The following is a 144179-nucleotide window of genomic DNA, read 5'->3' on the forward strand; positions in this document are numbered from 1 at the left end:
ATACACAGAGACATATAAATAGATAGACAGACACAGAGATCCACACACACATAACCAAAAATTTGCACGCACCAACAGGCATGCACAGATGCCTCAGACATCTCGAGGGATAGATAGGCTGAATCACTGTCGCAACTTTGACTGATGTTTGCGATTTTTGAAACGGATGTATCGTGAATATTGCAGATTAATAAAAATGAGAAAAAAATGTCAAAGTTGAAAGGTGTGGGACGTTATTCCATCTATCTCAGGATCAGTTTGGCAGAGAACCGGTTAAATTGTGAAATGGAATGAAAAATGCTGAGAATCGTAGTCGGCAGGATTCGAACCTGTGCAGGATAACCCAATGGATTTCGAGGCCATCGCCTTAACCACTCGGCCACGACTACTGTGTCGCTGCCTTTTTAAACTTTACTCAGAAAAAACTCAGTCATCCATCTCTGTGCAGCAGACGGCCAAAGACTCCTGAAAAATTCTCCATTTGCTAAAAATCTGGACGAGACAATCTCATCCACCTGTTTTTTCGACAGTTCCATATTGCTCTGGAACTTTTTAATATGCATCTCTTCCAAGAAACAGAAGTAAAATTCGACATCTTGAAACAACTGCCTCCCCGTCGGGGAATTGAACCCCGGTCTCCCGCGTGACAGGCGGGGATACTCACCACTATACTAACGAGGAACTAACGGGTACCAGTTCTGTCAGAGTAGGAATCGAGTCACTGTGAACAGAACTGGACACCAGGAGAAGTCGACAGACACATTGAGAGACAGAGACAAACCGACAAACAGGGAGAGACAGACAGCGAGATAGAGACAACGAGAGACAGAAAGTGTGAGACTGAGAAGGAGAGGCAGACTGAGTGAGAAAAAGACTCAAATATATACATATACAGAGATGTGTGTGTGTGATCTATTAAGAGAGAGAGGGAAAGAGTGAGAGAAAGACAATGATAAAGACAGTGACAAGGAGAGAGACAGATAGAGAGAGAGCGATAGAGACTAAAACAGAAAATGATGGAAATACTTCTCAGCTTACAGGCAGGGACTAACAGAGACAAGCAAAGACATGGACAGACCGAAATGATGGGAAAGAGAGAGCCAGTCACACAAAGAGTCAGAGAGAATCCCATTGGACCAGACGTGGCACCGTGAGAAAGAGACAGATTGAGAGACAAAGACAAACAGAGAAACAGGGACAGACAGAGTGAGTCAGACTGAGAGAGACAAAGACTCAAACATACAAAACTCTCTGAAGAGAGAGAGAGAGACAGAAACCGAGCGACACAGATACATTTCACAATTTCATTTCATTATCGGTTCAGAGTGTCACATTGTTACAGAAAATTGCTGATTCAACCGATAAAAATCCGGTCTCACTGATCAGAATGGGAGGAAATCCGTGTTAAATTAAAGAGACAACAGGAGTAGGGGACGAACCCACGTGGGACAAACCCATTGAGTTTTAAGGCCAACGCCTCAACCACTCGGCTATTCTGGTCCTGTGAGAAACTGGATTCTGTCTCTGTGAGAATCTGGGCTTCAACCCCAACCCCACATACAAACACATGCACATCGGCTTTCAGTGAGCATTTACGAACATTTTTAGTAATATTGACACGGGGGCAACTCTCCTATTCTTTTTCGAGTAATGCACTGGAAACTTTCATATCCACCCGAGGGTGCAGACGGAGCTTCAATTTAACATTTCATCCGAAAGTCAACAGCTTCAACATTACAAAATTCCCCAAGTGCTGCACTTGAGTTTTAGCCAAGATGATATGCTCAAGTCTCAGGAGTGCGACTTGAACAGACAAACTCCCGATTCAGTCGAGAATGCGGCCACTGAACCAAAGCCGATACAAAAGTTCACAACCGTATTATTTTCCCCAAGTCGTTTTTATAAGTTCCAGGACATACCAAATTCATGGTGATGATTTCCAGTGACAGTTGCACATACACAGAGACATATAAATAGATAGACAGACACAGAGATCCACACACACACAACCAAAAATTTGCACGCACCAACAGGCATGCACAGATGCCTCAGACATCTCGAGGGATAGATAGGCTGAATCACTGTCGCAACTTTGACTGATGTTTGCGATTTTTGAAACGGATGTATCGTGAATATTGCAGATTAATAAAAATGAGAAAAAAATGTCAAAGTTGAAAGGTGTGGGACGTTATTCCATCTATCTCAGGATCAGTTTGGCAGAGAACCGGTTAAATTGTGAAATGGAATGAAAAATGCTGAGAATCGTAGTCGGCAGGATTCGAACCTGCGCAGGTTAACCCAATGGATTTCTAGGCCATCGCCTTAACCACTCGGCCACGACTACTGTGTCGCTGCCTTTTTAAACTTCACTCAGAAAAAACTCAGTCATCCATCTCTGTGCAGCAGACGGCCAAAGACTCCTGAAAAATTCTCCATTTGCTAAAAATCTGGACGAGACAATCTCATCCACCTGTTTTTTTGACAGTTCCATATTGCTCTGGAACTTTTTAATATGCATCTCTTCCAAGAAACAGAAGTAAAATTCGACATCTTGAAACAACTGCCTCCCCGTCGGGGAATTGAACCCCGGTCTCCCGCGTGACAGGCGGGGATACTCACCACTATACTAACGAGGAACTGACGGGTACCAGTTCTGTCAGAGCAGGAATCGAGTCACTGTGAACAGAACTGGACACCAGGAGAAGTCGACAGACACATTGAGAGACAGAGACAAACCGACAAACAGGGAGAGACAGACAGCGAGATAGAGACAACGAGAGACAGAAAGTGTGAGACTGAGAAGGAGAGGCAGACTGAGTGAGAAAAAGACTCAAATATATACATATACAGAGATGTGTGTGTGTGATCTATTAAGAGATAGAGGGAAAGAGTGAGAGAAAGACAATGATAAAGAGAGTGACAAGGAGAGAGACAGATAGAGAGAGAGCGATAGAGACTAAAACAGAAAATGATGGAAATACTTCTCAGCTTACAGGCAGGGACTAACAGAGACAAGCAAAGACATGGACAGACCGAAATGATGGGAAAGAGAGAGCCAGTCACACAAAGAGTCAGAGAGAATCCCATTGGACCAGACGTGGCACCGTGAGAAAGAGACAGATTGAGAGACAAAGACAAACAGAGAAACAGGGACAGACAGAGTGAGTCAGACTGAGAGAGACAAAGACTCAAACATACAAAACTCTCTGAAGAGAGAGAGAGAGGCAGAAACCGAGCGACACAGATACATTTCACAATTTCATTTCATTATCGGTTCAGAGTGTCACATTGTTACAGAAAATTGCTGATTCAAACGATGAAAATCCGGTCTCACTGATCAGAATGGGAGGAAATCCGTGTTAAATTAAAGAGACAACAGGAGTGGGGGACGAACCCACGCGGGACAAACCCATTGAGTTTTAAGGCCAACGCCTCAACCACTCGGCTATTCTGGTCCTGTGCGAACCTGGATTCTGTCTCTGTGAGAATCTGGGCTTCAACCCCAACCCCACATACAAACACATGCACATCGGCTTTCAGTGAGCATTTACGAACATTTTTAGTAATATTGACACGGGGGCAACTCTCCTATTCTTTTTCGAGTAATGCACTGGAAACTTTCATATCCACCCGAGGGTGCAGACGGAGCTTCAATTTTACATTTCATCCGAAAGTCAACAGCTTCAACATTACAAAATTCCCCAAGTGTTGCACTTGAGTGTTAGCCAAGATGATATGCTCAAGTCTCAGGAGTGCGACTTGAACAGACAATCTCCCGATTCAGTCGAGAATGCGGCCACTGAACCAAAGCCGATACAAAAGTTCACAACCGTATTATTTTCCCCAAGTCGTTTTTATAAGTTCCAGGACATACCAAATTCATGGTGATGATTTCCAGTGACAGTTGCACATACACAGAGACATATAAATAGATAGACAGACACAGAGATCCACACACACACAACCAAAAATTTGCACGCACCAACAGGCATGCACAGATGCCTCAGACATCTCGAGGGATAGATAGGCTGAATCACTGTCGCAACTTTGACTGATGTTTGCGATTTTTGAAACGGATGTATCGTGAATATTGCAGATTAATAAAAATGAGAAAAAAATGTCAAAGTTGAAAGGTGTGGGACGTTATTCCATCTATCTCAGGATCAGTTTGGCAGAGAACCGGTTAAATTGTGAAATGGAATGAAAAATGCTGAGAATCGTAGTCGGCAGGATTCGAACCTGCGCAGGTTAACCCAATGGATTTCTAGGCCATCGCCTTAACCACTCGGCCACGACTACTGTGTCGCTGCCTTTTTAAACTTCACTCAGAAAAAACTCAGTCATCCATCTCTGTGCAGCAGACGGCCAAAGACTCCTGAAAAATTCTCCATTTGCTAAAAATCTGGACGAGACAATCTCATCCACCTGTTTTTTTGACAGTTCCATATTGCTCTGGAACTTTTTAATATGCATCTCTTCCAAGAAACAGAAGTAAAATTCGACATCTTGAAACAACTGCCTCCCCGTCGGGGAATTGAACCCCGGTCTCCCGCGTGACAGGCGGGGATACTCACCAATATACTAACGAGGAACTGACGGGTACCAGTTCTGTCAGAGCAGGAATCGAGTCACTGTGAACAGAACTGGACACCAGGAGAAGTCGACAGACACATTGAGAGACAGAGACAAACCGACAAACAGGGAGAGACAGACAGCGAGATAGAGACAACGAGAGACAGAAAGTGTGAGACTGAGAAGGAGAGGCAGACTGAGTGAGAAAAAGACTCAAATATATACATATACAGAGATGTGTGTGTGTGATCTATTAAGAGATAGAGGGAAAGAGTGAGAGAAAGACAATGATAAAGAGAGTGACAAGGAGAGAGACAGATAGAGAGAGAGCGATAGAGACTAAAACAGAAAATGATGGAAATACTTCTCAGCTTACAGGCAGGGACTAACAGAGACAAGCAAAGACATGGACAGACCGAAATGATGGGAAAGAGAGAGCCAGTCACACAAAGAGTCAGAGAGAATCCCATTGGACCAGACGTGGCACCGTGAGAAAGAGACAGATTGAGAGACAAAGACAAACAGAGAAACAGGGACAGACAGAGTGAGTCATACTGAGAGAGACAAAGACTCAAACATACAAAACTCTCTGAAGAGAGAGAGAGAGGCAGAAACCGAGCGACACAGATACATTTCACAATTTCATTTCATTATCGGTTCAGAGTGTCACATTGTTACAGAAAATTGCTGATTCAAACGATGAAAATCCGGTCTCACTGATCAGAATGGGAGGAAATCCGTGTTAAATTAAAGAGACAACAGGAGTGGGGGACGAACCCACGCGGGACAAACCCATTGAGTTTTAAGGCCAACGCCTCAACCACTCGGCTATTCTGGTCCTGTGCGAACCTGGATTCTGTCTCTGTGAGAATCTGGGCTTCAACCCCAACCCCACATACAAACACATGCACATCGGCTTTCAGTGAGCATTTACGAACATTTTTAGTAATATTGACACGGGGGCAACTCTCCTATTCTTTTTCGAGTAATGCACTGGAAACTTTCATATCCACCCGAGGGTGCAGACGGAGCTTCAATTTAACATTTCATCCGAAAGTCAACAGCTTCAACATTACAAAATTCCCCAAGTGTTGCACTTGAGTGTTAGCCAAGATGATATGCTCAAGTCTCAGGAGTGCGACTTGAACAGACAATCTCCCGATTCAGTCGAGAATGCGGCCACTGAACCAAAGCCGATACAAAAGTTCACAACCGTATTATTTTCCCCAAGTCGTTTTTATAAGTTCCAGGACATACCAAATTCATGGTGATGATTTCCAGTGACAGTTGCACATACACAGAGACATATAAATAGATAGACAGACACAGAGACCCACACACACATAACCAAAAATTTGCACGCACCAACAGGCATGCACAGATGCCTCAGACATCTCGAGGGATAGATAGGCTGAATCACTGTCGCAACTTTGACTGATGTTTGCGATTTTTGAAACGGATGTATCGTGAATATTGCAGATTAATAAAAATGAGAAAAAAATGTCAAAGTTGAAAGGTGTGGGACGTTATTCCATCTATCTCAGGATCAGTTTGGCAGAGAACCGGTTAAATTGTGAAATGGAATGAAAAATGCTGAGAATCGTAGTCGGCAGGATTCGAACCTGCGCAGGATAAGAACCTGCGCAGGATAACCCAATGGATTTCTAGTCCATCGCCTTAACCACTCGGCCACGACTACTGTGTCGCTGCCTTTTTAAACTTTACTCAGAAAAAACTCAGTCATCCATCTCTGTGCAGCAGACGGCCAAAGACTCCTGAAAAATTCTCCATTTGATAAAAATCTGGACGAGACAATCTCATCCACCTGTTTTTTTGACAGTTCCATATTGCTCTGGAACTTTTTAATATGCATCTCTTCCAAGAAACAGAAGTAAAATTCGACATCTTGAAACAACTGCCTCCCCGTCGGGGAATTGAACCCCGGTCTCCCGCGTGACAGGCGGGGATACTCACCACTATACTAACGAGGAACTGACGGGTACCAGTTCTGTCAGAGCAGGAATCGAGTCACTGTGAACAGAACTGGACACCAGGAGAAGTCGACAGACACATTGAGAGACAGAGACAAACCGACAAACAGGGAGAGACAGACAGCGAGATAGAGACAACGAGAGACAGAAAGTGTGAGACTGAGAAGGAGAGGCAGACTGAGTGAGAAAAAGACTCAAATATATACATATACAGAGATGTGTGTGTGTGATCTATTAAGAGAGAGAGGGAAAGAGTGAGAGAAAGACAATGATAAAGACAGTGACAAGGAGAGAGACAGATAGAGAGAGAGCGATAGAGACTAAAACAGAAAATGATGGAAATACTTCTCAGCTTACAGGCAGGGACTAACAGAGACAAGCAAAGACATGGACAGACCGAAATGATGGGAAAGAGAGAGCCAGTCACACAAAGAGTCAGAGAGAATCCCATTGGACCAGACGTGGCACCGTGAGAAAGAGACAGATTGAGAGACAAAGACAAACAGAGAAACAGGGACAGACAGAGTGAGTCAGACTGAGAGAGACAAAGACTCAAACATACAAAACTCTCTGAAGAGAGAGAGAGAGGCAGAAACCGAGCGACACAGATACATTTCACAATTTCATTTCATTATCGGTTCAGAGTGTCACATTTTTACAGAAAATTGCTGATTCAACCGATGAAAATCCGGTCTCACTGATCAGAATGGGAGGAAATCCGTGTTAAATTAAAGAGACAACAGGAGTGGGGGACGAACCCACGCGGGACAAACCCATTGAGTTTTAAGGCCAACGCCTCAACCACTCGGCTATTCTGGTCCTGTGAGAAACTGGATTCTGTCTCTGTGAGAATCTGGGCTTCAACCCCAACCCCACATACAAACACATGCACATCGGCTTTCAGTGAGCATTTACGAACATTTTTAGTAATATTGACACGGGGGCAACTCTCCTATTCTTTTTCGAGTAATGCACTGGAAACTTTCATATCCACCCGAGGGTGCAGACGGAGCTTCAATTTAACATTTCATCCGAAAGTCAACAGCTTCAACATTACAAAATTCCCCAAGTGCTGCACTTGAGTTTTAGCCAAGATGATATGCTCAAGTCTCAGGAGTGCGACTTGAACAGACAAACTCCCGATTCAGTCGAGAATGCGGCCACTGAACCAAAGCCGATACAAAAGTTCACAACCGTATTATTTTCCCCAAGTCGTTTTTATAAGTTCCAGGACATACCAAATTCATGGTGATGATTTCCAGTGACAGTTGCACATACACAGAGACATATAAATAGATAGACAGACACAGAGACCCACACACACATAACCAAAAATTTGCACGCACCAACAGGCATGCACAGATGCCTCAGACATCTCGAGGGATAGATAGGCTGAATCACTGTCGCAACTTTGACTGATGTTTGCGATTTTTGAAATGGATGTATCGTGAATATTGCAGATTAATAAAAATGAGAAAAAAATGTCAAAGTTGAAAGGTGTGGGACGTTATTCCATCTATCTCAGGATCAGTTTGGCAGAGAACCGGTTAAATTGTGAAATGGAATGAAAAATGCTGAGAATCGTAGTCGGCAGGATTCGAACCTGCGCAGGATAACCCAATGGATTTCTAGTCCATCGCCTTAACCACTCGGCCACGACTACTGTGTCGCTGCCTTTTTAAACTTTACTCAGAAAAAACTCAGTCATCCATCTCTGTGCAGCAGACGGCCAAAGACTCCTGAAAAATTCTCCATTTGCTAAAAATCTGGACGAGACAATCTCATCCACCTGTTTTTTTGACAGTTCCATATTGCTCTGGAACTTTTTAATATGCATCTCTTCCAAGAAACAGAAGTAAAATTCGACATCTTGAAACAACTGCCTCCCCGTCGGGGAATTGAACCCCGGTCTCCCGCGTGACAGGCGGGGATACTCACCACTATACTAACGAGGAACTGACGGGTACCAGTTCTGTCAGAGCAGGAATCGAGTCACTGTGAACAGAACTGGACACCAGGAGAAGTCGACAGACACATTGAGAGACAGAGACAAACCGACAAACAGGGAGAGACAGACAGCGAGATAGAGACAACGAGAGACAGAAAGTGTGAGACTGAGAAGGAGAGGCAGACTGAGTGAGAAAAAGACTCAAATATATACATATACAGAGATGTGTGTGTGTGATCTATTAAGAGAGAGAGGGAAAGAGTGAGAGAAAGACAATGATAAAGACAGTGACAAGGAGAGAGACAGATAGAGAGAGAGCGATAGAGACTAAAACAGAAAATGATGGAAATACTTCTCAGCTTACAGGCAGGGACTAACAGAGACAAGCAAAGACATGGACAGACCGAAATGATGGGAAAGAGAGAGCCAGTCACACAAAGAGTCAGAGAGAATCCCATTGGACCAGACGTGGCACCGTGAGAAAGAGACAGATTGAGAGACAAAGACAAACAGAGAAACAGGGACAGACAGAGTGAGTCAGACTGAGAGAGACAAAGACTCAAACATACAAAACTCTCTGAAGAGAGAGAGAGAGGCAGAAACCGAGCGACACAGATACATTTCACAATTTCATTTCATTATCGGTTCAGAGTGTCACATTGTTACAGAAAATTGCTGATTCAACCGATGAAAATCCGGTCTCACTGATCAGAATGGGAGGAAATCCGTGTTAAATTAAAGAGACACCAGGAGTGGGGGACAAACCCACGCGGGACAAACCCATTGAGTTTTAAGGCCAACGCCTCAACCACTCGGCTATTCTGGTCCTGTGAGAACCTGGATTCTGTCTCTGTGAGAATCTGAGCTTCAACCCCAACCCCACATACAAACACATGCACATCGGCTTTCAGTGAGCATTTACGAACATTTTTAGTAATATTGACACGGGGGCAACTCTCCTATTCTTTTTCGAGTAATGCACTGGAAACTTTCATATCCACCCGAGGGTGCAGACGGAGCTTCAATTTAACATTTCATCCGAAAGTCAACAGCTTCAACATTACAAAATTCCCCAAGTGCTGCACTTGAGTGTTAGCCAAGATGATATGCTCAAGTCTCAGGAGTGCGACTTGAACAGACAAACTCCCGATTCAGTCGAGAATGCGGCCACTGAACCAAAGCCGATACAAAAGTTCACAACCGTATTATTTTCCCCAAGTCGTTTTTATAAGTTCCAGGACATACCAAATTCATGGTGATGATTTCCAGTGACAGTTGCACATACACAGAGACATATAAATAGATAGACAGACACAGAGACCCACACACACATAACCAAAAATTTGCACGCACCAACAGGCATGCACAGATGCCTCAGACATCTCGAGGGATAGATAGGCTGAATCACTGTCGCAACTTTGACTGATGTTTGCGATTTTTGAAACGGATGTATCGTGAATATTGAAGATTAATAAAAATGAGAAAAAAATGTCAAAGTTGAAAGGTGTGGGACGTTATTCCATCTATCTCAGGATCAGTTTGGCAGAGAACCAGTTAAATTGTGAAATGGAATGAAAAATGCTGAGAATCGTAGTCGGCAGGATTCGAACCTGCGCAGGATAACCCAATGGATTTCTAGGCCATCGCCTTAACCACTCGGCCACGACTACTGTGTCGCTGCCTTTTTAAACTTTAATCAGAAAAAACTCAGTCATCCATCTCTGTGCAGCAGACGGCCAAAGACTCCTGAAAAATTCTCCATTTGATAAAAATCTGGACGAGACAATCTCATCCACCTGTTTTTTTGACAGTTCCATATTGCTCTGGAACTTTTTAATATGCATCTCTTCCAAGAAACAGAAGTAAAATTCGACATCTTGAAACAACTGCCTCCCCGTCGGGGAATTGAACCCCGGTCTCCAGCGTGACAGGCGGGGATACTCACCACTATACTAACGAGGAACTGACGGGTACCAGTTCTGTCAGAGCAGGAATCGAGTCACTGTGAACAGAACTGGACACCAGGAGAAGTCGACAGACACATTGAGAGACAGAGACAAACCGACAAACAGGGAGAGACAGACAGCGAGATAGAGACAACGAGAGACAGAAAGTGTGAGACTGAGAAGGAGAGGCAGACTGAGTGAGAAAAAGACTCAAATATATACATATACAGAGATGTGTGTGTGTGATCTATTAAGAGAGAGAGGGAAAGAGTGAGAGAAAGACAATGATAAAGACAGTGACAAGGAGAGAGACAGATAGAGAGAGAGCGATAGAGACTAAAACAGAAAATGATGGAAATACTTCTCAGCTTACAGGCAGGGACTAACAGAAACAAGCAAAGACATGGACAGACCGAAATGATGGGAAAGAGAGAGCCAGTCACACAAAGAGTCAGAGAGAATCCCATTGGACCAGACGTGGCAACGTGAGAAAGAGACAGATTGAGAGACAAAGACAAACAGAGAAACAGGGACAGACAGAGTGAGTCAGACTGAGAGAGACAAAGACTCAAACATACAAAACTCTCTGAAGAGAGAGAGAGAGGCAGAAACCGAGCGACACAGATACATTTCACAATTTCATTTCATTATCGGTTCAGAGTGTCACATTGTTACAGAAAATTGCTGATTCAACCGATGAAAATCCGGTCTCACTGATCAGAATGGGAGGAAATCCGTGTTAAATTAAAGAGACACCAGGAGTGGGGGACGAACCCACGCGGGACAAACCCACTGAGTTTTAAGGCCAACGCCTCAACCACTCGGCTATTCTGGTCCTGTGAGAACCTGGATTCTGTCTCTGTGAGAATCTGGGCTTCAACCCCAACCCCACATACAAACACATGCACATCGGCTTTCAGTGAGCATTTACGAACATTTTTAGTAATATTGACACGGGGGCAACTCTCCTATTCTTTTTCGAGTAATGCACTGGAAACTTTCATATCCACCCGAGGGTGCAGACGGTGCTTCAATTTAACATTTCATCCGAAAGTCAACCGCTTCAACATTACAAAATTCCCCAAGTGCTGCACTTGAGTGTTAGCCAAGATGATATGCTCAAGTCTCAGGAGTGCGACTTGAACAGACAAACTCCCGATTCAGTCGAGAATGCGGCCACTGAACCAAAGCCGATACAAAAGTTCACAACCGTATTATTTTCCCCAAGTCGTTTTTATAAGTTCCAGGACATACCAAATTCATGGTGATGATTTCCAGTGACAGTTGCACATACACAGAGACATATAAATAGATAGACAGACACAGAGATCCACACACACATAACCAAAAATTTGCACGCACCAACAGGCATGCACAGATGCCTCAGACATCTCGAGGGATAGATAGGCTGAATCACTGTCGCAACTTTGACTGATGTTTGCGATTTTTGAAACGGATGTATCGTGAATATTGCAGATTAATAAAAATGAGAAAAAAATGTCAAAGTTGAAAGGTGTGGGACGTTATTCCATCTATCTCAGGATCAGTTTGGCAGAGAACCGGTTAAATTGTGAAATGGAATGAAAAATGCTGAGAATCGCAGTCGGCAGGATTCGAACCTGCGCAGGATAACCCAATGGATTTCTAGGCCATCGCCTTAACCACTCGGCCACGACTACTATGTCGCTGCCTTTTTAAACTTTATTCAGAAAAAACTCAGTCATCCATCTCTGTGCAGCAGACGGCCAAAGACTCCTGAAAAATTCTCCATTTGATAAAAATCTGGACGAGACAATCTCATCCACCTGTATTTTTGACAGTTCCATATTGCTCTGGAACTTTTTAATATGCATCTCTTCCAAGAAACAGAAGTAAAATTCGACATCTTGAAACAACTGCCTCCCCGTCGGGGAATTGAACCCCGGTCTCCCGCGTGACAGGCGGGGATACTCACCACTATACTAACGAGGAACTGACTGGTACCAGTTCTGTCAGAGCAGGAATCGAGTCACTGTGAACAGAACTGGACACCAGGAGAAGTCGACAGACACATTGAGAGACAGAGACAAACCGACAAACAGGGAGAGACAGACAGCGAGATAGAAACAACGAGAGACAGAAAGTGTGAGACTGAGAAGGAGAGGCAGACTGAGTGAGAAAAAGACTCAAATATATACATATACAGAGATGTGTGTGTGTGATCTATTAAGAGATAGAGGGAAAGAGTGAGAGAAAGACAATGATAAAGAGAGTGACAAGGAGAGAGACAGATAGAGAGAGAGCGATAGAGACTAAAACAGAAAATGATGGAAATACTTCTCAGCTTACAGGCAGGGACTAACAGAGACAAGCAAAGACATGGACAGACCGAAATGATGGGAAAGAGAGAGCCAGTCACACAAAGAGTCAGAGAGAATCCCATTGGAACAGACGTGGCACCGTGAGAAAGAGACAGATTGAGAGACAAAGACAAACAGAGAAACAGGGACAGACAGAGTGAGTCAGACTGAGAGAGACAAAGACTCAAACATACAAAACTCTCTGAAGAGAGAGAGAGAGGCAGAAACCGAGCGACACAGATACATTTCACAATTTCATTTCATCATCGGTTCAGAGTGTCACATTGTTACAGAAAATTGCTGATTCAACCGATGAAAATCCGGTCTCACTGATCAGAATGGGAGGAAATCCGTGTTAAATTAAAGAGACAACAGGAGTGGGGGACGAACCCACGCGGGACAAACCCATTGAGTTTTAAGGCCAACGCCTCAACCACTCGGCTATTCTGGTCCTGTGCGAACCTGGATTCTGTCTCTGTGAGAATCTGGGCTTCAACCCCAACCCCACATACAAACACATGCACATCGGCTTTCAGTGAGCATTTACGAACATTTTTAGTAATATTGACACGGGGGCAACTCTCCTATTCTTTTTCGAGTAATGCACTGGAAACTTTCATATCCACCCGAGGGTGCAGACGGAGCTTCAATTTAACATTTCATCCGAAAGTCAACAGCTTCAACATTACAAAATTCCCCAAGTGTTGCACTTGAGTGTTAGCCAAGATGATATGCTCAAGTCTCAGGAGTGCGACTTGAACAGACAATCTCCCGATTCAGTCGAGAATGCGGCCTCTGAACCAAAGCCGATACAAAAGTTCACAACCGTATTATTTTCCCCAAGTCGTTTTTATAAGTTCCAGGACATACCAAATTCATGGTGATGATTTCCAGTGACAGTTGCACATACACAGAGACATATAAATAGATAGACAGACACAGAGACCCACACACACATAACCAAAAATTTGCACGCACCAACAGGCATGCACAGATGCCTCAGACATCTCGAGGGATAGATAGGCTGAATCACTGTCGCAACTTTGACTGATGTTTGCGATTTTTGAAACGGATGTATCGTGAATATTGCAGATTAATAAAAATGAGAAAAAAATGTCAAAGTTGAAAGGTGTGGGACGTTATTCCATCTATCTCAGGATCAGTTTGGCAGAGAACCGGTTAAATTGTGAAATGGAATGAAAAATGCTGAGAATCGTAGTCGGCAGGATTCGAACCTGCGCGGGATAACCCAATGGATTTCTAGTCCATCGCCTTAACCACTCGGCCACGACTACTGTGTCGCTGCCTTTTTAAACTTTACTCAGAAAAAACTCAGTCATCCATCTCTGTGCAGCAGACGGCCAAAGACTCCTGAAAAATTCTCCATTTGATAAAAATCTGGACGAGACAATCTCATCCACCTGTTTTTTTGACAGTTCCATATTGCTCTGGAACTTTTTAATATGCATCTCTTCCAAGAAACAGAAGTAAAATTCGACATCTTGAAACAACTGCCTCCCCGTCGGGGAATTGAACCCCGGTCTCCCGCGTGACAGGCGGGGATACTCACCACTATACTAACGAGGAACTGACTGGTACCAGTTCTGTCAGAGCAGGAATCGAGTCACTGTGAACAGAACTGGACACCAGGAGAAGTCGACAGACACATTGAGAGACAGAGACAAACCGACAAACAGGGAGAGACAGACAGCGAGATAGAGACAACGAGAGACAGAAAGTGTGAGACTGAGAAGGAGAGGCAGACTGAGTGAGAAAAAGACTCAAATATATACATATACAGAGATGTGTGTGTGTGATCTATTAAGAGAGAGAGGGAAAGAGTGAGAGAAAGACAATGATAAAGACAGTGACAAGGAGAGAGACAGATAGAGAGAGAGCGATAGAGACTAAAACAGAAAATGATGGAAATACTTCTCAGCTTACAGGCAGGGACTAACAGAGACAAGCAAAGACATGGACAGACCGAAATGATGGGAAAGAGAGAGCCAGTCACACAAAGAGTCAGAGAGAATCCCATTGGACCAGACGTGGCACCGTGAGAAAGAGACAGATTGAGAGACAAAGACAAACAGAGAAACAGGGACAGACAGAGTGAGTCAGACTGAGAGAGACAAAGACTCAAACATACAAAACTCTCTGAAGAGAGAGAGAGAGGCATAAACCGAGCGACACAGATACATTTCACAATTTCATTTCATTATCGGTTCAGAGTGTCACATTGTTACAGAAAATTGCTGATTCAACCGATGAAAATCCGGTCTCACTGATCAGAATGGGAGGAAATCCGTGTTAAATTAAAGAGACACCAGGAGTGGGGGACAAACCCACGCGGGACAAACCCATTGAGTTTTAAGGCCAACGCCTCAACCACTCGGCTATTCTGGTCCTGTGAGAAACTGGATTCTGTCTCTGTGAGAATCTGGGCTTCAACCCCAACCCCACATACAAACACATGCACATCGGCTTTCAGTGAGCATTTACGAACATTTTTAGTAATATTGACACGGGGGCAACTCTCCTATTCTTTTTCGAGTAATGCACTGGAAACTTTCATATCCACCCGAGGGTGCAGACGGAGCTTCAATTTAACATTTCATCCGAAAGTCAACAGCTTCAACATTACAAAATTCCCCAAGTGCTGCACTTGAGTTTTAGCCAAGATGATATGCTCAAGTCTCAGGAGTGCGACTTGAACAGACAAACTCCCGATTCAGTCGAGAATGCGGCCACTGAACCAAAGCCGATACAAAAGTTCACAACCGTATTATTTTCCCCAAGTCGTTTTTATAAGTTCCAGGACATACCAAATTCATGGTGATGATTTCCAGTGACAGTTGCACATACACAGAGACATATAAATAGATAGACAGACACAGAGACCCACACACACATAACCAAAAATTTGCACGCACCAACAGGCATGCACAGATGCCTCAGACATCTCGAGGGATAGATAGGCTGAATCACTGTCGCAACTTTGACTGATGTTTGCGATTTTTGAAACGGATGTATCGTGAATATTGAAGATTAATAAAAATGAGAAAAAAATGTCAAAGTTGAAAGGTGTGGGACGTTATTCCATCTATCTCAGGATCAGTTTGGCAGAGAACCAGTTAAATTGTGAAATGGAATGAAAAATGCTGAGAATCGTAGTCGGCAGGATTCGAACTTGCGCAGGATAACCCAATGGATTTCTAGGCCATCGCCTTAACCACTCGGCCACGACTACTATGTCGCTGCCTTTTTAAACTTTATTCAGAAAAAACTCAGTCATCCATCTCTGTGCAGCAGACGGCCAAAGACTCCTGAAAAATTCTCCATTTGCTAAAAATCTGGACGAGACAATCTCATCCACCTGTATTTTTGACAGTTCCATATTGCTCTGGAACTTTTTAATATGCATCTCTTCCAAGAAACAGAAGTAAAATTCGACATCTTGAAACAACTGCCTCCCCGTCGGGGAATTGAACCCCGGTCTCCCGCGTGACAGGCGGGGATACTCACCACTATACTAACGAGGAACTGACTGGTACCAGTTCTGTCAGAGCAGGAATCGAGTCACTGTGAACAGAACTGGACACCAGGAGAAGTCGACAGACACATTGAGAGACAGAGACAAACCGACAAACAGGGAGAGACAGACAGCGAGATAGAAACAACGAGAGACAGAAAGTGTGAGACTGAGAAGGAGAGGCAGACTGAGTGAGAAAAAGACTCAAATATATACATATACAGAGATGTGTGTGTGTGATCTATTAAGAGATAGAGGGAAAGAGTGAGAGAAAGACAAAGATAAAGAGAGTGACAAGGAGAGAGACAGATAGAGAGAGAGCGATAGAGACTAAAACAGAAAATGATGGAAATACTTCTCAGCTTACAGGCAGGGACTAACAGAGACAAGCAAAGACATGGACAGACCGAAATGATGGGAAAGAGAGAGCCAGTCACACAAAGAGTCAGAGAGAATCCCATTGGACCAGACGTGGCACCGTGAGAAAGAGACAGATTGAGAGACAAAGACAAACAGAGAAACAGGGACAGACAGAGTGAGTCAGACTGAGAGAGACAAAGACTCAAACATACAAAACTCTCTGAAGAGAGAGAGAGAGGCAGAAACCGAGCGACACAGATACATTTCACAATTTCATTTCATTATCGGTTCAGAGTGTCACATTGTTACAGAAAATTGCTGATTCAACCGATGAAAATCCGGTCTCACTGATCAGAATGGGAGGAAATCCGTGTTAAATTAAAGAGACAACAGGAGTGGGGGACGAACCCACGCGGGACAAACCCATTGAGTTTTAAGGCCAACGCCTCAACCACTCGGCTATTCTGGTCCTGTGCGAATCTGGATTCTGTCTCTGTGAGAATCTGGGCTTCAACCCCAACCCCACATACAAACACATGCACATCGGCTTTCAGTGAGCATTTACGAACATTTTTAGTAATATTGACACGGGGGCAACTCTCCTATTCTTTTTCGAGTAATGCACTGGAAACTTTCATATCCACCCGAGGGTGCAGACGGAGCTTCAATTTAACATTTCATCCGAAAGTCAACAGCTTCAACATTACAAAATTCCCCAAGTGTTGCACTTGAGTGTTAGCCAAGATGATATGCTCAAGTCTCAGGAGTGCGACTTGAACAGACAATCTCCCGATTCAGTCGAGAATGCGGCCTCTGAACCAAAGCCGATACAAAAGTTCACAACCGTATTATTTTCCCCAAGTCGTTTTTATAAGTTCCAGGACATACCAAATTCATGGTGATGATTTCCAGTGACAGTTGCACATACACAGAGACATATAAATAGATAGACAGACACAGAGACCCACACACACATAACCAAAAATTTGCACGCACCAACAGGCATGCACAGATGCCTCAGACATCTCGAGGGATAGATAGGCTGAATCACTGTCGCAACTTTGACTGATGTTTGCGATTTTTGAAACGGATGTATCGTGAATATTGCAGATTAATAAAAATGAGAAAAAAATGTCAAAGTTGAAAGGTGTGGGACGTTATTCCATCTATCTCAGGATCAGTTTGGCAGAGAACCGGTTAAATTGTGAAATGGAATGAAAAATGCTGAGAATCGCAGTCGGCAGGATTCGACCCTGCGCAGGATAACCCAATGGATTTCTAGGCCATCGCCTTAACCACTCGGCCACGACTACTATGTCGCTGCCTTTTTAAACTTTATTCAGAAAAAACTCAGTCATCCATCTCTGTGCAGCAGACGGCCAAAGACTCCTGAAAAATTCTCCATTTGATAAAAATCTGGACGAGACAATCTCATCCACCTGTATTTTTGACAGTTCCATATTGCTCTGGAACTTTTTAATATGCATCTCTTCCAAGAAACAGAAGTAAAATTCGACATCTTGAAACAACTGCCTCCCCGTCGGGGAATTGAACCCCGGTCTCCCGCGTGACAGGCGGGGATACTCACCACTATACTAACGAGGAACTGACTGGTACCAGTTCTGTCAGAGCAGGAATCGAGTCACTGTGAACAGAACTGGACACCAGGAGAAGTCGACAGACACATTGAGAGACAGAGACAAACCGACAAACAGGGAGAGACAGACAGCGAGATAGAAACAACGAGAGACAGAAAGTGTGAGACTGAGAAGGAGAGGCAGACTGAGTGAGAAAAAGACTCAAATATATACATATACAGAGATGTGTGTGTGTGATCTATTAAGAGATAGAGGGAAAGAGTGAGAGAAAGACAATGATAAAGAGAGTGACAAGGAGAGAGACAGATAGAGAGAGAGCGATAGAGACTAAAACAGAAAATGATGGAAATACTTCTCAGCTTACAGGCAGGGACTAACAGAGACAAGCAAAGACATGGACAGACCGAAATGATGGGAAAGAGAGAGCCAGTCACACAAAGAGTCAGAGAGAATCCCATTGGACCAGACGTGGCACCGTGAGAAAGAGACAGATTGAGAGACAAAGACAAACAGAGAAACAGGGACAGACAGAGTGAGTCAGACTGAGAGAGACAAAGACTCAAACATACAAAACTCTCTGAAGAGAGAGAGAGAGGCAGAAACCGAGCGACACAGATACATTTCACAATTTCATTTCATCATCGGTTCAGAGTGTCACATTGTTACAGAAAATTGCTGATTCAACCGATGAAAATCCGGTCTCACTGATCAGAATGGGAGGAAATCCGTGTTAAATTAAAGAGACAACAGGAGTGGGGGACGAACCCACGCGGGACAAACCCATTGAGTTTTAAGGCCAACGCCTCAACCACTCGGCTATTCTGGTCCTGTGCGAACCTGGATTCTGTCTCTGTGAGAATCTGGGCTTCAACCCCAACCCCACATACAAACACATGCACATCGGCTTTCAGTGAGCATTTACGAACATTTTTAGTAATATTGACACGGGGGCAACTCTCCTATTCTTTTTCGAGTAATGCACTGGAAACTTTCATATCCACCCGAGGGTGCAGACGGAGCTTCAATTTAACATTTCATCCGAAAGTCAACAGCTTCAACATTACAAAATTCCCCAAGTGTTGCACTTGAGTGTTAGCCAAGATGATATGCTCAAGTCTCAGGAGTGCGACTTGAACAGACAATCTCCCGATTCAGTCGAGAATGCGGCCTCTGAACCAAAGCCGATACAAAAGTTCACAACCGTATTATTTTCCCCAAGTCGTTTTTATAAGTTCCAGGACATACCAAATTCATGGTGATGATTTCCAGTGACAGTTGCACATACACAGAGACATATAAATAGATAGACAGACACAGAGACCCACACACACATAACCAAAAATTTGCACGCACCAACAGGCATGCACAGATGCCTCAGACATCTCGAGGGATAGATAGGCTGAATCACTGTCGCAACTTTGACTGATGTTTGCGATTTTTGAAACGGATGTATCGTGAATATTGCAGATTAATAAAAATGAGAAAAAAATGTCAAAGTTGAAAGGCGTGGGACGTTATTCCATCTATCTCAGGATCAGTTTGGCAGAGAACCGGTTAAATTGTGAAATGGAATGAAAAATGCTGAGAATCGTAGTCGGCAGGATTCGAACCTGCGCGGGATAACCCAATGGATTTCTAGTCCATCGCCTTAACCACTCGGCCACGACTACTGTGTCGCTGCCTTTTTAAACTTTACTCAGAAAAAACTCAGTCATCCATCTCTGTGCAGCAGACGGCCAAAGACTCCTGAAAAATTCTCCATTTGATAAAAATCTGGACGAGACAATCTCATCCACCTGTTTTTTTGACAGTTCCATATTGCTCTGGAACTTTTTAATATGCATCTCTTCCAAGAAACAGAAGTAAAATTCGACATCTTGAAACAACTGCCTCCCCGTCGGGGAATTGAACCCCGGTCTCCCGCGTGACAGGCGGGGATACTCACCACTATACTAACGAGGAACTGACTGGTACCAGTTCTGTCAGAGCAGGAATCGAGTCACTGTGAACAGAACTGGACACCAGGAGAAGTCGACAGACACATTGAGAGACAGAGACAAACCGACAAACAGGGAGAGACAGACAGCGAGATAGAGACAACGAGAGACAGAAAGTGTGAGACTGAGAAGGAGAGGCAGACTGAGTGAGAAAAAGACTCAAATATATACATATACAGAGATGTGTGTGTGTGATCTATTAAGAGAGAGAGGGAAAGAGTGAGAGAAAGACAATGATAAAGACAGTGACAAGGAGAGAGACAGATAGAGAGAGAGCGATAGAGACTAAAACAGAAAATGATGGAAATACTTCTCAGCTTACAGGCAGGGACTAACAGAGACAAGCAAAGACATGGACAGACCGAAATGATGGGAAAGAGAGAGCCAGTCACACAAAGAGTCAGAGAGAATCCCATTGGACCAGACGTGGCACCGTGAGAAAGAGACAGATTGAGAGACAAAGACAAACAGAGAAACAGGGACAGACAGAGTGAGTCAGACTGAGAGAGACAAAGACTCAAACATACAAAACTCTCTGAAGAGAGAGAGAGAGGCAGAAACCGAGCGACACAGATACATTTCACAATTTCATTTCATTATCGGTTCAGAGTGTCACATTGTTACAGAAAATTGCTGATTCAACCGATGAAAATCCGGTCTCACTGATCAGAATGGGAGGAAATCCGTGTTAAATTAAAGAGACAACAGGAGTGGGGGACAAACCCACGCGGGACAAACCCATTGAGTTTTAAGGCCAACGCCTCAACCACTCGGCTATTCCGGTCCTGTGAGAACCTGGATTCTGTCTCTGTGAGAATCTGGGCTTCAACCCCAACCCCACATACAAACACATGCACATCGGCTTTCAGTGAGCATTTACGAACATTTTTAGTAATATTGACACGGGGGCAACTCTCCTATTCTTTTTCGAGTAATGCACTGGAAACTTTCATATCCACCCGAGGGTGCAGACGGAGCTTCAATTTAACATTTCATCCGAAAGTCAACAGCTTCAACATTACAAAATTCCCCAAGTGCTGCACTTGAGTGTTAGCCAAGATGATATGCTCAAGTCTCAGGAGTGCGACTTGAACAGACAAACTCCCGATTCAGTCGAGAATGCGGCCACTGAACCAAAGCCGATACAAAAGTTCACAACCGTATTATTTTGCCCAAGTTGTTTTTATAAGTTCCAGGACATACCAAATTCATGGTGATGATTTCCAGTGACAGTTGCACATACACAGAGACATATAAATAGATAGACAGACACAGAGATCCACACACACATAACCAAAAATTTGCACGCACCAACAGGCATGCACAGATGCCTCAGACATCTCGAGGGATAGATAGGCTGAATCACTGTCGCAACTTTGACTGATGTTTGTGATTTTTGAAACGGATGTATCGTGAATATTGCAGATTAATAAAAATGAGAAAAAAATGTCAAAGTTGAAAGGTGTGGGACGTTATTCCATCTATCTCAGGATCAGTTTGGCAGAGAACCGGTTAAATTGTGAAATGGAATGAAAAATGCTGAGAATCGGAGTCGGCAGGATTCGAACCTGCGCAGGATAACCCAATGGATTTCTAGGCCATCGCCTTAACCACTCGGCCACGACTACTGTGTCGCTGCCTTTTTAAACTTTACTCAGAAAAAACTCAGTCATCCATCTCTGTGCAGCAGACGGCCAAAGACTCCTGAAAAATTCTCCATTTGCTAAAAATCTGGACGAGACAATCTCATCCACCTGTTTTTTTGACAGTTCCATATTGCTCTGGAACTTTTTAATATGCATCTCTTCCAAGAAACAGAAGTAAAATTCGACATCTTGAAACAACTGCCTCCCCGTCGGAGAATTGAACCCGTTCTCCCGCGTGACAGGCGGGGATACTCACCACTATACTAACGAGGAACTGACGGGTACCAGCTCTGTCAGAGCAGGAATCGAGTCACTGTGAACAGAACTGGACACCAGGAGAAGTCGACAGACACATTGAGAGACAGAGACAAACCGACAAACAGGGAGAGACAGACAGCGAGATAGAGACAACGAGAGACAGAAAGTGTGAGACTGAGAAGGAGAGGCAGACTGAGTGAGAAAAAGACTCAAATATATACATATACAGAGATGTGTGTGTGTGATCTATTAAGAGATAGAGGGAAAGAGTGAGAGAAAGACAATGATAAAGAGAGTGACAAGGAGAGAGACAGATAGAGAGAGAGCGATAGAGACTAAAACAGAAAATGATGGAAATATTTCTCAGCTTACAGGCAGGGACTAACAGAGACAAGCAAAGACATGGACAGACCGAAATGATGGGAAAGAGAGAGCCAGTCACACAAAGAGTCAGAGAGAATCCCATTGGACCAGACGTGGCACCGTGAGAAAGAGACAGATTGAGAGACAAAGACAAACAGAGAAACAGGGACAGACAGAGTGAGTCAGACTGAGAGAGACAAAGACTCAAACATACAAAACTCTCTGAAGAGAGAGAGAGAGGCAGAAACCGAGCGACACAGATACATTTCACAATTTCATTTCATTATCGGTTCAGAGTGTCACATTGTTACAGAAAATTGCTGATTCAACCGATGAAAATCCGGTCTCACTGATCAGAATGGGAGGAAATCCGTGTTAAATTAAAGAGACAACAGGAGTGGGGGACGAACCCACGCGGGACAAACCCATTGAGTTTTAAGGCCAACGCCTCAACCATTCGGCTATTCTGGTCCTGTGCGACCCTGGATTCTGTCTCTGTGAGAATCTGGGCTTCAACCCCAACCCCACATACAAACACATGCACATCGGCTTTCAGTGAGCATTTACGAACAATTTTAGTAATATTGACACGGGGGCAACTCTCCTATTCTTTTTCGAGTAATGCACTGGAAACTTTCATATCCACCCGAGGGTGCAGACGGAGCTTCAATTTAACATTTCATCCGAAAGTCAACAGCTTCAACATTACAAAATTCCCCAAGTGTTGCACTTGAGTGTTAGCCAAGATGATATGCTCAAGTCTCAGGACTGCGACTTGAACAGACAATCTCCCGATTCAGTCGAGAATGCGGCCACTGAACCAAAGCCGATACAAAAGTTCACAACCGTATTATTTTCCCCAAGTCGTTTTTATAAGTTCCAGGACATACCAAATTCATGGTGATGATTTCCAGTGACAGTTGCACATACACAGAGACATATAAATAGATAGACAGACACAGAGACCCACACACACATAACCAAAAATTTGCACGCACCAACAGGCATGCACAGATGCCTCAGACATCTCGAGGGATAGATAGGCTGAATCACTGTCGCAACTTTGACTGATGTTTGCGATTTTTGAAACGGATGTATCGTGAATATTGAAGATTAATAAAAATGAGAAAAAAATGTCAAAGTTGAAAGGTGTGGGACGTTATTCCATCTATCTCAGGATCAGTTTGGCAGAGAACCAGTTAAATTGTGAAATGGAATGAAAAATGCTGAGAATCGTAGTCGGCAGGATTCGAACTTGCGCAGGATAACCCAATGGATTTCTAGGCCATCGCCTTAACCACTCGGCCACGACTACTATGTCGCTGCCTTTTTAAACTTTATTCAGAAAAAACTCAGTCATCCATCTCTGTGCAGCAGACGGCCAAAGACTCCTGAAAAATTCTCCATTTGCTAAAAATCTGGACGAGACAATCTCATCCACCTGTATTTTTGACAGTTCCATATTGCTCTGGAACTTTTTAATATGCATCTCTTCCAAGAAACAGAAGTAAAATTCGACATCTTGAAACAACTGCCTCCCCGTCGGGGAATTGAACCCCGGTCTCCCGCGTGACAGGCGGGGATACTCACCACTATACTAACGAGGAACTGACTGGTACCAGTTCTGTCAGAGCAGGAATCGAGTCACTGTGAACAGAACTGGACACCAGGAGAAGTCGACAGACACATTGAGAGACAGAGACAAACCGACAAACAGGGAGAGACAGACAGCGAGATAGAAACAACGAGAGACAGAAAGTGTGAGACTGAGAAGGAGAGGCAGACTGAGTGAGAAAAAGACTCAAATATATACATATACAGAGATGTGTGTGTGTGATCTATTAAGAGATAGAGGGAAAGAGTGAGAGAAAGACAATGATAAAGAGAGTGACAAGGAGAGAGACAGATAGAGAGAGAGCGATAGAGACTAAAACAGAAAATGATGGAAATACTTCTCAGCTTACAGGCAGGGACTAACAGAGACAAGCAAAGACATGGACAGACCGAAATGATGGGAAAGAGAGAGCCAGTCACACAAAGAGTCAGAGAGAATCCCATTGGACCAGACGTGGCACCGTGAGAAAGAGACAGATTGAGAGACAAAGACAAACAGAGAAACAGGGACAGACAGAGTGAGTCAGACTGAGAGAGACAAAGACTCAAACATACAAAACTCTCTGAAGAGAGAGAGAGAGGCAGAAACCGAGCGACACAGATACATTTCACAATTTCATTTCATTATCGGTTCAGAGTGTCACATTGTTACAGAAAATTGCTGATTCAACCGATGAAAATCCGGTCTCACTGATCAGAATGGGAGGAAATCCGTGTTAAATTAAAGAGACAACAGGAGTGGGGGACGAACCCACGCGGGACAAACCCATTGAGTTTTAAGGCCAACGCCTCAACCACTCGGCTATTCTGGTCCTGTGCGAATCTGGATTCTGTCTCTGTGAGAATCTGGGCTTCAACCCCAACCCCACATACAAACACATGCACATCGGCTTTCAGTGAGCATTTACGAACATTTTTAGTAATATTGACACGGGGGCAACTCTCCTATTCTTTTTCGAGTAATGCACTGGAAACTTTCATATCCACCCGAGGGTGCAGACGGAGCTTCAATTTAACATTTCATCCGAAAGTCAACAGCTTCAACATTACAAAATTCCCCAAGTGTTGCACTTGAGTGTTAGCCAAGATGATATGCTCAAGTCTCAGGAGTGCGACTTGAACAGACAATCTCCCGATTCAGTCGAGAATGCGGCCTCTGAACCAAAGCCGATACAAAAGTTCACAACCGTATTATTTTCCCCAAGTCGTTTTTATAAGTTCCAGGACATACCAAATTCATGGTGATGATTTCCAGTGACAGTTGCACATACACAGAGACATATAAATAGATAGACAGACACAGAGACCCACACACACATAACCAAAAATTTGCACGCACCAACAGGCATGCACAGATGCCTCAGACATCTCGAGGGATAGATAGGCTGAATCACTGTCGCAACTTTGACTGATGTTTGCGATTTTTGAAACGGATGTATCGTGAATATTGCAGATTAATAAAAATGAGAAAAAAATGTCAAAGTTGAAAGGTGTGGGACGTTATTCCATCTATCTCAGGATCAGTTTGGCAGAGAACCGGTTAAATTGTGAAATGGAATGAAAAATGCTGAGAATCGCAGTCGGCAGGATTCGACCCTGCGCAGGATAACCCAATGGATTTCTAGGCCATCGCCTTAACCACTCGGCCACGACTACTATGTCGCTGCCTTTTTAAACTTTATTCAGAAAAAACTCAGTCATCCATCTCTGTGCAGCAGACGGCCAAAGACTCCTGAAAAATTCTCCATTTGATAAAAATCTGGACGAGACAATCTCATCCACCTGTATTTTTGACAGTTCCATATTGCTCTGGAACTTTTTAATATGCATCTCTTCCAAGAAACAGAAGTAAAATTCGACATCTTGAAACAACTGCCTCCCCGTCGGGGAATTGAACCCCGGTCTCCCGCGTGACAGGCGGGGATACTCACCACTATACTAACGAGGAACTGACTGGTACCAGTTCTGTCAGAGCAGGAATCGAGTCACTGTGAACAGAACTGGACACCAGGAGAAGTCGACAGACACATTGAGAGACAGAGACAAACCGACAAACAGGGAGAGACAGACAGCGAGATAGAAACAACGAGAGACAGAAAGTGTGAGACTGAGAAGGAGAGGCAGACTGAGTGAGAAAAAGACTCAAATATATACATATACAGAGATGTGTGTGTGTGATCTATTAAGAGATAGAGGGAAAGAGTGAGAGAAAGACAATGATAAAGAGAGTGACAAGGAGAGAGACAGATAGAGAGAGAGCGATAGAGACTAAAACAGAAAATGATGGAAATACTTCTCAGCTTACAGGCAGGGACTAACAGAGACAAGCAAAGACATGGACAGACCGAAATGATGGGAAAGAGAGAGCCAGTCACACAAAGAGTCAGAGAGAATCCCATTGGACCAGACGTGGCACCGTGAGAAAGAGACAGATTGAGAGACAAAGACAAACAGAGAAACAGGGACAGACAGAGTGAGTCAGACTGAGAGAGACAAAGACTCAAACATACAAAACTCTCTGAAGAGAGAGAGAGAGGCAGAAACCGAGCGACACAGATACATTTCACAATTTCATTTCATCATCGGTTCAGAGTGTCACATTGTTACAGAAAATTGCTGATTCAACCGATGAAAATCCGGTCTCACTGATCAGAATGGGAGGAAATCCGTGTTAAATTAAAGAGACAACAGGAGTGGGGGACGAACCCACGCGGGACAAACCCATTGAGTTTTAAGGCCAACGCCTCAACCACTCGGCTATTCTGGTCCTGTGCGAACCTGGATTCTGTCTCTGTGAGAATCTGGGCTTCAACCCCAACCCCACATACAAACACATGCACATCGGCTTTCAGTGAGCATTTACGAACATTTTTAGTAATATTGACACGGGGGCAACTCTCCTATTCTTTTTCGAGTAATGCACTGGAAACTTTCATATCCACCCGAGGGTGCAGACGGAGCTTCAATTTAACATTTCATCCGAAAGTCAACAGCTTCAACATTACAAAATTCCCCAAGTGTTGCACTTGAGTGTTAGCCAAGATGATATGCTCAAGTCTCAGGAGTGCGACTTGAACGGACAATCTCCCGATTCAGTCGAGAATGCGGCCTCTGAACCAAAGCCGATACAAAAGTTCACAACCGTATTATTTTCCCCAAGTCGTTTTTATAAGTTCCAGGACATACCAAATTCATGGTGATGATTTCCAGTGACAGTTGCACATACACAGAGACATATAAATAGATAGACAGACACAGAGACCCACACACACATAACCAAAAATTTGCACGCACCAACAGGCATGCACAGATGCCTCAGACATCTCGAGGGATAGATAGGCTGAATCACTGTCGCAACTTTGACTGATGTTTGCGATTTTTGAAACGGATGTATCGTGAATATTGCAGATTAATAAAAATGAGAAAAAAATGTCAAAGTTGAAAGGTGTGGGACGTTATTCCATCTATCTCAGGATCAGTTTGGCAGAGAACCGGTTAAATTGTGAAATGGAATGAAAAATGCTGAGAATCGTAGTCGGCAGGATTCGAACCTGCGCGGGATAACCCAATGGATTTCTAGTCCATCGCCTTAACCACTCGGCCACGACTACTGTGTCGCTGCCTTTTTAAACTTTACTCAGAAAAAACTCAGTCATCCATCTCTGTGCAGCAGACGGCCAAAGACTCCTGAAAAATTCTCCATTTGATAAAAATCTGGACGAGACAATCTCATCCACCTGTTTTTTTGACAGTTCCATATTGCTCTGGAACTTTTTAATATGCATCTCTTCCAAGAAACAGAAGTAAAATTCGACATCTTGAAACAACTGCCTCCCCGTCGGGGAATTGAACCCCGGTCTCCCGCGTGACAGGCGGGGATACTCACCACTATACTAACGAGGAACTGACTGGTACCAGTTCTGTCAGAGCAGGAATCGAGTCACTGTGAACAGAACTGGACACCAGGAGAAGTCGACAGACACATTGAGAGACAGAGACAAACCGACAAACAGGGAGAGACAGACAGCGAGATAGAGACAACGAGAGACAGAAAGTGTGAGACTGAGAAGGAGAGGCAGACTGAGTGAGAAAAAGACTCAAATATATTAATATACAGAGATGTGTGTGTGTGATCTATTAAGAGAGAGAGGGAAAGAGTGAGAGAAAGACAATGATAAAGACAGTGACAAGGAGAGAGACAGATAGAGAGAGAGCGATAGAGACTAAAACAGAAAATGATGGAAATACTTCTCAGCTTACAGGCAGGGACTAACAGAGACAAGCAAAGACATGGACAGACCGAAATGATGGGAAAGAGAGAGCCAGTCACACAAAGAGTCAGAGAGAATCCCATTGGACCAGACGTGGCACCGTGAGAAAGAGACAGATTGAGAGACAAAGACAAACAGAGAAACAGGGACAGACAGAGTGAGTCAGACTGAGAGAGACAAAGACTCAAACATACAAAACTCTCTGAAGAGAGAGAGAGAGGCAGAAACCGAGCGACACAGATACATTTCACAATTTCATTTCATTATCGGTTCAGAGTGTCACATTGTTACAGAAAATTGCTGATTCAACCGATGAAAATCCGGTCTCACTGATCAGAATGGGAGGAAATCCGTGTTAAATTAAAGAGACACCAGGAGTGGGGGACAAACCCACGCGGGACAAACCCATTGAGTTTTAAGGCCAACGCCTCAACCACTCGGCTATTCCGGTCCTGTGAGAACCTGGATTCTGTCTCTGTGAGAATCTGGGCTTCAACCCCAACCCCACATACAAACACATGCACATCGGCTTTCAGTGAGCATTTACGAACATTTTTAGTAATATTGACACGGGGGCAACTCTCCTATTCTTTTTCGAGTAATGCACTGGAAACTTTCATATCCACCCGAGGGTGCAGACGGAGCTTCAATTTAACATTTCATCCGAAAGTCAACAGCTTCAACATTACAAAATTCCCCAAGTGCTGCACTTGAGTGTTAGCCAAGATGATATGCTCAAGTCTCAGGAGTGCGACTTGAACAGACAAACTCCCGATTCAGTCGAGAATGCGGCCACTGAACCAAAGCCGATACAAAAGTTCACAACCGTATTATTTTGCCCAAGTTGTTTTTATAAGTTCCAGGACATACCAAATTCATGGTGATGATTTCCAGTGACAGTTGCACATACACAGAGACATATAAATAGATAGACAGACACAGAGATCCACACACACATAACCAAAAATTTGCACGCACCAACAGGCATGCACAGATGCCTCAGACATCTCGAGGGATAGATAGGCTGAATCACTGTCGCAACTTTGACTGATGTTTGTGATTTTTGAAACGGATGTATCGTGAATATTGCAGATTAATAAAAATGAGAAAAAAATGTCAAAGTTGAAAGGTGTGGGACGTTATTCCATCTATCTCAGGATCAGTTTGGCAGAGAACCGGTTAAATTGTGAAATGGAATGAAAAATGCTGAGAATCGGAGTCGGCAGGATTCGAACCTGCGCAGGATAACCCAATGGATTTCTAGGCCATCGCCTTAACCACTCGGCCACGACTACTGTGTCGCTGCCTTTTTAAACTTTACTCAGAAAAAACTCAGTCATCCATCTCTGTGCAGCAGACGGCCAAAGACTCCTGAAAAATTCTCCATTTGCTAAAAATCTGGACGAGACAATCTCATCCACCTGTTTTTTTGACAGTTCCATATTGCTCTGGAACTTTTTAATATGCATCTCTTCCAAGAAACAGAAGTAAAATTCGACATCTTGAAACAACTGCCTCCCCGTCGGAGAATTGAACCCGTTCTCCCGCGTGACAGGCGGGGATACTCACCACTATACTAACGAGGAACTGACGGGTACCAGCTCTGTCAGAGCAGGAATCGAGTCACTGTGAACAGAACTGGACACCAGGAGAAGTCGACAGACACATTGAGAGACAGAGACAAACCGACAAACAGGGAGAGACAGACAGCGAGATAGAGACAACGAGAGACAGAAAGTGTGAGACTGAGAAGGAGAGGCAGACTGAGTGAGAAAAAGACTCAAATATATACATATACAGAGATGTGTGTGTGTGATCTATTAAGAGATAGAGGGAAAGAGTGAGAGAAAGACAATGATAAAGAGAGTGACAAGGAGAGAGACAGATAGAGAGAGAGCGATAGAGACTAAAACAGAAAATGATGGAAATATTTCTCAGCTTACAGGCAGGGACTAACAGAGACAAGCAAAGACATGGACAGACCGAAATGATGGGAAAGAGAGAGCCAGTCACACAAAGAGTCAGAGAGAATCCCATTGGACCAGACGTGGCACCGTGAGAAAGAGACAGATTGAGAGACAAAGACAAACAGAGAAACAGGGACAGACAGAGTGAGTCAGACTGAGAGAGACAAAGACTCAAACATACAAAACTCTCTGAAGAGAGAGAGAGAGGCAGAAACCGAGCGACACAGATACATTTCACAATTTCATTTCATTATCGGTTCAGAGTGTCACATTGTTACAGAAAATTGCTGATTCAACCGATGAAAATCCGGTCTCACTGATCAGAATGGGAGGAAATCCGTGTTAAATTAAAGAGACAACAGGAGTGGGGGACGAACCCACGCGGGACAAACCCATTGAGTTTTAAGGCCAACGCCTCAACCATTCGGCTATTCTGGTCCTGTGCGACCCTGGATTCTGTCTCTGTGAGAATCTGGGCTTCAACCCCAACCCCACATACAAACACATGCACATCGGCTTTCAGTGAGCATTTACGAACAATTTTAGTAATATTGACACGGGGGCAACTCTCCTATTCTTTTTCGAGTAATGCACTGGAAACTTTCATATCCACCCGAGGGTGCAGACGGAGCTTCAATTTAACATTTCATCCGAAAGTCAACAGCTTCAACATTACAAAATTCCCCAAGTGTTGCACTTGAGTGTTAGCCAAGATGATATGCTCAAGTCTCAGGACTGCGACTTGAACAGACAATCTCCCGATTCAGTCGAGAATGCGGCCACTGAACCAAAGCCGATACAAAAGTTCACAACCGTATTATTTTCCCCAAGTCGTTTTTATAAGTTCCAGGACATACCAAATTCATGGTGATGATTTCCAGTGACAGTTGCACATACACAGAGACATATAAATAGATAGACAGACAAAGAGACCCACACACACATAACCAAAAATTTGCACGCACCAACAGGCATGCACAGATGCCTCAGACATCTCGAGGGATAGATAGGCTGAATCACTGTCGCAACTTTGACTGATGTTTGCGATTTTTGAAACGGATGTATCGTGAATATTGAAGATTAATAAAAATGAGAAAAAAATGTCAAAGTTGAAAGGTGTGGGACGTTATTCCATCTATCTCAGGATCAGTTTGGCAGAGAACCGGTTAAATTGTGAAATGGAATGAAAAATGCTGAGAATCGTAGTCAGCAGGATTCGAACCTGCGCGGGATAACCCAATGAATTTCTAGTCCATCGCCTTAACCACTCGGCCACGACTACTGTGTAGCTGCCTTTTTAAACTTTACTCAGAAAAAACTCAGTCATCCATCTCTGTGCAGCAGACGGCCAAAGACTCCTGAAAAATTCTCCATTTGCTAAAAATCTGGACGAGACAATCTCATCCACCTGTTTTTTTGACAGTTCCATATTGCTCTGGAACTTTTTAATATGCATCTCTTCCAAGAAACAGAAGTAAAATTCGACATCTTGAAACAACTGCCTCCCAGTCGGGGAATTGAACCCCGGTCTCCCGCGTGACAGGCGGGGATACTCACCACTATACTAACGAGTAACTGACGGGTACCAGTTCTGTCAGAGCAGGAATCGAGTCACTGTGAACAGAACTGGACACCAGGAGAAGTCGACAGACACATTGAGAGACAGAGACAAACCGACAAACAGGGAGAGACAGACAGCGAGATAGAGACAACGAGAGACAGAAAGTGTGAGACTGAGAAGGAGAGGCAGACTGAGTAAGAAAAAGACTCAAATATATACATATACAGAGATGTGTGTGTGTGATCTATTAAGAGAGAGAGGGAAAGAGTGAGAGAAAGACAATGATAAAGACAGTGACAAGGAGAGAGACAGATAGAGAGAGACCGATAGAGACTAAAACAGAAAATGATGGAAATACTTCTCAGCTTACAGGCAGGGACTAACAGAGACAAGCAAAGACAAGGACAGACCGAAATGATGGGAAAGAGAGAGCCAGTCACACCAAGAGTCAGAGAGAATCCCATTGGACCAGACGTGGCACCGTGAGAAAGAGACAGATTGAGAGACAAAGACAAACAGAGAAACAGGGACAGACAGAGTGAGTCAGACTGAGAGAGACAAAGACTCAAACATACAAAACTCTCTGAAGAGAGAGAGAGAGGCAGAAACCGAGCGACACAGATACATTTCACAATTTCATTTCATTATCGGTTCAGAGTGTCACATTGTTACAGAAAATTGCTGATTCAACCGATGAAAATCCGGTCTCACTGATCAGAATGGGAGGAAATCCGTGTTAAATTAAAGAGACACCAGGAGTGGGGGACGAACCCACGCGGGACAAACCCATTGAGTTTTAAGGCCAACGCCTCAACCACTCGGCTATTCTGGTCCTGTGAGAACCTGGATTCTGTCTCTGTGAGAATCTGGGCTTCAACCCCAACCCCACATGCAAACACATGCACATCGGCTTTCAGTGAGCATTTACGAACATTTTTAGTAATATTGACACGGGGGCAACTCTCCTATTCTTTTTCGAGTAATGCACTGGAAACTTTCATATCCACCCGAGGGTGCAGACGGAGCTTCAATTTAACATTTCATCCGAAAGTCAACAGCTTCAACATTACAAAATTCCCCAAGTGCTGCACTTGAGTGTTAGCCAAGATGATATGCTCAAGTCTCAGGAGTGCGACTTGAACGGACAAACTCCCGATTCAGTCGAGAATGCGGACACTGAACCAAAGCCGATACAAAAGTTCACAACCATATTATTTTCCCCAAGTCGTTTTTATAAGTTCCAGGACATACCAAATTCATGGTGATGATTTCCAGTGACAGTTGCACATACACAGAGACATATAAATAGATAGACAGACACAGAGATCCACACACACATAACCAAAAATTTGCACGCACCAACAGGCATGCACAGATGCCTCAGACATCTCGAGGGATAGATAGGCTGAATCACTGTCGCAACTTTGACTGATGTTTGCGATTTTTGAAACGGATGTATCGTGAATATTGCAGATTAATAAAAATGAGAAAAAAATGTCAAAGTTGAAAGGTGTGGGACGTTATTCCATCTATCTCAGGATCAGTTTGGCAGAGAACCGGTTAAATTGAGAAATGGAATGAAAAATGCTGAGAATCGTAGTCGGCAGGATTCGAACCTGCGCGGGATAACCCAATGGATTTCTAGTCCATCGCCTTAACCACTCGGCCACGACTACTGTGTCACTGCCTTTTTAAACTTTACTCAGAAAAAACTCAGTCATGCATCTCTGTGCAGCAGACGGCCAAAGACTCCTGAAAAATTCTCCATTTGCTAAAAATCTGGACGAGACAATCTCATCCACCTGTTTTTTTGACAGTTCCATATTGCTCTGGAACTTTTTAACATGCATCTCTTCCAAGAAACAGAAGTAAAATTCGACATCTTGAAACAACTGCCTCCCGGTCGGGGAATTGAACCCCTGTCTCCCGCGTGACAGGCGGGGATACTCACCACTATACTAACGAGGAACTGACGGGTACCAGTTCTGTCAGAGCAGGAATCGAGTCACTGTGAACAGAACTGGACACCAGGAGAAGTCGACAGACACATTGAGAGACAGAGACAAACCGACAAACAGGGAGAGACAGACAGCGAGATAGAGACAACGAGAGACAGAAAGTGTGAGACTGAGAAGGAGAGGCAGACTGAGTGAGAAAAAGACTCAAATATATACATATACAGAGATGTGTGTGTGTGATCTATTAAGAGAGAGAGGGAAAGAGTGAGAGAAAGACAATGATAAAGACAGTGACAAGGAGAGAGACAGATAGAGAGAGAGCGATAGAGACTAAAACAGAAAATGATGGAAATACTTCTCAGCTTACAGGCAGGGACTAACAGAGACAAGCAAAGACATGGACAGACCGAAATGATGGGAAAGAGAGAGCCAGTCACACAAAGAGTCAGAGAGAATCCCATTGGACCAGACGTGGCACCGTGAGAAAGAGACAGATTGAGAGACAAAGACAAACAGAGAAACAGGGACAGACAGAGTGAGTCAGACTGAGAGAGACAAAGACTCAAACATACAAAACTCTCTGAAGAGAGAGAGAGAGGCAGAAACCGAGCGACACAGATACATTTCACAATTTCATTTCATTATCGGTTCAGAGTGTCACATTGTTACAGAAAATTGCTGATTCAACCGATGAAAATCCGGTCTCACTGATCAGAATGGGAGGAAATCCGTGTTAAATTAAAGAGACAACAGGAGTGGGGGACGAACCCACGCGGGACAAACCCATTGAGTTTTAAGGCCAACGCCTCAACCACTCGGCTATTCTGGTCCTGTGCGAACCTGAATTCTGTCTCTGTGAGAATCTGGGCTCCAACCCCAACCCCACATACAAACACATGCACATCGGCTTTCCGTGAGCATTTACGAACATTTTTAGTAATATTGACACGGGGGCAACTCTCCTATTCTTTTTCGAGTAATGCACTGGAAACTTTCATATCCACCCGAGGGTGCAGACGGAGCTTCAATTTAACATTTCATCCGAAAGTCAACAGCTTCAACATTACAAAATTCCCCAAGTGTTGCACTTGAGTGTTAGCCAAGATGATATGCTCAAGTCTCAGGAGTGCGACTTGAACAGACAATCTCCCGATTCAGTCGAGAATGCGGCCACTGAACCAAAGCCGATACAAAAGTTCACAACCGTATTATTTTCCCCAAGTCGTTTTTATAAGTTCCAGGACATACCAAATTCATGGTGATGATTTCCAGTGACAGTTGCACATACACAGAGACATATAAATAGATAGACAGACACAGAGACCCACACACACATAACCAAAAATTTGCACGCACCAACAGGCATGCACAGATGCCTCAGACATCTCGAGGGATAGATAGGCTGAATCACTGTCGCAACTTTGACTGATGTTTGCGATTTTTGAAACGGATGTATCGTGAATATTGCAGATTAATAAAAATGAGAAAAAAATGTCAAAGTTGAAAGGTGTGGGACGTTATTCCATCTATCTCAGGATCAGTTTGGCAGAGAACCGGTTAAATTGAGAAATGGAATGAAAAATGCTGAGAATCGTAGTCGGCAGGATTCGAACCTGCGCGGGATAACCCAATGGATTTCTAGTCCATCGCCTTAACCACTCGGCCACGACTACTGTGTCGCTGCCTTTTTAAACTTTACTCAGAAAAAACTCAGTCATCCATCTCTGTGCAGCAGACGGCCAAAGACTCCTGAAAAATTCTCCATTTGCTAAAAATCTGGACGAGACAATCTCATCCACCTGTTTTTTTGACAGTTCCATATTGCTCTGGAACTTTTTAATATGCATCTCTTCCAAGAAACAGAAGTAAAATTCGACATCTTGAACCAACTGCCTCCCCGTCGGGGAATTGAACCCCGGTCTCCCGCGTGACAGGCGGGGATACTCACCACTATACTAACGAGGAACTGACGGGTACCAGTTCTGTCAGAGCAGGAATCGAGTCACTGTGAACAGAACTGGACACCAGGAGAAGTCGACAGACACATTGAGAGACAGAGACAAACCGACAAACAGGGAGAGACAGACAGCGAGATAGAGACAACGAGAGACAGAAAGTGTGAGACTGAGAAAGAGAGGCAGACTGAGTGAGAAAAAGACTCAAATATATACATATACAGAGATGTGTGTGTGTGATCTATTAAGAGAGAGAGGGAAAGAGTGAGAGAAAGACAATGATAAAGACAGTGACAAGGAGAGAGACAGATAGAGAGAGAGCGATAGAGACTAAAACAGAAAATGATGGAAATACTTCTCAGCTTACAGGCAGGGACTAACAGAGACAAGCAAAGACATGGACAGACCGAAATGATGGGAAAGAGAGAGCCAGTCACACAAAGAGTCAGAGAGAATCCCATTGGACCAGACGTGGCACCGTGAGAAAGAGACAGATTGAGAGACAAAGACAAACAGAGAAACAGGGACAGACAGAGTGAGTCAGACTGAGAGAGACAAAGACTCAAACATACAAAACTCTCTGAAGAGAGAGAGAGAGGCAGAAACCGAGCGACACAGATACATTTCACAATTTCATTTCATTATCGGTTCAGAGTGTCACATTGCTACAGTAAAATTGCTGATTCAACCGATGAAAATCCGGTCTCACTGATCAGAATGGGAGGAAATCCGTGTTAAATTAAAGAGACAACAGGAGTGGGGGACGAACCCACGCGGGACAAACCCATTGAGTTTTAAGGCCAACGCCTCAACCACTCGGCTATTCTGGTCCTGTGAGAACCTGGATTCTGTCTCTGTGAGAATCTGGGCTTCAACCCCAACCCCACATACAAACACATGCACATCGGCTTTCAGTGAGCATTTACGAACATTTTTAGTAATATTGACACGGGGGCAACTCTCCTATTCTTTTTCGAGTAATGCACTGGAAACTTTCATATCCACCCGAGGGTGCAGACGGAGCTTCAATTTAACATTTCATCCGAAAGTCAACAGCTTCAACATTACAAAATTCCCCAAGTGCTGCACTTGAGTGTTAGCCAAGATGATATGCTCAAGTCTCAGGAGTGCGACTTGAACGGACAAACTCCCGATTCAGTCGAGAATGCGGCCACTGAACCAAAGCCGATACAAAAGTTCACAACCGTATTATTTTCCCCAAGTCGTTTTTATAAGTTCCAGGACATACCAAATTCATGGTGATGATTTCCAGTGACAGTTGCTCATACACAGAGACATATAAATAGATAGACAGACACAGAGACCCACACACACATAACCAAAAATTTGCACGCACCAACAGGCATGCACAGATGCCTCAGACATCTCGAGGGATAGATAGGCTGAATCACTGTCGCAACTTTGACTGATGTTTGCGATTTTTGAAACGGATGTATCGTGAATATTGCAGATTAATAAAAATGAGAAAAAAATGTCAAAGTTGAAAGGTGTGGGACGTTATTCCATCTATCTCAGGATCAGTTTGGCAGAGAACCGGTTAAATTGTGAAATGAAATGAAAAATGCTGAGAATCGTAGCCGGCAGGATTGGAACCTGCGCGGGATAACCCAATGGATTTCTAGTCCATCGCCTTAACCACTCGGCCACGACTACTGTGTCGCTGCCTTTTTAAACTTTACTCAGAAAAAACTCAGTCATCCATCTCTGTGCAGCAGACGGCCAAAGACTCCTGAAAAATTCTCCATTTGCTAAAAATCTGGACGAGACAATATTATCCACCTGTTTTTTTGACAGTTCCATATTGCTCTGGAACTTTTTAATTTGCATCTCTTCCAAGAAACAGAAGTAAAAATCGACAACTTGAAACAACTGCCTCCCCGTCGGGGAATTGAACCCCGGTCTCCCGCGTGACAGGCGGGGATACTCACCACTATACTAACGAGGAACTGACGGCTACCAGTTCTGTCAGAGCAGGAATCGAGTCACTGTGAACAGAACTGGATACCAGGAGAAGTCGACAGACACATTGAGAGACAGAGACAAACCGACAAACAGGGAGAGACAGACAGCGAGATAGAGACAACGAGAGACAGAAAGTGTGAGACTGAGAAGGAGAGGCAGACTGAGTGAGAAAAAGACTAAAATATATACATATACAGAGATGTGTGTGTGTGATCTATTAAGAGAGAGAGGGAAAGAGTGAGAGAAAGACAATGATAAAGACAGTGACAAGGAGAGAGACAGATAGAGAGAGAGCGATAGAGACTAAAACAGAAAATGATGGAAAAACTACTCAGCTTACAGGCAGGGACTAACAGAGACAAGCAAAGACATGGACAGACCGAAATGATGGGAAAGAGAGAGCCAGTCACACAAAGAGTCAGAGAGAATCCCATTGGACCAGACGTGGCACCGTGAGAAAGAGACAGATTGAGAGACAAAGACAAACAGAGAAACAGGGACAGACAGAGTGAGTCAGACTGAGAGAGACAAAGACTCAAACATACAAAACTCTCTGAAGAGAGAGAGAGAGGCAGAAACCGAGCGACACAGATACATTTCACAATTTCATTTCATTATCGGTTCAGAGTGTCACATTGTTACAGAAAATTGCTGATTCAACCGATGAAAATCCGGTCTCACTGATCAGAATGGGAGGAAATCCGTGTTAAATTAAAGAGACACCAGGAGTGGGGGACGAACCCACGCGGGACAAACCCATTGAGTTTTAAGGCCAACGCCTCAACCACTCGGCTATTCTGGTCCTGTGAGAACCTGGATTCTGTCTCTGTGAGAATCTGGGCTTCAACCCCAACCCCACATACAAACACATGCACATCGGCTTTCAGTGAGCATTATCGAACATTTTTAGTAATATTGACACGGGGGCAACTCTCCTATTCTTTTTCGAGTAATGCACTGGAAACTTTCATATCCACCCGAGGGTGCAGACGGAGCTTCAATTTAACATTTCATCCGAAAGTCAACAGCTTCAACATTACAAAATTCCCCAAGTGCTGCACTTGAGTGTTAGCCAAGATGATATGCTCAAGTCTCAGGAGTGCGACTTGAACAGACAAACTCCCGATTCAGTCGAGAATGCGGCCACTGAACCAAAGCCAATACAAAAGTTCACAACCGTATTATTTTCCCCAAGTCGTTTTTATAAGTTCCAGGACATACCAAATTCATGGTGATGATTTCCAGTGACAGTTGCACATAAACAGAGACATATAAATAGATAGACAGACACAGAGACCCACAAACACATAACCAAAAATTTGCACGCACCAACAGGCATGCACAGATGCCTCAGACATCTCGAGGGATAGATAGGCTGAATCACTGTCGCAACTTTGACTGATGTTTGCGATTTTTGAAACGGATGTATCGTGAATATTGCAGATTAATAAAAATGAGAAAAAAATGTCAAAGTTGAAAGGTGTGGGACGTTATTCCATCTATCTCAGGATCAGTTTGGCAGAGAACCGGTTAAATTGTGAAATGGAATGAAAAATGCTGAGAATCGTAGTCGGCAGGATTCGAACCTGCGCGGGATAACCCAATGGATTTCTAGTCCATCGCCTTAACCACTCGGCCACGACTACTGCGTCGCTGCCTTTTTAAACTTTACTCAGAAAAAACTCAGTCATCCATCTCTGTGCAGCAGACGGGCAAAGACTCCTGAAAAATTCTCCATTTGCTAAAAATCTGGACGAGACAATCTCATCCACCTGTTTTTTTGACAGTTCCATATTGCTCTGGAACTTTTTAACATGCATCTCTTCCAAGAAACAGAAGTAAAACTCGACATCTTGAAACAACTGCCTCCCCGTCGGGGAATTGAACCCCGGTCTCCCGCGTGACAGGCGGGGATACTCACCACTATACTAACGAGGAACTGACGGGTACCAATTCTGTCAGAGCAGGAATCGAGTCACTGTGAACAGAACTGGACACCAGGAGAAGTCGACAGAAACATTGAGAGACAGAGACAAACCGACAAACAGGGAGAGACAGACAGCGAGATAGAGACAACGAGAGACAGAAAGTGTGAGACTGAGAAGGAGAGGCAGACTGAGTGAGAAAAAGACTCAAATATATACATATACAGAGATGTGTGTGTGTGATCTATTAAGAGAGAGAGGGAAAGAGTGAGAGAAAGACAATGATAAAGACAGTGACAAGGAGAGAGACAGATAGAGAGAGAGCGATAGAGACTAAAACAGAAAATGATGGAAATACTTCTCAGCTTACAGGCAGGGACTAACAGAGACAAGCAAAGACATGGACAGACCGAAATGATGGGAAAGAGAGAGCCAGTCACACAAAGAGTCAGAGAGAATCCCATTGGACCAGACGTGGCACCGTGAGAAAGAGACAGATTGAGAGACAAAGACAAACAGAGAAACAGGGACAGACAGAGTGAGTCAGACTGAGAGAGACAAAGACTCAAACATACAAAACTCTCTGAAGAGAGAGAGAGAGGCAGAAACCGAGCGACACAGATACATTTCACAATTTCATTTCATTATCGGTTCAGAGTGTCACATTGTTACAGAAAATTGCTGATTCAACCGATGAAAATCCGGTCTCACTGATCAGAATGGGAGGAAATCCGTGTTAAATTAAAGAGACACCAGGAGTGGGGGACGAACCCACGCGGGACAAACCCATTGAGTTTTAAGGCCAACGCCTCAACCACTCGGCTATTCTGGTCCTTTGAGAACCTGGATTCTGTCTCTGTGAGAATCTGGGCTTCAACCCCAACCCCACATACAAACACATGCACATCGGCTTTCAGTGAGCATTTACGAACATTTTTAGTAATATTGACACGGGGGCAACTCTCCTATTCTTTTTCGAGTAATGCACTGGAAACTTTCATATCCACCCGAGGGTGCAGACGGAGCTTCAATTTAACATTTCATCCGAAAGTCAACAGCTTCAACATTACAAAATTCCCCAAGTGCTGCACTTGAGTGTTAGCCAAGATGATATGCTCAAGTCTCAGGAGTGCGACTTGAACAGACAAACTCCCGATTCAGTCGAGAATGCGGCCACTGAACCAAAGCCGATACAAAAGTTCACAACCGTATTATTTTCCCCAAGTCGTTTTTATAAGTTCCAGGACATACCAAATTCATGGTGATGATTTCCAGTGACAGTTGCACATACACAGAGACATATAAATAGATAGACAGACACAGAGACCCACACACACATAACCAAAAATTTGCACGCACCAACAGGCATGCACAGGTGCCTCAGACATCTCGAGGGATAGATAGGCTGAATCACTGTCGCAACTTTGACTGATGTTTGCGATTTTTGAAACGGATGTATCGTGAATATTGCAGATTAATAAAAATGAGAAAAAAATGTCAAAGTTGAAAGGTGTGGGACGTTATTCCATCTATCTCAGGATCAGTTTGGCAGAGAACCGGTTAAATTGTGAAATGGAATGAAAAATGCTGAGAATCGTAGACGGCAGGATTCGAACCTGCGCGGGATAACCCAATGGATTTCTAGTCCATCGCCTTAACCACTCGGCCACGACGGCTGCGTCGCTGCCTTTTTAAACTTTACTCAGAAAAAACTCAGTCATCCATCTCTGTGCAGCAGACGGGCAAAGACTCCTGAAAAATTCTCCATTTGATAAAAATCTGGACGAGACAATCTCATCCACCTGTTTTTTTGACAGTTCCATATTGCTCTGGAACTTTTTAATATGCATCTCTTCCAAGAAACAGAAGTAAAATTCGACATCTTGAAACAACTGCCTCCCCGTCGGGGAATTGAACACCCGGTCTCCAGCGTGACAGGCGGGGATACTCACCACTATACTAACGAGGAACTGACGGGTACCAGTTCTGTCAGAGCAGGAATCGAGTCACTGTGAACGGAACTGGACACCAGGAGAAGTCGACAGACACGTTGAGAGACAGAGACAAACCGACAAACAGGGAGAGACAGACAGCGAGATACAGACAACGAGAGACAGAAAGTGTGAGACTGAGAAGGAGAGGCAGACTGAGTGAGAAAAAGACTCAAATATATACATATACAGAGATGTGTGTGTGTGATCTATTAAGAGAGAGAGGGAAAGAGTGAGAGAAAGACAATGATGAAGGCAGTGACAAGGAGAGAGACAGATAGACAGAGAGCGATAGAGACTAAAACAGAAAATGATGGAAATACTTCTCAGCTTACAGGCAGGGACTAACAGAGACAAGCAAAGACATGGACAGACCGAAATGATGGGAAAGAGAGAGCCAGTCACACAAAGAGTCAGAGAGAATCCCATTGGACCAGACGTGGCACCGTGAGAAAGAGACAGATTGAGAGACAAAGACAAACAGAGAAACAGGGACAGACAGAGTGAGTCAGACTGAGAGAGACAAAGACTCAAACATACAAAACTCTCTGAAGAGAGAGAGAGAGGCAGAAACCGAGCGACACAGATACATTTCACAATTTCATTTCATTATCGGTTCAGAGTGTCACATTGTTACAGAAAATTGCTGATTCAACCGATGAAAATCCGGTCTCACTGATCAGAATGGGAGGAAATCCGTGTTAAATTAAAGAGACACCAGGAGTGGGGGACGAACCCACGCGGGACAAACCCATTGAGTTTTAAGGCCAACGCCTCAACCACTCGGCTATTCTGGTCCTGTGAGAACCTGGATTCTGTCTCTGTGAGAATCTGGGCTTCAACCCCAACCCCACATACAAACACATGCACATCGGCTTTCAGTGAGCATTTACGAACATTTTTAGTAATATTGACACGGGGGCAACTCTCCTATTCTTTTTCGAGTAATGCACTGGAAACTTTCATATCCACCCGAGGGTGTAGACGGAGCTTCAATTTAACATTTCATCCGAAAGTCAACAGCTTCAACATTACAAAATTCCCCAAGTGCTGCACTTGAGTGTTAGCCAAGATGATATGCTCAAGTCTCAAGAGTGCGACTTGAACAGACAAACTCCCGATTCAGTCGAGAATGCGGCCACTGAACCAAAGCCGATACGAAAGTTCACAACCGTATTATTTTCCCCAAGTCGTTTTTATAAGTTCCAGGACATACCAAATTCATGGTGATGATTTCCAGTGACAGTTGCACATACACAGAGACATATAAATAGATAGACAGACACAGAGACCCACACACACATAACCAAAAATTTGCACGCACCAACAGGCATGCACAGATGCCTCAGACATCTCGAGGGATAGATAGGCTGAATCACTGTCGCAACTTTGACTGATGTTTGCGATTTTTGAAACGGATGTATCGTGAATATTGCAGATTAATAAAAATGAGAAAAAAATGTCAAAGTTGAAAGGTGTGGGACGTTATTCCATCTATCTCAGGATCAGTTTGGCAGAGAACCGGTTAAATTGTGAAATGGAATGAAAAATGCTGAGAATCGTAGTCGGCAGGATTCGAACCTGCGGGGGATAACCCAAGGGATTTCTAGTCCATCGCCTTAACCACTCGGCCACGACTACTGTGTCGCTGCCTTTTTAAACTTTACTCAGAAAAAACTCAGTCATCCATCTCTGTGCAGCAGACGGCCAAAGACTCCTGAAAAATTCTCCGTTTGCTAAAAATCTGGACGAGTCAATCTCCTCTACCTGTATTTTTACAGTTCCATATTGCTCTGGAACTTTTTAATATGCATCTCTTCCAAGAAACAGAAGTAAAATTCGACATCTTGAAACAACTGCCTCCCCGTCGGGGAATTGAACGCCGGTCTCCCGCGTGACAGGCGGGGATACTCACCACTATACTAACGAGGAACTGACGGGTACCAGTTCTGTCAGAGCAGGAATCGAGTCACTGTGAACGGAACTGGACACCAGGAGAAGTCGACAGACACGTTGAGAGACAGAGACAAACCGACAAACAGGGAGAGACAGACAGCGAGATACAGACAACGAGAGACAGAAAGTGTGAGACTGAGAAGGAGAGGCAGACTGAGTGAGAAAAAGACTCAAATATATACATATACAGAGATGTGTGTGTGTGATCTATTAAGAGAGAGAGGGAAAGAGTGAGAGAAAGACAATGATAAAGACAGTGACAAGGAGAGAGGCAGATAGAGAGAGAGCGATAGAGACTAAAACAGAAAATGATGGAAATACTTCTCAGCTTACAGGCAGGGACTAACAGAGACAAGCAAAGACATGGACAGACCGAAATGATGGGAAAGAGAGAGCCAGTCACACAAAGAGTCAGAGAGAATCCCATTGGACCAGACGTGGCACCGTGAGAGAGAGACAGATTGAGAGACAAAGACAAACAGAGAAACAGGGACAGACAGAGTGAGTCAGACTGAGAGAGACAAAGACTCAAACATACAAAACTCTCTGAAGAGAGAGAGAGAGGCAGAAACCGAGCGACACAGATACATTTCACAATTTCATTTCATTATCGGTTCAGAGTGTCACATTGTTACAGAAAATTGCTGATTCAACCGATGAAAATCCGGTCTCACTGATCAGAATGGGAGGAAATCCGTGTTAAATTAAAGAGACAACAGGAGTGGGGGACGAACCCACGCGGGACAAACCCATTGAGTTTTAAGGCCAACGCCTCAACCACTAGGCTATTCTGGTCCTGTGCCAACCTGGATTCTGTCTCTGTGAGAATCTGGGCTTCAACCCCAACCCCACATACAAACACATGCACATCGGCTTTCAGTGAGCATTTACGAACATTTTTAGTAATATTGACACGGGGGCAACTCTCCTATTCTTTTTCGAGTAATGCACTGGAAACTTTCATATCCACCCGAGAGTGCAGACGGAGCTTCAATTTAAAATTTCATCCGAAAGTCAACAGCTTCAACAATGTAAAATTCCCCAAGTGCTGCACTTGACTGTTCGCCAAGATGATATTATCAAGTCTCAGGCGACTTGAACACACAAACTCCCGATTCAGTCGAGAATGCGGCCACTGAACCAAAGCCGATACAAAAGTTCACAACCGTATTATTTTCCCCAAGACTTTTTTATAAGTTCCAGGACATACCAAATTAATACTGATGATTTCCACAGACAGTTGCACATACACAAAGACATATAAAGAGATAGACAGACACAGAGACACAAACACACATAAGCAAACATTTGCACGCACCAACGGGCATGCACAGATGCCTTCGACATCTCGAGGGATGGACAGGCTGAATCACTGTCGCAACTTTGACTGATTGTTGCGATTCTTTAAACGGATGTATGGTGAATATTGCAGATTAATTAAAATGAGAAACAAATGTCAGTGTTGAAATGTGTGGGACGTTATTCCATCTATCTCAGGATCAGTTTGGCAGAGAACCGGTTAAATTGTGAAATGGAATGAAAAATGCTGAGAAACCTAGTCGGCAGGATTCGAACCTGAGCGGGATAACCCAATGGAATTCTAGTCCATCGCCTTAACCACTCGGCCACGACTACTGTGTCGCTGCCATTTTAAACGTTACTCAGAAAAAAACTCAGTCATCCATCTCTGTGCAGCAGACGGCCAAAGACTCCTGAAAAATTCTCCGTTTGCTAAAAATCTGGACGAGACAATCTCATCTACCTGTATTTTTACAGTTTGATATTGCTCGAGAACTTTTTGATATGCATCTCTTCCAAGAAACAGAAGTAAAATTCTACATTTTGAAACAACTACCTCCCAGTGGAGGATTTGAACCCGCGTCCCCGACGTGACAGGTGGGGATACTCACCACTATACTAACGAGGAACTGACGGGTACCAGTTCTGTCAGAGCAGGAATCGACTCACTGTGAACAGAACTGGACAGCATGAGAAGTCGACAGACACATTGAGAGACAGAGACAAACCGACAAACAGGGAGAGACAGACAGCGAGATAGAGACAACGAGAGACGGAAAGTGTGAGACTGAGAAGGAGAGGCAGACTGAGTGAGAAAAAGACTCAAATATGTACATATACAGAGATGTGTGTGTGTGATCTATTAAGAGAGAGAGGGAAAGAGTGAGAGAAAGACAATGATAAAGACAGTGACGCGGAGAGAGAGAAATAGAGAGAGAGCGATAGAGACTAAAACAGAAAATGATGGAAATACTTCTCAGCTTACAGACAGGGAATAACAGAGACAGGCAAAGACATGGACAGACCGAAATGATGGGAAAGAGAGAGCCAGTCAGACACAGAGTCTGAGAGAATCCTCTTGGAACAGACGTGGCACCGTGAGAAAGAGACAGATTGAGAGACAGAGACAAACAGAGAAACAGGGACAGACAGTGAGTCAGACTGAGAGAGACAAAGACTCAAACATACAAAACTCTCTGAAGAGAGAGAGAGGCAGAAACCGAGCGACACAGATACATTTCACAATTTCATTTCATTATCGGTTCAGAGTGTCACATTGTTACAGAAAATTGCTGATTCAACCGATGAAAATCCGGTCTCACTGATCAGAATGGGAGGAAATCCGTGTTAAATTAAAAAGATATCAGGAGTGGGGGACGAACCCACGCGGGACAAGCCCATTGAATTTAAGGCCAACGCCTCAACCACTCGGCTATTCTGGTCCTGTGAGAACCGGGATTCTGTCTCTGTGAGAATCTGGGCTTCAACCCCAACCCCACATACAAACACATGCACATCGGCTTTCAGTGAGCATTTACGAACATTTTTAGCAATATTGACACGGGGGCAACTCTCCTATTCTTTTTCGAGTAATGCACTGGGAACTTTCATATCCACCTGTGGGTACAGATGGTGCTTCAATTCAACATTTCATCCGAAAGTCAACAGCTTCAACAATGTAAAATTCCCCAAGTGCTGCACTTGAGTGTTCGCAAAGATGATATTCTCAAGTCTCAGGCGACTTGAACACACAAACTCCCGATTCAGTCGAGAATGCGGCAACTGAACCAAAGCCGATACAAAAGTTCACAACCGTATTATTTTCCCCAAGTCTTTTTTATAAGTTCCAGAACATACCAAATTAATAGTGATGATTTCCACAGACAGTTGCACATACACAGAGACATATAAAGAGATAGACAGACACAGAGACACAAACACACATAACCAAAAATTTGCACGCACCAACGGGCATGCACAGATGCCTCAGACATCTCGAGGGACAGACAGGCTGAATCACTGTCGCACCTTTGACTGATGTTTGCGATTTTTGAAACGGATGTATCGTAAATATTGCAGATTAATAAAAATGAGAAAAAAATATCAAAGTTGAAAGGTGTGGGACGTTATTCCATCTATCTCAGGATCAGTTTGGCAGAGAACCGGTTAAATTGTGAAATGGAATGAAAAATGCTGAGAAACGTAGTCGGCAGGATTCGAACATGTGCGGGATAACCCAATGGAATTCTAGTCCATCGCCTTAACCACTCGGCCACGACTACTGTGTCGCTGCCATTTTAAACGTTACTCAGAAAAAAACTCAGTCATCCATCTCTGTGCAGCAGACGGCCAAAGACTCCTGAAAAATTCTCCGTTTGCTAAAAATCTGGACGAGGCAATCTCATCTACCTGTATTTTTACAGTTCGATATTGCTCGAGAACTTTTTAATATGCATCTCTTCCAAGAAACAGAAGTAAAATTCTACATTTTGAAACAACTACCTCCCAGTGGGGGAATTGAACCCGCGTCCCCGACGTGACAGGTGGGGACACTCACCACTATACTAACGAGGAACTGACGGGTACCAGTTCTGTCAGAGCAGGAATCGACTCACTGTGAACAGAACTGGACAGCATGAGAAGTCGACAGACACATTGAGAGACGGAGACAAACCGACAAACAGGGAGAGACAGACAGCGGGATAGAGACAACGAGAGACAGAAAGTGTGAGACTGAGAAGGAGAGGCAGACTGAGTGAGAAAAAGACTCAAATATGTACATATACAGAGATGTGTGTGTGTGATCTATTAAGAGAGAGAGGGAAAGAGTGAGAGAAAGACAATGATAAAGACAGTGACGCGGAGAGAGAGAGATAGAGAGATAGCGATAGAGACTAAAACAGAAAATGATGGAAATACTTCTCAGCTTACAGGCAGGGAATAACAGAGACAGGCAAAGACATGGACAGACCGAAATGATGGGAAAGAGAGAGCCAGTCAGACAAAGAGTCTGAGAGAATCCTATTGGAACAGACGTGGCACCGTGAGAAAGAGACAGATTGAGAGACAGAGACAAACAGAGAAACAGGGACAGACAGAGTGAGTCAGACTGAGAGAGACAAAGACTCAAACATACAAAACTCTCTGAAGAGAGAGAGAGGCAGAAACCGAGCGACACAGATACATTTCACAATTTCATTTCATTATCGGTTCAGAGTGTCACATTGTTACAGAAAATTGCTGATTCAACCGATGAAAATCCGGTCTCACTGATCAGAATGGGAGGAAATCCGTGTTAAATTAAAAATGTACCAGGAGTGGGGGACGAACCCACGCGGGACAAGCCCATTGAATTTAAGGCCAACGCCTCAACCACTCGGCTATTCTGGTCCTGTGAGGACCGGGATTCTGTCTCTGTGAGAATCTGGGCTTCAACCCCAACCCCACATACAAACACATGCACATCGGCTTTCAGTGAGCATTTACGAACATTTTTAGCAATATTGACACGGGGGCAACTCTCCTATTCTTTTTCGAGTAATGCACTGGGAACTTTCATATCCACCTGTGGGTGCAGATGGTGCTTCAATTCAACATTTCATCCGAAAGTCAACAGCTTCAACATTACAAAATTCCCCAAGTGCTGCACCTGAGTGTTCGCCAAGATGATATTCTCAAGTCTCAGGCGACTTGAACAAACAAACTCCCGATTCAGTCGAGAATGCGGCCACTGAACCAAAGCCGATACAAAAGTTCACAACCGTATTATTTTCCCCAAGTCTTTTTTATAAGTTCCAGAACATACCAAATTAATAATGATGATTTCCACAGACAGTTGCACATACACAGAGACATATAAAGAGATAGACAGACACAGAGACACACACACACATAACCAAAAATTTGCACGCACCAACGGGCATGCACAGATGCCTTACACATCTCGAGGGATAGACAGGCTGAATCACTGTCGCAACTTTGACTGATGTTTGCGATTTTTGAAACGGATGTATCGTGAATATTGCAGATTAATAAAAATGAGAAAAACATGTCAAAGTTGAAAGGTGTGGGATGTTATTCCATCTATCTCAGGATCAGTTTGGCAGAGAACCGGTGAAATTGTGAAATGGAATGAAAAATGCTGAGAATCGTAGTGGGCAGGATTCGAACCTGCGCGGGATAACCCAATGGATTTCTAGTCCATCGCCTTAACCACTCGGCCACGACTACTGCGTCGCTGCCTTTTTAAACTATACTCAGAAAAAACTCAGTCATCCATCTCTGTGCAGCAGACGGCCAAAGACTCCTGAAAAATTCTCCGTTGGCTAAAAATCTGGACGAGGCAATCTCATCTACCTGTATTTTTGCAGTCCGATATTGCTTGGAACTTTTTGATATGCATCTCTTCCAAGAAACAGAAGTGAAATTCGACATCTTGCAACAACTGCCTTCCCGTTGGGGAATTGAAACCCGGTCTCTCGCGTGACAGGCAGGGATACTCACCAGTATACTAACGAGGAACTGACGGGTACCAGTTCTGTCAGAGCAGGAATCGAGCCACTGTGAACAGATCTGGACACCATGAGAAGTCGACAGACACATTGAGAGACAGAGACAAACCGACAAACAGGGAGAGACAGACAGCGAGATAGAGACAACGAGAGACAGAAAGTGTGAGACTGAGAAGGAGAGGCAGACTGAGTGCGAAAAAGAATCAAATATATACATATACAGAGATGTGTGTGTGTGTGATCTATTGAGAGAGAGAGGGAAAGAGTGAGAGAAAGACAATGATAAAGACAGTGACAAGGAGAGAGACAGATAGAGAGAGAGCGATAGAGATTAAAACAGAAAATGATGGAAATACTTCTCAGCTTACAGGCAGGGACTAACAGAGACAGGCAAAGACAGGGACAGACCGAAATGATGGGAAAGAGAGAGCCAGTCAGACAAAGAGGCTGTGAGAATCCCATTGGAACAGACGTGTATTTAGATTTACAGAAGGCATTCGATGAGGTGCCTCACAAGAGATTATTATACGAGCAAGGATTAAGGATTGGTTAATTGACAGAAAACAGAGAGTAGGAATAAACGGGTGATTTTCGGGTTGGCAGGCTGTAACTGCTGGGGTGCTGCAAGAATCGGTGCTTGGGCCCCAGCTATTCACAATCTATATCAATAATTTGAATGAGGGGACCAAATGTCATATATCGAAGTCTGCTGAGGCTACAAAGCTCGTTGGGGATGTAAGTGTGAGGAGGATGAAAAGAGGTTTCAAACGGATATGTACAGGCTCAGTGAGTGGGCAAGAACATGGAAAATAAAATATAATGTGAAGAAATGTTAAGTTAGACACTTATAGTAAAAATAGAAAGGCAGAGTATTTTTTTTAAATGGTGAGAGTTTGGGAAACATTCTGTTCAGAGGGACGTGGGTGTTCTTGTACACAAATCGCTAAAAGTTAATATGCAGGTGCAGCAAGCAATTAAGAACTCAATAGGTTTATTGGCCTTTATTAAAAGAGGATTTGAATATTTACGTCTTACTGCAATTATACAGGGCCCTGGTGAGACCACACCTGGAGTATTGTGTGCAGTTTTGGTCTCCTTACCGAAGGAAAGATAAACTTGCTATAGAGGGAGTGCAATGAAGATTCACCACTCTGATTGCTGGGATGGGGGGATTGTCCTATGAGAGATTGAGTAGACCAGGCCTATATTCTCCAGCGTTTAGAAGAATGAGAGGTGAGAGACGAGACACACATCCCCTGAACAAATTTTTAAAAAGAGATGTGAGGTGCTTAAATTTAATCAAGGGCACCAGCTAAATTATTAGACACACTCCCGGTCCTTCAGGGCCTGTGTCCAGGGGAGAAGCTGATGGGTTTATCTGATCATCTTTGGGTAAAATGTTGTGTTCATTGAGCTGAGCACCTCGTGCCAGCATCAAACACTCTCCAGTCGGGCACAGCATGGGTTAGATACAGATTGAACCCATCGGTCGCTCCTCGACACAGATACTGAGGGACAGGGAGTGTCTGGGACACTGACATTTCTCACTCAATAAGGTATAAATTGATCCTGTACCTCTCCCCATTAATCCTGGGCTCCACACGGCTCGAATCCTGCTCCTGTTGCCCTTCCTGTGACAGCACTGAGCTCAACCCAGCCCATAATGAGCAGGGCTCAGGAAGGGTGGTTGCTAGGCGCTGCAGTGATGTCACTAAGCAGGGCCATTCAGCCAAGCTGGTCCTCTCCTTGTCCCTTTAAAGGTGGAGAGCTGGGACATCCTGTCTCAACACACACACCCTGATCATACTGAGAATCCCCAGGGAAGGCCCAAGGCCCAGAATGTGGAACACAACCAAGGGGGAAAGAGGAGGAGAGAAGGGGATGTAAATCAAGGAGTAGCGACTGAGGGCCACCAAGCTTCAGTTTTAGAGCCTCTAGAATTCAGGAGGGGGAAGAGTTAGTTAGAAATATAGAAACATAGAAAATAGGTGCAGGAATTGGCCATTCGGCCCTTCGAGCCTGCACCACCATTCAATAAGATCATGGCTGATCATTCACCTCAGTACCTCTTTCCTGCTTTCTCTCCATACCACTTGATCCCTTTAGAGGTAAGGGCCATATCTAACCCACTCTTGAATATATGTAACGAACTGGCATCAACAACTCTCTGCGGCAGAGAATTCCACAGGTTAACAACTTTGAGTGAAGAAGTTTCTCCTCATCTCGGTCCTAAATGGCTTACCTCTTATCCTTAGACTATGTCCCCTGGTTCTGGACTTTCTCAACATCGGGAACATTCTTCCTGCATCGAACCTGTCCAGTGCCATCAGAATCTTATATGTTTCTATGAGATCCCCTCTCATTCTTCTAAACTCCAGTGAATACAGGCCCAGTCGATCGAGTCTCTCATCATAGGTCAGTCCTGCCGACCCTGGAATCAGTCACGTGAACCTTTGCTGCACTCCCTCAATAGCAAGAATGTCCTTCTTCAGATTAAGAGACCAAAACTGAGCACAAAGTTCCAGTTGAGGCCTCACGAAGGCCATGCACAACTGCAGTAAGACCTCCCTGCTTCTATACTCAAATCCGCTTGCAATGAAGGCCAACTTACCATTTGCCTTTTTCACCACCTGCTGTACCTGCAAGCCAACTTGCAATGACTGATGTACCATGACACCCTTGTCCCATTGCAACTCCCCTTTTCTTAATCTGTCGCCATTCAGATAATATTCTGTCTTCATGTTTTAGCCATCAAGTGGATAACCTCACATTTATCCACATTATACTTCATCTGCCATGCATTTGCCTGTCCAAGTCACCCTGCAGGCTCTTAGCATCCTCCTCACAGCTCACACCGCGATCCAGCTTAGTATCATCTGCAAACTTGGAGATATTACACTCCATTCCTCCATCTAAATCATTGATGTATATTGTAAATAGCTGGGGTCCCAGCACTGAGCCATGCGGCACCTCACGAGTAACTGCCTGCCATTCTGAAAAGTATCCGTTTATCCAGACTTTATGCTTCCTGTCTGCCAACCAGTTCTCTATCCACATCCATACTTTAACCCTAATACCATGTGCTTTAATTTTGCACACCAATCTCTTGTGTGGGACCTTGTCAAAAAAGTTTTGAAAGTCCAAATACACCACATCCACTGGTTCACCCTTGTCCACTCGACTAGTTACATCCTCAAACAATTCTCGAAGATTTGACAAGCATGATTTCCCTTTCATAAATCCATGCTGACTTGGACCGATCCCGTCACTGCTTTCCAAATGCGCTGCTATTTCATCTTTAATAATTGATTCCAACATTTTCCCCACGACCGATGTCAGGCTAACCAGTCTATAATTACCCGTTTTCCTCTCCCCCCTTTTTTAAAAAGTGGTGTTATATTAGCCACCCTCCAGTTCATAGGAACTGATACCGAGTCGATAGACTGTTGGAAAATGATGAGCAATGCATCCACTATTTCTCGGGCCACTTCCTTAAGTACCTTGGGATGCAGACTGTAGTTTCAGGATCCAGGGAGAGAACAAGGAGCAGATGGGGAGACTGGCGTGGACTCCAGCACAGTGAGGATGTCGGGGGAGGGAGATTGTGTCGGGTCGTGTATTAAGGGTGAAGGAGGGAGAAGAGAGGAAAAGTCAAAGGAGCAATTACTGCAGCAGTGTCCATCAATAGTGATAGAGAGAAGGTGGGGGTCAGAGTGGGCCTGGACTGGCAGGTAAACTGTTTGTTTGCTGTGAGCAGCTTTCCTTCTGTCACAAATAGCCTCCTGTAGCCCAGTGACACAAACAGCCCATTAAACGCCTCCAATGTCCTTTGGTCTGTTGAGGTCTCCCTTTGTGAAACATCAGCTGTTGTTAAAGCTTCTCATTCTGAATCGCTTACAGTGAGACAGTATCCACTGTCCGTTTTATTCCATGGGCTTCATCTTTGCTGGTATTGGTAACAGGCCCGGGATCACTAAACATAAAACCCAGTCTGTGAATCACTTTCAGCTACTGGACTTAGTATGTTCCCCACTGCACCTCTCTCACCTTCTATGTGTGAATAGAGCATCACGTCTGCAAAGCTGGTTTAAGTTTATATCCAGGCAGAAAATATATTTACGAAAAGCCTGTAGGCCGATGAGACAGTGCTCAGGTGCCAGTGTGCTGCTGGTTTGCCCGGCATTTTGCCTGTAATGGAAGATAACTGAACATGTCTCTCAGTGTAACCTTTGCTGTAATGAAATGTGTCTTTTAATAAGCCTCATGTCCTTGCTCATGTCTGCTGCAATTGTGTAGAAAGGGGATGTGTGGATGATGGTGTTTGTATCGAGATGTGAAACAAGGAAACGGTATGTGTGTGTGGCAGTGACACAGCCTTGTGGTCACAGGCAGAACCATGCACCGATATCCTTGTGGTTATGGTTTGAGCAGGGCCAGTTCATGAATGCTCAAGCTCAGAGGTGCCAGAGATCGGGAGCAGAGGCAGTAAATCAAATCTAAATGTAAATTCCGATGTAGTTTATTTCATGTATTCCTATTTTAATAGCTTTTTCTGAATGTGGCCTATGCCAAGTGCCAGGATATTGGATCAGGCCCACCATAGAAAATGAGTTTGACACCTTGAGGTAGACAATGTCAACCAGATTCCCCCATCCACCAACCTAACAACTTCTTTACAAACTCAAGCTAGCTTGTAAGACGTGACCATGTTTACCGGAATCCATGTTCAGTATCTCTAATGGCCCCTTCCCTTTCCCCATGATGGAAAACAGCATCTCCCAGGAACCCTTCAAGCACCTTCCCAGTGATCGAGGTCACGTATATGGGCCTTCAGTTCCCGAGCTCTGACTTGTGACCAATTTGAAAAATGGGAACTACGTGTGCTACCTTCCAATCTCAGGGAACAACCCATGATTCTACTGAGCTGTTGGAGATATGGGCAAGGGGCTAACAGAGCACCCATCCCATCTCTTTAAACACACTTGGGTGGATATCATCCGCACCTTACAGCATCAAGATTACCCCGCTCGGTGACTTTGCTGACAGTGAAGTGTGATGAGAAAGACCAAAGTGCCGTTTGCCCCTCTCAGTGTGACCCTGACGGACTGTGCCCATGCTGAAGTTCTCCCCCCATACAATCCTCCCCACAGATTGTCCTCACTGAGCTCCAGCCAGGTGATGCTAAACACTCCCGCATGGTAAAGACAAAAATCCACAGCAATATGTTGAAAGCAACACTAATTTATTTGTCTATATCGCAAATATTAAACTCCAGTCAAGTTACAGGAGTTATTAGCATCAGCAGAAACAAACCTCAACTGTCAGAATGAACATGGTTCAGTCGGGATGTGATTAACAGCAGCAATAATAGCAGAATCCCACCCCTACAGTCACTTGTGAACTCTCTGGTGTTTCATCAGGGTGGATGGCTGAGTGAATCCCTCCCCACACTCGGAGCTGGTGAACGGCCTCTCTCCAGTGTGAACTCGCTGGTGCCTCAGCAGGTCGGCTGACCAAGTGAATCCCTTCCCACAATCGGACCAGCTGAATGGCCTCTCCCCAGTGTGAACTCGCCAATGTGTTTCCAGCTTGAAACATTTCCCACAGTCCCCATATTTACACAGTTTCTCCCCAGTATGACTGCACTTGTGTCTCTCCAGGTTGGCTGATCGGCTGAAGCCTTGTCCACATGCAGAGCACGTGTACCATTTCTCCCCACTGTGAACAGTGCTTTTTGCTTCCATGGTCAAAGGCCGATGATATTCCATTCCCGATGAATCGAGTGACTCCGTCATATCTTAATGTGATGTTTGGTTTGAGCCTCTGGTCGACAAATCTTCTCCTTTTAATAACCTGTAAAGTGAGTTTCAAACAGAAAAAAGGGTGGGTGAGAGAGAACCCATAAAAACACAAAGGCAGGTTCTGAAATTGAGCTGAATGAACCTGGCTATTTGTGCGGCCGCCAACAGAAAAAGTGACCATGAAAGCTGCCGGATAGTCATAATAACCCAACTGATCACCAATGTCCTTCAGGGAAGGGAACCCACCACCCGGTCTGGGCCTACACAAGACTCTGGCCTCTATGGGAGGAGGGAGAGGTGGGCAGGGCGAAGGGGAGGGAATTTAAACATCTGTAACTCGACCAGAACTTTGACAGAACCTCCCAAACCCACAACCTCTCCCACCTAGATGGACCAGGGCAGCAGGTGCATGGAAATCCATCACCTCCAAGTTCCCCTCCAAGTCTCACACCATCCTGACTTGGGCATATATCACCGTTCCTACATCGTCACTGGGTGAAAATCCTGGAACTCCTCACCTAACAGCATTGTGGGAGGGCCTTCACCACACGGACTGCAGCGGTTCGAGAAGGCCCACCATCACCTTGTCAAGGGGCAAATGGAAATTGGAAATATATTCTGGCCATACGAGCGACACCCACATCCTAAGAACGGATTCAAACAAATCTGTATATTGAAAGCCTCTACAGAAATACTTGTTCCTAAAACAATACGCTTCTACCTTGTGCGGGCAGTGTCTGTTTCACAACCTAATCTCCCCAAGAATCCACCGCCGTTGATAGTCTCTCATCGGAAATTGTTGGTCCCGACTGGGCCGAGAGTTACTGGGGGTTAAACCCAGCAGCTTCTCCCCCCTCTCCAATCCAGCTCAAACTGATGCATCAAAGCGATCCACACAGGAGGCCAGGGAGCGACTTCCGCATCCAGCACCCACCCTGATACAGAGCGGCTCTGGATTGGTCTCTCTGTGTTTCCAGTATCGATGGACTTACGATCAGCATATGAGGGAGAAGGGAATGGAGGCTTATGCTGAGAGAGTTAGAACCATAGAATCAGAGAATGGTTACAGCACGAAACAAGATCATTCGGCCCGTCGAGCCCGTGCCAGCTCTCTGTAAGAGCACCTCAGCTAGTCCCACTCCCCCACCCTTACCCCACAGCCCTGCCAATGTTTTTCTTTCAGGTACTTATCCAACTCCCTTTTGAAAGCCGTGATTGAGTCTGCCTCCACCATCCTTTCAGGCCGTGCAATCCAGATATTAAACACTCGCTACGCAAAAAGGTTTTTTCTTGTGTCGCCTTTGTTTCTTTTGCCAATCACCTCAAATTTGTGTCCTCTGGTTCTCGACCCTTCTGCCAATGGGAACAGTATCTCACGATCTACTCTGGCAAGACCACTCATGATTTTGAACATCTCTATCAAATCTCCGCTCAATCTTCCCTGCTCTAAGGGGACATAAGAAATAAGAATGAGAGTCGGCCATTTGCCCCTCAAGCCTGCTCCGTCATTCAATAAAATCATGGCTGATCTAATCATGGACTCAGCTCCACTTCCCCGCCCGCTCCCCATAAAACTTTACTCCCATAATCGCTAAAAAATCTATCTATCTTCGCCTTAAATATATTCAATGATCCGGTCTCCACAGCTCTCTGGGGCAAAGAATGCCACAGAATTAGAACCCTGAGAGAAGAAATTCCCCCTCATCTCAGTTTTAAATGGACAATCCCTTATTCTGAAACTATGCCCCCTAGCTCTAGATTCCCCTATGTGGAAATATCCTCTCTGAATGCACCTTGTCAAGCCACCTCAATATCTTATATGTTTCAATTATATCACCTCTCAGTCTTCTGAACTCGAATGAGTATAGGCGTAAGCTACTCAATCTTTCTTCATAAGTCAACCCCCTCATGTCAGGAATCAACCTAGTGAACCTTCTCTGAGCTGCCTCCAATGAAAGTATATCCTTCCTTAAATACACAGAGACCAAAACTGTACGCAGTACTCCAGGTGTGGCCTCATCAAAACCCTGTACCGTTGTAGCAGGACTTCTCTGCTTTTATACTCTATCCCCCTTGCAACCTCAGCTGCTCCAGTTGTCCAGGTAACTGAAGTCCCTCATCCCTGGAATCATTCTCGTAAATCTTTTCTGCACCCTCTCCAAGGCCTTCACATTATTCCCAAAGTGTGTTGCACATAATTGGGCATAATACTCCAGTTGAGGCCGAACCAGTGTTTTGTACAAGTTCATCATAATATCCACGCGTTTGTACTCTATACTTCTATTTATAAGCAGTGATACTGTCTAGTGTAATATAAACAGGGACAGGGTCTAGTGTAATATAAACAGAGGCAGGGTCGAATGTAATATAAACCGAGACAGGGTCATGTGTAATTATAAACAGTGACATGGTCTAAGGTAATATTTAAAATTACTCCTGGTGCCATGAGCTAGTGAGTACAGAAATAGGAGGATAGAGCAGATGAATGCGTGGCTGGAGAGATGGTACAGGAGGGAGGGCTTTAGATTCCTGATGCATTGGGACCGCTTCTGGAGGGAGGTGGGACCAGTACAAGCCGGACGGGTTGCCCCTCAACAGAGCCGGGACCAATATCCTCGCCGGGGGTGGGGGGGTTTGCCAGTGCTGTTGGGGAGAGTTTAAACTAGCTTGGCAGGGGAATGGGAACCTGAGAATAGATTCAGTAGGTAGGGAAGTAAAGCTGGAATTAGAAAGCAAAAATGTAGAAAGTGAGTTTGAAGGACAGAAGAAAAAAGCAGGAAAAACAGGTAAAAAAAACAAATTTAAAAGTTCTTTGTCTAAATGCACATAACATTCGTAACAAAATAGATGAGTTGACGGCACAAATAGATACAGATGGGTATGATCTGATAGCCATTACAGAGACGTGGTTGCAAGGTGACCAGGACTGGGAACTAAATATTCAAGGATATTTGACAATTCGGAAGGACAGACAGAAAAAAAGGAGGTGGGATAGCTCTGTTAATAAAGGATGAGATCAGTGCGTTACTGAGAAACGATATTTGCTCAGAGGATCAAGATATTGAATCAGTTTGGGTGGAGATGAGGAATAATAAAGGGAAAGTCACTGGTGGGCAGAGTCTATAGGCCCCCGAACAGTAGCTACACTGTTGGACGGAGTATAAATCAAGAAATAATGGAGGCTTGTAATAAAGGAACGGCAATATTTATGGGTGATTTTAAACTTCATATTGATTGGACAAAGCAAATTGGCCAGGGTAGCCTTGAGGAGGAGTCCATAGAGTATATCCGGGATAGTTTCCTTGAACAGTACGTTGTGGAACCAACCAGGGAGCAGGCTATCTTAGATATAGTACTGTGTAATGAGGCAGGATTAATAAATGATCTCGTACTAAAAGATCCTCTTGGAATAAGTGACCATAATATGGTTGAATTTCAAATTCAGCTGGAGGGTGAGAAAGTTGGTTCTCAAACTAGGGTCCTAAGCTTAAATAAAGGAGACTGCAGAGGTATGAGGGCAGAGTTGGCTAAAGTGGACTGGGAAAATAGATTAAAGAATGGGACGGTTGATGAGCAGTGGCAGACATTTCAGGAGATATTTCATTACCTGCAACAAAAATATATCCCAATGAGAAGGAGAGACTTAGAGAAGGGATAACCATCCGTGGCTAACTAAGGAAATAAGGGAGGAATCAAATTGAAAACAAAGGCATACGGTGTGGCCAAGACTAGTGGGAGGCCAGAGGTTTATGACATTTTTAAAAGCCAGCAGAGAACGACTAAAAAAATGATTAAGAGGGAAGATAGATGATGAAAGTAAGCTAGCACAGAATACAGAATACAGTAAGAGTCCTTCATGGTAGAAGACACTAAAAACATCCCAGCAGTGGATAAGCGAGGGGCTATCGGTAGGGAGTTACATAATACAATCACTAATGATGTAGTATTAGGTAAAATAATGGGACTAAAGGCAGAACAGTCCCCTGAACATGATGGCTTGCATCCTAGGGTCTTAAGAGAAGTGGCTGCAGAGATAGTGGAAGCATTGGTTGTAATCTACCAAAATTCCCTGGATTCTAGTGCGGTCCCAACAGATTGGAAAGCGCAAATGTAACTTGCCGATTTGAAAAAGGAGGCAGACAAAAAGCAGGAAACCATATACCAGGTAGCCTAACTTCTGTCGTTGGGAAAATGCTGGAGTCCATTATTAAGGAAGCAGTAGCAGGACATTTGGAAAAGCATCATTCATTCAAGCAGATTCAACATGGTTTTATGAAAGGGAAATCAAGTTTACAAATTCGCTGGAGTTCTTTGAGGATGTAACGAGCAGGGTGGATAAGGGGTAAGCAGTGGATGTGATGTATTTGGATTTCCAGAAGGCATTCCATAAGGTGCCACATAAGAGGTTACTGCACAATATAAAAGCTCACTGGGTTGGGGGTAATATATTAACGTGGATAGGGGATTGGCTAACTAACAGAAAACAGAGGGTCGGGATAAATGGGTCATTTTCCAGTTGGCAAACATGACTAGTGGGGTGCCGCAGGGATTGGCGCTGGGTCCTCAACTATTTACAATCCATATTAATGATTTGGATGAAGGGACCGAGTTTGCAGTTGTTACAAAAATTGTGTGGAAGACACAAAAAATCTGCAAAGGGATACAGACAGGTTTAGTCAGAGGGCAAACATTTGGCAGATGAAGTATAATGTGGGAAAATGTGAGGTTATCCACTTTAGCAGAAATAATAGAAACGCAAATTATAATTTAAATGGAGAAAAATTGCAAAGAGCTGCATTACAGAGAGACTTGGGGGTCTTGTGCATGAAACACAAAAAGTTAGTATGCAGGTACGGCAAGTAATCAGGAAGGCAAATGGAATGTTGGCCTTTATTGCAAGGGGGATAGAGTATAAAAGCAGAGAAGTCCTGCTACAACTGTACAGAGTAATGGTGAGGCCTCACCTGGAGTACTGCGTACAGTTTTGGTCTCCGTATGTAAGGAAGGATATACTTACATTGGAGGCTGTTCAGAGAAAGTTCACTAGGTTGGTTCCAGAGATGAGGGGGTTGATTTCTGAGCATAGGTTGAGTAGGTTTAGCCTCTACACATTGGAGTTCAGAAGAACGAGAGGTGATCTTATTGAAACTTAATGATAATGAGGTGGCTCGCCAAGCTGGATGCAGAGGGGATATTCCCATTCATAGGGGAAACTAAAATTAGCGGAAATAGTCTCAGAATAAAGAGCCGCCCACTTAAAGCTGAGATTTCTTCTCTGAGGGTTGTAAATCCATGGAATTAGCTGCCCCAAAGAGCTGTGCAAGCTGGGTCATTGAATATATTTAAGGTGGAGAGAGACACATTTTCAGCGATAAGGGAGTAAAGGGTTATGGGGAGCGGGCACGGATGTGGAGTCGAGTCCATGATCAGATCAGCCATGATCTTATTGAATGGGGAGCAGGCTCGAGGGGCCAAATGGCCTACTCCTGCTCCTATTTCTTATATTCTTATGTTATAGACTGCTTCATCTCCACTCCCAATTTTCCCCACCAATTCTAGCTGCGTACAGTTCGACACTCACTGGCTCCCCTCCCCCCTTGATGGTGCTGACTCTGGCTGAGTCAAGTTCTACAATCACTGGTTTCATCTCCCTCTCCTCCAATAATGGTGCTAACTGTGGCTGGGTCTAGTTCTACACTCACTGGTTCCCCTCCCCTGAAGGCACTGACTCTGGCTGGGCTCAGTTCTACACTCACTGGTTCCTCTCCCCTGAAGGTGCTGACTGTGGCTGGGTTCAGTTCTACACTCACTGGTTCCCCTCCCCTGAAGGTACTGACTCTGGCTGGGTTCAGTTCTACACTCACTGGTTCCCCTCCCCTGAAGGTCCTGACTCTGGCTGGGTTCAGTTCTACACTCACTGGTGCCCCTGCCCTGAAGGTGCTGACTCTGGCTGGGTTCAGTTCTGCACTCACTGGTGCCCCTGCCCTGAAGGTGCTGACTCTGGCTGGGTTCAGTTCCAGACACGAACATTCCAGCACCAAGATGGCCGCGCATGCACTCTGCGACTAACTGCATCAAGATGGCGGAACGCTGAACAAGCATCCTGTACCAAGATGGCCACTGTTACCTTGGGCCTGTGACCGGGAGAAAGCCTCGAAGCTGTTAGCGCCGATATTCCAGTTATTATAGAAACATAGAAACATAGAAAATAGGGCAGGAGTAGGTCATTCGGCCCTTCGAGCCTGCACCGCCATTCAATGAGTTCATGGCTGAACATGCAACTTCAGTAACCCATTCCTGCTTTCTCGCCATACCCCTTGATCCCCCTAGTAGAAAGGACTACATCGAACTCCTTTTTGAATATATTTAGTGAATTGACCTCAACAACTTTCTGTGGTAGCAAATGCCACAGGTTCACCACTCTCTGGATGAAGAGGTTTCTCCTCATCTCGATCCTAAATGGCTTACACCTTATCCTTAAACTCTGACATCTGGTTCTGGGAACATTCTTCCTGCATCTAACCTGTCGAAAACCATCAGAACCCCTCTCATTCTTCTGAACTCCAGTAAATGCAAGCCCAGTTGATCCTGTCTTTCTTGATATGTCAGTCCCACCATCCCGGGAATCAGTCTGGTGAACCTTCGCTGCACTCCCTCTATAGCAAGAATGTCGCTCCTGAAGTTAGGAGACCAAACTGTACACAATACTCCAGGTGTGGCCTCAACAAAGCTCTGTACAACTGTACTAACACCTCCCTGCCCCTGTACTCGAATCCCCACGCTATGAAGGCCAACATGCCGTTTGATTTCTTAACCGCCTCCTGTATCTGCATGCCAACCGTCAATGACTGATGTACCATGACACCCAGGTCTCGTTGCACCTCCCCATTTCCTAATCTGTCACCATTCAGATAATAGTCTGTCTCTCTGTTTTTACCACCAAAGTGGATAACCTCACATTAATCCACATTATACTTCATCTGCCATGCATTTGCCCACTCACCTAACCTATCCAAGTCAATCTGCAGCCTGATAGCATCCTCCTTGCAGCTCAGGTCCCACTTCCCCCAGAACTGGTTCCAATGTCCCAGGAATTTGAATCCCTCCCTCTTGCACCACTGCTCAAGCCACGTATTTATTCTAACTACCCTGCTCCCTCTACTCTGATTAGCACGTGGCACTGGTAGCAATCCAGAGATTACTACCTTTGAGGTTCCACTTTTTAATTTAACTCCTAGCTCCCTAAATTCAGCTTGTAGGACCTCTTCCCGCTTCTTACCTATATCGTTGGTACCTACATGTACCACGACAACTGGCTGTTCACCCTCCTTCTCCAGAATGCTCTGCAGCCGCTCCGAGACATCCTTGACCCTTGCACCAGGGAGGCAACATACCATCCTGGAGTCTCGGTTGCGTCCGCAGAAACTCCTATCTATTCCCTTTAAAGTAGAGTCCCCTATCACTATCGCTCTCCCACTCTTTTTCCCAGTGCCGTCATGCGGTCGGTCAGGAGCTGCAGTTGGACACACTTCCCACACACATAGTAGTCAGGGACAGTGGAAGCGTCCCTGACTTCCCACGTAACACAGGAGGAGCATGACACATGTCCGAGCTCTGCTGCCATGACTTAACCCTTAAATTAATTTACTTACTAAAATTTACTTAAACACCAAACAGCTACTTATTGGTTGGCTGCCAATTAAACCAATCTAAAAGTCAGTCGAAAAGAGAGTTATACTTTCCAGTCGAACAGCCAACCACTTACCAGCTTGGCTGCGACGTCACCTCTCGATTTCAAACCCTCTATCTTTGTCTGCAACTGGTTGGGCTTGTCTCTGGGCCTCTGTCTCCGACTCTCGCACTCCTTATCAGCTGCTCTAGTGTCAGCACAGATAGCAAAAACAAGACAAAGCAGCATCTGCTACCCCTGCTTGCCCGAACTCACCCACTTCCGGGCTTGCAGCGGACACCGGTTGTTTATGAAGCCTCCCCGGCTCCCTGCTGGTCCATTACTCCGCTCCGTCCCGCTGAAAAGGACACTTCTGAGGAGCCTGTCAAAAACATGTCTCCTCCGCCATTACACACACCGCGCATGCTCCAAACACAGCCAGGCCCGCGCCTGCGCACTGAGCTCCTGTAGTCTGGGTGCAGCACATTCTCCCCCGCGGAGCATGCTGGGTACATATGACCATGAGAAATAGGAACAGGAGTGAGCCACCCAGAACCCCGAGCCTGCTCCCCATTCAATAAGGTCATGGCTGATCTGATCTGATCATAGACTCAGCTCTACTTTTTAGGAAGCTCAGGTTTGAAGACTAGAAGTATCATCTGTTAGTTGGGAAGGGACTGTCGTTTCTCTCCGTTCTGTTCCTTGTGGAAATATATCCTGCAGTATTCTGACTATTATGGGCTTCTGAACTCGCACAGATGTTCTGACCACTGGGCAGAATAATGCAACGCTCCAATCTATGGGTGTGGAATTGCTGCTGGCAGGTATCAATCAGTCACATGCTGATTGCCGATTTAGGTCTAAGAGCAAAGCAATTTGAGAGTTGTTCAACCATGATTGGACAGCAATTTCAGTCCAATTGTATGGGTCGACATTTAACAGACAGAACCTTCTGCAGGCCAAAGCCTGGACCCATGTAAACCATAAATCCACACCAGACTTCTAAGCTGCTATTCTGAAGCGTGAGACAGAACAATCAATGAGTTACTCAAGCAAAATGTTGACATTTCTTTGAGCGCAGAAGGGTGCTCAAGAATAGACCTGGTGTCTCACTGTACAGTTTACAGAATCAGACATCAGTACCTCACTACTTCTTACAGTTGTCTTATTTGTTTCCACTGATGGTGTAGTTGGTATAGCTAGTGTGCAGCTGAGCCCAAGAGGCGAGATAGTCCCAGGTTCAATCATTGCTTTCTGCAGAGCTAGCTGGTCTCAGACAGCAGTTTGGAGATACAGTTGGTTTCGGTGCCCCTGGACTCAGGAAACTAGAATTTCGGCCAGATCCACTGATCCCTACTTGCAAGAAAACTTGTCAAATTTGGACTCGGTTGTGATATCCCTGGTCAAGTTCCTTTCAGACATTTACTGAAGGATTGCCACTTGGGAAAGTAGCATACGGCATCCATGTGCTGTAAAACTGTCCCCAGCACGAGTTAGCACCTTGAGGGGACAGGGTAGGACAGTGAAGAAATTGCCTTGTACATTTAAGGAAAATAGGATCCAATGTCAGGATTGAGTCAGATGGCATTTTCTTTTCAGACTTGTTAGCCAAATGTTGGAACAAAGTCTCCACCAAGTGCAGCTCTCCACCAGCTGGAGTGGCGGCTGTCCTGCAGGAGCCGCTGCTCAGGAATCCGTACTTCCACGATCAAGGTTTTAGGTGGCAGTCGGACGAGAGGGCTGTGGCTGGCGAGGTGACCATGGTCAGGGACCTGCTGGATGGTGGAGGAGCAGGCTGGATGGCGCCAGACATGCTGGCATGGCGCCTAAATTCGGCCGACGTCCACTGCGTGGCCGATGCCATCAAGTCGCTAAAAGCAGCTCTGGGCCCTGACTCTGTTAGGTGTGTCGAGGAGGCTCAAGCACGTGGGGAGATCCCGTCCATACTGACCCCCATCTGGACGGAATTCCTCATCGGCGCCAAATCCCGGAACCTCCCTCGGGAGCCGGTGCCTCACAACTTGAGCCGCCTCAAGGAAATCCCCTCCGTGCCTTTCAGTTCCGCGCGGTGGGGTTTCCTGTACGGGCTGCTCCTGCACACTCTCAACCTTGCCATCCTCATCTGCCATCCGGACACGCCATGGCGTACCATCTTGCCATCCAGAGGAGGCGGGGGTCCCCGATGGAGTGCACTCTACGCAGGAGTCCTCCCGCTATTTATTGGGAACTTGGCCTGGAGGGTGGTGCACGGAGCAGGCCCGTGCAATAAATTTTTAAGTCGGTTCATGGGCTCCCAGACCGCCTACAATTTCTGTGGTCTGGAAGAGTCTGTGTTCCACGTTTTAAGTGAATATACGAGGTTGCAGCCCCTGTTCCATGATTTAAATGTGCTGCTCCTCAATTTCTGGCTGCACTTCAGTCCCACACTCCTGATCTTTGGGCCCCCTGTGCGGAGGGGAGCGGGTAGGTCCGAAGGCCTACTTGTTGGACTGCTCCTGGGCACTGCCAAGGGTGCCATCAGCCGGTACAGGCAGCGGGCGGTCGAGGGGGTCGTTCAGCCTGACTGCCTGCCTCTCTTCCATGCTTACATTCGGGCCACGGTGTCCCTGGAGATGGAGCACATGGTGTCCACTGGTACGCTCACGGCCTTCCGCGAGAGGTGGGCACCGGAGGGACTGGAGTGCATTGCCATCCCCGGCAAAAAAAATTTTATTTGATTTTATATGTTTTAAAATGTAATTTGTTTTAATTGCTGGGTTTTAGTGTCCCCCTCCCCTTTTATAGGGGGCACTTGTAAATTATCGTTTTACTACCCAAAAAAAAACAACAAAAAAACCCCACAAAAATCACAAAAAAAAAGGGCACGTGAAAAGTGTTTGGAGTGCCCGCCAGATTGGGGGGCACTTGGATTAATTTATTATGTTTTCCCCAAAAGAGTTGTTAGCCAAATGTTCCCACGTGGATATGTCGACAAGTTCAAAGAGTCAATAACGAAAAGGAAATCTAACAAAAAAAAATCGAGCTCTGATTCTGACGATACAAGTCTACTGATGTACAACCAACCACTCAATGGCACCTCGATGCAGGTAGACGCTGAGCAGTGTCCTGGAAAGGAATTGTCCAACTTAACCCTGTGTTGAAAAAAAAAGTCTTATTCTTGTCTCCAGTGGCCAAAGGTTCATCAACACTCTTTGACCATTTGATGCTGCAGACCTCATCGAAATAATGTATAAATTTTTTCAGATAGGTTTCAGCACTCAGCAAGAGGACCTAATTGCCCTGAAATATGTAGGGATGCAAGGCTGAAGAATTAACATGCAAAATAAGCAAGCTCATACCATCCCAGCAGAATTTTTGTGATCTGTGTTTGTGTCGAGTTACAGGTACCGAAGTGTTGGTACAGGTCCCAAGCTGCTTGTGTTTAAAAGATCATTTCAGTGTCTCATTGCATTTTATTGCAAGGATAGTGTTACTGATCTGTAGGGAAAGCCAAGGACTGTAACATGCTACCATTAGGTCATCAACTTAAATTTCATTAAATTTTACAGCACAGAAGGAGGCCATTTAGCCAATCACGTGCCGGCTCTTTGAAAGAGCTGTCCAAATTAGTCCCACGACCCTGCCCTTTCCCCCCATAGCCTTGCAATTTTTTCCATTTCAAGTATATATCCAATTCCCTTTTGAAAGTTACTATTGAATCTGCACCAGACTGATTCCCGGGATGGCTGGACTGACATGTGAGGAGAGACTGGATCAACTGGGAATTTATACATTGGAGTTTAGAAAGATGAGAGGGGATCTCATAGAAACATATAAGATTCTGACGGGACTGGACAAGTTAGATGCGGGAAGAATGTTCCCGATGTTGGGGGAGTCCAGAACCAGGGGACACAGTCTTAGGATAAGGGGTAGATCATTTAGGACTGAGATGAGGAGAAACTTCTTCACTCAGAGAGTTGTTAACCTGTGGAATTCACTGCCACAGAGAGTTGTTGATGCCAGTTCATTGGATATATTCAAGAGGGAGTTAGATGTGTCCGTTACGGTAAGGGGATCAAGGGGTATGGAGAGAAAGCAGGAAAGGGGTACTGAGGGAATGATCAGCCATGATCTTATTGAATGGTGGTGCAGACTCGAAGGGCCGAATGGCATACTCCTGCACCTATTTTCTATGTTTCATTGTTTCTATGATTCCCTGCCCACTCCCCGGAACCCTTTACTCCCTTATCGCTCAAAAATCTGGCTATCTCTACCTTAAATATATTCAATGACCCAGCCTCCACTGCTCTCTGAGGCAGAGAATTCCACAGATTTACAACACTCTGAGAGAAGAAATTCCTCCTCATCTCAGTTTAAATGAGCTGAGCAAAAAGGCTGCATTTGTGACTCGAACAGGATTTACTGTGATTGCTTTGGGCACTGAACCATGTTCATTCTGGCACCTCATGTTTGTTTCTAATCATCTTAATAACCCCTATACCTGAGCTGGAGATTAATATTGTGTATAAATGTTGAATACATTATCTTTGTTTCAAACACATTGTGTCGAATATTTGATTCCTCCATGATCAGAGGAGACTACTTGATGTTCTGTTACTGACTGTTCCATTTTAGTGCTTTTTATTAATCTGACTTATATCACTTCTCACCTAGTTCGCCTTCTATCAAACCCCAAACTTGTTCCATTTGAGTACATGGGTTGTGGTTGTTGTAGACTTAACTGCCGTGTCTCACCTTAAACTCAGCTGAAATCCTTTGAACCACCCCTTTATTGAACCATCTTGCATAAGGTTTGAAATCTGTTACTTTCTGTAACCCATTTTTGGAACCGATTGAATTTTAAAAACTCATCCATGCATTTTGCACGTGATAGCCTGTGAAATATTCTGATATTTGTAATTGTCATTGCCACACACTCCGTTCCCGAGTGACAAACTCCATCCCTCTCCCCAACTTCTGTCTGAGTCTGAACCAGACTGTTCGCAACCTTGGTTTCATACTTAACCCTGAAATAGGTTATTTGATCAGATATCAACAGCATAATTAAGACTGCCTATTTCCACCTCTGTAACATCATCCGTCCCCGCTCTTGCCTCAGCTCATCCACTTCTGAAGCCCTCATCCATGCCTGTGTGACTTCTGGACTTGACTATTCCAATGCACTCCTCCCACATTCTACTCTACATAAACTAGTGTTAATCCATGCCCTAACTCGCACCAAGTCCAGCTCACCCATTACCCCAGTGCTCACTGACCTACATTGGCTTCTAGTTGAGCAACGCCTTGATTTCAAAATTCTTATACTTATTTTCAAATCCCTCCGTGACCTTGCCACTTCCTAGCTCTGTAAATTCCTCCAGCCCCACAACCACCGCTGACACCCGCCCACCCATGAGATATCTGTCTTCCTGAGCAACCCTGATTATAATTGGTGGCTGTGCCTTCTGTTGCCCAGGCCCCAAGTTCTGGAAAACCCAGCCTAAATCTTGCTGTCTAACCTGTGCAGTACCTGCCCTGGCAGTTCTTGATGGGACAGTGTAGAGTGAGCTTTAATCAGTATCTAACCCGTGTTGTTCCTGCCCTGGGAATGTTTAATGAGACTAGGGGGAGTTTTACTCTGTATCTAACCCGTGCTGTACCTGCAATGAGAGTGTTTGATGGAGCAATCTATGGGGAGCTTTACTCTCTGACTGACCCGTGCTGTGCCTGTTGTGTGAGTGTTTGATGGGACAGCGTAGAGGGAGATTAACTCTGTATCTAACCTATGCTGTATCTACCCTGTGAGTGATGGGGACAGGCTAGAAGGAGACTTAACCTTTAATAACCCATGCTGTGCCTACCTGGGAATGTCTGGTGATACTGAATAGAGTGAGCTTTACTCTGCATCTAACCTGACTTGTCCTCCTCCTCATCATCATCATCATCATAGGCAGTCCCTCGGAATCGAGGAAGACTTGCTTCCACTCCTGAAGTGAGTTATTTGATGTCTGAACAGTCCAATATGAGAGCCACAGACTCTGTCACAGGTGGGACAGATAATCATTGAGGGAAGGGGTGGGTGTGATTGGTTCACCACATGCTCTTTCCGCTGTCTGCGCTTGATTTCTGCATGCTCTCGGCATTGAGACTCGAAGTGCTCAGCAACTTCCCGGATGCACTTTCTCGAATTCAGGTGGTCTTTGGCCAGGGAATCCCAGTTGTCAGTGGGGATGTCGCACTTTATCAGGGAGGCTTTGAGGGTGTCCTTGTAGCCTTTCCGCTGCCCACCTTTGGCTCATTTTCCATGAAGGAGCTCCACAAAGAGCACTTGGTTAGGGAGTCTTGTGTCTGGCATGCGAACTATGTGGCCTGCCCAGTGGAGTTAATCGAGTGTGGTCAGTGCTTCAATGCTCGGGACGTTAGCCTGGACAAGGACGCTGATGTTGGTGTGCCAGTCCTCCCAAGGGATTTGTAGGTTCTTGCAGAGACATTGTTGGTGATATATCTCCAGTGACTTGAGCGTCTACTGTACATGGTCCATGCCTCTGAGCCATACAGGAGGGCGGGTATTACTACAATCCTGTAGACCATGAGCTTGGTGGTACCTGCCCTGCGAATGGTTGATGGGACAGTGTAGAGGGAGCTTTACTCTGTATTTAACCCATGCTGTACCTGTCCTTGCAATGTCTGGCAGAACAGTGTAGAGGGAGATTTTCTCTATATCTATCCGATGCTATATCTGCCCTGGAATGACTGGACAAGTTAGATGGAGATGTAGTCTGTATCCAACTTGTGCTGTACTTGTCCTGGGAATGACTAATGGAACAGTATAGAGGGAGCTGTATCATCTTTGTTTAACCCATGTTTACTTGCTCTGGGAATGTTTGATGGGACAGTGTGGAGGGAGCTTTACTCTGTATCTAACCCATGCTGTGCTTTCCCTGCAAGTGTCTGATGGGACAACGTATTGAGATCCTTACTGTGTACCTACTCATGTCCGTCATACACCGTAGAGGACGAAAACCACACTGTGACTCTGGGAGGAGCTCCTCAGCCACAGGGAGAAGACGGTTTGGGAGGATTCTAGTGATGGCTTTCCCAGTGGCTGATAACAGTGCGATCCATCTGTAATTGCCGCAATCGGACTTGTCCCCTTTGTTAAAGATTACTGCATCTCTGAGATCTCCAGGCATGCTCTCCTCCTTCCAGATGAGAGAGTTGAGGTCATGCATTTTTGCCAATATTGCCTCTCTGCTATACTTTCGTGCCTCAGTGGGGATTTCATCCGCTCCCATTGCCTTGTTGTTCTTGAGCTGGTGGATGGCCTTTTCTATCTCGTGCAGGGCTGGGGTTTTGCGGAGATGTTGGCGGGTAGCATGCTGTGGGTTGGAGTCGAGGACACTCGAGTCAAAGGCAGAATCTCAGTTAAAGAGATCTTTGAAGTGCTCCTTCCAGCGGGTCCTGACTGCCTCAGTGTCCTTGATGAGTGTTTCCCTATTCTTGGCCAGCAGTGGGGTGGGGCCTTGGGTGCTTGGGCCATAGGTGGCCTTGACTGCGATGAAGACTCGTCACACATGACGGCTGTCGGCCAGTTGCTGAACCTCCTGTGATTTCTCGACCCACCATCTATGCTTTAGGTCACAGGTTTTTTCTTGGACCTCGGCCTTAAGCCGTCTGTAATGCTGCTTTGCTGCTCCCGAGTTGGGTTGTTGTTTTAGGTTCAGAAATGCCCGGTGCTTGCTAACAATTAGCTCTTGGATCTCCTCGTCATTCTCATTAAACCAGTCCTGGTGTTTCCTCGATCAGACCAACATCACCAGCATCAAAGCACTGACCACACTCGACCAGTTCCATTGCGTGGGCCACATTGTTCACAACTATTTTAAGTAAAACAATAATCAAGTGTCCCCTGATTAAAGTGGGGAGGGGCGTCACACTCCAGAAACTTTCATTAAAGTGCCCCTTTATTATTTTTGAGGGCACCAAAAACAAAACTTAACAATTCAACATTAAGGGAAGCTTTGTCAAATCAAATCAAATTTATTAAAATTAAAATTCAGTTCCCTCTGGAAATGATGCACTCCAGTCTCTGCGGTGCCCATCTCTCGTGGATACCGCATGCTCCATCTCCAGGGACACACATAGAAACATAGAAACATAGAAAATAGGTGCAGAAGTAGCCCATTCGACCCTTCTAGGCTGCACCGCCATTCAATGAGTTCATGGCTGAACATGCAACTTCAGTACCCCATTCCTGCTTTCGCGCCATACCCTTTGATCCCCCTAGTAGTAAGGACTTCATCTAATTCCTTTTTGAATATATTTAGTGAATTGGCCTCAACAACTTTCTGTGGTAGAGAATTCCCCAGGTTCAGCACTCTCTGGGTGAAGAAGTTTCTCCTCATCTCGGTCCTAAATGGCTTACCCCTTATCCTTCGACTGTGACCCCTGGTTCTGGACTTCCCCAACATTGGAACATTCTTCCTGCATCTAACCTGTCTAAACCCATCAGAATTTTAAACGTTTCTATGAGATCCCCTCTCATTCTTCTGAACTCCAGTGAATACAAGCCCAGTTGATCCAGTCTTTCTTGATATGTCAGTCCCGCCATCCCGGGAATCAGTTTGTTGAACCTTCGCTGCACTCCCTCAATAGCAAGAATGTCCTTCCTCAAGTTAGGAGGCCAAAACTGTACACAATACTCCAGGTTTGGCCTCACCAAGGCCCTGTACAACTGTAGCAACACCTCGCTGTCCCTGTACTCAAATCCCCTCACTATGAAGGCCAACATGCCATTTGCTTTCGGAACCGCCTGCTGTACCTGCATGCCAACCTTCAATGACTGATGTACCATGACACCCAGGTCTCGTTACACCTCCCCTTTTCCTAATCTGGCTTGCCACATTGTTCACATGGTTCACACAAGACTCCCAAAGCAAGCGCTCTGCTCAGAACTTCTACATGCCAAGCGAGCTCAAGGTGGGCAGACGAACCATTTCAAGTGCACCGTCAAAGCTTCCTTGATAAAATGCAACATCCCCACTGATACCTGGGAGTCGCTGGCCAAAGTCCACTCTAAGTAGAGGAAATGCATCCGGGGAGGGCGCTGAGCACCTCAAGTCTCATCGCTGACTGCATGCAGAAACCAAGCAGAGGAGCATGCGGCAAACCAGTCCCACCCACCCTTTATTTCAACGACTGGCTGTCCTACCTGTGACCAAGACTGTAATTCCCGTATTCGACTGTTTAGTCACCTAAGAACTCACCTTTCGAGTGTAAGCAACTCTTCCTCGATTTCGTGGGACTGCCTATAATGATGATGATGTGTACCTAACCTGTGTTGTGCGTGTCCTGTGCAATTTTGGATTGCCTGTTTAGAAAGACATTTACCCTGCATCTAAATTATGCTGTACTTGCCCTGTGAGTGTTTGATGGGACAGTGTAGAGGGAGATTCACTCTGTATCTAACCCAAGCTGTGCTTGCACTGGGAGTGTTTGATGGGACAGTGCAGAGGGAGCTTCACTCTGTATCTAACCCCTGCTGTACCTGCCCTGGGAGTGTTGGATTGGTGAATGTAGAGGGAGCTTTACTCCGGATCTAACCCGTGCTGTACCTGCCCTGGGAGTGTTTGATAGGTCACTGTAGAGGGAGCTTTACTCTCCATCTAACATGTGCTGTACCTGCCACCAGTACGCTTGCGGCCTTCTGTAAGAGATCAGCACCAGACGGACTGGAGTGCATCATCACCTCCAGCAACTAACTGTTAATTTGATTTAAGTTTACCGTCCAAAGTTTAATTGGTTTATTTTGTGTCTCCTCCCCCCTTTAATCAGGGGGCTTTTTATTTACAGATTAACAAGAAAATACTTGTGCTGTACCTGCCCTGGGATTGTTTCTTGGGACAGTGCAGAGTGAGCTTTATTCTGTATCTAACCCGTGCTGTAAATGCCCTGGGAATACCTGGTGGGACAGTGTAGCTGGATCCTTACTGTGTATTTAATATGTGCTGTACCTGCTCTGGGAGTGTTTGATGAGTCAGCGTACAGCAAGCTTTAAATTGTAACTAACCCGTGCTGTACCTGCCCTGGGATTGTTTAGGACAGTACAGAGGGAGCTTTACTCTGTATATAACCGTGCAGTATCTGGCCCACTCCTGCACCGATTTAACATGGTCTTATGTACCCAGCGTGCCCCGCGGAGAAGAAAGTGCCGCACCCAGACTACAGGAGCTCAGTGCGCAGGCGCGGGCCCTGGCTGTGATTGGAGCATGCGCGAGGCTTGTAATGGCGGAGAAGACGTGTCTTGAGAAGGCTCCTCAGAAGTGTACTTCTCAGCGGGACAGAGCGGAGTAAGGGACCAGCGAGGAGGTGGCGAGGCTTCACAAACAACCCGTGCTCGCCGCAAGCCCGGAATAATAACCGGACTATCGGCGGTTGCAGCTTCGGGGCTTTCTCCCGTCAAAGGCCCAGGATAACGGCGGCCATCTTCGTACAGGAAGGCAGGTTCAGCGCTCCTCCATTTTGATTCAGTGAGTAGCACCGCGCATGCGCGGCCATCTTGGTGCAGGAACAAAGTGAATGATGTCAGTGTCTGGAACTGAACCCAGCCAGAGTCAGTACCTTCAGGGGAGGGGAACCAGTGAGTGTAGAACTGAACCCAGCCAGAGTCAGTACCTTCAGGGGAGGGGAACCAGTGAGTGTAGAACTGAACCCAGCCAGAGTCAGTACCTTCAGGGGAGGGGAACCAGTGAGTGTAGAACTGAACCCAGCCAGAGTCAGTACCTTCAGGGGAGGGGAACCAGTGAGTGTAGAACTGAACCCAGCCAGAGTCAGTACCTTCAGGGGAGGGGAACCAGTGAGTGCAGAACTGAACCCAGCCAGAGTCAGTACCTTCAGGGGAGGGGAACCAGTGAGTGTAGAACTGAACCCAGCCAGAGTCAGTACCTTCAGGGGAGGGGAACCAGTGAGTGCAGAACTGAACCCAGCCAGAGTCAGTACCTTCAGGGGAGGGGAACCAGTGAGTGTAGAACTGAACCCAGCCAGAATCATTACCTTCAGGGGAGGGGAACCAGTGAGTGTAGAACTGAACCCAGCCAGAGTCATTACCTTCAGGGGAGGGGAAGCAGTGAGTGTAGAACTGAACCCAGCCAGAGTCATTACCTTCAGCGGAGGGGAACCAGTGAGTGTAGAACTGAACCCAGCCAGAGTCATTACCTTCAGGGGAGGGGAACCAGTGAGTGTAGAACTGAACCCAGCCAGAGTCATTACCTTCAGGGGAGGGGAACCAGTGAGTGTAGAACTGAACCCAGCCAGAGTCATTACCTTCAGCGGAGGGGAACCAGTGAGTGTAGAACTGAACCCAGCCAGAGTCAGCAACTTCAGGGACCAGTGATTGATTGGTGCCCGGCCCCGCCCCCCCGCCACTGATTGGTGCGGAGCAGCGCTCTGGGTGGGCTGGTGCCCCGCGCCGCCTCGCCATTGTCTGCGGGCTGAGTGTTGCGGGCGGGCGGTTGGGGGGTTTGTTGGTGGGCTCCGCTCGCAGCCTTTGAGCTCGGGGCCCAGGTGAGGCGAGGCGGAGTTGTGCGCAGGCGCGGGGCCAGCCTATTGTGGGAGATTAGCTGCGGACGGACGATGTTTTGCCCCACGCGGAGGATGGATGAGCAGCCCGGGCAGCGCGCTCTGCCTCCCTGAGGACTCACCTTCTCACGGACACGTGCGGGCGGTGAGATTTGGACACCGAGTCGGCGGGTGGCGGCTGTGGGGCACCTTCGGGCGGGGACGGACCTTGGTTACTGTCGGGGGTTGCCGGGAGTTCGGCCGCCATCTTTGGGCAGCACGGGGCCGCCCACCACGTCACAATACTTTCCATTGTCCCGCTGCAGGGCAGGGAGCATGCGCGGCGGCCATCTTACTGCAGGGAGCAGGTGCAGGATGGGGACCAGTGACATGAACACATGAGAACATCAGAAATAGGAGATGAGTCGGCCCTTTGGCCCCTCGAGCCTGCTACCATTCAATAAGATGATGGCTGCAGTATCTGGGGTGGTTCTCCTTGGAGCAGTGAAGGTGCAGGGCAGGTTTAACAGAGATGCTCACAATCAGGAAGGCTTTAGATTGAGTCAGGGAACAGAGTGGTTCTGCTCACACAATCAGAGAATGGTTACAGCACGGAAGGCCGTTCGGCCCATCGAACCCTTGCCTGCTCCCAGCTCGTCCCACTGCCTGCCCTTCCCCCGGCCCTGCAAATGTTTTCTTTCAGATACTTATCCAACTTTTTTTTTTTAAAGCTGTGATTGAGTCTTCCTCCACCATCCTTTCAGGCCGTGCTTTCCGGATCCTAACCACTCGCTGCGTAAAATAGATTTTCTGATGTCACCTTTGGTTCTTTTGCCATTCACCTTAAATCCATCTCCTCTGATTCTCTACCCTTCTGCCAGTGGGAACAGTATCTCTCTATCTACTCTGTCCACACCCCTCATGATTTTGAACACTTCTATCAATTCTCCTCTCAACCTTCTCTGCTCTAAGGAGAACAACCCCAGCTTCTCCAGTCAATCCACGGAACTGAAGTCCCTCATCTCGTGAATCATTCTTGTCAATCTTTTCTGCACCCTCTCTCAGGCCTTCACATCCTAATGTGCGATGCCCAGAATTGGACACAATGCTCCAGTTGAGGCCGAACCAGTGTTTTACAAAGGTTCATCATAACCTCCTTGCTTTTGTACTCTGTGATGCCCAGCTACCTGTAAGCTCTTTTAACTGCTTTCCCAACCTGTCCTGTCACCTTCAGTGATTTGTCCACATATACCCGCAGGTCTCACTGTTCATGCACCGCCTTTCGGATTGTACCCTTCAGTTTATATTGTCTATACTTGTTTATTTCATCATGCTTCTCTAATTTTATTTCTTCACTCAGGTTCACGGTCTTGTTTTATTTCTTCCTCCAAGCCCCTCAACTTAATCTGGCAGTGTAATGTTGGCGAGTAGTGATTGATTGCCCTGGGAACCAACAGGAAGGGAGGTCAGAGGCCGGAGTGCCCAGGGAGCAGCGAGTTCTGCAACCAATCGCGGTGCTTGAGGGGTGGATCCTGAGTCGGCCTGTCGGGTGAGTCTGTGTGAATCCCTGTTAAACAATTTATCTTTTAAAAGTTAAATCAAGATTTCTTTTGTTAACAAAACAATGTAACATTGCTCAGTTTTTTGTTTTCCTGGAGCTCCTATTGTGAGTTTCAGACACTTCAGTGCCAAGTTAATCAGGTGTTTAAATGTCATTCATTTTCCTCTTTCCATGACGCTGTTAGTTAAAGGGACAGAGATTGATTTCCCCGCATTATGCATTCGTAGTATTTAAAGTAACATCCTTCCTGTTGTTAGTGAGTTACATTCTGTGCTGGGCGAGATGGCTGGTGTTATCAGCCTTTAAAATACGCATTCTCTTGTTCAAATCTCTCCAGGGTCTCACCCTTCCCTATCTCTGTAACCTCCTCCAGCCCACCAACCCTCTTTGGAACAAAGGAGGCTGAGGGGAGATCTTAATGAGGTGTATAAAATTATGAGCGGCCCAGATAGAGTGGAGAGGAAGGACCTATTTCCCTTCACAGAGGGGTCAGCAACCAGCAGAACTTTTTAGCCAGTACGCAGCAAGCCCAAAAAGAGAGGGGGAAGTTCTGGACTTAGTATTGGGGACTGAAGCTGGGTAAGTGGAAGGGGTATCGATGGGACAGCATTTTGGTGCTAGTGATCATAATTCAGTTTGATTTAGGGTAGTTATGGAAAAGGACAAAGACAGACCAGGAATAAAAGTTCTCAATTGGGGAAAAGCCAATTTTACTAAGCTGAGATGTGATTTAGCCAAAGTGGACTGGAAACAGCTATATGAGTTGGTGAGAGATTGGGAAACGTTGGTGTTCAGAGGGACCTTGGTGTCCTTGTACACGTATCACTGAAAGTTAATATGTAGGTACAGCAAGCAACGAAGAAAGCAAATGGTATGTTGGCCTTTATTACAAGAGGATTTGAGTACAAGAGTAAAGACGTCTTACTGCAATTATATAGGGTCCTGGTGAGACTGCAGCTGGAGTATTGTGTACAGTTTTGGCTGCTTACCTAAGGAAGGATGTACTTGCTGTTAAGGATGGCAACGAAGGTTCACCAAACTGAATTCCTGGGATGGGAGGATTGTCCTATGAGGAGAGATTGAGTAGACTAGGCATGTATTTTCTAGAGTTTAGAAGAATGAGAGATGATCTCATTGAAACAGACAAAATTCTTACAAGGCGTGACAGGATAGATGCAGGGAGGATGTTTCCTCTGGCTGAGGAGTCTAGAACCAGGGGTCACAGTCTCAAAATAAGGGGTTGGCCATTTAGGACTGAGATGAGCAGAAACTTATTCACTCATTAATCTTTGCAATTCTCTACCCCAGAGGGCTGTGGAGGCTCTGTCTTTGAGCATATTTAAGACAGAGATCGATAGATTTTTGTAAATTAAGGTAATCAAGGGATATGGAATAGTGCAGGAAAGTGAAGTTGAGGTAGAAGATCAGCCATGACCTCATTGAATGGCAGAGCAGGCTTGAGGGGCCGAATGGCTTACTCCTGCTCTGAAATCTTATGTTCTTTTGTTGAAGTTAAATCAGTCTCAGAGCAGTGGGAGGAATTCAATGAAGAGATAATGAGGGTTCAGAGGAAGTATGTTACCTTAAAGAAAAAGGGTGGGACTAATAAATCTAGAGTCCCCTGGATATCAACATAAGAAATAGCGGCAGGAGGAGGCCATAATGTCCCTCGAGCCTGCACAGCCATTCAATAAGATCATGGCTGATCATCGCCCTCAACGCCACTTTCCCGCCTGATCTCCATATCCCTTGATTCCCTTAATATACAAAAATCTATCTATCTCAACCTTGAATGGACTGAGCATCCACAGCCCTCTGGGGGAGAGAATGCCAAAGATTCACAACCCTCTGAGTGAAGAAATTCCTCCTCATCTCTGTCTTAAATGGCCTACCCCTTATCCTGAGACTGTGCCCCTAGTTCTTGACAGTCCAGCCAGGGGAATCAACCTGTCAGTCCCCTTCAGAACCTTGTATGCTTCAATGAGATCACCTCTCATTATTATTAATTCGAGCGTGTATAGGCCCATTCTACACACTATCTCATCATAAGACAGCCCTCTCATCCCAGGAATCTTGTGAACCTTTGTTGCACCATCTCCAAGGCAAGTGTTTCCGTCCTTAGATAAGAAAACAAAACTGTGCCCAATACTCCAGGTGTGGTCTCACCAAGGCCCTGTGCAATTGTAGCAAGACCTCCTTACTCTTATACTCCAAACCCTTGCAATAAAGGACAAACCATTTCCCTTCCTTATTGCTTGCATACCTGCATGCTCACTTTCTGTGTGTCTTGCACAAGGACACCCCAAATCTCTCTGAACACCGATGTTTAAAAGTTTCTCATAATTTAAAAGATACTCTGTTCTTCTGTTGTTCCTACCAAAGTGAATAACCTCACATTTCCCTACATTATACTCCATCTGCCACCTTACTGCCCACTCACATAGTCTATCTATGTATATCTTGCAGACTCTTGTGTTCTCACAGCTTACTGTCCCACCTAGTTTTGTATCCTAAACAAATTTGGATACATTACACTCGGTCCCTTCATCTAGGTCATAGAAAACATAGACATAGAAAACATAGAAAATAGGTGCAGGAGTAGGCCATTCGGCCCTTCTAGCCTGCACCGCCATTCAATGAGTTCATGGCTGAACATTCAACTTCAGTACCCCATTCCTGCTTTCTCGCCATACCCCTTGATCCCCCTAGCAGTAAGGACCTCATCTAACTCCTTTTTGAATATATTTAGTGAATTGGCCTCAACAACTTTCTGTGGTAGAGAATTCCACAGGTTCACCACTCTCTGGGTGAAGAAGTTCCTCCGCATCTCGGTCCTAAATGGCTTACCCCTTATCCTTAGACTGTGACCCCTGGTTCTGGACTTCCCCAACATTGGGAACATTCTTCCTGCATCTAACCTGTCTAACCCTGTCAGAATTTTATATGTTTCTATGAGGTCCCCTCTCATTCTTCTGAACTCCAGTGAATACAAGCCCAGTTGATCCAGTCTTTCTTGATAGGTCAGTCCCGCCATCCCGGGAATCAGTCTGGTGAACCTTCGCTGCACTCCCTCAATAGCAAGAATGTCCTTCCTCAGGTGAGGAGACCAAAACTGTACACAATACTCCAGGTGTGGCCTCACCAATGCCCTGTACAACTGTAGCAACACCTCCCTGCCCCTGTACTCAAATCCCCTTGCTATGAAGGCCAACATGCCATTTGCTTTCTTAACCGCCTGCTGCACCTGCATGCCAACCTTCAATGACTGATGTACCATGACACCCAGGTCTCTTTGCACCTCCCCTTTTCCTAATCTGTCACCATTCAGATAATAGTCTGTCTCTCTGTTTTTACCACCAAAGTGGATAACCTCACATTTATCCACATTATGCTTCATCTGCCATGCATTTGCCCACTCACCTAACCTATCCAAGTCGCTCTGCAGCCTCACAGCATCCTCCTCGCAGCTCACACTGCCACCCAACTTAGTGTCATCCGCAAATTTGGAGATACTACATTTAATCCCCTCATCTAAATCATTAATGTACAGTGTAAACAGCTGGGGCCCCAGCACAGAACCTTGCGGTACCCCACTAGTCACTGCCTGCCATTCTGAAAAGTACCCATTTACTCCTACTCTTTGCTTCCTGTCTGACAACCAGTTCTCAATCCATGTCAGTACACTACCCCCAATCCCATGTGCTCTAACTTTGCACATCAATCTCTTGTGTGGAACCTTGTCGAACGCCTTCTGAAAGTCCAAATATACCACATCAACTGGTTCTCCCTTATCCACTCTACTGGAAACATCCTCAAAAAATTCCAGAAGATTTGTCAAGCATGATTTCCCTTTCACAAATCCATGCTGACGTGGACCTATCATGTCACCTCTTTCCAAATGCACTGCTATGACATCCTTAATAATTGATTCCATCATTTTACCCACTACCGATGTCAGGCTGACCGGTCTATAATTCCCTGTTTTCTCTCTCCCTCCTTTTTTAAAAAGTGGGGTTACATTGGCTACCCTCCACTCCATAGGAACTGATCCAGAGTCAATGGAATGTTGGAAAATGACTGTCAACGCATCCACTATTTCCAAGGCCACCTCCTTAAGTACTCTGGGATGCAGTCCATCAGGCCCTGGGGATTTATCGGCCTTCAATCCCATCAATTTCCCCAACACAATTTCCCAGCTAATAAGGATTTCCCTCAGTTCCTCCTCCTTACTAGACCCCCCGACCCCTTTTATAACCGGAAGGTTGTTCGTGTCCTCCTTCGTGAATACCGAACCAAAGTACTTGTTCAATTGGTCCGCCATTTCTTTGTTCCCCGTTATGACTTCCCCTGATTCTGACTGCAGGGGACCTACATTTGTTTTTACTAACCTTTTTCTCTTTACATATCTATAGAAACTTTTGCAATCCGTCTTAATGTTCCCTGCAAGCTTCTTCTCATACTCCATTTTCCCTGCCCTAATCAAACCCTTTGTCCTCCTCTGCTGAGTTCTAAATTTCTCCCAGTCCCCAGGTTCGCTGCTATTTCTGGCCAATTTGTATGCCACTTCCTTGGCTTTAATACTATCCCTGATTTCCTTTGATAGCCACGGTTGAGCCACCTTCCCTTTTTTATTTCTATGCCAGACAGGAATGTACAATTGTTGTAGTTCATCCATGCGGTCTCTAAATGTCTGCCATTGCCCATCCACAGTCAACCCCTTAAGTATCATTCGCCAATCCATCTCAGCCAATTCACGCCTCATACCTTCAAAGTTAGCCTTCTTTAAGTTCTGGACCATGGTCTCTGAATTAACTGTTTCATTCTCCATCCTAATGCAGAATTCCACCATATTATGGTCACTCTTCCCCAAGGGGCCTCGCACAGCGAGATTGCTAATTAATCCTTTCTCATTACATAACACCCAGTCTAAGATGGCCTCCCCCCTAGTTGGTTCCTCGACATATTGGTCTAAAAAACCATCCCTTATGCACTCCAGAAAATCCTCCTCCACCGTATTGCTTCCAGTTTGGTTAGCCCAATCTATGTGCATATTAAAGTCACCCATTATAACTGCTGCACCTTTATTGCACGCACCCCTAATTTCCTGTTTGATGCCCTCCCCAACATCACTACTACTGTTTGGAGGTCTGTACACAACTCCCACTAACGTTTTTTGCCCTTTGGTGTTCTGCAGCTCTACCCATATAGATTCCACATCATCCAAGCTAATGTCCTTCCTAACTATTGCCTTAATCTCCTCCTTAACCAGCAATGCTACCCCACCTCCTTTTCCTTTTATTCTATCCTTCCTGAATGTTGAATACCCCTGGATATTGAGTTCCCAGCCCTGCTCATCCTGGAGCCACGTCTCCGTAATCCCAATCACATCATATTTGTTAACATCTATTTGCACAGTTAATTCATCCACCTTATTGCGGATACTCCTTGCATTAAGTCACAAAGCCTTTAGGCTTGTTTTTTTAACACCCTCTGTCCTTTTAGAATTTTGCTGTACAATGGCCCTTTTTGTTCTTTGCCTTGGGTTTCTCTGCCCTCCACTTTTCCTCATCTCCTTTCTGTCTTTTTGTTTTTGCCTCCTTTTTGTTTCCCTCTATCTCCCTGCATTGGTTCCCATCCCCCTGCCATATTAGTTTAACTCCTCCCCAACAGCACTAGCAAACACTCCCCCGAGGACATTGGTTCCGATTCTGCCCAGGTGCAGACCGTCCGGATTGTACTGGTCCCACCTCCCCCAGAACCGGTTCCAATGCCCCAGGAATTTGAATCCCTCCCTGCTGCACCATTGCTCAAGCCACGTATTCATCTGAGCTATCCTGCGATTCCTACTCTGACTAGCACGTGGCACTGGTAGCAATCCCGAGATTACTACTTTTGAGGTCCTACTTTTTAATTTAGCTCCTAGCTAATCATTAATCATGAAATCATAGAAATTTACAGCATGGCAGGAAACCATTTCAGCCCACCGTGTCCGTGCCGGCCGACAAACAGCTATCCAGCCTAATCCCACTCTCCAGCTCTCGGTCCGTAGCCCTGTAGGTGATGACACTTGAAGTGCACATCCGAGTATTTTTCAAATGTGCTGAGTGTTTCTGCCTCTACCACCCTTTCAGGCAGTGAGTTCCAGACCCCCACAAACCTCTGGGTGAAGAAAATTCCCTTCGTATCTCCTCTGAACCAATTACTTTAAATCTGTGCCCCCTTGTTGTTGATCCCTCTGCCAAGGGAAACAGGTCCTTCCTATCCACTCTATCCAGGCCCCTCATAATTTAATACACTTTCATCAGGTCTCCCCTCAGTGTCCTCTGATCCAAAGAAAATGGACTCTGCATCTCCAATCTTTCCTCACAGCCAAAATTCTCCAGTCCAGGCAACATTCTTGTAAATCTCCTCTGTACCCTTTTCAGTACAATCACATCTTTCCTGTAATGTGGTGACCAGAACTGCACACAGTATTCCAATTGCGGCCTAACCAGTTCAAGCATAACCTCCGAGCTCTTGTATTCCATGCCTTGACTAATAAAGGCAAGTATTCCATATGCCTTCTTAACCACCTTATCTACCTGGCCTGCCACTTTCAGGGATCTGTGGACCTACACTCCAAGGTCCCTTTGTTCCTCTACAATTTTCAGTGTTGTAGCATTTAATGTGTAATCCCTTGCCTTGTTAGACCTCCCCAAATGTATTACCTCACACTTATCTGGATTAAATTCCATTTGCCACTTTACTGCCCACCTGACCAGTACATTTATAGTTTCCTGCAGTGTGCAGTTTTCTACTTAATTCTCAACCACACAGCCTATTTTAGTGTCACCTTCAAACTTCTTAATCATACCCCCAACATTGATGTCCAAGTCATTGATATATACCACAAAAAACAAGGGACCCAGCACTGAGCCCTGCAGGACCCCACTGGAAACAGCCTTCCAGTCACAAAAACACCGAATGGTCCACTCCTGCAACTATTTTCTATGTTTCTATGACCCAACTTCCACAGCTCTCTGAGGCAGCAAATTCCACAGATTTACAACCCTTTGAGAGAAGACATTCCTCCTCATCTCAGTTTTAAATGGGTGGCCCCTTATTCTAAGATTATGCCCTCTAGTTCGAGTCTCCCCCATCAGTGGAAACATCCTCTCTGCATCCACCTTGTCCCGCCCCCTCATAATCTTATACGTTTCGATAAGATCACCTCTCATTCTTCTGAATTCCAATGGATAGAGGCCCAAACTACTCAACCTTTCCTCATAAGTCATCCCCCTCATCCCCAAAACCTTCTCTGAACTGCTTCCAAAGCAAGTATATCCTTTCATAAACATGGATCAGGAAGGCCAAGATTCCGTTCGCCTTCCTGATCACTTGCTGTACCTGCATACTATCCTTTTGTGTTTCATGCACAAGTACCCCCAGGTCCCGCTGTACTGCAGCACTTTGCAATCTTTCTCAATTTAAATAATAACTTGCTCTTTGATTTTTTTTCTGTCAAAGTGCATGACCTCACACTTTCTAATATTAGACTCCATCTGCCAAATTTTTTCCCATTCACTTAGCCTATCTATGTCCTTTTGCAGATTTTATGTGTCCTCACACATTGCTTTTCCTCCCATCTTTGTATCGGCAGCAAACTTGGCAACATGACATTCAGTCCCTTCTTCCAAGTCCTTTAATATAGAATGTAAATAGTTGGGGTCCCAGCACTGAGCCCTGCAGCACCCCACTAGTTACTGGTTGCCAACCAGAGAATGCACCATTTATCCAACTCTCTGTTTTCTGTTAGTTAGCCAATCCTCTATCCTTGCTGATATATTACCCCCAACCCTGTGAACTTTTATCTTGTGCAGTAACCTTTTACGTGGCACCTTGTCAAATGCCTTCTGGAAGTACAAATACACCACACTCACTGGTTCCCCTTTATCCACCCTGTTTGTTACATCCTCAAAGAATTCCAGCAAATTTGTCAAACATGCCTTCCCCTTCATAAATCCATGCTGACTCTGCCTGACCGAATTTTGCTTTTCCAAATATCCTGCTACTGCTTCTTTAATAATGGACTCCCAACATTTTCCCAACCACAGAAGTGAGGCTAACTGGTCTATAGTTTCCTGCTATTTTTCTGCCTCCTTTTTTAAATAAGGACGTTACATTTGCAGTTTTCCAATCGCTGGGACCTCCCCAGAATCCAGGGAATTTTGGTAAATTACAACCAATGCATCCACTATCCCTGCTGCGACTTCTCTGAAGACCCGAGGATGCAAGCCATCAGCTCCAGGGGATTTATCCACCTTTAGTCCCATTATCTTACTGAGTACCACCTTCTTAGTGATTGTGTTAAGTTCCTCACCTCTGTTGCTCCTTGACTGTCCACTGTTGGGATATTGTTAGTGTCCTCGACCATAAAGACTGATAGAAAATATTTGTTCAGAGTTTCTGCCATCTCCATGTTCCCCATTACTAATTCCCCGGTCTCGTCCTCTAAGGGACCAACATTTACTTTAGCCACTCTTTTCCATTTTATATACCTATAGAAACTCTTGCTATCTGTTTTTATATTTTGTGCTAGTTTACTTTCATAGTCTATCTTCCCTTTCTTAATCATTTTTTTCAGTCATTCTCTGCTGGCTTTTAAAAGCTTCCCAGTCTTCTGTCCTCCCACTAGTTTTGACCACTTTGTATGCCCTTGTTTTTAATTGGATACCGTCCTTTATTTCTTTAGTTAGCCACGGATGCTATCTTTTCTTTTACACCCTTTCCTCCTCACTGGAATATATTTTTCTTGAGAGTTATGCAATATCTCCTTAAATGTACACCACTGTTCATCAACCGTCCTGCACTTTAATTTATTTTCCCAGTCCACTTTACCCAACTCTGCCCTCATACCTACATAGTCTCCTTTATTTAAGATTAGTACGCTGGTTAGAGATCCAACTTTCTCACCCACCATCTGAATTTCAAATTCAGATCATGCTATGATCACTCATTCCAAGGGATCCTTTACTTGGAGATTGTTAATTAATCCTGTCTCATTACACAGGACCAGATCTAAGATGGCCTGCCCCCTGGTTGGTTCCATTACATACTGCTGAAGGAACCCATCCCTTATGCACTCTATGAACTCCTCCTCAAGGCTACCCTGACCAATTTGATATATCCAATCAATATGGAGGTTAAAATCACCCATGATTATTGCTGTTCCCTTTTTACAAGCCCCCACTATTTCCTGGTTTATGCGCTGACCAACAGAGTAGCTCTTGTTAGGGGGCCTATCGACTACACCCACCTGTGACTTTTTCCGCTTATTGTTCCTTATCTCCACCCAAACTGTTTCAACATCCTGATCATTTGAGCCAATATCGTTTCTTCCTATTGCAGTGATTCCATCCTTTATCAATAGAGCTACTCCACCTCCTTTTCTTTTCTGTCTGTCCTTCCGGATTGTCCAGTACCGCTGAATATTTAATTCACCAATTGCTCACCTTGCAACCACGTCTCTGTAATGCCTATCAGATCATACCCATTTGTATCTTTGTGCCGTCAACTCATTTATTTTGTTACAAATGCTTCGTGCATTTAGACAAAGTGCCTTGTTTTTTTACACTTTTTTCCTGCTTGTTTCCTCTCTCCTTCAAACTCACTTTCTTTCTTTTTGCTTCCTAATTCCAGCTTTACTCCCCTTCCTACTGACTCTATTTTCAGGTTCCCATCCCCCTGCCAAGCTAGTTTAACCCCTCCCCAACAGCACTAGCAAACCCCCCGCGAGGTTATTGGTCCCGACTCTGTTGAGGTGCAACCCGTCTGGTTTGTCCATGTCCCACCTCCCCCAGAAGTGGTCTCAGTGCCTCAGGAAACTAACACCCTCCCGCCTGCACCATCTCTCCAGCCAGGCATTCATCTGCTCTATCCTCCTGTTTCTGTACTCACTAGCTCGTGACATTGGGAGGAATCCGGAGATTACTACCTTTGAGGTCCTGCTTTTTAATCTCTCTCCTAGCTCCCTAAACTTTGCCTGCTGGAGAGGAGAGGGAGGGGAAACAGTGAGTGTGGAATTGAACACAGCCAGAGTTAGCGCTTTAAGGGACAGGGCAGATGGGAGGGAGGGGAACCACTGAGTAGACAACTGGACCCAGCCAGAGTCAGCACCATCAGATGAGGAAATGGAGGGGAACCAGTGAATGTAGAACTGAACCCAGCCAGAGTCAGCACCTTCAGGGGAGGGGAACCAGTGAGTGTCGAACTGAACCCAGCCAGAGTCAGCACCTTCAGGGGAGGGGAACCAGTGAGTGTAGAACTGAACCCAGCCAGAGTCAGTACCTTCAGGGGAGGGGAACCAGTGAGTGTAGAACTGAACCCAGCCAGAGTCAGTACCTTCAGGGGAGGGGAACCAGTGAATGTAGAACTGATCCCAGGCAGAGTCAGCACCTTCAGGGGAGGGGAACCAGTGAGTGTAGAACTGAACCCAGCCAGAGTCAGCACCTTCAGGGGAGGGGAACCAGTGAGTGTAGAACTGGAAACAGCCAGTGTTGGCATCTTGAAGGGATGAGAGGGGAACCAGTGACCGTCGAACTGATTCCAGCCCGAGACAGCACCTGAAGGGGCGGGGAGCGAGGGGAACCAGTGAGTGCAGAACTGAAACCAGACAGATTCAGCATCTTCAGGGGAGGAAAGGAGTGGCAGTTGAGAGAAGGTTCATGAGGTTGATTCCGGAGATGAGAGGGTTGACTTATAAGGAAATATTGAGTCGGGATGAATGGTTCATTCTCAGTTTGGCAATCAGTAACTAGTGGGTTCCCGCAGGGATCAGTGCTGGGACCCCAACTATTTACACTCTATACTAACAACTTGGAAGAAGGGACCAAGTTGCTGATGATACAAAGATGGGAGGAAATGCAATGTGTGAGGAGGACACACAAAATCTGCAAAACGACATTGACAGGCGACGTGAGTTGGCAAAAATTTGGCAGATGGAGTATAATGTTGGAAAGTATGAGGTCATGCACTTTGGCAGAAAAAAAATCACAGAAGAAGTTATTATTTAAATGGAGAAAGATTGCCAAGTGCTACTGTACAGCGGGACCTGGGGGGACTTGTGCATGAAACACAAAAGATCAGTATGCAGGTACAGCAAGTGATCAGGAAGGTCAATGGAATCTTGGCCTTTATTACAAAGGGGATGGAGTATAAAAGCTGGGAAGTCTTGCTGCAGTTGTACAGGGTATTGGTGAGGCCACACTTGGAATACTGCGAACAGTTTTTGTTTCTGTATTTACGAAAGGATATACTTGCTTTGGAAGCAGTTCAGAAAAGGTTCACAAAGTTTATTCTGGAGATGAGGGGGTTGACTTATGAGGAAAGGTTGAATATGTTGGGCCTCTACTCATTGGAATTCAGAAGATAGAAAAGTGATCTTATCGAAATATATAAGATTATGAGGGGGCGTGACAAGGTGGATGCAGAGAGGATGTTTCACTGATGGGGGAGACTCGAACTAGAGGGCATAATCTTAGAATAAGGGGCCTCCATTTAAAACTGAGATGAGGAGAAATTTCTTCTGAGGGTTGTGGATGTGTGGAATTCACTGCCTCAGAGAGCTGTGGAAGCTGAGACATTGTATAAATTTAAGACAGAAATAGACACTTTCTCAAACGATAAGGTGTTATGGGGAGCGGGCAGGGAAGGGACCTGAGTCCTTGATCGGATCAGCCACGATCGTATTAAATGGCAGAGCAGGTTCGAGGGGCCGCATGGCCTACTGCTGCTCCGATATCGTATGTTAACCAGTGAGTGCAGAACTGAACAAAGCCAGAGTCAGTGCTTTCAGGGAGGAGGCACAGAGGTTTAGGGAGGCAGTTCAGAGCTTGGGGCCTCGGCAACAGAAGACAAGGCCACCAATGGTTGGGCGATTATAATCAGGGATGCTCAGGAGGCAGAATTAGAGGAGAGTAGACATCTCTGGGGGTTGTGGGGCTGGTGGAGATTACAGAGATAGGGAGGGGCGAGGCCATGGAGGGGTTTGTAAACAAGGATGATAATTTTGAAATCGAAGCGTTGCTTAACCGGGAGCCAATGTAGGTCAGCGAGCACAGGGGGTGATGGGTGAACGAGACTTGGTGCGAGTTAGGACACGGGCAGCCGAGTTTTGGATTAGGTGAAGATTACGTGGGGTAGAATGTGGGAGTCCAGCCAGGAGTGTGTTGGAATAGTCAAGTCTAGAGGTAACCGAGGAATGGACGAGGGTTTCAGCAGAGGGTGAGCTGAGGCAGTGGTGGAGACGGCCGATATTACACAGGTGGAAATAGGCGGTCTTGGTTTTCTGGGGATATGTGGTCGCAGCATTCTGGATAAGATCATCCGCCATTTTCATAGAATGAAAGCGCAGGAGACCATTCGGCCCATCGTGCCTGTGCTGGCTCTATGGTAGAGCTATCCAGTTAGTTCCACTCCCCTGCTCTTTCCCCATAGCTCTGCAAATATTGTCCCTTTAGTATTTATCCAGTTCACTTTTGAAAGCCACTGTTGAATCTGCTTCCACCGCCCTATCAGGCAGTGCATTCCAGATTGCAACAACTCGCTGCTTATACAATGGTACCTCATGTCGCCTCTGCTTCTTTTGCCAATCACCTGAACTCTGTGTCCTCTGGTTACTGACTGTTCTGCCACTGGAAAGTGTTTCTCCTTATTTAATCTATTAAAACCGTTCATGATTTTGAACGCTCTATCAAATCTCCTTAACCTTTTCTGTTCCAAGGAGAATTACCGCAGCTTCTCCAGTATCTCCACATAACTGAAGTCCCTCCTCCTTCGTACCATTCCAGTAAATCTCTTCTGGTCCCTCTCTAAGGTGCAGATACCCTTCTGAAAGTGTGGTGCCCAGAATTGAGCACAATGTGTCAGCTGAGGCCTAACCAATGTTTATAAAGGTTGAGCAGAACTAAACATCAAATGCTGCTATTTGTGTGATGGGGTTTAGACGGGCGAGGTTTATCCAGTCAGTTGGATGTGAGCTGAAACATGTGCACTTGGAGCGGGGAGCCAGGGAAACGCTGTGTAACCGGGCACAGACACTCTGCACAGCCCACACATCACTTGTTTCCCACTTGGCCCAGAAGGATGTATTAAATGCAACAATTCATTTGATTTGACTTTAAATAGTTTTGTTTATAAATTTAATTATGCTTCTCTAATTTTATTTCTTATATCAGATTCACGACCCCATTTTATTTCTTCCTCTGAGCCCCTCAACTTAATGTGGCAGTGTAATGTTGGCGAGTGGTGATTGATTGTCCTGGGAACCAACAGGAAGAGAGGTCAGAAGCCGGAGGGCCCAGGGAGCAGCATGTTCTGCAACCAATCGCGGTGCTTGAGGGATGGATCCTGAGTCAGCCTATCAGGTGAGTCTGTGTGAACCCCTGTTAAACGATTCATCTTTTAAAGTTAAATCGAGATTTCTTTTGTCAGCAAAACAGTTTAACATTTGTCAGTATTTCGTTTCCCTGGAGTTCCTATAATGAGTTTCAGACACTTCAGTGCCAAGTGGACCAGGTGTTTAAAGGTGATTCATTTCCCTCATGTCGCTGTTAGTTAAAGATACAGAGATTGATTTCCCTTCATTATGCATCTTTTGTAAGTAAACAAAAATCCTTTCTGTTAGCAGTGAGTCACATTCTGCACTGGGGGAGACGGCTGGTGGCTTCAGGCTTTAAAATTCTCATCCTCTTGTTCAAATCCCTCCAAGGCCTCACCCCTCCCTATCTCTGTAACCTCCTCCAGCCCGCCAATCCTCTTAATAAGGAGAAACAATTTTCAGTGTCAGAAAGTTCAGTGACCAGAGGCACAGATTGAATGTGATTGACAAATGAACCAGATGCTACATGAGGGGACTAATGAAGCAGCGAGATGTTCTGGCCTGGAACGCACTGCCTGTTCGGGTGCTGGAAGCAGATTCACTTGTAACTTTCGAAAGAGATAAACATGAGTTGAAAAAATTTTCAGCGTTATGGGGCAAGAGTAGGACAGGAGTCCCCTGAGTGCATCTCGCTCGCTAACCGGTTTTCAGTTCTGGATACTGATGGTTTCTCTGGGGAGTGCAGCCAGAGCCATGTCCACGACACCGTGGGTGGCTCAGCTGCACAGGGCGGGGAGGAAGAAAAGTGGAAGAGCAATAGTGGTGGTGGATTTGATAGTTAGGGGAACAAACAAGTGCTTCTGCAGGCACAGACATGATTCCAGGATGGTATGTTGCCTCCCTGGTGCCAGGGTCAAGGATGTCACTGAGCGGCTGCAGGACATTGTTGAGGGGGGAGGATGAACATCCAGAGGTTGTGGTCCACATCGGGTCCAATGACATTGGCAGAAAGAGGGATGAGATCCTGCAGGCAGATTTTAGGGAGCTAGGAAAGAGATTAAAAAATAGGACCTCAAAGGTAGTAATGTCCGGATTACTCCCGGTGCCATGTGCTGGTGAGTACAGAAATAAGAGGATAGAGCAGATGAATGCATGGCTGGAGTTTGGTGCAGGAGGGAGGGCTTTAGATTCCTGAGGCATTGGGAGCGTTTCTGGGGGAGGTGGGACCAGTACAAGCCGGACAGGTTGCACCTCAACAGGACCGGACAATATCCTCACTGGATAGAGAGAGAGGGCACGGTATGGATAGAGAGAGAGGGCACAGTATGGATAGAGAGAGAGGGCACAGTATGGATAGAGAGAGAGGGCACAGTATGGATAGAGAGAGAGGGCACAGTATGGATAGAGAGAGAGGACAGTATGGCTATTGTTTGGAAGGCAGAGGAAACAAAGGCTAGAAAATAGACAATAAGGGAGTTTGGCAGCGCTAAATGTCAGTGCCAGTGTGTTTCAATGAGATCACCTCTCATTCGTCTAAACTCCAGAGAGTATAGGCCCATTCTACACAAACTCTCATCATAAGACAGTCCTCTCATCACAGGAATCAATCTAGAAATACTTCAATGCCAATGCAAGGAGTCTAGGGATTCAGGCAGATAAGCTGAGGGCACAGACAGACATGTGGGGGTATGATATTGTAACTATTAGTGAAACACGGCTAAAAGAACTGCAGGAATGGCAGCTCAACATTCCTGGTTACAGGGTTTTAAGACGAGATAGAGACGGGGATAAAAAAAGGAGAGCGCGTCGCAGTATTGATTAAAGAAACAATTCCAGCTGTGGGGAGGGATGATATGTTCGAAGGATCATCAAATGAGGCCACATGGGAGAAGTGAAGAACAAAAAAGGGGCAATCACACTGCTGGGGATGTACTATAGACCCCCAACCAGTCAGAGGGAGACAGAAGAGCAAATATGTCAGCACATTTCTGCTACATGCAAAATAATAGGGCAGTAATAGTCGGGGATTTCAACGACCCAAATATTAACTGGGATAGAATTAGTATGAAAGATATAGAAGGAGCAGAATTCTTAAAATGCATTCAGAAGAACTTTTTTTAGCCATTACGTAGCAAGCCCAACAAGAGAGGGGGTGGTTCTGGACTTAGGTTTAATGAATGAAGCTTGGGCAGGTGGAAGGGGTATCAGTGGGAGAGCATTTTGGTGCTGGTGATCATAATTCAGTTAGATTTAGGGTAGTTATGGAAAAGGACAAAGATGGACCAGGAATAAAAGTTCACAATTGGGGTAAAATTAATTTTACTAAGCAGAGATGTGATTTAATCAAAGTGGACTGGAAACAGCTACTTGAAGGTAAATTAGTGTCAGAGCAGTGGGAGGCATTAAAGGAGGAGATAGTGAGGGTTCAGAGCAAGTATGTTCCCTTAAGATAAAGGGTGGGACTAATAAATCTAGAGCCCCTTCGATGTCAATATTAGAATATCAGAGATCGGAGCAGGAGTAGGTCATACGGCCCCTCGAGCCTGCTCCACCATTCAATAAGATCATCGCCCTCAACTCCACTTTCCCACCTGATCTCCATATCTCTTGATTCCCCGAGAGTCCAAAAATCTATCTATCTCAGCCTTGAATAGACTGAGCATCCACAGCCCTCTGGGGCAGAGAATTCCAAAGATTCACAACCCTCTGAGTGAAGAAATTTCCCATCTCTGTCTTAAATGGCCTCCCCCTTATCTTGAGCCCCCGAGTTCTAGTCACTCCTGCCCGGGGGAATCGAACTCTCAGCATCTCCCCTGTCAATACCCTTCAGAATCTTGTCTGTTTCAAAGAGAACCCCTCTCATTCTTCTAAACTCCAGAGAGTATAGGTCCATTCTACACAATCTCTCATCGTAAGACAGCTCTCTCATCCCAGGAATCAATCTTGTGAACCTCCGTTGCACCATCTCCAAGGCAAGTATATCTTTCCTTAGATAAGGAGACTGAAACTGCCCAGTACTCCAGGTGTGGTCTCACCAAGGCCCTGTACAATTGTAGCAATAGATCCTTACTCTTATACTCCACCCCCTTACTGCTTGCTGTACCTGCATGTTCGCTTTCTGTGTTTCTTGCATAAGGACACCCAAATCTCTCTCAACACCAACATTTAAAGTTTCTCACCATTTAAAAGATATTCTGTTTTTCTATTCTTCCTACCAAAGTGAATAACCTCACATTTCCCGACATTATACTCAATCTGCCACCTTACTGCCCATTCACATCGTCTATCTATCTATCTTTGCACTCTTGTGTTCTGCTCACAGCTTACTGTCTCACCGAGCTTTGTATCGTCAGTAAATATTACACTGGGTCCCTTTATCTAGGTCATTAATATAGATTGTAAATAGCTGAGGCCCCAGCACTGATCCTTGCTGCACCCCACTAGTTACAGCCTGCCTCACACACTCCAATTGGTTGGAGGACCAACCACCCATTCGGTCCTCCAGCCCCGCCCCACTCTTCCTATTGGTGGGGAGCTGCCGTCAATCACCCGGGCAGTGTGAGCTGAGCATGTGCAGGCCCCGGGCCCAGATATAAACCGGGGAACATTCTCCCCACACCGGGGGAGATACAAACCGGGGAACATTCTCCCCACACCGGGGCGGGGGGGATATAAACCGGGGAACATTCTCCCCACACCGGGGCGGGGGGGATATAAACCGGGGAACATTCTCCCCACACCAGGGGGAGGATATAAACCGGGAAACATTCTCCCCACACCAGGGGGGGGGGGATATCAAGCGGGGAACATTCTCCCCACACCGGGGGGAGGGTGGATATAAACCGGGGAACATTCTCCCCACACCAGGGGGGAGGGGGGATATAAACCGGGGAACATTCTCCCCACACCGGGGGGGGGATATCAAGCGGGGAACATTCTCCCCACACCGGGGAGAGGGGATATAAACCGGGGAACATTCTCCCCACACCGGGGGGAGGGGGGATATAAACCGGGGAACATTCTCCCCACACCGGGGGGGGGATATCAAGCGGGGAACATTCTCCCCACACCGGGGAGAGGGGATATAAACCGGGGAACATTCTCCCCACACCGGGGGGGGGATATCAAGCGGGGAACATTCTCCCCACACCGGGGAGAGGGGATATAAACCGGGGAACATTCTCCCCACACCGGGGGGGTGGGATATAAAGCGGGGAACATTCTCCCCACACCGGGAAAGGGGGGGGATATAAACCGGGGAACATTCTCCCCACACCGGGGGGGGGGCGGATATAAACCGGGGAACATTCTCCCCACACCGGGGCGGGGGGATATAAACCGGGGAACATTCTCTCCACACCGGGGGGGGGGGGGGGGGATATAAACCGGGGAACATTCTCCCCACACCGGGGGAAGGGGATATAAACCGGGGAACATTCTCCCCACACCGGGGGGAGGGTGGATATAAACTGGGAACATTGTCCCCACACCGCTGTGGGGGGGGGGGGGAGATATAAACCGGGAAACATTCTCCCCACTCCGGGGGGGGGGATATAAACCGGGAAACATTCTCCCCACACTGGGGGGCGGGGGATATAAACCGGGGAACATTCTCCCCACACCAGGGGGCGGGGGATATAAACCGGGGAACATTCTCCCCACACCAGGGGGCGGGGTATATAAACCGGGGAACATTCTCCCCACACCGGGGCGGGGGGGATATAAACCGGGGAACATTCTCCCCCTGCCTGCCGGGTCCTGGGTCCGCTCCAGCCCGAAGGAGCGGTCAGTGCATGCGCTGTGTCTGCGTCAAACTCTCGGAGCGTCTGTAAATCAACGAGAAACAGTAATGGACCAGGGAGCGTCTGTAAATGAAGGAGCAATGGTGACTGAGCAGGGAGCGCCTGTAAAGAATTCTAGAATCACAGAATATTGCAGCACAGAAGGGGGCCATTTGGCCCATCGAGTCTGTGCCGATACTTTCGGGGAGCAATCCGGTTATCCCACTTCCCCCGCTCTTTCCCCAAATTCCTGCAATATCATTCTGCTTCAAGTCTTTGTCCAGTTCACTTTTGAAGGCTACTATTGACTCTGTCTCCACCGCTCCGTCAGGCAGTGCATTCCAAACCCTAACCACTCCTTGTGGGAAAATGGTTTTCCTCATGTGACCTCGGTTTTTGCCAATCGCCTCAAATCTGTGCCCTCTGGTTATCAGTGTTAGAAACAGTTTCTCGATTTATTCTATCTCATCTTCATGATTTTTAACACCTCTATCAAATCTCGTCTGAGCCTTCTCCGCCCCAAGGAGAACAATCCCAGCTTGTCCAGTCTCCACATAAATGAAGTTCCTCATCCCTGGCACCATTCCAGTAAATGTCTTCTGTCCCCTCTCCAAAGCCTTTGTGTCCTTCCTGAAGTGTGCCCAGAATTGGACCCAATCCTCCAGCTGGGGTCGAGCTAGTGTTTTATATAGCTTTAGCATAACTTCCCGGCTTTAGTACTCTGTGCCTCGATTTATAAAGCCAGGATCCTTTACGCTTTATCAACAGCTTTGTTAACCTGTCCTGCCACCTTCAAAGATTAAAATCTTTAAATATTTCAAAAAATGGAGCAGAAATGGAGAGTGGTCAGGGAGCGTCTGTAAAGGAAGGAGAAATGGAGAGTGGTCAGGGAGTGTCTGTAAAGGAAGGAGAAATGGAGAGTGGTCAGGGAGCGTCTGTAAAGGAAGGAGAAATGGAGAGTGGTCAGGGAGCGTCTGTAAAGGAAGGAGAAATGGAGAGTGGTCAGGGAGCGTCTGTAAAGGAAGGAGAAATGATGACTGGGCACGAAGCTCAATTTTAAAATTCTCATCCTTGTTTTCAAATCCCTCTGTGCCCTCGCCCCTCCCTACCTCTGTAACCTCCTCCAGCCCTCCAACCCTCCAGGATCTCTGGCCTCACATTCCTGGTTTTAATCACACCACCATTGGTGGCCATGCCTTCAGCTGCCTCGGCCCTTAGCTCCAGAATTCTCTCCCTCCTCCTTTAAGACCCAAACAACAGAAGAAATAGGAGCAGGAGTCGGCCATTTGGCCCCTCGAGTCTGCTCCGCCATTCCATAAGATCATGGCTGATCTGATCATGGATTCAGCTCCACTTCTCTGTCCGCTCCCCATAACCCTTTACTCCCTTATTGTTCAAAAATCTGTCCATCTCCACCTGAAATATATTCAATGACACAGCCTCTACAGCTCTCTGGGGCAGAGAATTGCACAGATTTACAACCCTCTGAGAGAAGAAATTTCTCCTCATCTCTGTTCTAAATGGGCGGTCCCTTATTCGAAGACTATGTCCTCGAGTTTTAGTTTCCCCTATGAGTGCAAATATCCTCTCTGCATCCATCTTATCGAGCCCCCTCATTATCTTATATGTTTCAATAAGATCACCTCTCATTCTTCTGAACTCCAATGAGTATAGGCCCAACCTATTCAACCTATCTTCAGAAGACAACCCCCTCAGATCCGGAATCAACCTAATGAACCTTCTCTGACAGCCTCCAATGCAAGTATATCCCTCCTTAAATAAGGAGACTAAAACTGTACACAGTACTCCAGGTGTGACCTCACCAATACCCTGTACAGTTGTAGCAGGACTTCTCTGCTTTTATACTCAAAACCTCTTTTGTAATAAAGGCCAGCATTCCATTTGCCTTCCTGATTACTTGCTGTACCTACATACTAACTTTTTGTGTTTCATGCACAAGGACCCCCAGGTCTCTCTGTACTGCAGCACTTTGCAATTGTTCTCCATTTGAATTATAATTTGCTTTTCTATTATTTCTGCCAAAGTGGATAATCTCACAATTTCCCACATTATACTCCATCTGCCAAATTGTTGCCCACTCACTGAGCCTTTGCAGATTTTTTGTGTCCTCCTCACAATTTGCTTTCCCACCCATCTTTGTATCATTAGCAAACTTGGCTACATTACAATCTGTCCATTCATCCAAGTCATTAATATAAATTGTAAATAGTTGAGGACCCAGCACCGATCCCTGCGGCACCCCACTAGTCATTGTTTGTCAACTGGAAAATGACCCATTTATCCCGACTCTCTGTTTTCTGTTAGTTCGCCAATCCTCTATCCATGCTAATATATTGACCCCAACCCAGTGAGCTTTTATCTTGTGCAGTCACCTCTTATGTGGCACCTTATCGAATGCCTTCTGGAAATCCAAATACACCACATCCACTGGTTGCCCCTTATCCACCCTGCTCATTACATCCTCAAAGTACTCCAGTGAATTTGTCAAACCTGATTTCCCTTTCATAAAACCATGCTGACTCTGCTTGATTGAATCATGCTTTTCCAAATGTCCCATTACTGCTTCCTTAATAATGGACTCCAACATTTTCCCAACGACAGATGTTAGGGTAACTGGTCTATAGTTTCCTGCTTTTTGTCTGCCTCCTTTTTTGAATAGGGGCGTTACATTTGCGGCTTTCCAATCTGCTGGGACCGCACCAGAATCCAGGGATTTTTGTGAGATTACAACCAATGCATCCAATATCTCTGCAGCCATTTCTCTTAAGACCCTGGGATGCAAGCCATCAGGTCCAGGGGACTTGTCCGCCTTTAGTCCCATTATTTTACCTAGTGCCACTTCATTACTGATAGTGATTGTATTAAATTCCTCCCTACCTATAGCCCCTTGATTATCCACTATTGGGATGTTTTTAGTGTCTTCCACCGTGAAGATTGATACAAAATATTTGTTCAACGTCTCTGCCATTTCCCTGTTCTCCATTATTAATTCCCCAGTCTCATCCTCCAGGGGACCAACATTTACTTGAGCCACTCTTTTCCTTTTTAACCCTCTTTAAAATGTGCCTCTTTGACCCTCGGAGTCAAATTCTATCTGATAATGCTCCTGTGAAGCACCAGGGGCAATTTTACAGAGTTATTTCACGGCTGAGATAGATACATTTTTGGTGTTTGGGGAATCGAGGGATATGGAGATCGGGCGGGAAAGTGGAGTTGAGGTTGATGATCAGCCATGATGTTATTGAATGGTGGAGCAGGCTCGAGGGGCCGTATGGCCTACTCCTGCTCATAACTCTTATGTTCTTAAAGGTGTTATATAAATGAAATTTGTTGTTGTCTATAAAGGAAGGAGAAATGGTGATGGGTCAGGGAGAGCATTTGATCAGAACTGGGAGATATGGCAGATGGACAGCTTCTAGGAAGCGACAGAGTGAGGGAAAGGAGAGAGAGAGAGACCATGTACACAAGAAATGAACTGTAAAGTTGGATGGGGAAGAGGAGGTGGGGAAGTGACAGCAGACAAAAGGAGGCACAATGGGAGAAGGGAGAGGAATAAAAGACACATAGAAAATAAAAAGACTTGCATTTATTTTGCACCTTTCACCACCACCAGATGCCCCAAAGCACTTTACAGTCAATTAAGTTCTTTTTGAAGTGTAGTCACTATCGTAATGTAGGAAACGCAGCAACCAATTTACAATGTGATAATGACCAGATAATCTGCTTTACTGATAAGGGAAAATATTGGCCAGGACATCGGGGATAATTCCCCTGTTCTGCTTGAAATAGTGCAATGGGACCTTTTACGTCCACCTGAGGGAGCAGACGGTGCCTCGGTTTAACATCTTATCCAAAAGACAGCACCTCCGACAGTACAGCAGTCCCTCAGCACTGCACTGGAGCATCAGCTGAGATTTTTGTGTTCATGTCTCTGGAGTGCGACATCAACCCACAACCTTGTGACCCAGAGGCAAGTGTATTACCCACTGAGTCACAGCTGACACAAATACTGACATAGTTAGAGCAGGTTAGCTCAGATGGAGATGTTGGATGATGCATTTATCAATGCTTAGATATTTTTCTATTCCTCAAAATCAGTAACATTTTGGAAGGTTCAGGTCAAGGTTCACAGATTAACAATAAGAAATAGGAGCAGGAGGAGGCCATTTGATCCCTCGAGCCTGCTCTGCCATTCAATAAAATCATGGCTAATCTGATCTTGACCTCAACTCCACTTTCCTGCCTGCTCCACATAACTCTTGACTCCCCTGTAATTCAAAAATCTGTCTATCTCCCCTTTAAATATATTGACTGACTCAGCCTCCACAGCTCTCTGGGGTACAGAATTCCAAAGATTCACGACCCTCAGAGAAGAAATTCCTCCGCATCTCCGTTTTAAATGGGCGATCCCTTATTCTGAAACTATGCACCCGAGTTCTAGATTCCTCCACGAGGGGAAACATCCTCTCTGCATCTACCCTGTCAAGCCCCCTCAGAATCTTACACGTTTCAATAAGATCACCTCTCATTCTTCGAAACTCCAATGAGTACAGGCCCAACCTGCTCAAGCTTACTTCATAAGACAACCCCTTCATCTCAGGAATCAACCTCGTGAACCTTCTCTGAACTGTCTCCAATGCAAGTATATCCCTCCTTAAATAAGGAGACCAAAACTGTATGCAGTACTCCAGGTGTGGTCTCACGAACACCCTGTACAGTTGTAGCAAGACTTCTCTACTTTTATACTCCATTCCCCTTCAATAAAGGCCAACATTGCATTTGCCTTCCTGATTACTTGCTGTACCTGCATGCTAACTTTTTGTGTTTCATGCACAAGGACCTCCAGATCTCTCTGTACCGCAGCATTTTGTAGTCGCCATTTAAATAATAATTTGCTTTTTTATTCTTCCTACCAAAGTGCATAACCTCACATTTTCCCACATTATACTCCATCTGCCAATTTTTTACCCACTCACTGAGCCTGTCCATAACCCTTTGCAGATTCTTTGTGTCCTTCTCACAACTTGCTTTCCCACCTATCTTTGTATCAACAGCATATTTGGCTGCAGTGCACTCCGTCCCTTCATCCAAGTCATTAATATAGATTGTAAATAGTTGAGGCCCCAGCACTGATCCCTGTGGCACCCCACTAGTTACAGTTTGCCAACCTGAAAATGACCCATTTATCCCGACTCTGTGTTTTCTGTTCGTTAGCCAATCCTACATCTATGCTAATATATTACCCCCAACCCTGTGAGCTCTTATATTGTGCAGTAACCTTTTATCTGGAACCTTACCGAATGCCTTCTGGAAATCCAAATACACAACTGCTACTGGTTCCTCTTCATCCACCCTGCTCGTTACATCCTCAAAGAACTCCAGCAAATTTGTCAAACCTGATTTCCCTTTCATAAAACCATGCTGTCTCTGCTTGACTATTATGGTTTTCTAAATGTCCTGCAACTATTTCCTCAATAATGAACTCCAGCATTTTCCCAATGATAGATGTTCAGCTAACTGCTCTATAGTTTCCTGCTTTCTCTCTCTCTCCCTCCCTTGTTGAATAGAGGTGTTGCATTTGAGGTTTTCCAATTCACTGGGACCTTGCCAGAATCCAGGGAATTTTGGTAGATAACAACCAATCCATCCACTTTCTCTGCAGCCACTTCTTTTAAGACCCCAGGATGCAGGTCATCAGGTCCAGGGGACGTCCACCTTTAGTCCCAATAGTTTGTCTCGTACTTTTTCTCTAGTGATAGTGATTGTTTTAAGTTTCTCGCTCCCTGTGACCCCTTGATTATCTATTATTATTGGGATGCTTTTAGTGTCTTCCACCGTGAAGACCACACAAAATATTTGTTTAAAGTCTCTGCCATTTCCCCGTTTAATTCTCTCAGGGACCAATGTTTATTTTTGCTATCTCTTCCTTTTTATATATCTGTAGAAGCTCTGACTGTATTTATGTTCCTTGTCAGTTTACCCTCAATCTATCTTCTCCCTCTTTATTATTTTTATTAAGTCAATACTTAAAGCCACACAGCAGAAGGAAAGAATGTTCCATAGAAACTAGAATTGTCTCTTCTGAATTTCGATCCTGTACTTAGTGATGACTTTTGTAAACTCCTTTTGCAGGGTGTTAGAAGGGGAGGATTTGAAGAAGGGAAACTCAAACTAAACATCACGTCATGATCAGATAGAGTCACTCGATTCAGCAGGACTTGAATATCATCGGCCTTTGAATGTGAAGGAGAAATGTTTGTTTATTCTGTCTGTGGGGAAAGATTACAAACATCAATGTGACTGAAAAAGCACTGAGACACACACACACCCGAGTGAGAGTGTTTCAGTGCACTGATTGTGGAAAGAGCTTTAACCAGTTACACAGCCTGAAAAACCCTCGAACCATTCACAGCGGGGAGAAACTGTAAACGTGTTGTGTGTGGAGGAGGCTTCAACTGATCATCCAACCTGGAGAGACGAAAGCACACCCGCACCATGGAGAAACCGTGGAAATGTGGGGACTGTGGGAAGGGATTCAGCTACCCGTCTGCGCTGCAAATTCATCAACACATTCACAGTGGGGAGAAGCCGTTCACCTGCCCCGTGTGTGGGAAGCCATTCACTCAGTCATCCAGCCTGGTGAAACACCAGCTTGTTCACACTGGGGAGAGGCCGTTCACCTGCTCTGAATGTGGGAAAGGATTCATTCAGTCATCCGACCTGCTGGCACACCAGCGAGTTCACACTGGGGAGAGGCCGTTCACCTGCTCTGAGTGCGGGAAGGGATTCACTGTGTCATCCAGCCTGCTGAGTCACCAGCGAGTTCACACTGGAGAGAGGCCGTTCATCTGCTCCGTGTGTGGGAAGGGATTCACTGTTTCATCCAACCTGCTGGCACACCAGCGAGTTCACACCGGGGAGAGGCCGTTCATCTGCTCGGAGTGTGGGAAAGGATTCACTCTGTCATCCAATCTGCTCAAACACCAGCGAGTTCACACTGGGGAGAGGCCGTTCACCTGCTCCGTGTGTGGGAAGCGATTCACTCGGTCATCCCACCTGCTGGCACACCAGCGAGTTCACACTGGGGAGAGGCCGTTCATCTGCTCCGTGTGTGGGAAGGGATTCACTGTGTCATCCAATCTGCTGGCACACCAGCGAGTTCACACTGGGGAGAGGCCGTTCATCTGCTCCGTGTGTGGGAAGGGATTCACTGTGTCATCCCGCCTGCTGACACACCAGCGAGTTCACAAGTGACTGCAGTGGTTGGATTCTGCTATCATTGCTGCTGTTAATCACATCCCGACTGAATCGTGTCCATTCCGACAGTTGAAGTTTGTTTCTGATGATAATAACCCCTATAACTGGGCTGGAATATAATATTTGATGTTTCAATAACAGAGTGTGTCGACATTTAATATTCCAAGATAAGAGGAGACTAATTGATGTCCTGTTACTGACTGCACCATTTTGGGGCCTTTTCTCCTTTCTAACTCTGGATTATTTCAGTTCTCATACCTTTGGTTACTCTCGTGGACAAATGCCAGTTCCCCATACCTTCCAGAGTACCTCTCCTCCCCTTGGTATTGTGGGACGGTGTCGGTAACTTGCCCCGGATCACTAAACACAAAACCCAGTCTGTGAATCACTTTCAGATACTGGACTTAGCGTGTGCCCCACAGCATCTCTCTCACCTTCGATGTGTGAATGGAGCATCACGCCTGCAAACCTGGGTTCAATTTAAATTTGAATTTATTCAGGAAATGTATTTAAGAAAATACAGATCACATCAAATAATTGGCAACGGTTTAGAGTCAACAAGATGAACAAGTAAATACATTCCGGCCCAAGATTCCAGCTCTACATTCACAGGAGAAAGTCTGTTATCAAACTCCTCGATTAGACAGAATAGAGAACAATGCTAACTCGAAGAATATCTAGCATCTGTTGTAAATATCTTTCAAATCCCGACTGATACAATCTGGCGTTTTCCTTTCAGTTGAAGTGAATGGAAGATGAGAGGGGTGTTGGCATAGGGAACTCGGTTAATTCAGCTTCTGAAAGGTGTTCATGTTTAGTTCATTGCATATCGGGGAAAATGTGGTTGTTATCATTAGAGAGAGATTTCACTGAGCAGCAGTTGGTGTTTGCAAACAACTGGCCGTGGATATTTTCATCATAGAATGTTTAGATTAGAAATATTATGTTCGAAAAAGAAGAGTTCAGAGACTAGTGGTTTGTGCTTGCCACAGGAAGACCAGTGTTTTACGTGCTTCTAACATTGTTGATGCATGGTGAAGAAAATGCAGACTTGTGTCTCTGGACTATGCCGTAGCCAAAGACTACCATATTAGACAATGCCAGTTCCAGTTGGATAAGAGGTTGATGGAATAGCAAAAGATCCAGCAGTTAAAACAAAATTATCTCCAGTTATCTGCAGCATGCTGACACAGTTGGACTTAAGAATTTAAAGTATTGAGTTAAATTATTGCGATCGATTGTTATAGAATTGAATTGTTGTGGAATGGAAAAGTAGCGAAGTTATGCTAAACTTGTATCGAACCTTGGTTAGACTTTGTGTGTGCAATTCTGGTCACCATATTATAAAAAGGGTATGGTGGCACTGGAGAGGGTGCAGAGAAGATTTACAAGGATGATGCCAGAAAGGCGAGCGTGTACCTATCGGGAAAGGATGGACAGGCCGGGTCTCTTTTCTCTTGAAAAAAGAAGGCTGAGGGGTGACCAAATGTTTTTAAAATGATGAAAGGTTTTGATAGAGTAGACACAGTGTTTCCACTTGTGGGGACCAGCATAATTAGAGGCCATCAACATAAGATAGTCACCAAGAAATCAAATGGGGCATTCAGAAGAAACCTCTACCCAGAGAGTGGTGAGAATGTGGAACTCACTGCCACAGGGAGTGGTTGAAGCGAATAGTATCGATGCATTTAAGGGGAGGCTAGACAAGTATATGAGGGAGAAGGGAATCGAGGGTTATGTGGATATAGTTAGATGAGGAAAGAAGGGAGGAGGCTCGAGTGGAGCATAAACGCCGGCATGGACTGGTTGGGCCGAATGGCCTGTTTCTGTGTCCTATATCCGATGTAATCCTGTTGTCCAAGTCACACTGCTCGAAGGGGAAGATAAATGACTTGCATCCAAACGCGATTGTTACTTTTGTCTTCTTTGTAAAATGACAAAGTCTGGGCATAATTTGTTTGTGAAATTAAAACTGATTTTTTATATATATATATATATATATTGCTAAGCATCACTGGTCAAACCCATGGGAAGGAAAATTTTGCTGAAAATTGAGATAATTAAGTTTTATTTTTGAAAAAGTCCTGTCTCTGTGGTTCTGTCCAAACTATGTATTCAGAAATAAGTTTTTGGGGGCGACTGTTATGCTAAAGGTAACTAACATCCTTCCTTTTGGAGACTGAATTGCTCTCTGGCATATTTTGGAGAATAAAAGGTCCAAGAAGAGGTTCGGTTAAATAAAATTAAACAAAGAAACTGGGTCAAAACTTGGACCAAGTGGGAATGTTTGATCGATGTTTAAAGACAGTATGATAATATTGTATTCGACAGAAAAGTTCCTCCGTGCTGATGAATGAAATGGTGAACACTGTATAAAATGTAATGAGAGGAAATGAGTGAGGATATAAGAAGAAAACAGGAAAGTTACACCTCCAAATAGAAATCTTTCTTAACTCATTGTTCCTGGGTGAATTGTCATAAATCACCTGGGTACAATCTGGTGTTAATGTAAATTCTTGTCAAAGTCAGGGATGTGTAGGAAATTGCTAAGATTTCTCTGAGATGTTTGTGTCATTGCCTACACTGAACAATAAGAAAACTGAATTTGATCATCTGGTCACTACCCGAGACATCGGGACCGTGCAGAGGGAGATGAGCAAAGATCTTCAGACACCCCACGATCTTTTGATAAGATCACCTCAAATGGCTTGGATCAGATGTCACATGTGGCATGATACTGGGATACCGCTGCGTGTGTGTGTGAACGAGTCTCAGGCATGCTCAGTTATCGACAACAGCACAACATGAAATGGCTAATGTGGCACAGGAGAGTGAGAGAACTTTTTAAACCATCAAGGTCGTGACACATTCTCCATAGAGAAAGCGACTTTGAAATAATCCGGATAGAGTTAAACACACTGCTACCTGTCAGAGGCATTAGAATTAACAGGAGCGAGAATGCTGACCAAATTAGGATTTCCTTACAGCTGGAATGGTCATCAGTTTCAAGGCCTCCACTAAGTACTGAACAAAGAAAGCTTGTAGAGAGGCTAAAAACAAAAAAAGTCAGCCTGTCTCTGTCTGGACAAGGTGGCCATGGCTGTGTACAGATCAGCTACAAGCTGAAGGTGGAAGATAAGGAGGCCAGACCTTACAAGCTCCATAAAAAAAACATGGATCCAAGTGAGAGGCGATCTCCAGTAGGAAACAGAGGACCTCAAAAGAGTTAGTTTTGGAATCCGTGATAAACCGAGGTATAGACCCTCAAAAGCATAATTTTAGTGGTAATAGAGAAAGAACCCTAAAGCGTGCTCCTTGGGAAGATTAGGAGACCAGGAAGACTCCCCTGAACCAGGTGGGTTGGAACACATCCTGACCCCAAAACACTAAATTAATAGTGTTCACTTAAAGAGTTAGTATCACTCCAGGACAATAAGTAATTCAAGACCATTATAACATACTTCAATACAAACTTAAAAGGTAATGACGGCAGGTTATTTTAAAGTAAGAAATATTGTATGTTGATCAGTAATCTTAACTATTGGTTTGCCAAGTACAAACGCTGATCGTGATCATCATATGTGGGACTTAAATAAAATGACATCCCACCTCACAAAAAGAACTCGACCTGTCCCATCCAGTAAAAGAACCCACATTTAATGGACTAGAAGTAACTGAATCAGGAAATGTATTATATAACAATGTGTGTTTTTAAATTGTTCATTGAAATCAAAAGTTTTAAACATGAGCTTGAATCTATCAACTAGATTATGTGAAGGGAGATATTCACAATTAATAGACAAAATGGGAAGAGAATTAGTAAATAATGTGTTAGTAAAGAAGAGAAAACAGGAACCAAGGGATGAGGAAGATGGAGAACACAAGGAGAATCAGTTTAAATCACAAGGAAAGTGAGAGCTGACAGGATAGCTCAGAATAGGAGCCACAGCAAGGTTAGCAGGAGTAAACAGAATAGATATAGAAAGTGAATGGGAACACGATGTGGCTTACTGGAGGTATCATGTGTAGCCTCTGTGACATTTATGATGAATGTGATACAGAAGGGACTGGACAAGAGAGAGAGTAATCAAATCCCTTTGTTTATTCATGAAGAACAACTGAGAAAATGGTTTAGGGCAACCAAGTCATAGGCTTTGATGTGATGCCGACAATAGGAATGGGGATTTTGGCTCGTAGGGAAGAAGAAAGAAGTGAAGATATTAGACCATTGGGATTGGTCTTGCCTTTGCTGAGGAAAAATGGAAATGAAACAAAATCTTGGCCAGTGTATAGGGTAGAACTGTTTGCAAGGGTGGAAGACTGAGCTCGGTCCGATCCATAAGCAGTATGAGGAATATCCAAGATATCTGATTAAGAAGGGAGGAACTTGGATAGCACCAGATATGCAGTGTTGTACTCTGAAAGGGACAACATGGGTTTATAGATGCTCCAGCTTGTGGGTTCACCCTCGACAAAGAATCTCCAGAATGCCAGATTGAAATAAGTAAATGGGGTGAAGGCCAAACTAATACCGTGTATAAAGGAAAAGGACAGTATTGTGTGACTACTACTGTCACGTATATGACTGTGGGTTTAACCCGATGCCCCATACTAGAACATCACTTTAGCTTGATTCCACCGAGGAACACATGTATCGCTGCTAAACATTGGTTCTGGCACATCAGCATGACGCAACTTATCTGCAGACAAGACTGCCTCTGGAGGATGAAGCCATTCAAGTCATTCCACAAAAAGGACACGATATTCTCCTTGTTTCTGGCTTTAAAGCTCATAATTCAGCGAATTAGGACATCCCAGAAACACACAGTGCAAATGATATAGACGAATAGAGAGACAGAACAGGCAATCCCGAGACATGAGAATCAGGAATGGAGGAAAGTAGTATCTAATTACATTGTTCCAGCTGGGATTGGTGATAGCACGGATAATAGCTTCAGGGATTCTGGTCATTGCATTATGCTGTAAGGAAGTCAATAAGAGACATTGAAAATATAAGGAAAGGGAAGGACACTGAGAGGAAACCAGGATTAGTAAAGACAAAGAAGGATATAAAACACTTTGTCAACATGTAATGTAACTCATAAAAAAAAACCTCTGGGACAGGTTGACACGTGGACCCTGGTTAATTCAGCTTCTGAAAGGGGTTTATGTTTAATTCATTCGATAGTGGGATAAATGTAGTTCATATTATTAGGGAGAGAGAGACAGATTTCACTGAGCAACAGCTGGTGTTTTGTGACCAACCAGGCTTCGATATTCATAACAGAATGGATTAGAAATATTGTTAGGATAAGTAAAGTCCAGAACTAGTGTTTTATGATCACCTTGGCCAGGCCGCAATGCTTCTAAATGTGTTGCTGTTGTAAACTTGAGTCTCTGGACTATGCAGTAGCCAGAGACTACCATATTAGGCAATGCCGGCTCCAGTTTGATAAGAAAACAGTCTATAAATGTAAGCTTTTTCCTTTGTTCGTTAGCATGGAGATACCCGTGCCTGGTTACACGTGCTCCATCTGTGACTATATTCCACTTGTAAATTGCTTTTCATGCTGATGGTAAAGAATAAATTGATTATAAATAGAAGACTGAATTCGTTACTACTCAAGTGAACAAACAGAAGTTTGTTTTAAATCAACACTTGGTTATTTTTTTTTAAGTTTGGAACTTCATAACTTCCTTAAGAATTAAAAATCCGTTAAAACAGCAAAATCATTAGTAAAGCTATCATTATTAACCTTGAATAAAACATAGCGTAGTTAATTTCAATAGTTCCAATTTAATTCAGACCAATATTTTATTAACTAAACAATACAGAACAGATAAAATGAAACAAAATAGCACATGCTTACAGAACACAGTAAATTACATCATTGTTACCTTCAGGTGCTTTTCCAAATGACTAAAAATACTGACTATGAGTAGACAAATATTGATTTAATTTGTTTAAATGTGAAAAAACAAAGTGCTTTGGAAATTTCAAACCACGCATCAGGCACATGGCAACCGTAACTTCAAGGCTGAAGCTTATCTTTTGTAAAACAAACTCGCCTGACTTTCAGAGTTGCACAGCTTGCCCCAGTCAAAATATATCCACAGCAGCGTCTTTAACTTCAAAATGTAAATCACAAAGATCCACTGCTACTAGTTCCACAATCTGAATTGAAATGAACATACTCAACACATCCACACTTCTGTAAAACTCCCAACATCCAAGACAACAAAGGGTTAAATGGCTTTGAGCTCCATGCAGAGAAAAGTGGGTGAAGCTAAAACAAACATAACAGATGCTTTTTTCAAAAACAGACTTTCAGACAAAAGGAATACTGTAAATTCTTAAACAGTCATGGTCAGGAAAACTTCCACTCTAATATAATTCACCCAAACTTAAATTCCAGCATCCTTTCAGGTTCCTTTCACTCAGTAATCTTGTGCTTTATTTTTCTCGGCACAGACACTGACAGCTTCAGTGTTGGTTTCAACTTTAAGTTCCCCTTTTTCACCTTTTAAATTGTCATCTCAGTAACTTATTCTCTAATTCTGTTTTGTCCTTCCTTTGCTGAGTTCTCGGCTGGGTTAACTTGCACCTTAGATCTTTTTCCCTCTCTGTCTCGCCTGTTCCTTATGCTTCTCCTCTCTCACCTGTTAATTTCTCAAGTCTGTGCACAGAGGTGGGTTGCATAAACCAATATACGCTTCCCTTTGTCAAATTGGAACTTGCCCTCGTCAATTTGACTCTGGACCCAATCGACCGATTTTCAGTACGAGTCACCTTGTGGACTCGCAAGGAATGATGTCAAGTGAGTGGTATGGAGCAGCTTCACATGTTCATTGTTCCTGGCACACTCTGTCAGGTTAGCCATGCTTAGCAAACCCATCGCTCAATTACTGGTAGATTAGTCCTACATCTCCCAGAAATTCTCCATCCTGGATTGATAGCCTGGCTGAGTAAAACGAGTTGGCCAGAGATCTCCGGACCCCAGTTCCACTGAACAAAATATTGATTAATTACTATCTGTCAAGTCAATTTGTTGAGTTTTTGGGTCTGTGCCAATTCGCCCTTTCACACCTAAGTTCAGAAAGCTTTCACTTAACTCGTATTGGTGACAGTAATTATATTTTATTCAGTGAAATTGAGACACTACTCTTCACCAAACCCCGCATCCCAACTCCCCTTGCACCTCTGTCTCCAACCATCTTCATCCCAACTCCTTTCACCCTTATTCTCCACCCTCACTGACCACTCCTCTTAAACCCCTCTCATCTTAGTCATTTCAATTGAAAGGAAACAGAGAGATTGTACCAGTCAGGATTTGAAAGATATTTACAACAGATTCTACAGGTTCTTGGACTTATGGTCTTTCTATATTCTGTCCAAACGATCAGTTAGATAACAGACATTTTCCTGTGAATACAGAGCTGGACTATTGGGCTCTGATGTGTTTATTTGTTTATTTTGGTGAATCTAAAGCTTTGCCAATTAATTGATGCGATCGGTCTACTTGTTCATCTTTTGTTAAATACATTTCCTGAGTGGGTTCAAATTTAAATTAAAACCAGGTTTGCAGCCATGATGCTCTATTCACACATCGAAGGTGAGAGAGATGCTATGGGGCACACGCTAAGTTCAGCAGTGGAAAGCCTCTCCCCAGTGTGAACTCGCTGGTGTGTCAGCAAGTGGTATGACCAAGTGAATCCCCTGCCACACTGGGCGCAGGTGAATGGCCTCTTCCCGGTGTGAACTCCCTGGTGTGTTCGCAGGCTGGATGACTGAGTGAATCCCTTCCCCCGGTGTGACTGTGCTGATGAATATCGAGGTTAGACGGGGAACTAAATCCCCTCCCACAGTCTCCACATTTCCACGGTTTGTCCATGGTGTGGGTATCCTTGTGTCTCTCCAGGTTGGACGCTCAGTTGAAGCCTGGTCCACACACACAACACATGTACGGTTCTCCCCGCTGTGAATGGTGCAATGTTTTTTCAGGCTGTGTAACTGGTTAAAGCTCTTTTCACAGTCAGTGCACTGGAACACTCACTCGGGTGTGTGTGCCTCGGTACTTCTCCAGTCACACTGATGTTTGCAATTTTTCCCACAGGCAGAAGAGACAAACATTTCTCCTTCTATATTGAAAGGCCGATGATATTCAGGTCCTGAGGAATCGAGTGACTCCATCAGATCTTGGTGTGATGTTTGGTTTGAGTTTTCCATCTTCAAATCCTTTGAATACCTTGTAAAAGGAGTTTACAGATCTCATCACCATAATTACACAAAAAAATTCAGAACAGTAAATTCTAGTTATTATGGAACATTTTTTCCTCTCTTGTTCCTCCAAGGCTGTAAATCGCTGCCTCCTCCTTCTGCTGAAATCCAAACACATCGCACGTCTCAAGACATTTTATCCTCCATTCCCAGTTTTCCCCACCAACTATGGCTGGTTTCAGTTCTACACTCCCTCTCCTACTCTGATGGTGCTGACTCTGGCTGGGTTCCGTTCTCCTTCACTGGTTCTTCTCCCTCTCTTCCCCTAATGGTGCAGACTCTGGCTGGGTTCAGTTCGACACTCACTGGTTCCACTCCCTCTCCTCCCCTTATGGTGCTGACACTGACTGGGTTCACTTCTGCACTCACTGGTTCCCCTCCCTCTCCTCCCCTGATGGTGCTGAATCTGGCTGAGGCCCTGAAGTTCCAAGCACTCTGTGTTCATTTAAAAGGTGACCACACATGCGCTCTATGGCTCGACGAACAGTGATAGCGGTGCACAGATCTGCATCGTACCTTTACAAAGGCTGCCAACCTGGGCCTGTTCCCGTGAAAAAGTCCCAGAGCTGCAAACGTGGGACCTCTAGGTTCTTAGTCAGGGTTTAGCACCAACACCAGTTACAAATGGATATGGTCTCATAGCCATTACAGAGACATGGTTGCAAGGTGACCAAGACTGGGAACTTAACATTTCGGGGTACTTGACAATCCAGAAGGAAAGACAGAAAAGAAAAGGAGGTGGGGTAGCTCTGATGATAAAGGATGGAATCACCGCCATAGTGAGAAACGATATTGGCTCAAATGATCAGGATGCTGAAACACGTTTAGTTACCAACGGATTGCTATCTTTTCTCTTACACCCTTTCCTCCTCACTGAAATATATTTTTCTTGAGAGTTGTGAAATATCTCCTGAAATGTACACCAACCATCCTACACTTTAATCTATTTTCCCAGTCCACTTTAGCCAACTCAGCCCTCATCCCTTCATAGTCCCCTTTATTTAAGCTTAGTACGCTGGTTAGAGATCATAGAAACATAGAAAATAGGTGCATGATTAGGCCATTTGGCTCTTCGAGCCTGCACCGCAATTCAATGAGGTCATAAGAACATAACATAAGAATTAGGAACAGGAGTAGGCCATCTAGCCCCTCGAGCCTGCTCCGCCATTCAACAAGATCATGGCTGATCTGGCCGTGGACTCAGCTCCACTTACCCGCCTGCTCCCCATAACCCTTAATTCCCTTATTAGTTAAAAATCTATCTATCTGTGACTTGAATACATTCAATGAGCTAGCCTCAACTGCTTCCTTGGGCAGATAATTCCACAGATTCACAACCCTCTGGGAGAAGAAATTCCTTCTCAACTCGGTTTTAAATTGGCTCCCCCATATTTTGAGGCTGTGCCCCCTAGTTCTAGTCTCCCCAACCAGTGGAAACAACCTCTCTGCCTCTATCTTGTCTATCTCTTTCATTATTTTAAATGTTTCTATAAGATCACCCCTCATCCTTCTTAAACTCCAACGAGTAAAGACCCAGTCTACTCAATCTATCATCATAAGGTAAACCTGTCATCTCCAGAATCAACCTAGTGAATCGTTTCTGTACCCCCTCCAAAGCCAGTATATCCTTCCTTAAGTAAGGCGACCAAAACTGCACGCAGTACTCCAGGTGCGGCCTCACCAATACCCTATACAGTTGCAGAAGGACCTCCCTGCTTTTGTACTCCATCCCTCTCGCAATGAAGGCCAACATTCCATTCGCCTTCCTGATTACCTGCTGCACCTGCAAACTAACTTTTTGGGATTCATGCACAAGGACCCCCAGGTCCCTCTGCACCGCAGCATGTTGTAATTTCTCCCCATTCAAATAATATTCCCAATTTTTGTTTTTTTTCCCCAAGTGTGGATGACGTCACACTTTCCGACATTGTATTCCATCATGGCTGAACATGCAACTTCAGTACCTCATTCCTACTTTCTCGCCATACCCCTTGATCCCCCTAGCAGTAAGAACTACATCTAACTCCTTTTTGAATATATTGAGTGAATTGGCCTCAACAACTTTCTGTGGTGGAGAATTCCATAGTTTCGCCACTCTGAGTGAAGAAGTTTCTCCTCATCTCTGTCGTAAGTGGCTTACCCCTTATCCTTAGACTGTGATCCCTGGTTCTGGACTTCCCCAACATTTTTGAACATTCTTCCTGCATCTAACCTGTCTAAACCCGTCAGAATTTTAAACGTTTCTATGAGATCCCCTCTCATTCTTCTGAACTCCAGTGAATAGAAGCCCAGTTGATCCAATCTTTCTTGATATGTCAGTCTCGCCATCCCGGGAATCAGTCTGGTGAACCTTCGCTGCACTCCATCAATAGCAAGAATGTCCTTCCTCAAGTTAGGAGACCAAACTGTACACAATACTCCAGTGTGGCCTCACCAAGGCCCTGTACACTGTAGTAACACATCCCTGCCCAGTACTCAAATCCCCCAGCTATGAAGGCTAACATGCCAGTAGCTTTCTTAACCGCCTGCTGTATCTGCATGCCAACCTTCAATGACTGATGTACCATGACACTCAGGACTCGTTGCACCTCCCCTTTTCCGAATCTGTCACCATTCAGATAATTGTCTGTCTCTCTGTTTTTACCACCAAAGTGGATAACCTCACATTTATCCACATTATATTTCATCTGCCATGCATTTGCCCACTCACCTAACCTATCCAAGTCACTCTGCAGCCTCATAGCATCCTCCTCGCAGCTCACACTGCCACCCAACTTAGTGTCATCCGCAAATGTGGAGATACTACATTTAATCCCCTCGTCTAAATCATTAATGTACAATGTAAACAGATGGGGCCCCAGCACAGAACCTTGCGGTGCCCCACTAGTCACTGCCTGCCATTCTGAAAAATATCCATTTACTCCTACTCTTTGCTTACTGTCTGCCAACCAGTTCTCAATCCACGTCAGCACACTATCGCCAATCCCATGTGCTTTAACTTTGTACATTAATCTCTTGTGTGGGACCTTGTCGAAAGGCTTCTGAAAGTTCAAATACACCACATCAACTAGTTCTCCCTTGTCCACTCTACTGGAAACATCCCCAAAGAATTCCAGAAGATTTGTCAAGCATGATTTCCCTTTCACAAATCCATGCTGACTTGGACCTATCATGTCACCTCTTTCCAAATGCGCTGCTATGAAATCCTTAATAATTGATTCCATCATTTTACCCACTATCGATGTCAGACTGACGGTTCGATAATTCCCTGTTCTCCCTCCCTCATTTTTTAAAAAGTGGGGTTACGTTGGCTACCATCCACTCCTTAGGAACTGATCCAGAGTCTATGGAATGTTGGAAAATGACTGTCAATGCATCCGCTATTTCCAAGGCAACCTCCTTACATACTCTGGGATGCAATCCATCAGGCACTGGGGATTTATCGGCCTTCAATCCAATCAATGTGCCCAACCCAATTTCCCAACTAATAAGAATTTCCCTCAGTTCGTCCTTCTTACTAGACCCTCTGACCCCTTTGATATCCGGAAGGTTGTTTGTGTCCTCCTTAGTGAATACCGAACCAAAGTACTCGTTCAATTGTTCTGCGATTTCTTTGTTTCCCGTTATGACTACCCCTGATTCTGAGTGCAGGGGACCAACGTTTGCCTTTACTAATCTTTTTCTCATTACATATCGATAGAAGCTTTTGCAGTGCGTTTTAATGTTCCCTGCAAGCTTCTTCTCGTACTCTATTTTCCCTGCCCTAATCAAACCTTTTGTCCTCCTCTGCTGAGTGCTAAATTTAGCCCAGTCCCTGTGTTCGCTGCTAATTCTGGCCAATTTGCATGCCACTTCCTTGGCTTTAATACTGTCCCTGATTTCCCTTGATAGCCACGGTTGAGCCACCTTCCCTTTTTATTTTTATGCCAGTCAGGGATGTACAATTGTTGTAGTTCATCCATGCAGTCTCTAAATGTCTGCCATTGCCCATCCACTGTCAACCCCTTAAGTATCATTCGCCAATCTATCCTAGCCAATTCACACCTCATACCTTCAAAGTTACCCTTCTTTAAGTTCTGGACCATGGTCTCTGAATTAACTGTTTCATTCTCCATCCAAATGTCGAATTCCACCATATTATGGTCACTCTTCCCCAAGGGGCCTCACATTACACATTCCTTGCTCATTACACAACACCCAGTCTAAGATGGCCTCCCCCCTAGTTGGTTCCTCGACATATTGGTCCAGAAAACCATCCCTTATGCACTCCAGGAAATCCTCCTCCACCGTATTGTTTCCAGTTTGGTTAGCCCAATCGATATGCATATTAAAGTCACCCATGATAACTGCTGCACCTTAATTGCATGCACCCCTAATTTCCTGTTTGATGCCCTCCCCAACATCACTACTATTGTTTGGAGGTCTGTACACAACTCCCACTAACGTTTTTTGCCATTTGGTGTTCTGCAGCTCTACCCATATAGATTCCACATCATCCAAGCTAATGTCCTTCCTAACTATTGCATTAATCTCCTCTTTAACCAGCAATGCTACCCCACCTCCTTTTCCTTTTATTCTATCCTTCCTGAATGTTGAATACCCGTGGATGTTGAGTTCCCAGCCCTGATCATCCTGGAGCCACGTCTCTGTAATCCCAATCACACCATATCCGTTAACATCTATTTGCACAGTTAATTCATCCATCTTTTTACGGATACTCCTTGCATTAAGACACAGAGCCTTCAGCTTTGTCTTTTTAACACACATTGTCCCTTTATAATTTTGCTGTAATGTGGCCCTTGGGATTCTCTGCCCTCCACTTTTACTATTCTCCTTTCTCTCTTTTGCCTCTGTCTCCCTTTTATTTCCCTCTGCCTCCCTACATAGGTTCCCATCCCCCTGCCATCTGAATTTGAAATTGAATCATGCTACTGATTCCAAGGGGATCTTTTACTTGGAGATTGTTTATTAATCCTGTCTCATTACACAGGACCAGATCTAAGATAGCTTGCCCCCTGGTTGGTTCCGTTATATACTGTTCAAGGAACCCGTCCCTTATGCACTCGATGAACTCTTCCTCAAGGCTACCTGACCAATTTGATTTGTCCAATCAATATGGAGATTAAAATTACCCATGATTACTGCTGTTCCCTTTTTACTAGCCCCCTCTATTTCGTGGTTTATATTCTGACCAACAGAGTTGCTGCTGTTCGGGGGCCTATAGAATACACCCACCAAGTGACTTTTTCCCTTCATTATTCCTTATCTCCACCCAAACTGTTTCAGCACACATCCGATTTAATCAACTGGTTCTCCTTAGATAATAAAGATCACATATATTTAATTGCAGTTCCAAACCTACAACAATACCAAAGATTTCTTAAAGAAAATAAAGTCACATATCCACCAGCCAAACACTTACCTTCTTGGCTGTGACGTCACACTTCGATTTCGATTTTTTTTCACTTTATGTTCCTGCTGCAGCTGGCCTCCTCCTGACTGCTGCCCTTTGTACTCCCGCGTCCGCTCAGGTCTCGCGATGCTGGCCTCCTCCTGACTGCTGCCCTTTGTACTCCCGCGTCCGCTCAGGTCTCGCGATGCTGGCCTCCTCCTGACTGCTGCCCTTTGTGCTCCCGCATCCAATCAAGTCTCGTGATGCTGGACTCCTCCTGACTGCCGCTGCTCCAAGCTGCCACTACCCTTTGTACTCCCACGTCCGCTCAGGTCTCGCGATGCTGGTCTCCTCCCGACTATTCCACAGAAGCACGGGGTTTGTCTGCTTTTATTGATGAATTTAACAAGTCTATATTAAAAGGATGAATTTTAAAAATCTGCATTAAAATGTGAGCCAGTGGGTTGTGAGCCCCAGAGCCTTGTGTCCACGGCAAACGAGCCAAATGTGGGCAGCAGAAATGTTACAAGGACACCCTCACAGCTTCCCTGATAAAGTGCGACATCACCACTGACACCTGGCAGTCCCTGGCCAAAGACTGCCCTGGATGGAGAAAGTGCATCCGGGAGGGCATTGAGTACTTTGAGTCTCAATGCCGAGAGCATGAAGAGGTCAAGTTCAGGCACGGAAGGAGTGTGCAGCAAACCTTTCCCGCCCACCAGTGACACAGTCTGTGGTTCTCGTATTGGACTGTTTAGCCACCAAATAACTCACTTCAGGAGTGGAAGCAAGTCTTCCTCGATTCCGAAGGACTGCCTATGATGATGATGATGATGTGTCCAAAAGGGCGCACAATAAAGGCCCATAGCCTCCTCTGGCCCCAGGCCCTGAACAAGGGACTGCACAAGGTCGCGCCCTGTGGCTCAGACAATCAGTGGCACAAATCCCGCCCCTCGGGCTCCCCAATTGGTTGGAAGCTCCCGTCAATCAGGCCCGGTCACATGTCCCTCGAGCGCGCTCCGCCAAACTGGTGAAAACTGGTCACGGGGACCCGGATGGGCGGCTCTCGGATTTGGATTTCCCTTTATTCTCTCCCTATCCCCCCCGCTCCCCCGCGCAATTCTCTACCCAATCGGAGTGGAGGAAAGTCGCTTTGCATCACCGCTCGAGGCACTTTAACGGACACAAACGCCTTTCCCCAGAAGGCGCCGCGCCGACTCCACACCACAGGATCCGAGTGCACAGGCGCAGCTCCAAGTGTGGGGGGGAGGAGGAGGTTGGTGTCCCCTGGGCATGCGCGACTATTACCGATGGCGATCGCGAGGGGGGCGCTGTGCCAGACGCTTTTCCCGGTGTGCATGCGCAGACTCTCGGCTGTCAATCACCAATCAGGCAGCTCAGCTGCTGGTGAGACCTGTGACATCATCGAATCCCTGACATTGACAGCACAGAAGGAGGCCATTCAGCCCACCGTGTCCCTGCCGGCTGGCACATAGCTCTGCAGCCTCATCCCACTGTACAGCTCTTGGTCTGTAGCTCTGTAGGTTACGGCACAATAAAGAAAGCCGTACATTTATATAGCGCCTTTCACGAACACCGGACGTCTCAAAGCTATTCACAGAGAATGAAGTACTTTTGGTGTGTAGTCACTGTTGTAATGTGGGAAAGGCGGCAGCTAATTTGTGACCAGCAAACTCCCACAGACAGCAATGTGACAAAGACCAGATAAACTGTTTTTGTTATTTTGATTAAAGGACAAATATTGGCCACGACGCCGGGGGTAGCTTCCCTGCTCTTTTTCGAAATAGTGCCATGAGATCTTTTACGTCCACCAGAGAGAGAGTTGACCAGGCTTCGGTTTAAAGCCTCATCCGAAAGATGGCTCCTCCGACAGTGCAGTGACACTGGAGTGTCAGCGTAGATTTTTTGTGCTCAAGTCTCTGGAATGGGACTTGAACCCACAACCTTCTGACTCACTGAGCCACAGGTGACACCTCTGCTAAGGCAAATAGGTCCTTCGTATCCACTCTATCTAGGCCCGTCAAGTGCATATCCAAGTACTTTTACATGTTATGAGGTTTTCTGCCGCTACCATCCTTTCAGGCAGTCAGTTCCAGACTCCCACCATCCTCTCGGTGAAAAGATTTCTCAAATCCCATCTAAACATTTCACCAATTACTTTAAATCTATGCACCCCCAGCGATTGACCCTCTGCTAAGGGAAATAGATCCTTCCTATCCACTCTATCTAGGCCCCGCATAATTTTATACACCTCAATGAGGTCTCCCCTCAGCGTCCTCTTTTCCTAAACAAACAACCCCAGTCTATCCAATCTGTCCTCATAGCTAAAATTCTCATGTCCAGGCAACATCCTCGTAAATCTTTGTACCCTGAGTGGTGCAATCACATATTTCTTGTAACGTGGTGACCAGAACTGCACACAGTACTCTAGCTGTGGCCTAACTAGAACCTAGCCAGAGTCAGCACCTTCAGGGGAGGGGAACCAGTGAGTGTAGAACTGAAACCAGCCAGAGTCAGCACCTTCAGGGAAGGAGAGGGAGGGGAACCATTGAGTGTAGAACTGAATCCAACCAGTGTCAGCACCTTCAGGGGAGGAGAGGGAGAGGACTCAGTGAATGTAGAACTGAACCCAGCCAGAGTCAATACCTTCAGCAAGAAGGAAAAAATATTGGCAATGATGTAATGGGTTTGGATTTCAACAAGGGGAGTAGGGATGACTTTTGTAAACTCCTTTTTCAGGGGATTAGAAGGGGAAGATTTGCAGATGGGAAACTGGAACCAAACATCACCAAGATCTCACAGAGTCACTTGATCCACCGCAACATGAATATCATTGGCCTTTGAATGTGGAAGGAGAAATGTTTGTCTCTTCTACCTGCAGGCAAATATTCCAAACTTCAGTGTGACTGCAAAAGCACTGAGACACACACAGCCGAGTGAGAGTGTTCCATGGCACTGCCTTTGGAAAGAGCTTTAACCAGTTACACAGCCTGAAAAAACATCGCACCATTCACAGCGCAGAGAATTTGTAAACGTATTGTGTGTGGGCGAGGCTTCAACTGATCATCCAATCTGGAGAGATACCAGCAGCATGGAAAAACCGTGGGAATGTGGAGACTGTGGGAAGGGATTCAATTACCCGTTCTGAGCTGGAAATTCACAAGCGCATTCACACTGGGGAGAGGCTGTTCACCTGTTCAGTGTATGGGAAAGGATTCACTCGGCCATCCCACCTGCTGAGACACCAGCGAGTACATACCGGGGAGAGGCCGTTCATCTGCTCCATGTGTGGGAAGGGATTCAGTGATTCATCCAGCCTACTGGCACACCAGCCAGTTCACACTGGGGAGTGGCCATTCACCTGTGTCCGTGTGTGGGAAGGCATTCACTTGTTCATCCAACCTACTGGCACACCAACTTGTTCACACCAATAAGAAACCGTTTAAATGTTCTGACTGTGAGAAGAGCTTTAAAAGCAGAAATGATCTGAGGAAACACCAATGCACTCACACTGGGGAGAGGCCGTTCACCTGCTCCGTCTGTGGGAACCGATTTACTGCCCCATACAACCTGCTGACACACCAGCGATTTCACACTGGGGAGAGGCCGTTCACTTGCTCAGAGTGTGGGAAGCGATTCACTCAGAAATCCAACCTGCTGACACACCAGCGGGTTCGCACTGGGGAGAGGCCATTCACCTGTTCCATCTGTTGGAAGGGATTCACTGCTCCATACAACCTGCTGAGACACCTGCGAGTTCACAAGTGACTGCAGGTTTGGATTCTGCTGTGAATCACATCAGGACTGAATCGTGTTCATTCTGACAGTCGGGCTGTGTTTCTCCTGTAACTGGGCTGGATTTAATGTTCTGGATATCTGACAAATAAATCAGCGTTGGTTCCGACACACAGTGTGTCGATTCCTTGAATTCTCCAATATAAGAAGAGACTAATTGTTGTACTGTTACTAACTGTTCCTTTTTTGGAACTTTTCTCCTTCATTTAACAAAGACCTGTCCTTATGCAGCACCTCACATGACCTCAAAGTGCTTTGCAGCCAATGAAGTGCAACAACACCAAAGTACATTTGAAGTGCATTCACTGTTGTAGTATAGGAAATGCAGCAGATGATTTGCACACAGCAAGCTGCCATGAACAGCAATGGCCAGAGAATCTGTTTGAGTGATATTGGTTGAGAGCTGATGGGGCCTCGTTTGAACGACTCATCTGAAAGATGGCAACACTGACAGTGCAGCAATCCTGTGCAGTACCTGTCCTGGGAGTGTTTGATGGGACAGTGTAGAGGGAGCTTTACTCTGTATCTAACCCGTTCTGTACCTGCCCTGGGAGTGTTTGATGGGACAGTGTAGAGGTAGCTTTACTCTGTATCTAACCCCGTGCTTTACCTGCCCTGGAAGTGCTTTAGGCAGACACAAGGTGCTCAGAATGACCCATTCCCAAACACTGACATCCATCACATCGATGAGAACATAATTTAACCCAAAGATAAGGAAAACCCATCGGTTCCTCCCCTGGACACAGATCCGGAGGGACAGTGAGTCTCCCGAACATTGTTGTATAGTGTGTTCGATAGCTCACCCCTGGGTCTGAGCCTTTTAGTGATGATTTGAATTTGATGCCCTCGAGTTACTGACTCACCGACTGGTATAAATAGTTTTTCCTCACTTACCGATCAAACTTTGAACACCTCCCTCTGGTCTCCAATGACCCTTTGTTATAGTGAAAAGAGTCCCAGTTTCTCCAATCTGCCCTGATAACTAAAGCCTCTCTTCCCTGGTATCATCTCAGTGAATCTCTCTGCACCCTCTCCATGGCCTCGATATCCTTCCTGGTGTAAGATCCCCAAAACCTGACACAATACTCGAACTGCAGCCTAACCAATGATTTGTGCACGTTTACATGACCTCTGCCCTTTTGTACTACACAGCCCTATTTATAAACCATAGGACCCTTTCTGCTTCTTTAACCACGTTATCAACATAAAATGGCTAAAATACATTGACTTTGACTTAAATGTGCATCATGGGAAAGATAAGTTTAGTCTGAGTTAGAAACTCAAACAATCGATTCACTGCAGACAGGTCACCATGGCAACACTGATAAGACATTCCATTCACTGAATCCACAGTTGCAATCTGTAATCAGATCAGGGAAAAGAACAGAATGTAAGCTTAAACCAGATTGAGTAACACAATAGATTAGAATATAACGCGTGATGCTTATACCTATAATTGTGAAACTATAAGAACTAACAACTAACAGCAGGCAGGGGAGTTTAGGGATAATGAGAAAATTATTGAAGAAAAGTAACTGCTGGGAACCAGGGAAAGTGTCCTTGTAAATCACGGATTAGAGACGTTCTAGCTGTCTTTTCCTCGTATCCTGCCCAAACCCAGCAGACAAGACAAAGAAGAGTCCAGTGCCAGAGATGGACCAGTGCAGGGCATAAAAGTGAGGGGTGACTGATGTACGAGGGCAGTGGGGACTAGAGACACCGGAGATCAAGCTCAGGGCACCCGAGGTACCATCCAGCGGACTGACCTGGTGTCAGTTACTGTGGACACGCGGGACTTGCATCTTTACTCTGATGTGGTAGAGCACAGAGAATCTGCTCAAATTACAGTTCTTAAAATCTTAATGTTTCTAATAATAATCATTGAATATATTTAAGGTGGAGATAGACATATTTTTGAGCGATCAGGGAGTGAAGGGTTATGGGGAGCGGGCAAGGAAGTTGATTAGAGGCCAGGAGCAGTTCAGCCATGATATTATTGAATGACGGAGCAGACTCGAGGAGCCAGATGGCCTACTCCTGCTCCTATTTCTTATGTTCTTGTGTTCTAACACTCGTCTCTCGATCCTCAATAAGACATGGAATTAGCTGGAATCCTACAATCCTAAATCTCTCTGATCCTCTACTCCATTGAAAGTTTTACCATTTAATATACATTTCCTCCCTTTTTCTTCTTCCCGAAATCTATCGCAGCACATTTCTCTGCATTAACTTTCATTTCACATCTACCTGCCCAATTATTAACCTGTGTATTGACAATGAAGGCACTTAAATCCTCTTCACAGTTAGCCATGTGCCCTTTTTGGTGTTCCCTGGAGATTTTGCTTGTGTGCCCCATATACCCAAGCCCAGATCATTTCTCTATATTGAGCAGAGCAAAGATTCCAACACTGACTCTGGGATCACCACTGTTTACATCCCCCCAGTCTGAAGAACCTCCATTAACCGCCACTCTCTATTTTCTGCCCTTGACCCAACTTCCTCTCCACGCTGCCCCACTCCCTTTAATACTGTGAGCATTAATTTGGTCAACAAGCCTCCTGTCCGGCATCTTATCAAACACCTTTTGACAATCCATCTACACAACATTTATTTCCTTTCTCACTGCACTGTGTGATTTCCTGAAACCCTGCTGATTGTCCTGAATGAATCCCTTTCACTAACAGATGATGCAATGTTTACTCCACCTCACAGGGTTCCATCTGTTTAAGCCACAACACAAAATCCCGATTCCTCCTGGAGTTTAAGAGACAACACGCCGCATTATCCGCTGCACCACAACCACCCGCCAGTTTCAGACACAGACTCTGGAACCAGCAGGAAGTGCTGGGAAATCCCCAGCGAGTTAGGGAGTGTCTATAATGGAGGAGAAATGGGGAGTGGTCAGGGAGTGTCTGTAAATGGAGGAGAAATAGCAACTGGTCAGGGAGCGTCCGTAAATGGAGAAATGGGGACTGGTCAGGGAGCATCTGTAAATGGAGGAGGAATGGGGACTGATCAGGGAGTGTCTGTAAATGGAGGAGAAATGAGGACCGGTCAGGGAGTGTCTGTAAATGGAGGAGAAATGAGGACCGGTCAGGGAGTGTCTTTAAATGGAGGAGAAATGAGGACCGGTCATGGAGTGTCTGTTAATGGAGAAATGGGGACCTGTTAGGGAGCGTTTGTAAATGGAGGAGAAATGGGGACTGGTCAGGAAGCTTCTGTAAATTTGGGAGAAATGGGGACTGGACAGGGAGTGTCCGTAAATGGAGAAATGGGTACCGATCAGGGAGCGTTTGCAAATGGAGGGAAAATGGGGATTGTTCAGGGAGCGTCTGTAAATTAAGTCGAAATTACTATTTTTAGTGAACAAATGTATAATTTCCCGTGTCCCAGCTCCTGTAAATACTGGCCGTAAAGGGATCGAATCCTCAGGAGGCTCAACACTGCTGGCTGTTCATGAGTCAGTGATCTAGCATCACATTCATGGGCTTCTGCTGTGTGTATTTAATAAAGTTCAGGAGCATTTCACAAACAGTGAGGAACCAGTGAGTGTAGAACTGAACCCAGCCAGAGTCAGTACCTTCAGCGGAGGGGAACCAGTGAGTGTAGATCTCAACCCAGCTAGAGTCAGCACTTCAGTAGATGGGTACCAGTGAGTGTAGAACTGAACCCAGCCAGAGTCAGTACCTTCAGGGGAAGGGAACTAGTGAGTGTAGAACTGAACCCAGCCAGAGTCAGTACATTCAGGGGAGCGGAGCCAGTGACTGTAAAACTGAACCCAATCAGTGTCAGCACCTTCAGGGGAAGGGAACGAGTGAGTGTAGAACTGAACCCAGCCAGAGTCAGTACCTTCAGGTGGGAGGGGGCGAGCCCGAGTTGGGGTAGGGGGAGAGACGGGGTTGGGGGAGCCGGAGTTGGTGGAGAAGGGAAGGGAGAAAGAACGAGTTGGGGGAGAGGGGTGGAGAGGGAGAGCCTGAGTTGGGGGAGGAGGTATGGGGAGAGCACAAGTTGGGGGAGAGGGGGAGGGGAAGAGCCCGAGTTGGGGTAGAGGGTTAGAGCCCGATTGAGGGGGAGGGGGGATCCCGGGTTGCGGGGGAGGGGGAGGGGGAGGAGGAAAGCTCGTGTTGGGGGAGAGAGGGAGGGGGAGCCCGAGTGTGGGGAGAGGGGGAGGGGGAGCCCGAGTTGAGGGAGAGGTGGAGGGGGAGAGCCCGAGTTGGGGGAGAGCCCGCGTTGGGGGAGAGAGGGAGGGGGAGAGCCCGTGTTGGGGGAGAGGGTGAGGGAGGGGGAGAGCCCGAGTTGGGGGAGTGGGGGAGGGGGAATGCCAAAGTTTTTTGGGGAGAGGGGGAAGGGGAGGAGCCTGAGTTGTGGGGAGGAGAGGAGCCCGAGTTGGGGGGTGGGGAGGAACCCCAGTTGGGGGAGGTGAGAAGCCCCAGTTGTGGGGGAGAGGAGTAGCCTGAGTTGCGGGGTGGGGTGTGGTGATAGCTCGAGTCGGGGGGGAGGGGAGGATGTAGGAGCCCGAGTCGGTAGGAGAGGGGAGGGTGAAGGAGCCCGAGTCGGGAGGGGAGGGAGCCCGAGCCAGAGTGTGGTGGGTGGGAGGGGAGGGAGCCCGAGTTGTGGGGGGAGGGTAGAGAGCACGAGTTGGGGGAGGGGTGTGTTCTGTATCTGTAAAGCATGCACTCCCATGTTCTGCCAACAGGTATCACATCCCCTGAAGTCCCAAGGGATCCCAGCATCCCTTGGGAGCACTGTATATAAGCCAGCCCCTAAGGCCTGTTCCTCATTCTGGAGTGCCTAAATAAAGACTGAGGTCACTGTTACTTTAACCTCCCTGTGTGCAGTCTCATCTCTGTTAGGAACACAATAACTGGCGACGACTATGCAAATCCAATGGAAAGATGCAGCAAACTGTGGGCGTCCTGGAGAAGGTCTTGGAGGATGGGGACTAGGAAGCCTTTGTCGAACGGCTAAACCAGTACTTTGTAGCCAATGAGCTGGATGGAGAAGGAGGTGCTGCGAAAAGGAGAGCAGTCCTCCTCACGGTTTGCGGGGCACCGACCTACAGCCTCATGAAGAATCTTCTGGCTTCAGTGAAACTCACAGATAAGTCGTATGAGGAGCTGTGTGCACTGGTTCGGGAGCATCTTAACCCGAGGGAAAGCGTGCTGATGGCGTGGTATCGGTTCTACATGTGCCAGCGATCTGAAGGTCAGGAAGTGGCGAGCTACATCGCCGAGCTAAGGCAACTTGCAGGACAATGTGAATATGATGGCTACCTGGAGCAGCTGCTCGGAGACTTTTTTGTACTGGGCATTGGCCACGAGACCATCTGACGAAAACTTTTGACTGAAGAGACACCGACCCTCAGTAAGTCCATTGAAATAGCACAGGCGTTTATGTCCGTCAGTGATAACACCAAACAAATCTCTCAGCACACAAGTGCTTGCAATGTTCACAAATTAATTGGAACTGTGTTTGTGAGCAGAAATGTACAGGGCAGAAACCACGAGTTTGCAACAGCCAGAAGGCCTCAGGTGACCCAGATGACTCAGATTCCGCAACAAAGGATGAATGCAAGGTAATTCACACCTTGTTGGCGTTGTGCAGGCTTCCATTCAGCCTATTCATGCCGCTCCAAAGGGTATGTTTGCAACAGCTGTGGAACAATGGGGCTCCTCCAACGAGCTTGCAACCTGCTGACCACCACGTGGCAGAGGAAGATCGGTCCATGGTGGATAAAAGCAATTTCGAGCCTCAGAGAGAGGAGGCAGATGCTGAAGTAGACGGGCTGTACACATTTTCGACAAAATGTCCACCTATAATGCTAAATGTTAAATTGAATGTCTTACCCGTAGCCATGGAACTGGACACTAGCGCTTGCCAATCCATCATGGGTAAAAAGATGTTTGAGAGACTGTGGTGCAACAAGACTCTCATACCAGCCCTGAGCCCCATGCACACGAAACTGAGAACGTACACCAAAGAGCTCATCACTGTCCTGCGCAGCGCCATGGTCAATGTCACCTACGAGGGCACGGTGCATGAACTGCCACTCTGGATTGTCCCGGGCGATGGCCACACACTGCTTGGAAGGAGTTGGCTGGGTAAAATCCGCTGGAACTGGGATGACATCCCAGCGCTATCACATGTCGATGAGGCCTCATGTACCCAGATTCTTAAAAATATCCTTCCCTTTTTGAGCCAGGCATTAGACATTTTTACCGGGGCGAAGGTGCTCATCCACTTGGTCCCAGAGGTACGGCCCATTCACCACAAGGTGCGAGCGGTACCTCACATGATGAGGGAGAGAGTGGAAATCGAGTTGGACAGGCTGCAACGCGAGGACATCATCTCCCCAGTGGAATTCAGTAAGTGGGCCAGCCCGATTGTTCCTAAGTGATGGCACAGTCAGGATTTGCGGCGATTATAAAGTAACTATTAATTATTTCTCGCTACAGGACCAATACCCACTACCTAAGGCAGACTACCTATTTGCGATGCTGACAGGAGGCAAGACGTTCACCAAGCTCGACTAAACTTCGGCCTACATGACGCAGGAGCTGGAGGAGACTTCGAAGGGCTTCACCTGCATCAACACGCACAAGGGACTGTTCATCTCCAACAGATGCCCGTTTGGAATTCGGTTGGCTGCAGCGATCTTCCAGAGAAACATGGAGAGCCTACTCAAGTCGGTGCCATGCACAGTGGTCTTTCAGGACGACATATTGGTCATGGGTCGGGACACTGTGGAGCACCTACAAACCTAGAGGGGGCCCTCCGTCGAATGGATCGCGTAGGGCTGCGGCTGAAGAGGTCGAAATACGTTTTCATGGCAATAGAAGTGGAGTTTTTTGGGAGAAAGATTGCGGCGGACGGCATTCGGCCCACAGACGCCAAGACAGAGGCCAGGCCACAGAACATCATGGAGCTGCGGTCGTTCCTGGGACTTCTCAACTATTTTGGCAAATTTCTACCGGGGTTAAGCACCCTCTTAGAGCCCTTACATGTGTTATTGCGTAAAGGTGAGAACTGGGTATGGGGGAAAATAACAAGTAATTGCTTTTGAGAAAGCTAGAAACATTTTATGCTCCAACAAGCTGCTTGTATTGTATAACCTGTGTAAAAGACTTGTGCGAGCATGTGTTTTGGATCGATAATAATAGATCCAGATTCGGGATCTGGATGAATGGTAAATAAGAGACAAGACAAATGAAGTAAAGATAAAACACCATTTACTGAGAGAAAGTAAACATCATACAGTTTACGAAGAAAAAGGAAGTATGATAAGATGCAACAAAGCTCACAGCCTTCGACCCGTCGGGAACTCCGCAACGACGGCTGGTCTGGAGCCTTAGGGGTCCTGGCACCACTCGCGAATCACGGTCTAAGGTGAAATTCAAAGAGCTACTGGACAGTTCCGTTCCTTTATACTGTTGAATAAACATGGGTGCATGTGGCTTATGGACAACTCCTAATCTGTAAGGCCCCAGATGTTCTTCCACAAAGCATGAGGCCTCGAGGCGCTGATTGTCCCACAAACAAGATGGTGTGCGCATCAAGGTCTCTCCCTCTCTGGATCAACAACATTCCAGGAGGCATGAAGCAGAATACACACTGTAAGTGTCGGAATATCATAATTAACCCTATGTGATTAACCCTATACAATACTATCCAATCTTGATATTTAGAGATTCTAAGTAATATAATCGAGTTGAAAGCGTAATGCATCAGTTACATATTATGTTTGCGCGAACAACGCCCACAATCTACATCAAAGCATACATAAATATCAGTAATAACGCGATGAGTAAAACAACGATAGGATGTAGTAACAGCTTCAAAGGGGCAGATGTCTTTGGGGACCATTCGTAAAAGGTGTCCCACCAATGGTGTACAGTAAGGTCATTGACCGTTGTCGCAACTCTGACCAAGGCGCCTTCACTGTAACTCATAGCAACTTGCAGAGTATGAAGAATACGCCCTCGTTTGCTCAATTCGTCAGTGACCTTTTGATTATCTTTTAGAAATTGAGCTTAACGAGTTAGGTCTACAGTGTGGAGGAAGGTTAGTAATTGTCTTGCATACGATCAGTGTTAGCTATCCGCCACCCCATGCTGTGTTTGAGGATGGAAGTAGCACAGTCACAGATAACGAGACACAGAGGCTGGCCAGCACGAGTTGGTAAGTCGCCATTTTGGGCTGAATTCCTGTGGGAGGAAGCATAATTATATTAATTCAGCACCGTTTAGTCAATTTACCCTTGTCAACAGATGGAGGAACATCTTGACCGGTCAGGAGCACCCAATAAGTGTTTCGTTCTCCTTTCACTAAGATTTCCCCTGCTTGTAAGTGTTTCTGGGGGTACTGCACCCACACTTTTCCTCCTTCACAAACTGTGTCCTGAGTCTGATTTTCTTTTTCAATAGTAGGGACACTAACTTTGCCTAACATGTGGCTTATGGGAGTTTCCCCCCACAATGGTCGGTGATTCAGATTGCGCACTGCTTGTGGGAAAATCTTTAACCACCCTTGCAATGTGTTAGTGGGAGTTAATATTTTAATCTGTTGTTTAAGTAATCCATTCATGCGTTCCATTAAACCTGCAGCTTGCGGATAGTAATGTATGTGAAACATCCAATAGATCTCGTTATCTACCGCCCACTGTTGCACTGTTTGACCTGTGAAGTGCGACCCATTATCGGACTGTACTTCTGCTGGTTCACCGTAGTATGTGATTAAATTCTCCAGTCCTTTAATCGTACTTGGTTGATTCGCTTTAGTCACAGGATAAGCGATCAAAAGTATAGAATAGGTATCAACAACAGTGAGCAAATATTGGAACCGTTGTTGCAATGGTAAAGGTCCTACATCATCAACTTGCCATGTTTCTGCTGGTTGAGTCCCTCTCTTAATTGTCGTTGTAGGGGGAAATGCTTCACCTTTTGACAAATTTCACAGGTGTTTATGATCTGATTAACACCGTCCGTAGTCAAATGTAACCCCCCATTTCGTGCCCACTGTATCGTACCCTGAATGCCCAAATGTCCAGATTTGTGGTGGGCCCACTTGCCTATGCCATATTCTTCCTCTTCCGCCTCTTTGACAGCCCGTACCCGGGCTATATTATCAACTGTGTTATTATATTCAGAAGTCTTTGAAGTGTTTTTCATGTGGGTGTCCACATGATATACAGTTATTTTCATCTTCTGGGATTTGGAACATATTTGTTCCCATAGGTACTTTCCCCACAAGTCTTTCCCAGTTATTTGCCAGTTATGTTCATGCCAGTTTCGCATTCAGCCCGCCATGCCATTGGCTACTGCCCATGAGTCAGTATATATGTGTATTTGTTGCTGTTCCTCTTCTAGCGCAGGGACTACAGCTGCTAGTTCTGCTTGCTGGCTGGAGTCTCCCACGCCCTCATCATGCACAATTGTCTGTTTTTTTGGATTGAAGGCAGCGGCTCGCCATCACCGAAGGCCATTTCGCCAGACCGCTGAGCCACCTGTGAACCAGGCATGGCTACGTTCTTCGGGTGTTAACTGTTCAAAAGACACATCCCAGGAGATCGGTGACTCTTTGGTTAAACTGACAGACGACTGCGTAAGTTCACTCTCAGCTGTTTGTGGGTATCCAGCCACATGCTCATGTAGTCGGGTGATTCCTTCTTTCCCTTTACTTGCTCTGTCTGCGATATACCATTTCGAGCGCACTATGCACTCGCCCGACCTTGTGTGTCTCATTTTCTGAGAGAACCCAGGATAATATGGGTAGGTCTTGTCTTAAACTGACTTTGTCGTCCCCTGTCTGTCCTTCTGTTTCTGTTAGGGCCCAATAACATGCTAATAATTGTTTCTCAAATGGAGTGTAACGAGCAGCAGCATCTGTCAATGTTCTAGACCATAACCCTAACGATATACGAGTGCCATGTTGAGCCTGCCACAAACTTCATACTGCAGTATCATTGATAACGGATACCTGGAGCTCAAAAGGCTGTCCAGGCACTCGTGGGGCTAGGGGTAAAGCTTGAGCTACGGCTTCTTTGGCTGCATCAAAAGCCACCTGTTGTTCCTTTCCCCACTCGAAGTGGGCCTTTTTTCGAGTTGCGGCATACAACGATTTTAATAGCAACGTGAGTTGAGGTATGTGTCTCCTCCAGTAACCCAATAGTCCCACGAACCGTTGTGTCTCAGTTTTATTCGTGGAGGTGGCCATTTCTTTAATTTTATTCCTCACAGGCTCGGGTATGATGCGCTCACCGCGAGACCATTGGATCCCCAGAAACTGGACAAACTGGCTAGGGCCCTGCACCTTCTTCGGATTTATCTCCAAGCCCAGATCTCGCATGTGTTGGACTAAAGTAGCTAGGGCTTCTGACACCACATCCTCGGTGGGACCCCTTATTCGTACATCATCGATATAGTGTGCCAGTGAGATATTAGGAGCCAACGTGCACATGTCCAGGTCCCGGGCCACCAATCCATGGCATAGGGTAGGGCTATGTAGGTAACCTTGAGGTAGGCGTTTAAACGTGTATTGCCTCCCTTCCCAAGTGAGTGCAAACTGGTGCTGTGATTCTTCCGCTATTAGATTGGCGAAACTGGCATTGGCCAGGTCGGTTACCGCATACCACTCCGCACCTTCTTCAGACAGCCGCTCTGTTATAGTTACTACATTGGGACAGCGGTTGCCAGGAGAGGGGCACATTTGTTCAGTTGTCGGTAATCCACAGTCATCCTCCAACTTTTGTCGGGTTTCTGCACACGCCAAACAGGGCTTTTGTAGGGGACACCACATGTCTAATGATTCCCGCCTCCAAGAGACCTTGTATGGTTTCCCCTATTTCTTTGTGTCCCCCAGGTATTTGGTACTGTTTCATAGTCACTATACGCAATGGCCGTGGTATTACCACTGGTTCCCACTTTGCTTCCTCTGCAATCTCAATGATCGCCCATATCCCGAATGAGAATCGCCCGAACGAGATGTTGTGTGTGGTTCCCTTTAAAAGGTCCATCCCAATAATATGTTCCTTTACTGCCGATATTAAGACCGTTACGCAGCGCGGAGGCCCATTTCCCAACGCCATTCTGATAGTTGTTCGGACAGCGGGCGTTTCTGCCCCCCACCCCCGAACCCATTAATCATCATACAGGTCCCTGTGTGTTTCCTAGGGTTTCCATGGATAATAGTAACTTCTGCCCCTGTGTCTAGTAAAGCAACATCTCTTTGTATGTTCGCCCCCACCCCGCCAATGTATCGTAATCGGAATGTGTGGCCTCAGATCCCGGGAGCTTGGGTTGATGTGGTTCTAATGGGGAGTACTCCCGGATCCCGGCCACACCCCAGTCGAGGGGATTACTAGCCTTCCACAGCTCTTCTACGCTGGGATATAGGCTAGTGGGAGATGGTTTCTCCGCATCCGCAGACTTGACGTTATCCGACTAAGTCTCCCTTACCTCCCTCCTTTTACCCTTCCCTGTTCCCGGGACGCAGTGTTGCTTCCACATAGAATACATTGCTCCTGTTGGGATTGCATCAATTTTTTTTCCTTGGGGACCCCTGCTTTCAATAAAGACGCGTACATGTCCCTCTGCGCAATTCTTTTTTTTTGTCTTTCCTGACCCTATATCTTTCCCAGAGGTCGAACCTTGTCGCTGGTCCCGATCCCCCTCTACATTAGCCGTTCTCGACTCTCGCACACTATCTTCTACATCGTCTAACTGTCCTAACAACAGGAGAGCGTCCCCTACCCGCTGCTCTTGGGCTGGTCCCAATAATGCACGTAGCGCACCCCTCATCATAGGAGGGCCACTCTTCATCAGCCTGCTCTGCATTCCTGCCGTAAAGAGCTCCTGATCTGGCCCCCCATATTGTTGGTGATATATTCCTCCCTGTGTTTCCATGTTGTGCAATTGTATCGCACCCTCCACCACAGTACTCCAAGGTTTTAACTCCCCTTTCCAATCAACGGCAGAGGGATATTTTTCCTGGACCCCTATAGTAACCATGTCCCATAGCGAACTTGTGCCCTGGACATTTCGTAGCACTGCTGTGATATGGTGGTCCGTAATCATAGTCCTCATTTTTATTAACTCTTCAGGGTTAAGTATTACGCCTGATGCTCCCTGATCCCAAATCCGGGTTAGCCATTCTGACAATGATTCCTCGGGTTTTTTGCGAAATCGAGACCCTATTTCTTGTAACTCACAAGTGGTGAAGTCACGCACCCCTCTAGTGGTTACTGGCTGTTTCCCATCTTGCTGTTTCACCTTATTTGTCATAAGGGGTCTAGCTTTCTTGCTCGGAGCGTATGGGGGAGGGTTTTTAGTTTCCTCCCGTTCCCCCCTCTCCATCTGACCATTCATATTCTGAGTCAGAGGAGTACCAGATGTCTCCTTCCCAATGAGCCGGATCCCAAGTGGGTCCAGCTACCAATGCACGTACCTTTGACCGATCTATCTGTAATTTCCGTCGTCTGGCTTTTTAATAATGTTGTACTGTCACCAGATGGCATATTAAAGTTTCTGATTGTTCATTGAGCTTGTCCACCTGTTGTTGTGCAGTGTGGACCGCTTCAGTCAGAGTCGAGTTTTGACTTTCGAAAAACCTTAACAGCTGTTTTTAACTCTAGGTTTTCTGCCTCACTTTCCTTAAGTTGTTTACACATCGTCTTTAATGCTGTCAACAAAATTCATCCCATTTGTGAGGGATTACTTTTCTCCTGTGGGAAGCCGACTTCCTCCAGGAGAGACAGTACCGCGTGGGGTACGGGTCTATCTTTGCTCTGTTCCAATAACTGCATATCCCAATGTTGTGGGGATGCAAACTGGGCTAGCACATTGGCAAGAGAGCCAAAACCCTCATCCCTCATGCTCCACCCTGGTATTCTATACTTCTCTCCCGCAGGAGGAGACTGCTCCTTGTCTTTTCTCTTAAACATTTTACCAGATCCTGTTCGTGATGCCAACATTTTTTGGATCGATAATAATAGACCCAGGTTCGGGTTCTGGATGAATGTTAAATAAGAGGCAAGACAAATGAAGTAAAGATAAAACACCGTTTACTGAGGGAAAAGAAACATAATACAGTTTATGAAGAAAAGAGAAGTATGATAAGATGCAACAAAGCTCAAAGCCTTCGGCCCGTCGGGAACTCCGCAACGATGGCTAGTCTGGAGCCTTGGGGGTCCCGGCACCGCTCGCGAATCATGGTCCAAGGTGAAGTTAAAAGAGCTACTGGACAGTTCCATTCCTTTATACTATTGAACAAACATGGGTGCATGTGGCTTATGGCCAACTCCTAATCAGTAAGGCCCCAGCTGTTCTTTCACAAAGCATGAGACCTCGAGGCGCCGACTGTCCCATAAACAAGATGGTGTGCGCATCAAGGTCCCTCTCTCTCTCTCTCTCTGCATCAACAACATTCCACGAGGCATGAAGCAGAAACACACTGTAAATGTCGAAATATCATAATTAACCCTATGTGATTAACCCTATACAATACAGCAAGCCGCACCCCTTGCACACGCCGATTGGTTGGAAGACTAACCGCCCACCCAGACCACCAGCTCCACAACTGCTCTCCCTATTGGTCGGGAGCTGCCGTCAATCAGCCAGGCAGTGTGAACTGAGCATGCGCGGTGGGTGAGACAGGGGGTCAGAGATGGGTGGAGGGAGGGAGCGATTTAATAAAGGACGTGCTTATTTGTACTGCAAAAATGGCCGCCATGCTCCAACCTTTTTCCATGATTGGATCCTTTGGAGGATAAGCCACAGCCTGAGGTTTCACTCGAATGTATAACTGAAACCACCCATCCCAACGTCTCACTGACTTTGCAAATTGTAACTTGATCCACTTTGACTTCCTGAAACAACAGAGGCAGAACTCCCAGAAGACAGCGACTGCAAGCCAAAGTGCCTTGCTCCAGTCGCAGTGCATCCCTCCCCAGCGGAAGTGCCTTACTCCAGTCCTAGTAAATGCCTCCCCAGCCAAAGTGCCTTAACCCGATCCAGTGCATGCATCCCAGTGCCAAAGTGCCTTACCGCAGACCCAGTGCATGCCTCCCCCAGCAAAAGTGCCTTACCCCAGTCCCAGTATATGCCTCCCAGAGGCGAAGTGCCTTACCCCAGTATATGCCTCCCCCAGCCAAAGTGCCTTACCCCAGTCGCAGTACACGCCTCCCCCAGCCAACGTGCCTTACCCCAGTCCCAGTGGAAGTCTCCTCCAGCCGAAGTGCCTTACCCCACTCTGAGTGCATGCCTCCACCAGACGAAGTGACTTATCCCAGTCCCAGTGCAGGCTTCCCCCAGCTGGAGTGCTTTATACCAGTCCCAGTGCATGCCTCCCCCAGCCGAAGTGCCTTACCCCAGTCCCAGTATATGCATCCCCCAGCCAAAGTGCCTTACCCCAATCCCAGTGCATGCATCTCCCAGCCGAAGTGCCTTACCTCATTCCAAGTGCATGCCCCCAACCCAGCTAAAGTGCCTTACCCCAGTCCCAGTGCATGCCTCCCCCAGCCCAAGTCCCTTACCCCAGTCCCAGTGCACGCCTCCCCCAGCTGAAGTGCCTTAGCCAGTCCAAGTGTATGCCTCCCCCAGCCGAAGTGCCTTACCCTAGTTCCAGTGCAAGCCTCCCCCATCCAAAGTGCATTACTGCAGTCCGACTGCCTTACCCCAGTCCCAGTGCACGCCTCCCCCAGCCCAAGTGCCTTAACCGAGTTTTATTTCTCTGCACCACATGCATGGAATGATTCGTGCCCGGATGGTGCGGGGCTTGTCGCCTGTCAGTCACAAAGTGCAGAATCAATCGATTCCTGCGTTAATAAACCCCAGGCGGGACACGCAGCCCGAGTGCGGGCCCAGGCCCGAGAGGCAACACACCGCACCATCTGCTTTACACACACCCGGGCTCGTCCCCAAGAACCGAATCACAGCCCGGTTCCAGGCCCAGTCAGTGAGCTTCCCAGGGGAGCGGGCTCAGTGGCCGCCATCTTGGTCAGGGCGGGTACGGCGGTGTTTGCGCGGCCCTTTGGGCAGGGATAATGGATGGGCGGGGCTTCAGCGTGTCTGACAGTTAGATTGGACACATGTTTGTGCCCAGGTCAGTGGCCCCTGACAGGGAGCCTTGTTGTGCTGAATGTTGTCTGGTGACCCTCGGCCAGCCCGGCTCATCCTATTGGGCCAGCCCGGGCTCGCCCTATTGGGCCAGCCCGGCTCACCCTATTGGGCCAGCCTGAGCTCACCCTATTGGGCCAGCACTGGCTCATCCTATTGGGCCAGCATGGGCTCACACGATTGGGCCTGCCTGGGCTCATCCTATTGGGCTAGCACAGGCACACCCTATTGGGCCAGCCTGGGCTCACCCGATTGAGCCAGCCTGGGCTCGCCCTATTGGATCAACCCGGCTCACCCTATTGGGCCAGCATGGGCTCACCCTATTGGGCCAGCATGGGCTCACGCTATTGGGCTAGCCCGGGCTCACACTATTATGCCAGCTCGGGCTCACCCTATTGGGCCAGCATGGGCTCACCCTATTGGGCCAGCCTGGCTCATCCGATTGGGCCAGCACAGGCTCACCCTATTGCGCCAGCACAGGCTCACCCTATTGGGGGCCATTCTCCGGTGTTGTGCTACCTTGGGCGTTTGTGTCAGATTTCTAACCCGTGCTGTACCTGCCCTGGGAGAGTTTGATGGGACAGTGAAAGGGAGACTTACTATGCCGTGTACTGAACTGTGAAAATCTGTGACGAGACAGAGACCTGTTTTTTCACAGAACCTGCCATGTGACTGTGACAGATCATAATATTAGAGGAGACTGCATGGTGCACCTGGTGGTTGTGCCGCAATTCCGCCTCTGGGACCAGATACATCAAGGCTGCGGTAGAGATGTCTTTTCTCCGATGGGACACTGGGTGGCGCCATGGGTCCTTCACCAATGGAACTTGGGTTCAATCACAACCCAGATAGGACGGGTGAAACATACCTGTCAGGCAAATAAAACACAGTGTGACAGGGAAAATGGAGAAGTGTACAGGAGCCGTGGAGAAAGGAATACAGCAAAGTCCAAGTTACTTCATTTGTCATTCGAGATTTATTAACAATTTCACAGAAAACAATTTACAGGGAAGTGTAAAAAAGTGAACATAAAGTGAATATAACTGAGCAATACTTTGAGAACCGAATACAGGCGGATTGGGCCTGTACTCTCTGGAGTTTAGAATAATGAGACGTGATCTGATTGAAACATAAGATTCTGAGGGCGCTTGACAAGTTAAATGCTGAAGGTTTGTTTTCCCCGGCTGGACACTCGAGAACTAGGGAGCACTCTCTCCGGATAAAGGATCGGCCATTTAAGACGGAGATGAGGAGGAATTTCTTCACTCAGAGGGTTGTGAATGTTTGGAATTCCCTGCCCCAGACGGCTGTGGATGCTGAGTCTCTAAATAAATTCAAAGGCTCAAATAGTTAGATTTTTGGACTCTAGGAGAAGCAACGGATATGCTATCGGGCGGGAAAGTGGAGTTGAGGTCGATAATGAGCCCGGATCTTATTGAATGGCGGAGTAGACTCGAGGGTCCGTCGGGCCTACTCCTTCTCCTATTTCTCATGTCAGAGCTGCCGCTATCTGTACAGTTGTGACAGACATCAGAGCGAGTGAACAGGGGCTCAGCATAAAGGGAAGGGAACACTTGTGAATAAGAATGAGAAAAGTTATTTATTTACACATGAAATGTACAAGGCACGGTGAAACTCTGAGATGCAGTTACATTACAGCCACAATTATCGCACACATTTCAAACAGAAAGATGGAAATCCCAGTTATATATTTCTCAGCCACTGATTCGGATCTAGTAAATTAAGGCATTTTACTCTGAGAATCACCAAGAGGACATATTTTATTTTTAGTGACACAGAAATAATAAACAGATGAGGAACATTCACGGTGGCCGAAATTCAGATCATCACTTGAGATGCAAAAGTGGGATAAAAGAATTAAGCGGAAGTTTAGCGGTCTGGGGCATTTATCTCAGGGTTTTTATTAATGAAACATCCAGAGATTTGTCAAACGGCTTCAGTCAGATAGAAGTGTGAGCGGATTGAATCTTCTCACCTTCACCAGAGTGACGGCAGTGCTGTAGGAAATGCTCAGGAAGAACAGGATGATGAATGTGGAAGCGGTTGTCCAGATGTTGCCGCTCTCGTCCTCATAGTCTTCATTCCAGATGTGGTCTGAGGAATCTACGGGGATGTAGGGAGGAAATATATTCAGATCGTTTATTAATCCCGGGTATCATGCTATTATTTTATATTCTCTTTTTTCCCTTAAGGTATTAGTTTGTTCTTTAATTGGACTTTCAATATATATTTTGTGTTAAGTTAATCACTCTCAACAATCTCTCACTGTTCCTCACTCCACTGCCGCTCTTCCTTTACGATCCCTCTGTCGTCCGTTTTGGAAAATATGATAGTTTTTCTTCCATGTCAGAGGCTAATTGATTTTGGATGACTTTGCAACGATCTATCATTCGGAAATAATACGATGAAACATCGAGGAAGGTTTACAGCAGGATATCGATTATTTTTCCGCTAGGTTAAGGTAGTTACTTAGTTGGAGGCTGCCAAGGAGGCTAGGTAAGAGATCAGTTGTGAGTTATAACCTTGTTTTTTTATTTGTTACGGCAATGCTCTGAACATAAATAACGTGTCAGTTTGCAACAACTACATTGATCCAGTGTATGTGTAAGACCAGAATAGTGAATTGTGAGATATTATGGTATCAGGAATTATTTATTCAGGCCAAGCGTTGGATACATTGTCCGTCATAAAAATGCATCTTAGTTCTACATTCTTCTAAAGCCTGACGTTTTTGTTTGTGCTCTTTAATGTCTATATCACTGTATGATTATCTCTTGTTCTGGATTAGTCAGTGTTTGTGTTTCCCTGTGAGCGTGTTGATCTGTGAGGTTGTGCGTGTGTGTATTTGTAAGATTGTGTATGTGTGTGTAAATCTTTGTTTATGTTTTGTTTAAGAATGCATGTAAGTGTGTGTTTTTATATTTAATTGCGAGTGTGCGATTTGGTGTAGGTGAGTGTGTGTACTTTTATGTGTAAGCATCTTCATATCTAAGGGTTTGTGTGTGTCTGTGTGTGGGGTGTGTGTGTGTGTGTGTGTGTGTGTGTGTGCAAGTGTGTTCATGTGTGTGCTTATGTGTATGTGTATCCTTGTGTATATGTATGTTCATGTGTGTGTTTCCCTACAAGTGTATGTGTATGGTTATTTATAAGTGTTTGTTTTTGTTGAGGTGTAAGTGTGTGTGTGAGATTTCGTGTAACATTGTGTATACCTGTAAGTTTGTGTGTGTGTGTTTTGTGTTAGTTTGTGTTTGGATTTATATGCGTGTTCATGCTTGTGTAAGTCTGTTCAGTTGTGTGTTTTTCTGTAAGTGTATGGCTATGTATCAGTGTTGTTCATGTTTAGGTTTAAGCGTGTGTGTGTTTATGTGTAACAATGGGTTTGCAGGTAAATTTGTGTGTGTGTGTTTTGTGAAAGTGTGTGTTTTGATTGATGTATGTGTCTAAGTGCAATAGTATGTTTGCATGTAAGTGTGTGTGTGTTTAGTTTAAATGTGTGTTTGGATTGATGCGTTTGTTTACGAGTGTGTGTGTGTTTTGTGTAAGTGTGTGTGTGGATTGATGTGTATTTATGTGTGTGTAAGTGTGTTTTGTGTAAGTGTGTGTGTGGATTGATGTATGCATTTATGTGTGTATAAGTGGTGTTTTGTAAGTGTAAGTGTATGGATTGGTGCGTATGTCTATGTGTGTGAAAGTGTGTTTTGTGTAAGTGTGTGTGTGGATTGATGTATGTGTTTATGTGTGTGTAGGTGTGCTTTGTGTCAGTGTCTGTGTGGATTGATGTGTGTGTCTATGTGTGTGTAAGTGTGTGTAAGTATCCGTTGTGTAAGTGTGCGTTTAGATTGACGTGTATTATTGCTATTGTTAACATTTTCAGAGAGCATCAAGAACTGGATTTGACAATGATGGTTTTCATTATATTCTAGTTACGTAAAATATTATGTGTCAGAGTGTTAATGTATGTCTTTATATGTAAGTCTATGTGTGTTTGTGTGTAATTGTGCACTTACACAAAAACACACACACTTATAAAAAATCATCAACACACTTACATGTGAACACAGACAAACTCACTTTCACAAGTATTCTCCCTGCTCTGTGTAAATGTGTCCTGTGTGAGGCGCAATGTGACGTCAGCCGAAGGAATGCAACAATTCAACCGATGGGCCTCAGAAACATCAGGGACACAACTGTGAGAAACCCGCAGAGGATTAAATCACCAGTTTAGATATGGCCCATTAGAATTCAGCATGTTAGTTTACAATTAACAGGGACTGTTGCACCCCCAACCCTATTTAAAAATATTACGTGGAATAAACAGTTATTTCAGAATATAATACTCATGTGGCAAGTTTAAAATCTTTAGACCATGGGTTAGAATGTGACATTGTACTGATAACAACTTAGTGCATTTAAAAGAGAGTGGTTCACTTCCCATCTCCCTGCAGGAGGGGCAGTGGGGGGTTACGTGAATTACACATTTCCCATTCCCCTCTCGCTGGTGGTTGTGAGAGGTGCAGTGAATTAAAATTAGCCTTTACTCTCTCTCTGCTGAAGTTACTTTCAGGAATTCTATAATGAGAGAACTTCACGCAGTCTCCAACCCATGGTGTATCTGAGCTGGGAGCGCTGGCTGTACAAGCCTTGGGACCGAGGCGCGCAAACTCCCTACTTCAGATAAACAGCCCTCACATTGGCAAAAATAGGAAACATAGTTGATTGAGCGGCTGTGTGTTTAACTCACGATTGGAAAAAAAACCCTTTATTGTTTTTAATTTAAGAACGGAAATGCAATCGAGAGATTCTCATTGACAAGAATTTACGGTGTCCATCAGAACAAGGGAAATGTTGACGAAACTGGGTTTACCGCTGGATTTATTGACGGTTCTGTTGGTGATCTTCAAGGGGATCGCTTCATGTCCCACCACACAGGAGTAAGAAGCGCCGCTGGCCCACTCCTCGGCTGCAATGGATAGCAGGCTGTACATGAAGAAGGATCTGCTGCCGTTCTCCGCCATCACCTCGGTGTTCTTGTAGTTGCCCGAATCCACCGGCTTGTCATTGACGGTCCATTTGACGAAGATCTCTCGGGGGGAGAAACCTCTCACTAAGCAGGTGAGGCTGACCAACCCCTGAGCGGAGACTTCTTCTGCCGAGGGCAGGAGGACAGACACGGCTGGTTCCCGTGGATCTTTCGCTGTCGAACAGTTACAATAAAGACCAATGAACTGGACAGTTCCAGAGACAATGGGGGAACTTTAAACGAATACAGCGGGCAGGTTTTGGGCGTGGAGGTATATAAATTGTTAAAAATTGTAATCCCGACATCAACTAGCCCACTCCCAGTTGTAATATTATATTTGAGTAATGTATTTAAATTAGGCTGGAATGCTCTTTTTTAACCACCATTTGGTGTTTATCTGTCGCTGGTCCGGTTGACACACTGTGTAAATCCCTGCAGTTACAGCGAGGCGGGGACTTCTGCAACCAGGTGATAATTGCCCTTACACATACTCCCTGGATCCAGGGTCCCTATCTAACCCACCCCCCGTGATCCGAGACCTCCTCACTCGGCTTACAATCCTCCCATTCTCCCGGGTGGCCTGTGAGACCACCGCCCACAACTCGCCTTCCTCATTAAAATTCAGCCAATTTCAGGTGGTTAGATGTGAAAGAAATGGACACTGCGTTGAATTTTAAAGCTTTTCCTTTTCCCCTCTGGGGCCCCTCTGGTTTTCCATCCCGCAGCAGAGGGAACACAACCTTTCACTCTGAAATCTTGAAGGATTGGTGTGGAAAATTACATACAATTTACAGCACATAACAAGGAGATTTGGCCAACTGGTCTATGCCGGTGTGAATGTTCCACACAAGCCTCCTCCTAGCTCACTTAATCTAACCCTAATAACATACCCTTTCTCACCCATGGACTTATCCAGTTTCCCCTAACATACACAACATCAGGTCCCAGAGTGCTGAGTTCGTGGAATTACCAAACTGAATGATCAGATTAGCCCATTAACACTTTAAATAATGAATTGGCCCTTGCACATGCAGCAGGAATAGTCACTTATTGCAACAATCTTCCCCCTCACCCTTCTCCTTGTGGATGGATTCTCTGATCGGTGTCGGCATATCCTGATGGCTCACCACGCAGTAGAACTTATCCCCACTCAGCCAGTCTTGTGTCGAGATGTTTAAGTTGCTGATCACGCTGTTGGGATCCTCTCCCGGTTGGACGGCAATCTCTGATTTCAAAGCCTCCTTTTCTCGGGTCCAGGTCACAGTGAGCCCATAAGGAGCGTCTGACACGACGCAGGTTAAGGTCACCGTCGCCTCCAGTAAGATCTGTTCCAGTGATGGTGAGCGAAGAGTGATTTTTGAATCGCTGCATGGGACATCCACTGCAAAACAGGAATGATAGTCAAGAAAAGCTGCAGCTTCAGAATCAGGATACCAATATTTAGCCTTAACTCTTTAAGGGGAATAAATCACTTTTAAGATATCAACCTCTTGCTGTTGCCTCAACAACAGCGTTATTGGAAGACAATGAATTGGCAACGATTCCGGTAGATCTGTAACATTTCCTGTGTATTTTCAGCCAGAGCCACCTGTAATGGGCTGTGAAGCAAATACCCGGCGTAAAATGGGAATAGACTGGGGTGCAATTGTGTTAGGCATTGAATAGCGCTCTTCCTGAAATCCCTTGCTCCTTTACACCCGTCTATAGATCCTTGCACCCAATTGCATCTCCACTGGTTATAAAAGCTGAAGCCCGAATAGCCCGAAGTTCAAGAGGTCTACACCAGCATTATACTCGTTCAAAACCAGTGTCAAATTAATTTCAGGATTTATAGGTCAACAGGAAACAAAGTTAAATTTCTGGTCTCTTGCTGCGTTTTTTGTTGCGGTGAAAATGTGCAGGTACCAGTCACATCCCCCGTCAGAGGAGAAGTGCAATATCGGGAGAATGGAGTTCCAAGGAATCTTTGTGGTCGGGCGTCATTTGTAATGATGTGAGGTAGTTTGTTAATATCTGTAATTACTGAACATTTATCATGTATGGTGAGAGAGATCCAGGGTGAAATATGACCTCAGGGCATTAATAGCAACATAGGAACAGGAGGAGGCCATTCAGCCCATCCATCCTGTCCTGCCATCCAGTTAGATCATCAACACCATCTTCACGCCTTGGTTATGTAACCCTTGATAATATTGCCGAACAAAAATCTATCAATCTCACTTTTCTACTTTTCAATTGAAAGCAAGCGTCAGCACCTTTTGGGGAGGGAAATCCCGACTTGCACTATTCTTCCTGTGAGAAAATCCTTTCTGACATCACCTCTGCACGGCCTAGCTCTAATTTTAAGGTTCTGCTACTTGTTCTCGATTCTTTCATCAAACTAAATAATGTTTTCTATATCTACTCGATCAATTCCATTTATCAACTTAAACATGTCAATTGTATCATCTCTTAACGTTCTATATTCGTCTCCTGCTCATTTTATATTATTAGTCCCGGTATAATTCAGGTAAACATGCACTTTACCGCCTCCACGACCAGTATATCCTTCCTGAGGTGCGCAACCCAGAATTGGGCTCAGTGCTCTGAATAGGGTAAATGTCCATTCTAGCAGTGGGTTCCTGGACAGTTAGCGGTAAAGGGTTCCAGACTCCTACTGCCACTCCGTATATGATCAGCCAACTCAGGATATACCTGAGACTAAGGACACTTCACTCACTGCCTGAAGTTAGAGCAGGGAGAAATCTTCTTTGGCGAGGTTAATATATCCTGAACAATGAGGAATCCTGAACCAGAAAATCGTGGGTTGAAGTCCCACTGCAGATACTTGATCACAAAATGTAAGCTGAGTCTCCCAGTGCAGTACTGGGGGCGTGGTGCACTATCGGAGGTTCCGGCTTTCAGATCAGGTGTTAAACCGAGGATCCGTCTGGCCTCTCAGGTGGACATAAACGTTCCCCTGGAAATATTTCAATGAAAAGCAGAGGAGTTCTCCCTGGTGGCCTGGAAATATTTATCCCTCAAGAAATATCACTAAACAAAAAAAATGGTCATTATCACACTGCTGTTTGTGGGAGCTTGCTGTGCACTAAATGACTGCCGCACTTTGTACATTACAACTGTGACCACATTTCACAACTTAATTCATTGGCTGGCAAGCGCTTTGGTTCAGTCTGTGGTCGCTGAAGGCGCTGTATAAAGGCAAGTTTGTATCACAAGAATACACAAACTGCATGATTGGAAATTAGGAATAGTTCTGTGCTTTTTACTAATTCCAATAAAAGTCTTGACTGAGATCAGCGCTCAGAATGGTCTGGAACCTCCCGGGATTGTACCTCTTACCCTGAGATCTGCTGAAGTTATGGTTTTGCGTGACCCCTTGATGAGTGACCTGGCAGGTGTAGACCGAGCCGGTTAACCATTCCTCGGCGGGGACTGTCAGCCGACTGGCTGTCGAGAAGTTCCCGTTCACCTCAAAGACGGGAGAGGTGAGGAAGCCCGAATCCATGAGTTGTCCACTCTTCAGCCAATTCACAGTCAGTGACTTTGGCCTGAAATCGATGATTGAACACACGGCGCTTGCATATCTGCTGCTGGTGATTTGTTCAGTGGAACTCAGTGTGAGGAGAACAGTTGGAGGAACGATGTCCCGTTCAGGATCTTCAAGAGAAGACATATTACTGACATTGCTTGCAAAATAAATGATTAAGAAATGCAAAGTGTCCTTATATTTTAACGGGTTCTTTGCTGTCAGACTAACACAAACCTGGCAGTTACAGAGAGCAGGACTGTGCACAGAATTCTCAGTGTAATATGCAGCCCGGAACTGTGCACAATATTCTAAGTGCGATATGGGGACCAGAACCATGCACAGTACTCTAAGTGTGATATGGAGACCAGAATTATGCATAATATTCTAAGTACGAGATGGAAACCAGAAATTTAAACAATATTCTAAATGTGATAAGGAGACTAGAACTGTGCACAGCATTATAAGTATGATACAGAGAGCAGAATTGCACACAGTACTCTAAGTGTTGTCTGATCAAGTTCCGATGCAAGTTAAACATAATTTCTCATCTTATCACAATTTGCCCTGTATCCCACACCACTAACCTGGCATTGTGATGGCCCAGACCGACACACCACGTCGAACCTCGCAGTTGATTGTGCTGCTCCCCACCTCTGACTCGGTGATGGTTAACTGGCTGCTCTGGGTGTAGATTCCCTTCTTGTTGAGCACTGGCGGGTAGGTCTTCAATCCAGTGGTGATCGGCTCTTTATCTTTCTTCCAGGAAAGGCTGGTGATGTCGGGGGAATAGTCCATTGCCAAACAGCCGTACGTGATGGAGCCATCGGTGCTGGGTTGTTCACAGGAGGAGAGCAGGGCGTAGAGGGTGGGGGGAGACGGTGTTACTGGGAAGGAATGGCCCATTGAACAAGTTAGACTCTGTAATCCGTGCTTATAAAAGAAATAAACAACTCGAAATTTGACTGCAGAATAAACTAATTCCACCATTTCCCCATCAAAGACTACACGGGCATTTGAGCTTCTGTCAGTTCCATCATAAGCACCTGTCGATGCCCCTGTCAGGAACACACCTCTCTATCCCCGAGCTCTATCACATTACACAACAAGAACTTTTACATAACTCGTCAATAAAGAATCCTTCATTGGATCATACAATCGAAGAACAGAGACGTGTTCCTGCTTTTTCGGCCATCATTTATTTCTCAATCAGCACCATTTTTGGTCCTTTATTGCAGTTTGGGGAAATTTACTCTGTGCACATTGCCTGCGGCGTATCCCTACAAAACAACAGTGACTGCATTTCAAAGTAACAGCGGAATTCCTGCCTCACGCGTCAGCAAAAAACCCTCTAAATTTGCCTGCCACATAATTCAACAGGAAGCATTTCCATAGTCTAGTTTCTAAGATTCAGTCTGTAGATGAATCGCGATTGAGTTGAATCTCTCTCTTTCTTTCTCAGTATTTGAGGGAGAGCGATGTCCTTCAGC

The 144179-nt window shown here is 45.6% G+C and overlaps 1 long non-coding RNA gene, 32 other non-coding genes and 1 gene segment (V, D, J or C); all 34 read right to left on the reverse strand.

The window, feature by feature from the left end:
- Positions 1–308: 308 nt before the first annotated feature.
- trnas-cga (transfer RNA serine (anticodon CGA)) lies at positions 309–389 on the reverse strand. The gene has a single exon. It is a non-coding gene; the product is annotated as a tRNA-Ser (tRNA).
- Positions 390–609: 220 nt separating this feature from the next.
- trnad-guc (transfer RNA aspartic acid (anticodon GUC)) lies at positions 610–681 on the reverse strand. Its single transcript has one exon. It is a non-coding gene; the product is annotated as a tRNA-Asp (tRNA).
- A 1582-nt stretch (positions 682–2263) lies between these two features.
- On the reverse strand, positions 2264–2344 carry trnas-aga (transfer RNA serine (anticodon AGA)). Its single transcript has one exon. It is a non-coding gene; the product is annotated as a tRNA-Ser (tRNA).
- Positions 2345–2564: 220 nt separating this feature from the next.
- Positions 2565–2636, reverse strand: trnad-guc (transfer RNA aspartic acid (anticodon GUC)). Its single transcript has one exon. It is a non-coding gene; the product is annotated as a tRNA-Asp (tRNA).
- A 1582-nt stretch (positions 2637–4218) lies between these two features.
- Positions 4219–4299, reverse strand: trnas-aga (transfer RNA serine (anticodon AGA)). The gene has a single exon. It is a non-coding gene; the product is annotated as a tRNA-Ser (tRNA).
- Positions 4300–4519: 220 nt separating this feature from the next.
- On the reverse strand, positions 4520–4591 carry trnad-guc (transfer RNA aspartic acid (anticodon GUC)). The gene has a single exon. It is a non-coding gene; the product is annotated as a tRNA-Asp (tRNA).
- A 1582-nt stretch (positions 4592–6173) lies between these two features.
- On the reverse strand, positions 6174–6271 carry trnas-aga (transfer RNA serine (anticodon AGA)). Its single transcript has one exon. It is a non-coding gene; the product is annotated as a tRNA-Ser (tRNA).
- Positions 6272–6491: 220 nt separating this feature from the next.
- trnad-guc (transfer RNA aspartic acid (anticodon GUC)) lies at positions 6492–6563 on the reverse strand. Its single transcript has one exon. It is a non-coding gene; the product is annotated as a tRNA-Asp (tRNA).
- Positions 6564–8145: 1582 nt separating this feature from the next.
- trnas-aga (transfer RNA serine (anticodon AGA)) lies at positions 8146–8226 on the reverse strand. Its single transcript has one exon. It is a non-coding gene; the product is annotated as a tRNA-Ser (tRNA).
- A 220-nt stretch (positions 8227–8446) lies between these two features.
- On the reverse strand, positions 8447–8518 carry trnad-guc (transfer RNA aspartic acid (anticodon GUC)). The gene has a single exon. It is a non-coding gene; the product is annotated as a tRNA-Asp (tRNA).
- A 1883-nt stretch (positions 8519–10401) lies between these two features.
- trnad-guc (transfer RNA aspartic acid (anticodon GUC)) lies at positions 10402–10473 on the reverse strand. Its single transcript has one exon. It is a non-coding gene; the product is annotated as a tRNA-Asp (tRNA).
- Positions 10474–12356: 1883 nt separating this feature from the next.
- Positions 12357–12428, reverse strand: trnad-guc (transfer RNA aspartic acid (anticodon GUC)). Its single transcript has one exon. It is a non-coding gene; the product is annotated as a tRNA-Asp (tRNA).
- Positions 12429–14010: 1582 nt separating this feature from the next.
- trnas-aga (transfer RNA serine (anticodon AGA)) lies at positions 14011–14091 on the reverse strand. The gene has a single exon. It is a non-coding gene; the product is annotated as a tRNA-Ser (tRNA).
- A 220-nt stretch (positions 14092–14311) lies between these two features.
- Positions 14312–14383, reverse strand: trnad-guc (transfer RNA aspartic acid (anticodon GUC)). Its single transcript has one exon. It is a non-coding gene; the product is annotated as a tRNA-Asp (tRNA).
- Positions 14384–16266: 1883 nt separating this feature from the next.
- On the reverse strand, positions 16267–16338 carry trnad-guc (transfer RNA aspartic acid (anticodon GUC)). The gene has a single exon. It is a non-coding gene; the product is annotated as a tRNA-Asp (tRNA).
- Positions 16339–18221: 1883 nt separating this feature from the next.
- On the reverse strand, positions 18222–18293 carry trnad-guc (transfer RNA aspartic acid (anticodon GUC)). The gene has a single exon. It is a non-coding gene; the product is annotated as a tRNA-Asp (tRNA).
- Positions 18294–19875: 1582 nt separating this feature from the next.
- Positions 19876–19956, reverse strand: trnas-aga (transfer RNA serine (anticodon AGA)). Its single transcript has one exon. It is a non-coding gene; the product is annotated as a tRNA-Ser (tRNA).
- Positions 19957–20176: 220 nt separating this feature from the next.
- On the reverse strand, positions 20177–20248 carry trnad-guc (transfer RNA aspartic acid (anticodon GUC)). Its single transcript has one exon. It is a non-coding gene; the product is annotated as a tRNA-Asp (tRNA).
- Positions 20249–24085: 3837 nt separating this feature from the next.
- On the reverse strand, positions 24086–24157 carry trnad-guc (transfer RNA aspartic acid (anticodon GUC)). The gene has a single exon. It is a non-coding gene; the product is annotated as a tRNA-Asp (tRNA).
- Positions 24158–26040: 1883 nt separating this feature from the next.
- Positions 26041–26112, reverse strand: trnad-guc (transfer RNA aspartic acid (anticodon GUC)). The gene has a single exon. It is a non-coding gene; the product is annotated as a tRNA-Asp (tRNA).
- A 1582-nt stretch (positions 26113–27694) lies between these two features.
- trnas-aga (transfer RNA serine (anticodon AGA)) lies at positions 27695–27775 on the reverse strand. Its single transcript has one exon. It is a non-coding gene; the product is annotated as a tRNA-Ser (tRNA).
- A 220-nt stretch (positions 27776–27995) lies between these two features.
- Positions 27996–28067, reverse strand: trnad-guc (transfer RNA aspartic acid (anticodon GUC)). Its single transcript has one exon. It is a non-coding gene; the product is annotated as a tRNA-Asp (tRNA).
- A 3536-nt stretch (positions 28068–31603) lies between these two features.
- Positions 31604–31684, reverse strand: trnas-aga (transfer RNA serine (anticodon AGA)). The gene has a single exon. It is a non-coding gene; the product is annotated as a tRNA-Ser (tRNA).
- A 1874-nt stretch (positions 31685–33558) lies between these two features.
- On the reverse strand, positions 33559–33639 carry trnas-aga (transfer RNA serine (anticodon AGA)). The gene has a single exon. It is a non-coding gene; the product is annotated as a tRNA-Ser (tRNA).
- Positions 33640–35513: 1874 nt separating this feature from the next.
- trnas-aga (transfer RNA serine (anticodon AGA)) lies at positions 35514–35594 on the reverse strand. Its single transcript has one exon. It is a non-coding gene; the product is annotated as a tRNA-Ser (tRNA).
- Positions 35595–35814: 220 nt separating this feature from the next.
- On the reverse strand, positions 35815–35886 carry trnad-guc (transfer RNA aspartic acid (anticodon GUC)). Its single transcript has one exon. It is a non-coding gene; the product is annotated as a tRNA-Asp (tRNA).
- Positions 35887–37469: 1583 nt separating this feature from the next.
- Positions 37470–37550, reverse strand: trnas-aga (transfer RNA serine (anticodon AGA)). The gene has a single exon. It is a non-coding gene; the product is annotated as a tRNA-Ser (tRNA).
- Positions 37551–37770: 220 nt separating this feature from the next.
- Positions 37771–37842, reverse strand: trnad-guc (transfer RNA aspartic acid (anticodon GUC)). The gene has a single exon. It is a non-coding gene; the product is annotated as a tRNA-Asp (tRNA).
- A 1582-nt stretch (positions 37843–39424) lies between these two features.
- On the reverse strand, positions 39425–39505 carry trnas-aga (transfer RNA serine (anticodon AGA)). The gene has a single exon. It is a non-coding gene; the product is annotated as a tRNA-Ser (tRNA).
- A 220-nt stretch (positions 39506–39725) lies between these two features.
- On the reverse strand, positions 39726–39797 carry trnad-guc (transfer RNA aspartic acid (anticodon GUC)). Its single transcript has one exon. It is a non-coding gene; the product is annotated as a tRNA-Asp (tRNA).
- Positions 39798–43335: 3538 nt separating this feature from the next.
- trnas-aga (transfer RNA serine (anticodon AGA)) lies at positions 43336–43416 on the reverse strand. Its single transcript has one exon. It is a non-coding gene; the product is annotated as a tRNA-Ser (tRNA).
- Positions 43417–49179: 5763 nt separating this feature from the next.
- trnas-aga (transfer RNA serine (anticodon AGA)) lies at positions 49180–49260 on the reverse strand. Its single transcript has one exon. It is a non-coding gene; the product is annotated as a tRNA-Ser (tRNA).
- Positions 49261–54764: 5504 nt separating this feature from the next.
- LOC139257360 (uncharacterized) lies at positions 54765–63364 on the reverse strand. Its single transcript, XR_011592283.1, has 2 exons — positions 63288–63364; positions 54765–55394 (listed from the first exon to the last, which is right to left on the reverse strand). It is a non-coding gene; the product is annotated as an uncharacterized lncRNA (long non-coding RNA).
- A 75578-nt stretch (positions 63365–138942) lies between these two features.
- LOC139257359 (Ig heavy chain C region-like) overlaps positions 138943–144179 on the reverse strand; it is a 12372-nt gene continuing 7135 nt past the window's right edge. The window contains 4 exon segments of the C gene segment in view: positions 138943–139334; positions 140233–140541; positions 142503–142820; positions 143277–143576. Coding sequence covers positions 138943–139334; positions 140233–140541; positions 142503–142820; positions 143277–143576 — 1319 coding nt within the window.

Source organism: Pristiophorus japonicus, unplaced genomic scaffold, assembly GCF_044704955.1.
Source record: "Pristiophorus japonicus isolate sPriJap1 unplaced genomic scaffold, sPriJap1.hap1 HAP1_SCAFFOLD_824, whole genome shotgun sequence".
Taxonomy (NCBI): Eukaryota; Metazoa; Chordata; class Chondrichthyes; family Pristiophoridae; genus Pristiophorus; species Pristiophorus japonicus.